This window comes from Mytilus edulis, chromosome 11 (genome assembly GCF_963676685.1).
Source record: "Mytilus edulis chromosome 11, xbMytEdul2.2, whole genome shotgun sequence".
Lineage (NCBI taxonomy): Eukaryota > Metazoa > Mollusca > Bivalvia > Mytilida > Mytilidae > Mytilus > Mytilus edulis.
Window position 1 is genome coordinate 54,871,277 of NC_092354.1, and position 121,896 is coordinate 54,993,172.

A 121,896-nucleotide genomic window follows, 5' to 3' on the forward strand; every position below is an offset into this window, starting at 1 on the left:
TTTTCGAACCAAACGTTTTTATTCTGTATTTGTCAACTAGTGCTTTCTGTGGAATTCAATATAAAATCTGCCTAATTCCAATCATATACAACATTACCATGCTTCAAGGTCTCTTTATTTTGAATATTTGAATGAAAACAATATTAATCCATGTTTCACTTGCAAAAAGACTTTACAGATCTGTTTTTTTTTAAATAAATCTTATCAATCTCAATCTCAATCACTTCCAAAATATTAATATGAGATGCGATCATAACAAACTGAGAGCCGAAAATTGTATTTCTTTCTATTACAATCTTTAACAAGTTCATGTGAAACAAATGATTCCATTATTTGAGATAACTCCTTGAGTATCGACAGGTAATCTGTTATTAATTTAATCGTTTTTATTTCCTCGCTTAATATAAGTTGAATGAATAAATCAAACAAATATAAAGAATACAGTTTCAACATTCGTTTCACATATTCTAAAATCCTTTTCTTAATCTGTAAATTTTTCCATCAATTCAGTACATCTGGCACACACATCATCTTATGACTACTTGAAATATCAACAATGTTTGGGATTTCAACTAAAATGGGAACTGTTTCACCGAATGTCATATCTGATATCCACTTATCAGCTATTGTTTTGCCAAGTCTGGGTATGATAGAACCATCGAATTTTTCCTTCAATTGACCACTGGGGTATGCTTGATAATCTTCGGATGCTGTTAGCGGAAAAGTATTTCCGAAGGGAATGTGAAGGTCCTACAAAAAAGACGGTAAAATATATAATTGTAAGAAATAGAGACACATCGCGCTTTTTGTGAAACATTAATCAGGTCTATGGTTTTTTTTTGATATTATCCAAATGATTCAAATGTACAAGAGTATCCATCAGTTTTACACATATATGTAATAATATATAAAGACAACAGTAGTATACAGGTGTTCAAAAGTCATAAATCGATTGAGAGAAAACAAATTCGGGTTACAAACTAACACTGAGGGAAACACATCAACTATAAGAGGAAAATAAAGGAACAACAGGAACACTGAAGTAATAATATATCAGTTTACTGAAATGTGCTTGTAATGCGAGTGTGGGAGTATCTGTATAGTATTCTTTTGAAATTAATACTTCATTTATTGTTTCTAGATATCAGAAGATGTGATATGAGTGCCAATGAGACAACTCTCCATCCAAGTCACAATTTGTAAAAGTACGGTCTTCTATGAGTAATTGTTTTTCAGTAGGGGGAGCGTGTGTTGTAGAACTGTGCGTGTAATGGGGATGAAGAGCCTGGATTTAGTTTAGATAAAGTATTCCAATTTCACAACAAAACACTTGTATTACCAACAACAAAAAAAGTAAATGCATTAAATCACACATGATTAACAATGCTTCTGTAAAGTTGACAGATAGAAAGCAAAATAAACAAGTATATAAATACTTACCATTCTGCTTACAATGATTCCTTGATTTAACTACACAATATTACAACCGGATTTATACAAATGTCTCACTAAAATCTTCAAAACAAGCACGTGTTCGTGACCCATATATTCACTCAATCCAGTCTCCCAAGTTTGACGTCTCGGTTTAGATTTAATCTTTTTTCTTGTGACCTACTTTTTCTTCTTCTAGTAACTATTTCAGACAGTGTTTAAGGATGCCCTCTGTTAAATTGATCAAATTATTACTTAGCGCTTGTCGGATTTGGGTACGCTATGTCAAAATACAGTGAAGTACAAGCACCAAATGCAATATACGATTTCATTTTTTTTCTTCTTATCTGTATAAAGAGTTAATTTTCATATTATGTTAGAACTGATGATAAAGGTCATATAATTGAAGTATTATTGTTGTGTTAATGATTAAATTGTGTATGTCAGAATATATTCAAGTACTTAATATTTGATTTTGTATTACATTCAAATAATGGAAAACATTAGTGTAACTTTTTCACGAAGTAAATAAATAAATTTATACCCAACTGCCATTACTTTTTTCAATAATATATAAAGAAAATAAACAGGAATTGCCAAAATACCAACCAAAGAGTACAATAGACATGACAGACAATTGCAATTTATGTTTCCATTTGACCTTATTTTATGGCTATTTTTCAGATCAACGTTAATCCCCAGCAGGCACACAACGTTGATTTAACATTGAATCAATGTTTATATTCTATGTTGAATCAATGTTGAATTATTATTAGATTTTGCAAATTTGTATCAACGTTGAAATCCTATGTTGAATCAACGTTGATGTTCAACATTGAATCTATATAGAATAATAGTTGCTTCAACATTGTTTCAACTAAATAGCTTAATTTGAATTCAGATTGAATTCAGGGTGAATACAATACTAGTATTCAACACGGAATCAAAATTGGTTAGTGATTGTGTTCAACTGTGTTTCCACCTAAACTAATATGTTTCATTCATCCTGTATTTTCTTTGTCTTGCAGTCCATAATTTTATACTGTAGCAATATTCAAGCTATTGTCTTCTCAAGGCCCTCAATATGCAAAACGCCATTGCAACATTCTGCCTCAGGAAACCTAATCCAATAACTGCTCCATTAGACCCAAGTTTGAAAAATAATCTCAAAACAAAATTGATTATCTTTAAATAAAGTCATTGTCTGGTTATATTTGACATGGTGTGTTCTTTAGTTCATTGTTGAAGACTGTATGGTAACGCAAAGATATATAAATAATGTTCTTTGGTTGATGGTTGTCTTGTTAACAATAGGTACAACAATAAAAAGTGTTTGGGTGCACAAAACTTTTAATACAATGTAGATGCCATTGACTGCCAATTACTTGTAGAATATCAGTAATTTTCAACAATAAAACTGAGTGACCACATTCGTGTGATGAGAGCATGGCTTGACAATGATGATGATAACTACCAATCAACTGAATAACAAATATGGGTGTTGAGGGATATCCTACGAACCATAATTAAACCACCAAGATTTTTTTAACATTTAACAACATGCTTACAACAACACAAATTATCATCCAAGAGAATTATCGATTTCGAAAGCGCACAGCCCTTAATACACAAATTTTGCTCAATGTCTATTTGAAATATCTGAGTGGTCAAAATATAAAACAAAGTTTGCTGCTCGGACACTTCCTATCCTAAGTATGTATTCTAATGTCCAACCACTGATTATAGAGAAATATTCAATACGATAAAATTAAAATAAATCTATTTATTAATACTGAAACTTTTTATTTATTAATAGTCAAACTTCAACTTCTTTTTTCTCACACCTTGTCTTTTTGGAGCCTGTTTTAGAAAGTTTATTGTTTTTTTAAGCCACTTGAATTGCTGTTCCGTGATTCCATCTAGGTCTTCATGATGACATCTACAAAATCAAAAGTTATAACATTGTAAAGTTGTATTCTGTTCAACACATTTAACTATTTTAACTTCATAATGATATTACTTTAAAGTATAAATAAAAAGCATAAGAACCGGTGAAAACTAAAGTAAATAACAGTTGTCCTTTGAAGTCTCAACTACATTTCCTTTTAGATAGACTAGAAGGACCCTGGTATAATCTGCAAGAAAATCCTAACTTTTTCCCTTAATTTGAACAAATTGAAGGTTTATTCACTTATGTCTTTTTCTGTATTACTTGTGCTGCGGCATGGATATCTGACTAATTGACATATTCGAGGATGGTAAAGGGGGTTCTTAACACAGAAACACGTGAAATAAAAATTAAAAAAAACCACTGCACTGAAAATAAAAATTTGGATAAAGGAAGCACGAAAATTTAAATCATGAATATTATTAAGGAAAAACGTACTAGAAGTTAATACTCAGTCGTTATTGTAGATCACACAGTCATGATAATGGACACAAAGACCCTGCAGTCACCTTTTCGCTTCCGCTTGTTGCATCCGAATCGTGGAAAAGATAACTTGATCGCAATTAATATCCTGGGAACACAATTTAAAACAATCTCCCGACTGGACTTCGAATTTAGTCCTGGTTTACTTTTTTTTTTATCTTGAATGTTGGACTAGCACGAGAAATTAAAGAGTACCCAGACGAAACACGGAAAATAAATAAGAGGAAACAAAATAATGCATGTCGAAACCAATTACGAGAAATAAAACGCTAAAACACGTGAAATAAAAAGGCCATAAATGCAAATAACTTTATACCACCCTCATATAACCTTTATGTTTAATTACCTTGTTTCAAACTCTACCTCAATTTTGACAGTAAAATTAAAGGTTCAACTTGGTGAGTCATATATAGCTTCTGACCTTTCCATCCCAAAGTTGTAAACAAGCCCCCCTTTTTATGCGATTAAAGTTTCTTTTCACTTTTGATTCAATCATATGATTTCAAATAGTCAATGATAAAAATTCATGAGACGTTGCAAGATATCTTGGGAAGGGTAACATGCTATCCTGGTCCTGATCCTAAGGTCAATCCATAGATTGTCCTAAACATCCCCCTTTTTCACGTGTAATCTTTTCAGTACTGTACAGTTTCATAACAACATGATATGTTCACATTTCTAAAATACGATAACGTAATCACAACAATTAATATAAATACTTACGATAAAAATGTAAAAGCTGTATAGAGGAAAGATATTGATAAAAACTCTGCACAAATCACTTGTGGTCTCGTTGGCGGATATTCAAACTTTGGCAACAAAACGAACTGCGCATGCGCATACCTGAAGTCTTAAAATAGAAATGTTACAATGCCGCGAAAATTTAAATCGTTATTTAAATAGATCTATCCGTTGTTTATATTTCAAGTTGTCAACCATTGTTTATGTACTGATGTCTACGTCTTTCTCTTGGAATTAATAAAAAGAATAGAAAAAAAAAGAAATGAAAACAACATATTTGACATCAGAAGTCAAGGAAAAAGATGGAGGGATCTTTTAAGGGGAAGGAGTTATTCACAAATATTTAATTTTATATTTACTGTATGATCCTGTATACACGCTGGTTCTTTTATTATATTTTGGGGTGGGGTGAAATTTTTGAATTTTCAATTATTTCAATATTTGGGGTGCGAAGTTCATGATTAATTAGTAATGCTTATATATACACTGCGATTGTTTTATGTGTTATTCTATAATCACCACAACAATTACTGATAAATCTACTAAATATTTTATTTAATGTGAATATCGTTTTCAATTTGAAAATAATTGTGATGTGTCAAATACTTCTTTTTTGACAATTTTGGTATCCACAACTACTGGGTTTTATATATTGTTTATCCAACGTTGATTCAGTGTTGGTATTTCAACACAATGTCAATTCAACGTTGAAACAATGTACTAATTTCAACGTTGCATTGTCAACGTTGAATCAATGTTGAATATTTGTTGATTAATGTATAACCTTAAATCAACAAAGATTCAACGTTGATTCAACAAAGTGTGCCTGCAGGGTCGTATCCCTTTCATTCAAAATAAATAATAAAATTAATATAATTTGATTGATATCAACATTGATCATGTTGATAGTATTAAAATTAACATAGCTTTTACGTCATTTTCTTTAATTAATTTAACATGATTTTTACAAATAATTAATAAGTCATTTTTTTTTAACTTTGCAAAAATATTCTTTTTCACTTCCTATAAGTTATTTTTTCTATCTGAAATTTACCTATAACTCAAATGTGACTGTGTTTAAAATATAGCTCAACATTGTCAACCGGTGGCAGTTAATTATATATGTGAATGTGAGCACCTGTTTATTGGCTTTGCATGTAGCACTCTCTAACTTCCATAGAAGTCCATGGTTTTATGATTCCTAATTAATGCCTGACATCTCATGTCAAACATAGAGGGTACTTGTTATTTATCAGACTGCGTCCTAGTATTTTCTGTACCTTTGATCTAAAGATACATGAATATTGTGTCATGAATGGACATAGAAGTCCACAAATATCGGTCGAATTTTTCAATGACAGGTTAGAAGTATCGTGTATAGCCATTTTAAAAGTAAAGTCGGGTAAAATGATATATTAGCCAATGCGTAACTGAAAGACAATAAGTCAAACGACACTTTTTGGTCACTTTGCCGCGATGCAATTAACATGATTAATTACATCAAGTTTGAAGTCTTAAAGTTAAAAAAGAAAGCACAATTAAAAAATTCTGAAAGACTAGTGTTATTTGATTATTTAAGATATCTGCTATGGGGTCAAAGCCCTTAATGCTTCAAATAATTCAACATGTTTTAATAAGTTAATTTACGGGAAACGATTTTTTTTAACAGATTGGATGAGACCATGCCACTCTAAATGCTATTTAAGTATATGGCAGATTTAAAATTAAGGTATTGTCGAATATAAGTGGCTAAAAAAGGGTCTAACAATAATTTCTTCTGTTTAATTTAGCTTAAAAACTAATCTATTTATTCATCTACTCAACCACAATAAAATTAAAACATACAAATACATAACAACATAATATCATTGCAACTGTGGTTGTTCAAAGGGAGATAATTGTCGAAAGGATCAATCGATTTTCTAAAAGATCATTTGCAAACATAACGTGCTTGTTTCTTCTATCATTTCAATAATACATTTGTTATAAGATTATTAATTTTTAATCAATTGTAGTTTAATTAGAATAAATCTGACAAAATGTTTATGTAACACTTATCCTAAAAGGTAAATATGCCAATGACCTTCAAATTTGAATAGACTTTAATGTCCTGAACGGCATTGTCTCATCCAAACTGGTTTTTTTTTCTTGTGAATTAACCTTTTATTGAATTATTTGAAAACTAAGGTTTTTGAACCCAAAGGCATATATTGCCTGGATACCATTTGCCACAACGTTCTGGAATGTCGATATGTAGTGCTATTTGACATTGCCCTTAAAAATGTTTGAATTAGAGCGCCACTTCTGACTCTAATGGAGCCGAACCGCACCGCACATCTGATTTACTTCATTATAAATAAAGGCAACAGTAGTATACCGCTGTTCGAAACTCATAAATCGATAGAAAAAAACAAATCCGGGTTACAAACTAAAACTGAGGCAAACGCATTAAATATAAGAGGAGAACAACGACACAACATTAAAATGTAACACACACAAATATAAAATCAAAACTAAATACATTAATTTGGAATAGAAAAGTACCGTGACACGTCTTATAGTAACGTGAATTCACACTCACATATAAGAGGAAACAAACGACACAACAGAAACACAACGTTGAAATGTAACACACACAGAAACGAACTATAATATAACAATGGCCATATTCGTGACTTGGTACAGGACATTTTTGTAAAAGAAAAAATGGTTGGTTGAACCTGGTTTTGTGGCATGCCAAACCTCCCGCTTTAATGGCAATGTTAATTATAACATTAAAATGACAACATTACATGACAGGACTACAATATAAATGTTTGATTGGTTGTTGGTTGCTTAACGTCCAGTGGCAAATATTTCATGCATGTTCAGGACGAGAAAAAGTTAACAATAAATAGCCTTGTCATAAAAGAGGCCATCCGGGATGATGGTCGGTGAAATTTGGACTGCCACTTGAAAATGAGGGTATATTGGATAGGGGTCAAAATTTTGCCTTGCAACAGGCCACCTACGGACCCCTCACAAGAGTTGTTGCAAGGGTTCTCAACGTGCAAAGAGCGTGGCACTCTCTTTACACGAGCCATGGAATTTAACGTCCCCATTCTGAGCGGACGTGACTGCGAACTTAATACATCCGCACAGCCAAAAGAAATCCCCACTTCTGCAAGCGTTTTACTGCCGGTCGGGAGAAGACCAAGTGACAATATTTCGTTACCCAAGTCACCCTTGGGTATAAGCCTTGTATCTTTGATAAGGTTTTATTAGTCTGTGGATTAAAATAACCAGTCGATATTTATAACCGTGTCTTTCTGTGCGTACGTTAATTGAGGATAATTGAACAAATATTATTAAATAAATATCACATTCAGTTTATATTTGATTCGATTTATTCACGTACTATTTGTTCCTTTGACGATATTTGGAAGCATATTACAAAGGACTGGTTATTTTGGTGGTTTTGTTTCCATTGAGCATTTAGAAGACAAGACGCATACAAATTGTACAGTATTCGTCAGTACATGTTCATAATTTTTTCAATCATTTAAAGTCTAAATATAAAAATAAGATGTGTTATAATTGCCAATGAAACAACTAAACTCTACCAGAGACCTAATGACATTTACAAATCTTCTCAAAGATATTTTTTCTGAAATATTCGTAGTGCAAACCTTTGTTATAAGTAGAAGTCAGTCTGATAAGAAATAAATAACAAAAAATTAAGACAATAGTAGTGTACCGCTGTTCAATAGTCATAAATCGATTTAACTGAAACAAATCGATATCACAAACCAAAACACATCAACTATAAAACGAACAGAACAACAGAAGCACCGAACTGCTCTGTTGTTCCGTTTTGTTTCCTCTTATAGTTGATGTATGTTGGTTTGTGACATGAATATGGACATGGATATTCTCAATTAACGTTTTTTTCAATACGACTTCTATTTTTAAACATCCCAATTTTTGTACTACTTTTAAACTTCCAAGTTTGATATCAAAATACATCCTGTTGTGTTTTTTTCTACTCATTTTGGACATAATTGTGGATGTCAGCACACAGACGACTCTAGTTTAATATTTTAACATACATCCTATTTTTCCTATTATCATTTGAAAGAGGGATGAAAGATACCAGAGGGACATTCAAACTCATAGATCGAAAATTAACTGACAACGCCATAGCTAAAAAAGAATAGGACAAACAGACAAATAATAGTACACGACAAAACATAGAAAACTAAACCTGTGGAAGACTAAGCAACACGAACCCCACAAAAAATAGGGTGATATCAGGTGCTCCGGAAGGGTAAACAGATCCAACACGGGTAAATAGTCTAATTCGGTAGGTCACATTCCTGAAAAGGGAGCGGGATTTTAGTTACGATATAAGGAACATATCCGATATCATCAGTGGAACGGATATTCCATAACGGTTAACCAACTCGTGATGGCGTTCGTAAAATTTACAAACGGATTATTTCAACTTCATCATTTGGAACTCTTGGTTTAATAGCTTCCTAGTGAGCAGCATACCCCTATCAAGAAAATAATGATAGGAAATACAAGCCCTGGAAAATCGTACCTTTTTACCCGCGGTCGTCGACACCCGTGGCAGCCCGCTACAGGTCGACCGCGTACCTTCACCGGCGGTAGCCCGCTGATAGGCCGGCTACGTACCTTTTACCCCCAAGCACCTTTTACCCGCGGTCGTCGACACCCGTGGCAGCCCGCTACAGGTCGACCGCGTACCTTCACCGGCGGTAGCTCGTTGATGGGCCGGCCACGTACCTTTTTACCCGCGGTCGTCGACACCCGTGACAGCCCGCTACAGGTCGACCGCGTACCTTCACCGGCGGTAACCCGCTCATAGGCCGGCCACGTAACTTTTAACCCGCGGTCGTCGACACCCGTGGCAGCCCGCTACAGGTCGATCGCGTACCTTCACCGGCGGTAGTCTGGTGATAGGCCGGCCACGTACCTTTTACCCGCGGTCGTCGAGACCCGTGGCAGCCCGCTACAGGTCGACCGGGTACCTTCACCGGCGGTAGCCCGCTGATAGGCCGGCCTCGTACCTTTTTACCCGCGGTCGTCGACACTCGTGGCAGCCCGCTACAGGTCGACCGCGTACCTTCACCGGCGGTAGCCCGCTGATAGGCCGGCTACGTACCTTTTACCCCACGTGCCTTTTACCCGCGGTCGTCGACACCCTTGGCAGCCCGCTACAGGTCGACCGCGTACCTTTACCGGCGGTAGCTCGCTGATGGGCCGGCCACGTACCTTTTTACCTGCGGTCGTCGACACCCGTGGCAGCCCGCTACAGGTTCACCGTCTACCTTCACCGGCGGTAGCCTGCTGATAGGCCGGCCACGTACCTTTTTACCCGCGGTCGTCGACACTCGTGGCAGCCCGCTACAGGTCGACCGCGTACCTTCACCGGCGGTAGCCCTCTGATATGCCAGCCACGTACCTTTTTACCCGCGGTCGTCGACACCCGTGGCAGCCCGCTACAGGTCGACCGTGTACCTTCACCGGCGGTAGCCCGCTGATAGGCCGGCAACGTACCTTTTACCCGCAGTCGTCGACACCCGTGGCAGCCCGTTACAGGTCGACCGTGTACCTTCACCGGCGGTAGCCCGCTGACAGGCCAGCCACGTACCTTTTACCCCCCACGTACCTTTTACACGCGGTCGTTGACACCTGTGGCAGCCCGCTACAGGTCGACCGCGTATCTTCACAGCCGATAGCCCGGTGATAGGCCGGCCACGTTCCTTTTATTCGCGGTCGTCGACACCCGTGGCAGCCCGGTACAGGTCGACCGCGTACCTTCACCGTCGGTAGCCCGCTACAGGTCGACCGCGTACCTTCACCGGCGGTAGCCCGCTGATAGGCCGGCCACGTACGTTTTTACCCGCGGTCGTCAACACCCGTGGCAGCCCGCTACAGGTCGACCGCGTACCTTCAGCAGCGGCAGCCCGGGTATAGGCCGGCCACGTACCTTTTACCCGCGGTCGTCGACACCCGTGGCAGCCCAATACAGGTCGACCGGGTACCTTCACCGGCGGTAGCCCGCTGATAGGCCGGGTACGTACCTTTTTACCCGCGGTCGTCGACACCCGTAGCAGCCCGCTACAGGTCGACCGCGTACCTTCACCGGCGGTAGCCCGCTGATAGGTCGGCCACGTACCTTTTACCCCCACGTACCTTTTACCCGCGGTCGTCGACACCCGTGGCAGCCCGCTACAGGTCGACCGCGTATCTTCACCGGCGGTAGCCCGCTGATAGTCCAGCCACGTACCTTTTCCACGCGGTCGTCGACACCCGTTGCAGCCCGCTACAGGTCGACCGCGTATCTTCACCGGCGGTAGCCCGCTGATAGTCCAGCCACGTACCTTTTACACGCGGTCGTCGACACCCGTTGCAGCCCGCTACAGGTCGACCGCGTACCTTCACCGGCGGTAGCCCGCTGATATGCCGGCCACGTACCTTTTTACATGCGGTCGTCGACATCCGTGGCAGCCCGCTACAGGTCGATCGCGTACCTTCACCTGCGGTAACCCGCTGATAGGCCGGCCACGTACCTTTTTACCAGCGGTCGTCGACAACCGTGGCAGCCCGCTACAGGTCGACCGCTTACCTTCACCGGCGGTAGGCCGCTGATAGGCCGGCCACGTACCTTTTTACACGCGGGCGTCGACATCCGTGGCAGTCCGCTACAGGTCGACCGCGTACCTTCACCAGCGGTAGCCCGCTGATAGGCCGGCCACGTACCTTTTTACCCGCGGTTGTCGTCACCCGTGGCAGCCCGCTACAGGTCGACCGCGTACCTTCACCGGCAGTAGCCAGCTGATAGGCTGGCCACGTACCTTTTTACCTGCGGTCGTCGACACCCGTGACAGCCCGCTACAGGTCGACCACGTACTTTCACCGGCTGTAGCCCGCTGATAAACCGGCCACATAAATTTTTACCCGCGGTCGTCGACACCCGTGGCAGCCCACTAGAGATCGACCGCGTACCTTCACCGGCGGTAGCCCGCTGATAGGCCGGCCACGTACCTTTTTACCAGCGGTCGTCGACACCCGTGGCAGCCCGCTACAGGTCGACCGCTTACCTTCACCGGCGGTAGGCCGCTGATAGGCCGGCCACGTACCTTTTTACACGCGGGCGTCGACATCCGTGGCAGCCCGCTACAGGTCGACCGCGTACCTTCACCAGCGGTAGCCCGCTGATAGGCCGGCCACGTACCTTTTTACCCGCGGTCGTCGTCACCCGTGGCAGCCCGCTACAGGTCGACCGCGTACCTTCACCGGCAGTAGCCAGCTGATAGGCTGGCCACGTACCTTTTTACCTGCGGTCGTCGACACCCGTGACAGCCCGCTACAGGTCGACCACGTACTTTCACCGGCTGTAGCCCGCTGATAAACCGGCCACATAAATTTTTACCCGCGGTCGTCGACACCCGTGGCAGCCCACTAGAGATCGACCGCGTACCTTCACCGGCGGTAGCCCGCTGATAGGCCGGCCACGTACCTTTTTACCCGCGGTCGTCGACACCTGTGGCAGCCCGCTACAGGTCGACCGCGTACTTTCACCGGCTGTAGCCCGCTGATAGGCCGGCCACATAAATTTTTACCCGCGGTCGTCGACACCCGTGGCAGCCCACTACAGGTCGACCGCGTAGCTTCACCGGCGGTAGCCCGCTGATAGGCCGGACACGTACCTTTTACCCGCGGTCGTCGACACCCGTGGCAGCCCGCTACAGGTCGACCACGTACTTTCACGGGCTGTAGCCCGCTGATAGGCCGGTCACATACATTTTTACTCGCGGTTGTCGACACCCATGGCAGCCCACTACAGATCGACCGCGTACCTTCACCGGCGGTAGCCCGCTGATAGGCCGGCCACGTACCCTTTTACCCGCGGTCGTCGACACCCGTGGCAGCCCGCTACAGGTCGACCGCTTACCTTCACCGGCGGTAGCCTGCTGAAAGGCCGGCGATGTATCTTTTTACCCGCGGTTGTCGACACTCTAGGCAGCCCGCTATAGGTCGACCGCGTACCTTCACTGGTGGTAGCCCGCTGATAGACCGGCCACATACCTTATTACCCGCGGTCGTCGACACCCGTGGCAGCCCGCTACAGGTCGACCGCGTACCTTCACCGGCGGTAGCCCGCTGATAGGCAGGCAACGTACCTTTTTACGCGCGGTCGTCGACACCCGTGGCAGCCCGCTACAGGTCGACCGCTTACCTTCACCGGCGGTAGCCTGCTGATAGGCCGGCCAGGTACCTTTTTACCTGCGGTCGTCGACACTCGTGGCAGCCCGCTACAGGTCGACCGCATACCTTCAACGGCGGTAGCCCGCTGATATGCCAGCCACGTACCTTTTATTCGCGGTCGTCGACACCCGTGGCAGCCCGCTACAGGTGGACCGCATACGTTCACCGGCGGTAGCCCGCTGATAGGCAGGCCACGTACCTTTTTACCCGCGGTTGTCGACACCCGTGGCAGCCCGCTACAGGTGGACTGCTCAACTTCACCGGCGGTAGCCTGCTGATAGGCCGGCCATGTACCTTTTTACCTGCGGTCGTCGACACTCGTGGCAGCCCGCTACAGGTCGACCTTCAACGGCGGTAGCCCGCTGATATGTCAGCCACGTACCTTTTATTCGCGGTCGTCGACACCCGTGGCAGCCCGCTACAGGTGGACCGCGTACCTTCACCGGCGGTAGCCCGCTGAGAGGCCGGCAACGTACCTTTTGACCCGTGGTCGTCGACACCCGTGGCAGCCCGCTACAGATCGACCGCGTACCTTCATCAGCGGTAGCCTGGTGATAGGCTGGCCACGTACCTCTTTACCCGCGGTCGTCGACACCCGTAGCAGCCCGCTACAAGTCGACCGCGTACCTTCACCGGCGGTAGCCCGCTGATAGGTCGGCCACGTACCTTTTACCCCCACGTACCTTTTACCCGCGGTCGTCGACACTCGTGGCAGCCCGCTACAGGTCGACCGCGTACCTTCAACGGCCGTAGCCCGCTGATATGTCAGCCACGTACCTTTTATTCGTGTTCGTCGACACCCGTGGCAGCCCGCTACAGGTGGACCGCGTACCTTCACCGGCGGTAGCCCGCTTAGAGGCCGGCAACGTACCTTTTGACCCGTGGTCGTCGACACCCGTGGCAGCCCGCTACAGATCGACCGCGTACCTTCATCAGCGGTAGCCTGGTGATAGGCTGGCCACGTAGCTCTTTACCCCCACGTACCTTTTACCCGCGGTCGTCGACACCCGTGGCAGACCGCTACAGGTCGATCGCGTACCTTAACCGGCGGTACCCGGCTGATAGGCCGGCCACGTACCTTTTTACCTGCGGTCGTCGACACACGTGGCAGCCCGCTACAGGTCGAACGCGTATCTTCACCGGTGGTAGCCCTCTGATAGACCGGCCACGTACCTTTCAGCCGCGGTCGTTGGCACCCGTGGCAGCACGCAACAGTCCGACTGCGTACCTTCACCGGCGGTAGCTCGCTGATAGGCCGGCCACGTACCTTTTTCCCAGCGGTCGTCGACACACGTGGCAGCCCGCTACAGGTCGACCGCGTACCTTCACCGGCGGTAGCCCGCTGATAGACCGGCCATGTACCTTTTTACCCCCGCTCGTCGACAACCGTGGCAGTCTTCTACAGGTCGACTGCGTACCTTCACCTGCGGTAGCCCGCTGATAGGCCGGCCACGTACCTTTTTACCCGCTATCGTCGACACCCGTGGCAGCCCGCTACTGGTCGACCGCGTACCTTCACCGGCGGTAGCCCGCTGATAGGCCGGTCACGTACCTTTTACGCGCGGTCGTCGACACCCATGGCAGCCCGCTAAAGGTTGACCGCGTACCTTCACCGGCGGTAGCCCGCTGATATGCCGGCCACGTACCTTTTACCCGCGGTCGTCGACACCCGTGGCAGCCCGCTACTGGTCGACCGCGGGTAAAAAGGTAAGGGTTGGAGCTCGAGGGATGGAGAACTTTGCCAAAAGTATAGCAAGAAATATTTGACTTGACCTTATACAAATATTATGGTTAGTTCTAACTCACCCAATGAAAAACATTTAATCTATTATATACATTCAACACGTGTAACAAGTATAAACAAATACACGTGGTAATGTTAGCATACCATTGTACATAATTTTGAGGAATACATGTACTATAACTATAAGAGGGGAAGAAAGTAACAACAGGAACACTGAAGTGCAATAAAAACAAAAGCCAACATACATAGAAACAATCTTTTTGATAACTTTCAGAATTATGGGTCTTCGATGTTCAACAATTTAATACTTTGTTTTGACCTTTCAACTATATAATATCTTTCGTTTGTTCACGGATTTATGTAACTGTGTGACTGAGTGTTCAATAAAGGCAACAGTAGTATACCGGTATTCAAAAGTCATAAATCGATTGAGAGTAAACAATCCGGGTTATAAACTAAAACCAGTAGAAACACATCAACTATAAGAGGGGAAGAAAGGAACAACAGGAACACTGAAGTGCAATAAAAACAAAAGCCAACATACATAGAAACAATCTATTTGATAACAACTGCCATATTCCTGACTTGGTACAGAACATTTTAAGAAAATATGATGGGTTGAACCTCGTATAATGGCTATCCATACCTCCCGCTTTATGACAATGTTAAAAAATATCGCTAAAATGACATCACTACGTGACAGAAATACAGCACAATCATACGTAGGAACATTCATCACGGAGAAACGCACAAACAAATAATATTATAGTCGACACAACATGCAAACTGCAGAACAACAACGAACATATTCCATGAACGACAGACATCACTGGAAATCTAAAACAGTTACGTAACTAGTTATGTAACTAACATGCAATATTCGAACTTTATTCAATTATTTCCACAATACTCGTCCAAACAATTTTCATGATAATGGTGGTATGGAAAGGCATTTTTTTTTTAATTATTTGGACTACAACCGATAAGACATAACGCATTATATATCCAACCTAAACCATAACAGAAACAACAAAAATAAATACATGAATGTTGGATGTACCAAATACCGAGACACGTCGTATGGCAATGCAAATTCACACTCGGTATAACAATCATATTCGGAAATAGGTCATGTTCGGTATTTAGTAGATAGACTACATAGATGTTAAGCCACAATCTAAGACGTGGTAAAAATGTCGTTAGTTAGTTTAGACACAGACACATCGTATAGATCAACCAATTCGTGATGGTGTCCATAAAGTTTACGAAGTGTCATTTTTCATCTTTCCTCCTCATAACTCTGTTTCTCCGTAAGGAGCACGTATGAAGTCAGTATAGTGTGAACTTGAACGAGTATAACGTATCATTTGAGATATGTAATCACCATACGACGGAGCAGAGGGTATGTTACTGCTGAGAAAAGGGAAATTGATAAATTCAAATTAGAGATGTAATTTTTTCCTTTATTTGCAATTGACGGAAATGATGATCAGATGATTATGACGATGATGATGTGAAGTAAAAACAAAAACCGGATGTAAATGTCGTTTAGACATAATTACCAAATATTCATATGTTGCATTTATTCTGTACATGTAAACAATATCTATATATATGTTTTCTATTTTATTATTCCAAACTACGGTTTTCAACATGTACGTCAATAGTTCATTTTCAGATGTAGCATATAAGATTGTCGGTCAATTTTTAAACTTTTTTTGACATTTTTCTACTTTTAACCTTATGACACCTGTAACTCACCCTTCTGCTATCATCCCGAAATCGTTTTCACAGCATTAAATTTTAAAATTCCTTGTCTTTAAAAGCAGATATCAAATTATTTGAAACCATTTTCTACTTTAACGTTTACGTAACATATATTTTAAAATTAATTATATCTTTCCGTGTCACTAAAAAAATGTTCTTCCGTACATTGTATCTTAAAATTTTATGACGGAAACTTATTGCACGAATAGTTTCAATTTTACATGTGCACGTCTTACTCTTGGTTTAATCGAGAGTTAATACAATCTTATGATAATTGACGACCTGGTCAACATTTAGCTTTTATAATAATCAAATTTCAGACTGTAGGTAAAAAGAATAATCATCAAATACAATTATTTATCATTAATCATTATTATTGATTATAATTCCTTTTATAAATGCCGAAGTCTTGTTTTTTTTTTATGTTGAGATGGCCGAGTGGTCAACGTAGCTCTACGTGGAAAGTGCGTTAGACTTCATTCATTATTGCATTTTTTTCTGGCAAAGGTTGATAGTTTTCACCGGGCACTCCGGTTCCGTTCACCAATAAAAACTGGACGCCATGAACTAACCAAAACAATAATGATCAAAGTGGCGTTTAAACAAAACACTAAGCGTCTAATAAATTATTGGTATCTTTTAAGAAAACATGCTTGCAGGATCAATTTGTAGTTTGGTAGACCGATATGAAAATATAACTGCCACACACATGTATAATTAAGTTTCATGAATTGATTCCATTAATGTGGTTACATTTGTAACTCAAATGAAATGTATCCCATCTTTCTGAGGTTGACTTATTAAGTTAAGTCCTTCATCAATCTTTTTTATCAATGAATAATTTTATAGGCCCAATACTGATTACAATTGTTTTTAGAAGTCTTTTTTATGCATAGAGCAGTTCTTTTGCATATATTGCATGACCCGAGTCTCAATTATAATAATTATCTTGCATTTCTTGATTGTAATGTACAGATTATATATTTTTTTTAAATTTGAAAAAAAACGATATTAAATCAGGATCACGCAATCATAAGGATTAACAAACGTGTGGCATATGTTTTATTCTTTAATAAATGTTCCCCATATTTTTGTTCTTAAAACTGCTTCGTAAGAGAAATTTCCTAGGAACTATTTTAAATACGTTATCATATTAAATATAAACTTTCTCTGACCTATAATTGTTTTACTTTTTACACATTATGACTTGAATGGAGAGTTCTCTCGTTAGCACTCATACACCATCTTAATTCTGTTAATTTTAAAGACTGTTGAGTAGCATACGTAAGTTTTACTAAGTATTTCAATTTTGAATATATGAAAGTGCTAAAAATATTTACAAAATTCAAAAATTATGATTGTCTGCAAACAATGAAGGTTGTACGGTGATCTATAGTTCGTTTGGTCTCTGGTGGATTTTTTTTCATCGGCAAATCAGACCTTACCTTTTTTTTATTTTTATAAGAAATAATCAGTACTCATAATAGTGCACGTTATACGTCGTATAATGAATTAATAATGTATCACTTTAGTAATCAAAAACGGGAAAAAGACATCAAATGGAAAATGAAAAACAAATCTTTGATTATAAAATAAAACAGTCTGCTCCAAAAGCATGAAAGTAAACAGAATTCTTCAAACCGCTACGTAGGTAAATAAAAAATTAATAGCATCAACTTACAAAAAAAGAAGCACATAATTCGAGTGTGTAGAGTAATACAACAGTTCCTGCTCCATTAGTGACACCCCTTATGTTACTCTTGTTTATATTCGTTGTTTAAACATATCCGGTAATAAGTCATCACACACAATTAATTTAATGTCTAACCCTTAGACATTACTAAACGTAGTATATCGGGAGGCGTTTGATTTTTTGTTCACAGATCTATATTTCTAATAAAAGTTTTTCTTTTCTTTCAAAGCATAATGGTATCACTATTTAACTTATTCTTTCAAAGAGGTTATGGCGTCATTTATGATATATCATAACTTTTTCTTTAAAGTTATTGAGAAAAAAAAAAATTTACATTTAACAATTAACAGCTGAACTCTTTGTATCCGTTTGATGAATAGCGACATTGTCTATATCTAATCTTTTAAATTAATAAGATGTTAATTACATTAATCACTGTAATTAATAATATATTAAATACATTAATCACTGTAATTAATAATATGTTAATTACATTAATCACTGTAATTAATAATATGTTAATTACATTAATCACTGTTAGTGTAAAGACAATGTGTGTTATATGTTTCATAGTACACAAGACATGCTCACCTTTTGTACGAATAAATAGTTTTATATATCATTATGACAAGTTATGAAATGTGATGAAGACGAACTGCAATCACCTCATTATCGTCTGATTTTTTTGGGGTGTTTTATTTCCATGTGTATAAACCACAGAAAACGGAAATGTTTATTTGTTTATTTTGCATCTTGTTTATCGTTCTTGTAAGTTTTAGTACATCCCATATTGACAATCGGAAGCATGATACCTACTCTGCAAATTTTACTACTTTACTTTTCAGAAAAAGTATGCAGCCAGAGAATATTCAGAATACAAATCTCATGTTCTTATTCCTATGCATGTGATTACAATCGAAGCTCTAATTTATGATATGCACAGTTTAAAATACATCCTTTGACGTTTTACAAATTAATTTTCTTAACCATCTACTAGTATGTGGTTAATTTATCTTTAATAATAGAATAACTCAGACGTCAATGAATAATGGATTGTTTTGCGTGGTGATGTGCTATAATCTAGCTATTTCTAATTAACTTTTTAATAACCCATGATATTTTTTATACTTTGCATACATTTGTTTAAAACACCAATACTAAAATTGACAAATATATTGTATTAACAACGTACAGTTTTCAACTGAACAAGAATTTTGTTTGTATGGTTTACATTGTATTTACAAACAATGCATGGAAAGATTTCAACTTAGCAAGCCAAATGATTGCATATACAGTGGCGGATCCAGCCATTTTAAAAAGGGGGTGGGTTCCCAACCCAGGACAAAGGGGGGTTCTAACTATATGTCCCCATTCAAATGCATAGACCGACCAAACAAAGGGGGGTCCAACCCCCGGAACCCCCCCCCCCCCCCCGGATCCGCCAATGATATACTACTTAACATTTTATACGTGTATAAACATGGAAATCTCCTGTTGTTCACACATGAAAGTCATAGTTGCCAAGTTTTTACTATTCGACGATATTAACATTTGCATTTCGGATAAAACTAATTGCAAAAGTTTAATTTTAAAATTGTGTGTTATCTACAATTCCCGTTCGAATCATTTATTATTTATCATATACATCATTTATATATATCAACATCTATCGGACATTTATAGAAGTGAGTTGTATATGGGAAAACAAACAGGAAGCACATGCTACATATTATTTGTAGTATTCTCCCTCAATACAATTTGTCGACACGTTTAAATCAATAGCTAGTTGAACCATCCTTGAACGTTTACACATTTCCGCAATCCTGTGGTTAACAAAAACTATATCAAACAAGTTATTTATATGCTGGGGTTGATTTACAATTTTGCATAGTGTGTAGACTTCTTTTTGTTGTTGAGGACCTTATTTTATAAATATTGTCAATTTGTGTGTTGTTGAAATGCCTTTTCGATGAGAATTTTGCAAAACAAAAGCTTAACATATGATATTAATTTTATACTTCTGTTGTTCAAATGTATTAATGTCTTGATTGTATTCAACCTATTAACCTGACGCACATCTTTAAAACAAAATAATCGGCCATTTATAGAAGTGAATGTTATGTGGGAAACAAACAGGAAGCACATGTTACATATTATTTGTAGCATTCTCCCTCAATAAAATTTGTCGACACGTTTAAATCAATAGCTAGTTGAACCATCCTTGAACGTTTACAGATTGCCGCAATCCTGTGGTTAACAAAAACTATATCAAACAAGTTATTTATATGTTGGGGTTGATTTACAATTTTACATAGTGTGTAGACTTCTTTTTGTTGTTGAGGACCTTATTTCATAAATATTGTCAATTTGTGTGTTGTTGAAATGCCTTTTCGATGAGAATTGTGCAAGACAAAAGCTTAACATATGATATTAAATTTATACTTTTTTTCTGCTTTTCAAATGTATTAATGTCTTGATTGCCTTCAACCTATCAACCTGACGCACATCTTTTAAAACAAAACAATCGGACATTTATAGAAGTGACTGTTATGTGGGAAACAAACAGGAAGCACATGTTACATATTAATTGTAGCATTCTCCCTCAATACAGTTGGTCGTCACGTTTAAATCAATAGCTAGTTGAACCATCCTTGAACGTTTATTCATTTCCGCAATCCTGTGGTTAACAAATACTATAAAAACAGGTTATTTATATGTTAGGGGTGATTCAAAATTTAAAACATTGTGTAGACTTCTTTTTGTTGTTGAGGACCTTATTTTATAAAAATTGTCAAATTTGTGTGATGTTGAATTGCCGCTAAACATATGATATTGATTTGATATTTTTTTCCTTTTGTTCAAAGTTATTAATGTTGCTTTTTATTTAAGCATTGATTAGATATGAATTGAAATTATAAAATTAATAATAATAACTGTATAATGTTTCATTGAAAACTAAAAAAAAAAACAATAACCGAAAATACATAATGAACATTATTATCTGTATATCACTAATAACATATTTCTTTGTATACTGCTTTTATTCAAAATATAGTTTCAAGGTTTCTGTAAAATTTACTGAAATTCTTCTTTCGTCCGATTTTGCATATTACTTTTCTTTTCCAAAAGTCTTATGTAGTACAAAAGAATCTTAAGATTTGATGAACATTTTAACTTGTTTTTCCAGCTGCATCTAAATTCTGCAAATGAAAGAAGAAAACAAAGTTTTATGTATTTGTAATTGGCCGTTTCATAATCTAATGCATCCTGGGTAATATTTTCAAAAGCGTACACCAAAGCGTTTTGATTGGTTTAAAACGTTATAAACAATGGAAATTCAACCAATGACGTAACGTTATTTTCACTTTGGGGTACGAACAATGAAATTACCTATGATGCTTTAGATTCTGAAACGGTCAATTAGCGACAGCAACACAACAACAAGTTTAAAATAAAAACAAAACCAAAAAAAAATGCAACACACACAGAAACGAAGTATAAGATAACAACTGCCATTTTCCTGACATGATACAGGACATTTTAAGACAAAATGGTGGGTTGAACCTAAAACTTATTATTCGTGAAATTAGAGTCTTTGGATACTGTATAACAGCTGATGTATGCATAGCATTAGATGTTTGTTCAATCGATATCACGTGCTTGAGTTAGGTTCACACTCTACTGACATTTTTCAGTAATAGCTATCCCATGAGGACGCGGTGTGTCAGTTTTAGATCACCCCTCTGGCCTCCGGCCATCAGGTGTTCTTACACTGACACACCAAGTCAGAATGGGATAACGGTTTTACATCCCAGCTTTTCTAGATTAGATAAAACAAAATTATCCTACATAAAATTTTGTTAAGAACGCCACACAATCATTATAATATACTTTATATATTACTTAAGAAATAATTCATGACAAACGTAGATTTGTTTTCATTTTACCATGGGTTGGGCATTTATAGTCGATTATTTTACCCTGAGCTTTAGCGAGGGGTAAAATACGAATACCAATGCCCAACCCATGGTTAAATGAAAACAAATCTACGGCTGCCATGAATTAGTTCAATTCTAATATGACAAATTCGGTAATATTTTTAACCGGAAAGCCTTATACATACGATACTGTTGTGGATGTTCCGTTTTACCCAATTTTGATAATATTATTAATATTACATCATTCAATGATTATTTGTTTAAATCGCATTGTTCACTTATATATTTTCTTTCAATGTAATTGCATTCGTTCTGAGGCATACAAGAAGCTTTCAAACGCCCGGTATTACCATTTGATTTTTTGTTTACGGAAACATACTTATGATGTCACCTTGTTTCGTTGCCATGCCAATAACATCATTTCGCGGAATTTTTGTTTAATAAAATTTACCATGAAAAATAAATTAAAATGGACTGATTTGTGTATTTTGCTGTAGAATAGAGATAAATTTATTGTATCTGAATCTTGGCTCACGTAATCTGAGTTTTTTTTTTTTTTGTCGAAAATTGAGAATATCTGGTAGTATGAGACCCGGACACAATGTTTAAATATGTTAAATTAACAGAGAGTTTGTATCCAGTCGTCCTGGTGTAAGAATATGAATCGTAGGTATGTATGCTAAAAATCTTGAGTTCGAATCCGAGCATAGACACTGGTTTTTTCTGCATAAATTTTGATACTTTTCCATATAAATAATTCTCAGTTTTATTGTGGATTCAACATTCCCGCCAAAATGTTACAGAACATAGGAAAGCATGCAGAACAAAGAAACTCAAGCTAGATTGATCTCGTAGGGGTGATCCGGTTCAGATCACCCCTGGTAGAACAACGGAGCTTGGATGCAAGTCCTTTGGTTGTCTTGTTTATATGTATATACTACTAATCTATTAACTACGTATGATGTTGGAGCATGAGCATACTGATAACAAGCAAATGTCATAAGATTTTCCCATGGAACAACATAAGAACCAAACATAGATCGTTTGGAAATGATATCAGGATATAACCTTTGCTAAACATGCTAAAGATAACAGCTGAGTAGTCTTTATTTTGTGAGGAGGGAGGGGGAAAATTAATCGAATTGTTAAGTTCTTGACTGCTAACTTGATTTGAAGAAGATTTTCTTTTGGTAATTTTGTCACTGTAGGACTATTTTTATATCGATTCACTAGACAGCTTCCTTCTAAAGTAAGCTCTGTCTAGATTATATAATCAAAATAAAATGACATTGCGATAGACCTAGATAATTGCGAAACATATTTTAACTAACCTTTTATACCAGTTTATACAATGAATATTCTGTATTTATTTTAGGATTTGTCAGTCGGTATACGTATATGCTAAATAAAACATTACTTCAAAGTTTGTTTTAGGTTTTTTGATTTTCAAATGTTTAGTCCTAGAGCACATTAAAGACACATTTACTGTCAAAACGTGCTCATGGTGAAATGAATTTGTTACTGTAAATAAAATTATACGCTCAAAACTTCACAAAATGAGTAATGCATCTTTTGTAGTGAAAAAGGTACACAAAAGTATGTACCTTTTGTAGTGAACTATTTTGCTCAAGGTTCATAGACGTTTTACCAGATCTACATTTCTACGTATATAGACTAATCAAATAATTTTTTACTAAAAAAAACTATAACACCCACTTAAGAAATTTTAGCAATCTTTTATTTTTTTAATGTTGAATTGAATTCAAATACGATTGTATGTATCTTACATTTACCTTGCGGGTTGGAGTTGTATTTCCAAGTTTTATGTGGATTTCATTGGGTATCGCCCATGGATATGTCCCTTCAATGTGGTTCTTGTGTACAGAGTAAAACTCATCATCGGGTATAATTGGTATTGTGTTACCAATTCTGATAGAAAGGCGGTTTATAAAACCTATCAATCTGTTTGTCTCACTGACACAATTTGCATTCTGAAATAGAAATGTAAAGACTCGTTTTGTGAATTATGATATAATGTAGTGCTTTAACTTTTATTTTTCGAAATATACAGTTAACACCACAAAAATATTATGAACGAATAATTTGATTTTGTATTTGAAGTAATAAATGAAATGTACACATCTAACCGTAAAATTCGGGAATGTACACCCAGTACATTTAGAAGTTCTCCAATTTCAAATCACACTTTTTATTTCAATTTGATCATAAGATATATATTGGAAGGTATGATATATAAGAGTAGTTCCCTAGCCATTGATACTGCAGAAATAGTAAAATTCACAAATTCCTTCTTTACTTGCAATATTTAATCTAACAAAAGAGAAATAACTCAAATGAATAAATATGTAATAAGGCTTAAGCAACATGATCGTGCCTGTTTCGCCTTCAGACAGGTTACCCAAATATGCTCTGGTAGGAGGATATACTTTAAAATTAAAAATAATATATTATTGACACTGCCACCAACACTATGCGTCAAAATATGAACACAATATGTTGTGACATAAAACAGTAAAATTTTCGCATTTAGCTATTTCTATTTTGACAATGGTTTTATCACATATTACTGCTGACTAGGTGAAATCAGATTTCACAAAGTGCAATATTGGAATTTATTGCACGCTAACTTTTGGTTACTTCCTGTGGGAAATATTATATTGCTATGCAATAATAAATATATTTGAAATTTTAACAATAAAATCATCCTGTTTCGCCGCAAATGTATCCCATGACAAATAATATAATATAATAATCTTTAGCATCATACAAGCCACCTAATCCAGATCATGGTAAAAGTACACTAATGCGTATGCACATGTAAACATTATTAGGTATACAGCTTTAGTAAAATTAGCAAACAAAAAACAAAAACACCATAAAGCATTACAATGAAATTATGATTGCACGTAAAATTAGCGTACTATATATAACGGTAGAAAATAAAATTAAAAAAAAAATGAATTTCTTTCTTTTTTTTAGTATGAATACTTTTATGGCATTCATACTCATTTATAGAACTTTTAAGAGAGACAAAAAAAAAGTCAACTAAAAAACGTACCAGATTAAAGACGATGTAATATATAAAAGGATGATAAATAAATAATTTTCCTATTATCTTGTAAACCAAAATTTCTTTTCATTCATTTAGTTTTAGAATTGGCTATCTAAATGAACGTTGCAGTACCGATAAAATAACAACGTGAAAATGAATTGGGAGATATATAAAAAATATTAAAAATCAGCATTAACAAATGGTGGAATTATTTTTTCCATTATTGCTTTGTACAACTGTCATCGATTTTAGTTTGAAACCCGGATTTTTTTCAATAGAATTATGACTTTTGCACAGCAATATACTACTGTTGCTTTTTTATTGATTATGATAATGAGTTGTGAAAATATGTTTATATAAAGATAGTTTTTATGCCCATTAGAATATATTTTGAAATGAAAATTTCATGAACTAATTGTTTCTGTTGCTTCAATACACGGAGATATTTATTTAAACTTTTAATATATTCTGGCAGTTCAACAAAGTTTTATATCATTTAAACAACTTCAAGTTATGGAAGGTAGGTGGAGATATTATAGTGGTCTATGACCACTAAAAGCAGTACAGAACACTTGCTCCAATCACTACCACAATGGAGGTCTATAGGTGCTCTTGCTATATTTCAAATTAGACAAGATGCACTCCTTAAAATCTGTAGAAAAAGTATTACAACAATGCAAACTTAACTCACGAAACTGTACAAATGTTTCGTAGTTAGTCACTGACAATATAATATAAGTTTCAACAACATAAGAATAACTCAGGTATGTTAACATTTACATCTTGATAAAGAGAGGCGAAGGATACCAAATGGACATTAAAAAGTACATAAGTAGAAAATAAACTGCGTATGCCATGGCTAAACAAAGAAAAGGGCCAACAGACAAACAAAATTACACAAAACACATTATAGAAAACTAAAGAGAATGCAGCAAAAAAAAAACCTGGGGTGATCTCATGTGCTCTGGAAGGGTAAGAAGATCCTCCTCCACATGCAGAATGCGTAGTGTTGCCAGTATTAGTAGACACCCGGTGTTAAGTCTACTTTGGTAGTTCACTTTCGTGGAAAAGAGGACATTATTGTAGTTACGACAATTTGAACATATTCATTGTCATTTGTGAAACGGATATTCCATAAAGGTCAACAAATTAGTGATGGTGTCCTTAATATTTACGAAGGCATGACTCCAACTTCATCACTTGGAAATCTTGGTGTAATGGCTTTCTTTAGAGCATGAACCAACTGCGAGAATTATACTCCAAATCTTCTTGTTAAAAGTCAAATAAAATATTGGTTCTTATCCTCTAGGGTCCAGTATTAACTAACTTGAAATAACAAGGATTCCACCTGTTAATATGATTGATTTATTGATTGAATGATGATTGCTTTATATCAACTTGCAAATATTCATGCATATTCAGGACGAAAACAGGTTGACAAAAGAAAGGTCCTGTAAAAGTGACATATGGGATGCAATTTGGACTGGTACCGGAAAATGAGTGTATATGAGATAGGACAGAAATTTTACCTTGCAACAGATAACCAACGGGCCCCTCACTGAGTTGTTGCAAGGGTTTTTACCAGGGTGTATGCCACTCTCTCTATACATTTCGTCGAATTTAACGTCTCGATTCCGATCTGACGTGATTTCGTATTTACACATCTTACACAACCACAAAATCGTTAAATTTTGGTAAGAATTTCATCACCAGTTAGAAGAAGACCACAAATGACAATGCTTCTAATCCCAGTCATCCTTGAAGTTCTTTGTGTTTGAGAGTATACAACATTTAGAATATGTGACGACTCAATTGTGAGTCAAATAAGATGAGACAGTATATATATAAATGCCTTAAAAAATGTGTATTTACCATTGTGATGTAAGGTGTTTCCCTAAAATTCCCGCGCTTTTGAATGGTTACTCTGCAGTAAATGTAACGTAGACGGTTTACCGAGTAAAGTACAAAAGTGGAGTATCAATATCTTCAGTAATATTTTGAAAACAAAATAAATAAATCATATGTAATTTTAAAAAAATTTATCTTGTTCACTATTTCAAAAATCTAATAAAAACAACTCGCACAGAATACTTTCTATGAATGACATGATAACACGTGGTCATAAAATAGATGAGATTTTTATCCTAGTTTCAAACTTTTCAGTCTGGTAAGTAAGTACCTTTTAACCATTACTTGTTATACAGGTCAGGACCACTAGAATTTTGACGTCAGAGGAGTACATTTGCATTGTAAATTTCCATATTTCAAAATGTAAACATGTTCGTGAGAAACTTATCAATTGACATAATGAATCACAATGCATTGTGGGATACTACGAGTTTACTATCACCTGAAACACGTGGAGTTTGGTTGATACGTGTCTTTTTGTATTTTATCTTTACATTTCTTCTTTATTCATTTTCCTCACCAAATGTAATATTTGTAATGATATAAAATAATCTTTAATTTGCATGCTCAAAAGAAAAATATTGTTCACCGGCTTCAATGTTCGAGTTTTTCGTGTTGCCAAAAAAGTCAAAATCAGGTTTTCTATATTGGTATGCACTGTCCTAGTGAATTTATTACACGCAAAACTCATATCGAACTGTACATGTACAAGTAAAATTCCTCTTAGCTCTTTAAAACAAGTTTAAAAATTTAGAGGTCAGGAATGGTTTACATAATACTGTATGCTTTTAGAATTATCCTATAACATATATTCATATGTTTTCCATAAACATTGTTTTTTCATAAAGAACAGAAAATATGGCACAAAATCCTATTCGATATCAAGCATTACAGGGTGCTAAGCACCATGCCTTACAAGCAGGCACATCTTTCATATGCAGAGTCTATATCTTATATAGACGAGGAACACTTGTCTGTTGTTAAGAAATTATGATGACCCGTAGTTGTCTTTTGGTTATTTTTTATGTCGTTTGTTTGCTCATCGACATTCATGCCACATCTCATTTAATAACTAGCCGTAGTTTAAGACCGATTTATCTACATTATACACGTGTATTTAGTAAAAGTAAAGGGAATGGTTTATAATTTCATGACAATTAAACAAATGATGGTTTTACTTTCTGTGCATGTGGAAAATGGAAAACACTTTCTTGTGATCTCGGATGACTTGCATCATTCGTTATTGAACAGTTGACCTTTAAGTGACATTTGCAACGTCAGCATATAAACAAAAGATGTGTTAAACATTCTTAAATCTTTATGTATTCTGTCCCAAAAGAAAAAGATTGTGTGAGTGCGTCACATGGATCTTTGACACTCGCTTTTCCAATTTTATGAGATATCTGAAAAGATTAGGAGATATGGTTTTGGTTATTTGAATGCAAGTATAACTTAAGGAAAAAATGCGTTGCATGTCAATAAAAACACCAGCTTTGTAAAATGTAAGCAAAAAGTAGTCCATTATCCATTGCAAATATACACCCATATAAGGTCGTTACGGCATCAATTACTACTATCACAATATAAAGATGAGGTTTCAGTGAAGTGATGGCTCAATTAGCATCAAAAGGGCAGTTGGAATCAGACGTCAGCCTTACAGTGTACTAATCAATGAAGATGATACAAGTGTTTACCTTAAATTCGATAAAAATACATTGTAGTATGTTTATATCAAATGACATAAACAATTACATTACTTTTAAGATTCTTTATTCACGACATTTCGTTCTTTCATTTCAATCATTTGATCAGCTTACTGGATGATATTCAAAACTTAATTTAAAATTTGAGGGGGTACCGTACACCTAAGAAAAAATAACTCTTACTATAATTTTGAGTTAACTACGTCAATATAGCGTTTTAAAATACGCCTCATATTTCAAACGTTTTATTGATATGAATAGTTGTTTACCTGTTGTTATGAAGCAGACGGTACATCACTGTCATAATGGAACAACGTAAACGTAATACGTTTGGTAAATTTTTGAGATTTAAATCTGCCGATAAGAAATTGAGTCTTTCAGATTACTTCAAATGGTTAAATGATGGCAGGAAATTGGAAGATTTTCCGCAAGTCGGCTTGCGCAATGATCAAGGCAATTACGTATACGAGTATCACTACATAAAGCTCTTCTTGATTTTATACATTTTTTAAAGGAGCAGAATCAGCAAATAATATTAGGTCATAACATTTGTAACTTTGACATTCCTGTAATTGTTAACAAATTGAAAGAATATAATTTGTTTTCGACATTTTGTGAAACAGTGAAAGGTTTTATTTACACAATGAAAGTGGCTAGAAAGTATATTCACAAACATGATGTAGAAAATTTTGAAGCAGCAGACTCTTGTCAAACATTTTGTAGGAGAAAATTACCTCGCCCAAAATGCAATAGAGAATGTGGATTCATTAAAAACATTATATGACAGTAAGGTTACCTTACTAGTGAAATCAGATGATGTATTTTCCATTTCATACCACAATTGCATGGATTCCTACTCTGACTTACTAAATAGTAAAATTGTTTCAAGGCCACTGGCAATTAGCATGCAACTAGCAAAAGATGGTATATCGTTGAAACACCTCAAACTGGAATCTGTACGAGATGTATATGGACTGAAATTTGTCCTACAGGACCATAATATACCACCAAAGAATGTGAAATGCATTCAGTACTACTTTCAGACTGAGGAATGAATTTTGTATGGCCAAACAATAAATAGATGTCTGCGTTTTCCAATAACCTGACTGTGTCTACCCTAATGTTTGTTTTAATATTCTCCCAACACAATGAATTCGCCATTTAGTCTGTCAGTTTGTCTACAGGTCCTTTTCTTGTTAGTTCAAAACGGCACTACAGAAATAATGAAACTTAGAAGGTGGTAAGAATGCAATGCGTGTGTACATAATACAAAGTTATGTGAAAAATTGATTCCCTACATTATAATTTTATATTTTGAGTTATTGTCCCAGATCAATTGACACTGAATAATAAAGTTGCCACTTTTTCGTCTGCAAAAAAATGACCGCCAAGTCAAACATTCTTATTACTAGTTGTTGGATATTGTACCCTATCATATAAATATGCCAACAATCATTTCTCTGAAGCTACAAAAAAAAATAAGAACCAAACCAAAGTCTCATGATGGTCAAAATTGCAATGAACACACCACTTCATGATAACCAATCTGATATACCAAAGATGTAAGACCAAGGTCAAAAGTTATGGTTTCGTCATTTTCATGCAAAAAAAAAAACTACATTAAGTTGACTTTACGGTCAAATTGAGATCACATGAAGGTCATCATGGTGTAACACACATTACCTGATGATGATTCATCTACATACTAAAGATCTAAGACCAAGGTCAAAAGACAACAAGGCATGGTAAAGTGTTTATAGTAAAAAGTAAAATTGACCTTGAGGTTAAAAATAACACAGGACACTCAATCTCATTATAATACATCCTCATACAAAAGATGCAAGACCTATGTCAAAAGACAAAAAAAAACCTATGGCCTTGTTTTTTATTTCTATCAAAAAATACATTTATTTGACCTTGAGGTCAAAGTACAAGGTCACACGAAGGTCATCATTATATGTAACACTCTTCCTCATGATGACACGTCAACATGCAAAATATCTAAGCCCTAGGTCAACAGACAAGAAACTATGCCCCAAATATACTATCAGAATGGAAATTGCTCTTATTTATTGAGGGTGGCGGTATTATAAAAACTATAATTGAAAAAATCTGGTGGTTAAAAGTTTATAATATTTTACAAATATAACTTACTAATATAGCAGTACAAATGGTTATTTTTTTTTTTAAATTCATAAACGACACCTTTTTTTTTTTTTAATTTCGTCTTCAAATACTTGACCTAACAAAGTCACTATTGCGGGCTGAATTTGAGACCTCCCTTTTTTAATTCGGACAAAAATTTAAATCCGGAACAAAAAAAAATCCAAAAAAAAGGAACTGGTGAACTAATATTTGCCTTATTTTTCACTATTGACTATGCTTTTGTCAATTTAGGATATATTTTTTTTAACATATATACCAATATTCCCATATTTCTGAAACCTCAAATTTAGGCTAATATTAGCATGTAAAATATGTCATATTCGAGTTGCCAAATCGTTTTAACGTATGGTTCAAATCCTTCGAAATTTTTACAAAATGTTTAGCTTTTCCCATTTTATCAATGGGATAAAAACAAGAAAAATTAAACGACAGGATTTTATTGGTGTTCAGTGCTTGGTACCCCTTAATAAGCTTAGAATTGAAAATACATGTTTGCACTAATGGTCATGGTCAATAAAAAACTGACATCAAACCAATCAACGGAAATCAGAAACAGAACATAAAACGAATGATTGTTTTTGTTGTCGTTCAGTGTATGTTGTATATATAAACTTGTTTATACTAGCAGCAGACAACAAATCTTTCGACATGTACATGCTACTTAGAATGACAAAATTAAATTTAAAACGAAAACAAGATAAAGTGAATACAAACACTTCATGACCGTATAACAGAAGAGTCCTCATTCTTACATTCCATTATTCATCGAGTAACAATAATATTTGGGTGATCAATTAGATTATAAGTTATCGAATGCAAATTTGTTCACACTTAGTTCTTATAGTGTGCATAGCAGAATGCCAAATTGGTACGACTAATTATATATATTTTTAAATGAAAACGGGATCAAATATATACAATTGCAATGCCATTGGCGTTTCTTAAATACTGGCGCGATTTGAATTTATAAACCACATGAAGACCATTTAAGATGTTCCCATAACTGTTCCCTTTTTAAAAACTGAATCAGTCAATTTATAGAAATATTCCAGATAAACCTGTTCTTTCCCATAATAAAACATGAAATCGTCTAATCTAATATTGAATATGACCTATTTATCATTTCAAACTGACGGAAGGACACATTAGTATAGATATTTATGTGCATGATGTAATACACAAGTTCAAAAGCCAATTGTATATATGTAATTTACATTTTAGTTTAAGGTGTGAATTCTGGTTGTACGTACTTCATTATTGCAAGCAAAAAAGCAATTGTGGTTTTATCTTTATACAAAAGAGGAACATATAACTAAATATTGGCACGCTTCACTAAACTTAAAGCATGTCTTTCCTTTTCACTTTTACCTTGAGTAAATCGGATATCCTAGTGCCAGTTTAATCTAATCAGTTTTTCACTCGACGCTTGTTCTTTCATTTTACTCTATAACTTGAAATATTGGTTTTTGGCAATTGCAATTATATATAGATTTTAAAAGCATAATTTCTAATTTATCATTCTATAGTACTCATACATTAATAAAGAACTTGTCTAGTGAAAACAAATTAACAGACTTAAAATTTTATGTTTACCCCTCTTGTGATTGCCACCTGTTACATGTGCATACAGACCAAGTTTTGAGATTGTGATTAAAATAATATTTCATTTTTTGAATTTCCCCAGTTTATACTATTCAAATATTGAGTTATTTCTCTTTGATCATTACATATGAAAACGTTCCAATCGCATCCTACAAATTATAACACTGCTTCGAAAAAACAACAATAATGGATAAAATGACTGTCAAAAACTTCAATAAATAAAGCTAAAAACACTAATTCTTTCAGCTGTTTCATAAAGTAAAATTTATCTTTACGGAATAACAAATGAAACCAGCTACAAGTTTATTCTTTCTGTACTTAGTTCTTAGAGTGTGCATAGCAGAATGCCAAATTGGTACGACTAATTATATATATTTTTAAATTAAAACGTGATCAAATATATACAATTGCAATGCCATTGGCGTTTCTTAAATACTGGCGCGATTTGAATTCATAAACCACAGGAAGACCAATTAAGATGTTCCCATAACTGTTCTTTTTTTAAAAAACTGAATCAGTCAATTCATAAATATTCCAGATAAATCTCTTCTTTCCCTTAATAAAACATGAAATCGTCTAATCTCATATTGAATATGACCTATTTATCATTTCAATCTGACGGAAGAACATATTAGTATAGATATGTTTGTGCATGATGTAATACACAAGTTGAAAGCCAATTATATATATGTAATATACATTTTAGTTTAAAGTTTGAATACTGGTTGTACGTACTTCCTTCTTGCAAACAAAAAAGCAATTGTGGTTTCATCTTCATACAAAAGAGGAACATATAACTAAATATTGGCGCGCGTAACTAAACTTAAAAGATATCTTTCCTTTTTCACTTTTTTATTGAGTAAATCGGATATCCTAGTACCGACTTTGAAAAAAAATAACACTTCAATAACAAAAATGTTTTATTGGTTCTAATCAGTTTTTCACTCGACGCATGTTCTTTCATTTCACTCTATAACTTGAAATATTGGTTTTTGGCAATAGCAATTATATATAGATTTTAAAAGGATTAATTCTATTTCTAATATATAATTCTATAGTACTCATACATTAATGAAGAAATTGTCTAATGAAAACAAAATAACAGACTTAAAATTTTATGTTTGCCACTCTTGTGAGTACCACATGTGCATACAGACCAAGTTTTGAGATTGTGATTAAAATAATATTTCATTTTTTGCATTTCCCCAGTTTATAATATTCAAATATTGAGTCATTTCTCTTTCATCATTATATATGAAAACGTTCTAATCGAATCCTACAAATAATAACACTGCTTCGAAAAAACAACAATAATGGATAAAATGACTGTCAAAAAGTTCAATAAATAAAGCTAAAAACACTAATTCTTTCAGTTGTTTCATAAAGTAAAATTTCTCTTTACGGAACAACAAATGAAACCAGCTACAAGTTTATTTTTTCTGTAATAAAAAATCAGCTGTGACTCCACTGACCTCTGTAAGGAATAGTTGTTACAGCAAAGAAATTGCAATTGCTTATCTTACGTAAAAAGTAAAATAACAACAAAAAAAGAGACCTCCGATGAAAATTCCAATAAGAAATGTCCCGAAGGAAATGGTAAAAATAAAATGCCCAAACACATCAAACGTATGGGTAAAAACAGTCAGATTTCTGACTTGGTACAGGCATTTTCTAATGTAGAAAATAATGGATGAATCTGGTTTAATAGATAGCTAAGCGTCTCACTCGTATTACAGTCCCTTAAAATTTCATACACAGCTTATATGACCAGAACCCAAATCTTCCAACTAAATCAAAGACTGCAATCGAGGATAATTTACAATACACGTACGCTAATGATATTTTCAAATTATTAAAGCTACAAATGAATTACTTTTGTTTTTGTTTTTGGGAAATAATTGTTTAAGAACAGGAAGTTTTGGTTGGATAAGAGATTATAGATTTCAAGGATTTGAAGTTCTTTTCAACCAATTATGTCTCGTACTTTTGGGAGACGAAAATGTTTGTATCTCTTTTCTTCAAATGATACTAGTACCTTACATGCAAGTATAGAATAAATGATTGAATTTCTTACTCTTATATATGCAAAATCATTAATAAATTTCTAAAAACAAAACATTTGAGTAAAAACTAAAATTGCAAAAAGTAAACAATAAAATCAAAACTAACAAACTAATGTTTTCAATTAATTAATTCATTCATCCTTTAAGCAAAACATTTGGTATGAATGCTAAAGATAAAGCTATTAACAAGTGCCTGAATGAAACATTTACTTTCATTAAAATTGTAAGTTTAAGCTGGTAAAAATTATATTGTTACCTTTTGTGTGCGTTACAAGCTATTACCGCTTATTATTTGAATTCTTATCTCTGTCATAATTGATATTGTAACAGCCGTTTTGATTGGCTAATTCAACATGTGCAAATGTGATGTACACATAATACATTAAGAGATCCCTTTAAAAACGTTTTTCATGCCGAAGTTCATGTTAGAGGGAGATTACATTATAATGCAGAAAACATTAAACGCTAGGTTTTAATCTTCATTTTATATGATAACTTTCATAATCAAATTGATATATGATCATTATGCATACTAAATGATTATCACTACTAGAAAATGCTGATGCGGAAGCAAATACATGTCAGTGATATTTGAACAGGAACCTCATAAAAGCCAGGAAAAGTGTCAAACCCTAGATTTATACACATATCGTTTGATAAATTTGTTTCACATTATGTTGAAACTTCTTATTCAATTCAATAAAAACTTAAAGCTTTAAGTCGGATATTTTCCAGTACATATTTGTCATATATTTTGTCGTTGAAAATATATGAAAAGTCTTTATTTTTTATCATTATCATTATCCTTTATCATGTGTCCTCTTACAATGCCTAACGTTAATGTTTAAAATTTCCCTGATCTACATTACAAGTCCTTAAATTTCAATTTAGTTTAAAAATTTCATCTAAGATACCTGAGTTTTAATGACGGTACGCCAGGCGCACTTTTGTTTCTATTAGACTCATCAGTGGTGCTCACAATAAAAGTAGATGCAAAGCCATATAAAATATTACAAATTTAAAGAGCATTATTAACAAAACATTCTTGTTGGGTTCAATACGCCTAATATAGAAATAATGAGGCATGTCTACACCAGATACAAAATGACATAGAAGTTGACAAACTTAGGTCTTCAACAAAAAAAAAAACATGTTGCCAAACTTTTAGATATTTTAATTAATTAAGATATTATGAACCCTAAACTTATTGTAAAAAAAAATGTTTGACCGTGCTATGACACTGTCGTTAACACTTGTGTAGAAGGCGTTTCGGATGTTTAGATTTATTTATGTACTGAGATATGCATGAATGTCAAGGCATTTACATAGTTCATTTGTTCGACCATAACCCATCTGATATAATACAATCTTCGTTGTTGATTAAGATTACAAAATGTACTCCCTTGCGCGATCCCACATTTTGAGACATTCGTGTCTACCACAATATCGTTATATTAATAATTACACTGCATATATAATATCCTGTTCAACTATTTAACAGTTTAAATGCATATTGTACACGGATTGGATGTGTATATACTGAATGAGTTCAAACATAATTTAATCAGGTAAAACAATAGAAAACAAAACAATGAAAATATATCGGGTACATGTACACGTTGAAAAAAAAATCATCTATAGTACTACTATATTCATTGTTGATATCATTTAGGGTTTTTTTTCACGCGAGGATGTTTCATACTAGCAGTTTTATTGAAGGGTTATATATTATGTAAGATACGATTTTGTCTAGAAACATTCCCGAGCTATACAGATTGTGGATAATCTGTTTATTGCTGTTTTTTTTTTACAAAGTTTCCTTTAGCTACCAAAAGACTTATCGCTCTCAGGGTCACACTTTGTATCGGTGACACTAATACCTATTAGAAACTCACCCAATTATTCGTTTAATTTTGTCGGTCCACACTTATCTGCATAAAAAAAAAACCCTGAAGATTTGTTACGGGATGAACACTGTAGCCGTAACAGAAGGTTGGGATTATATTTTTCTTTGTATGTTTTCAACCTTTACTGTTTAGTACATTTTAAATACTTTACTTTACTTTTTAGCGTGCCTCGTTTTATACATCCAGTCATTGTGTTATTGTGCTATGGTATTTTGTTTTATTCTTGTCTTTCATTTGTGCTTATGTACTTTGTCTATTGGGTGTCTATCAGGTTATTTGATTTTATATTGATAAAGATTGTAATACAATGTTGACTGCTGTTCCCCAATTTTTTGACATTTTTACTTATTATGTCTATTTGTTTTGCTCACACATTGTTGTCAATATAATGGAATTTCCATGTGACTGTGAAGTAATGAGAAGTAAAAAAACAGGTTTAAACCACCATTTTCTACATAAAGAAACAAAAATTAATCTGCATAACATATTCTTAGATGACCTTAGAAGCATAATAGAATAACGAAAATATTTTGATAAAAAATATAGTACAAACAAATACATCTAAATGTTTTAGTTAGACGGAAATGATTGATTTGATCACATCATGTTTCAGTTCTTCATCACGTGATCTCAATTAGTCGTTATGACATTACGTAACTTATAAATAGATGAATAGTCTTGAACAGATGTACTGGATACATTACTATCTTCATCGGTAAGGTTTTGTTTTACTTATTGTATAAAAACTATGCTAAAATTTGTAAATCAATGACTGCCAATATGACACCAGTAGTCAAAAATTAATTCAAACCATTCTTCATATAAAACCGAAGTTGTCTCATTGATGCTATTTCCTTCAAGCCCCGTCGTCGTCAAATAAAAAAGTCAGTGAAGGAGATAATGATACGTAATTATTTAATAATGCAGTAGTTACAGTATTGTATTTAGTTTTAACTGAATAGCTTTCTGACAACAACATTTTGACCGGACGTTTATGTAAATTTTATAATTTAACTTATTTGAAAAGGGTATGAGGTAATAGACAATCAGTCGGGATCAACCCAATATTCATGTAGTCATGATGCACATAAAATTCTAAACAAGAGTTCATTATGAAATGACTTTAAAAATGTGAGAAAAAAAAACATACATTTAGATATATATTTATTTACAAATGTATGTGTTTGGGAAATACATTTTATCAATTGTTTAGAGACAAACTGACTGTGTTATAAATAAAATTAATGATTCATAAATCAATGAGAATGGCAGTTTTCATAGGAATCCTATCACAACACAGGTTATAGGAAATGAATTCTTATATATTGTGTACATGGTGTATGCAAATTCGATGAAAAGAAAACAAATTATGTTGAAAAGATATTAATAAACAGACACATGCATCTTATTTTATTTACGGAAGTGATTTATTATTATCGGCATGAAATGTCAAATATTATCACACTAAGGCTAATATTATTTAATACATTTCTGCAACTGATATTTATTTAAGTTAACATGATTTTATTTTATTTTAGATTCATTAACTATGATTTTCATTCGCCTTTTACAAAATTGTTTTATTCTATTAACTGTTAATAATAACTGTGTCGAAATTTGCGACATTTTTTCTTTAAATTATCGAGATTTAAAACTGTATTGGTTATTATAAATTTATTATATGAAATTTATTTTAAAGGACACATATGTATTATGACCTACATCATTATACATACATATTTATGCGTGTGAATATGTTTACAATGTACACATGGTTAACGTTTTAAGCAAATCAAATAGAACAGCTACATTTCCGATTTATAAATAATTTGTTGAATCACAATTATAAATGACTGACAGTGTTTTTAATATCATAACATAAGAAGTTTCATTCAAAATTTTATAAAATGAAATGAGAACATGTTAATTCGAATATTATATTGACGGATATTTCCAAAATCTTCTTATTTTCTTGTCATTTTTGTATTACTGCCTTGATATTTTCGAATTGCTAATCCTTCTAATGGAAATATTACCATGAGTTGCCCGTTTTACATTGATTTAGTAGTTTATAAAGCCCCCGTGTAATTTCCAGCTTATTTTTTTCAGATTGAAAAGCAATATGTCAGGGTAATTAGATATTATTAAATGTGTTGTATCATGTTTTGTTTACATACAACTCCTTCTGCATTGACAAAATGATTCCCATTACAACATGTATGTAGTATACGAAATACTGAAGATATTTTATATCGATGTGATACTATATATCATATCATTAATTAACAGATAATCTACTGATAAGAAAAATAATTCAAAAATAAAAGATTAATTAAATATAATTATATGTGAATCAATGCTTTCGACTAATTGAAAATCATTGTTTTAAATTTTAAAAACTCTTTATTCAACAGTGTTTACAGGAAATTATATATGTATAAATGTGTCGATAAGTTAATAAACTTCTTATTTTCAGCCTATTACATTTTGTTTAGAACTTAATGTTAAGTAATTGATTCTAAATTAAATGATAAAGATTTCTGGACAATTACATTTTAAATATTTAAAACGCTCGGCGAGCCTCGCGTTTTAAATTTGAAAATTTAACTGTCTCGAGTGGATAAATATCATATCACACTCGATGCAGTGGTAGAATCTATATATATGAAAACAATAAAAGTATGCTAAGGCATCAAAATTATTTATATTGAATTACAACATACTAAAGAATACATTGAGTATACAATGTTGGCGCTAGAGAGTGTTCTTTGTCTTTATACTTGAAGATTTTATAAATACTATATATTTGTTGTTCACAGCACGTTTCTTAAGATAAAATCCATTCTATTTTAGTAAGTTGTTGTACAACTGCTACATTTTTTATCAAGTGGAATAGTCTGATATTACAAGGAAAAAAATAAGATATACGCTGACTCATATCTTAATTGTTTCATTGCAATATCAGACGGTTCCACTGGAAGAAAATAACTATTATAATTTTTATTTTTATTCGATTTTAAGTGGAGTTGTAGAAGATTTGTCTTTGAAGTGTCATTCTAATTAACCAGTACTAGATTTTTTTTAATTACCGTTGATTTATGTGTCTACAATCATGACACAATGATTTGTATTACTTTACAATACGTTTCCGTATGTTGTCGGTTTTTTTTAGCAGTTCAGTGGTTGTGTTGTTTCGTTTTTTTCTTCTTATAGTTGATGTGTTTCCCTCGGTTTCAGATTGTAACCAAAATTAGTTTCAGTTAAATCGATTTTTTTACTATTAAACAACGGTATACTTCCATTGCCTTTATTTACCGCAGTATAGTATCCACTTTCCAATAAACAAATTTACTCAAATATCCCTCTTTCTGATCGGAATTGCTTGTAGGAAAATCACTTACAGTTTTGGAACACATAATTATTCCCAATGATATATTATTAGATGGACTGGTAGAGGAATCAGCTGAAATCCAACTTTTTTTTAATTCAAAATTATATGTTTATAATGATGGTGTCTAATTAACTGATTGCAATTTGTTGGTTTGTCGGAACTTGTAGCAAACGTTATTCAATGTTATAGTGTAAATTGTTGTTTCTGTAAATGAATATAAAATATGCAATGCAAAACATATACAAAGTTTACATGTATGGTTTCTCAAGTTTTTCTTTTGATAAAGTATTTGTTTAAAAATCATGTAAAAATAATAGGAATCCTGCAGTTATGATAGTGTTAATTGTTTAACTGTAGTTCAAAAAATCAAAATTAATGTTAAAAAATCGTTCGTTTGTCAATTTATATAAAAGTAGTGTTATTAACAGCCTTGAGCAGTTCATAAAATAACTAAGTCGTATGTGGTACATGAATTTTATATCTAAAAATATATATAAATATGTAAAATGCAACTACTGAAATGCATGTATGTGCATTATTCAAATATAAATCAAATCGTTATTAAATCATCGAAATAGGAATAATAATGTTTCGATTTTAATAATATTAAATAAATTCATATATTTGCAAATAAACGTAAGACGTATGAAATGTTTACTTAAAAATACAAACAGATATGTATAGATTGTTCAAAAAATAGAAACATATAATAACTGTGTTATTACATCAAATTAATGCACATTTGTTTTAACTGATCGATCGCTAATCCTTGTCACGAAAGCTCTCACATTTAATCATTTAAGGTGGTACCCAACACTTTCACTAAAATTAATTTGGCTCGTTTAATTTTCATAAAATTTTGTCAAAATATTTACTTTGACCCTTTAACAAAAATATAAAAATTAAAAAAATTTTGAACCAACCGTTTTGTCAGAAAAATTACACTGGTTATATAGCAGTTTGACAAACACCAATTTTGATCATTGCGATGCTTAATATTCCCTTTACAACACAACGTAATTAAAACGTTAAGCTGACTTTACAGAGTTATCTCCCTGTAGTGTTAGGTACCACCTTAAATACGTTAAAGGTGTAATACCACCAAATCATGGCACGTCACATTCGGTTGTATACGAAAGTAGGTCTAAAAAAATATTCCCTTGAATTTGACAGTTGTGGGTAATTAATCCTTCATTTTAATGCAGTAAAAACATTTCTGTGTCATAAACATATGTCTTGGGTATTTCAAAACACCATTACTTTTTATTTGGGATTTCTATAGAAAATTTTGTAATCTTGAGGTTACATGGTGACTAAACCTTGTACACAGATAAAAAAAAAAGGGAGACATTTGATTGGTTAACTTCCAATGATGGTTATTTTCTTATATGTAATGAAATGTTATGTGATTTTTTTTATAGTACTGGACAAGATAAAACTTTACTCATGCCAAGTATTTCTTTATTTGAAACAAAGATGAATTCTGCACATTTTTTGGAAAAGTGCAAATTTAACAAAGACTAATAGGGGAAAATCAATTGTGGTATTACACCTAATATGGAAAGCTGTACATGCATCTTTGACCTTGTGAGTAATCTCATGTGTTAAAATTTTTTGCTATTTAAGTGAAATATTACAAAAAATTAAATATTCTGAGTGGATCAAGTCTCCAAAAAAACATTTTATGAGCAAATTGTCTTGAAATAGGACTGTACCATGAATATTTAGTTGATAGTCTTCTTTTTTTTTTGGGGGGGGGGGGGGTGTTTTCTCTCCTTATTTCTAATATTCTGCTATGATAGAGCATTATCCTAGGAAATACTTAAATAAATATATAGTTTTAAGTACATGAAATTATTTTTAATGATGTAACGACAAATTATTCACTAAAAGAGACGCCTTTTATATTGCTGTCTGGAACGCGGCGTCAATTTAATTTTTACGTAAGGACTTATTGAAATCTCCTTGGAGACAGTAAACTTTTATATGGATTGTTCAATCTGCTAAAATGCTTCAATTACTCATTTCTTATAACATTTCTACCATAAATGAGTGAAAGTTAGCCCATTATTTTTATTTATTGGCCTGAAAAGTTGAAATTTAAGGAAATAAGAGGTATACATTGACCAAAAGAGACCTTTTAAAGAAGACAAAGAGGTCCATTAGTGCTATTTATCTTAATAATATCATCTTGTGTGTCATATTTAACTGTTTGTAGGCAGATAAGATAGATATTTGATCATTCATTGGTCCACACTTTTATTCTATCTTGATGCGGCTTGGTTTGGATTTGTCGAAGACATTTTGCTCGAATCGCTGTAGATGTCGTCTTTCATTATACTAGATTTTTCTCAAACTATTGAACTGATTATGTCAAAACTTGACAGAAATGCTTGAAATAACCAGTATAACAGAGGAAAACAGTTTCATTCAGTTTATTGAACAATAATGTCTTCTTTAGGTGTAATACCACCGAATCATAGTACGTCACATCTGGTTGTATACGAAAGTAGGTCTAAAAAAATATTCCCTTGAATTTGACAGTTGAAGGTAATTAATCCTTCATTTCATTGCAGTAAAACATTTCTGTGTCATAAACATATGTCTTGGATATTTCAAAACACCATTATTTTTTATTTGGAATTTCTATAGAAAATTTTGTAATCTTGAGGTTACATGGTGACTAAACCTTGTACACAGATAAAAAAGGGGAGACATTTGATTGGTTAACTTTCCAATGATGGTTATATTCTTATATGCAATGAAATGTTATGTGAATTTTTTTCTATAGTACTGGACAGGATAAAACTTTACTCATGTCAAGTATTTCTTTAATTTGAAACAAAGATAAATTCTGCACATTTTTTTGAAAAGTGCAACTTTAACAAAGACTAATAGGGGAAATCAATGGTGGTATTACACCTTAAATACATTTTGGGTCATTGATCAATGATCATTCGAGGATCTGTTGTCAATCAGTACAGTTCTCATACACAACTTATGTGCATTGGCAAAGATGAAAAAGAGAAAAGATCTTTCCTTAATCTTTCCTTTGCCAACAAAGGTATCGATGGCGTCAACTTTGTTAATAACACTTCTCTACGAAATGTGTTATCGAAAAGTCCGAAATATCGTGAGCCTAAATCCATCAATTGGAAATACAACTTTAACATTTTGATGGATTCAGTTGAGGATTATGCCAGGCAATGGGCCAAGCGCTAGAAGGAAGACGTGGACACTCTTTCCGAATGGATTAAGGCAGTGAGGTCGTTGATACAAATTAGAATTAAGAAACTGAATGGGTCTATCAATGCCCATGCTACGTCAATCTTTAAAGACCCAAATGTTGCAAAACACCTATACTACCTCCATGACAAATATGTTGTTGTCCCCGCAGATAAAGCTCCAAACAACATCGTTTTTGTATGTAAAACTCATTACATTAACTGCTTGATAAACGAATTAGGTATTGACAATTCACTTGGAAACTCAACATATACCCTCACGACACTTACCAAAGAGGAAATCCTGGATAATCATAGGTCTGTTCTGTGTTCCTTTGGAATTTCAACCAAAGATGAAGAACTGGATCTGCCATCACTGTATTGGATACCTAAACTACATAAGTGTCCTTACAAACAACGGTATATTGCTGGGTTTTCCAAAATGCTCCACGAAACCTTTTTCTAAATTATTAACATCTATTTTATCAGCAATCAAAGACGGGTTTTAAAGTTATTGTGAAACTGCCTATTCTAGAGGGGGCGTGAATCAATTGTGGATACTTGAAAATTCCAAAGATCTTTTAGAGTACATACAATCTAACACTCTTTCATCTTGTAACAGTATTAAAACATTTCACTTTTCTACTCTGTACACTAGTATTCCACATTCCAAACTGAAAGACAAATTGAAAGAGTTGATATTGCTTTGCTTCGTAAAAAAGAATGGCCAACGTAGATACAAGTATCTTGTCTTGGGGAGGGATAAATCCTACTTTGTAAAGGATCACTCTGATTCGAACAAAAAATTCTCTGAAACTGATATTATCAAGATGCTTGATTTCTTGATTGACAACATATTTGTTACGTTCGGAGGACGTGTTTTTCAACAGACTGTCGGCATTCCAATGGGAACAAACTGTGCCCCTCTACTTGTCGACTTGTTTCTTTATTATTATGAGGCTGACTTCATGCAGGAACTTCTTAGGAAGAAAGATAAGAAGTTAGCAATATCCTTTAACTCTACTTTTCGCTATATAGATGATGTTCTTTCACTAAATAATTCACAATTTGGTGACTACGTGGAACGCATCTATCCAATCGAGCTAGAGATAAAGGATACTGCAGATACAGTTAAGTCGGCCTCATAGCTCGACTTACATCTAGAAATTGACAATGAGGGTCGGTTGAAAACAAAACTTTACGACAAAAGAGATGATTTCAGCTTTCCAATTGTGAACTTTCCATTTCTAAGTAGCAACATTCCAGCAGCACCTACATACGGGGTATATATCTCCCAATTGATACGATATTCCCGTGCTTGCATTTCCTATCATGATTTTCTTGATAGATGGTTGCTGCTCACAAGGAAGCTATTAAACCAAGAGTTCCAAATGGTGAAGTTGAAATCATCTCTTCGTAAATTTTACGGACGCCATCACGAGTTGGTTGACCGTTATGGAATAACCGTTTCACCAATGATATCGGATATGTTCCTTACGTCGTAACTACAATCCCCTTCCCTTTCATGAATGTGACCTACCGAATTAGACTATTTACCGGATTTGTTATCACATAAGCAACACGACGGGTGCCGCACGTGGAGCAGGATCTGCTTACCCTTCCGGAGCACCTGAGATCACCCCTAGTTTCTTGGTGGGGTTCGTGTTGTTTATTCTTTAGTTTTCTATGTTGTGTCGTGTGTGCAGTTGTTTGTTTGTCTTTTTCATTTTTAACCATGGCGTTGTTAGTTTGTTTTAGATTTATGAGTTTCACTGTCCCTTTGGTATCTTTCGTCCCTCTTTTACATTTCACTGTTTATCTGATTTTTCTTCTAAAAACCATGTATTCCCATAAATTCTGAAAATCTGTCACGAAGAAAGACATTGTACACCCCTTATTTGATCTATAAACTCAAACGTATTCGATAGATTTTGCAAGGAAAGAGATGAACATGTAATCCTAGTTTTTGTTAAGTGTGCAGTTATACACCCACAATATATAACACGCATTTTTACAACGGAAATGAAACTTTATTTTAGGACTATTTTTGTCACAATAAATATGTATGCATGTACGTATGCATTATCAATGAGAAAGAAAATGAAAATGTCTTCTGTCTATAAATATCACCACTCAAGTGATTTGATTTGATATCCGGTGAATATAGCTTATCTAAATATTATGTAGATACTTATTTCAAAAGTCGTTATGAATGCATAATAAGTTATAGTAAAGGGACGGAAATAAAGCTAGGTCATGTTCATAGGTTCAATGATTACTACATATATATGATTATCAACAGATTAAGACATGTATACAGTCATGTATGCTAAGTAATATTTATTTTTTTATATCCTGATATATAAAACAAACATGAATGATATTAACAGAAAATTTGGGGTTTTCGTCAATGCTACAGGAACTCAGGAACAAAAATATATTTATATTAGATATAGACAGTATTTAAGGTATATACAATATATCAGGTGTGTGAATTACTCTACGTTTAAAAAATTAGGAATAATGGTTTGCAAATGTAAATAAGATAAATAAGATGAAACATTAGAATTGATTAATATTATATGTCCATGTCTGGATTTAAATACTGTCAATTGATACTGTAAGAAATATATATTCCAATGCAACTGTTAAACTTACGCGTATAAACAAAATATGATACTGTACCTATATCTGAAAGCAGTCATAATGACACAATCCCCTAAATATATAACAACAATTATCAATCCATCTTGTTCGATTATTTCATCGGAGATTCAAATTAAATGTATTTTTTTTTTTAAATGACGACGTATATAAACTTAATGTATCCGATTTCACCGTTATGAGAAAAAAGGTTGCTAACAAAAGACAAAGGCAAATTATACTTATATATGTCTAAGCCTATGCCACCCAATTTGATTTTCATATTAAGAAAATTATGGCGAACAGTTTAGTTTTTAATGTAATTTGAACAAGAATATAAGAGGACCGTGCACTATACATGCTATATAAATTAAGATAAAGGATACTATAGATACAATTAAGTCAGCCTCATATCTTGACTTACATCTAGAAATTGACAATGAGGGTCGGTTGAAAACAAAACTTTACGACAAAAGAGATGATTTCAGCTTTCCAATTGTAAACTTTCCATTTCTAAGTAGCAACATTCCAGCAGCATCTGCATACGGGGTATATATCTCCCAACAGATACGATATTCCCATGCTTGCATTTCCTATCATGATTTTCTTGATAGAGGGTTGCTGCTCACAAGGAAGCTTTTAAATCAAGAGTTCAAAATAGTGAAGTTGAAATCATCCCTTCGTAAATTTTACGGACGCCATCACGAGTTGGTTGACCGTTATGGAATAACCGTTTCACACATGATATCGGATATGTTCCGTATGTCGTAACTAAAATCCCCTTCCCTTTCATGAATGCGACCTACTGAATTAGACTACTTACCGGATTTGTTATCACATAAACAACACGACGGCTGCAACATGTTGTGCAGGATCTGCCTACCCTTCCGGAGCACCTGAGATCACTCCTAGTTTTTAGTGGGGTTCGTGTTGTTTATTCTTTAGTTTTCTATGTTGTGTCATGTGTACTATTGTTTGTCTGTTTGTCTTTTTAATTTTTAGACTTGACGTTGTCAGTTTATTTTAGATTTATGAGTTTGACTGTCCCTTTGGTATCTTTCGTCCCTCTTTTAGGTAGTAAAAAGTAAAATCACAAAAATACTGAACTTCGAGAAACATTCAAAAAGTAAAGTTCCTGATCAAATGGCAAAATCAAAAGCTCAAACACATCAAACGAATGGGTAACAACTGTCATACTCCTGACTTGGTAAAGGCATTTTCTGATGTACAAAATGGTGGATAAAAACTGGTATTATAGCTAGCTAGCTAAACCTCCAAATTGTTTGGCAGTCGATTAAAATTTCATTATATTGACAACGATGTGTGTACAAAAAAACACAGCATAATAGGTAAAAATGTCAAAAATAGGGGCCCAACAGTCGACATTGTGTAATAATCTTAATCACTTTAAAACAACAAACAAATATGTAAAAAAGAATCGCACACAGGCATATAGACAGAGCACATAAGCAAAAATGAAAGACAAGAATACAAAAAATTACCATAGCACAATAACACAATGACTGGATGCATAAGTACAGAGCCACGTCAAATGGGTATCTCCAAAAACAGACTAAACAGTAAAAGTAATGTCCATACAGACAAATAAAAGAATAATATAACACTTTATGAAGATAATAAACAACGTCAGTACCAAGAATCTATATTGCAAGACCATCGTGTATTATTTGTGAAGTTGAAACGGAATGTTTATCAACAAGGTCTTGGTACCTTCCGATAAACTCTTTTAAGAAAAGGACGAGACGTTCTTTGACATATCCCTGGTTCATCAACTTTCTCATCATACACTGGTGACGTTTTACAAAGTGTGAGTAGAGGCTACAAGCTCTATAATACCGAATTAGTTGGGGAATGTATATCTCATATGCAGGTGAGGTTGGAATATTGCTACTAAGGTTGGGGGAAATTGAAAATTAAAATTAAAATCGTCTCGCTTGTCATAGATTCTGGTACTGAGATGATCGTGTATGTCTAATTCGAGGAATAAGTTTAAAATGAGGCGAAAGAAGCCGTGTCTGTTGTTTCTTTAATTTCTAGTTCTGGGGGGTATATTTATGGAACCCAATCGGTAAAAAAAATGTTCACAAGTTAAAAGAATTGAACAGAAAGTGCCTGTTTTTACAAGTAGATGTGGTATGAGTGCCAATGAGACAACTCGCCATCCATGCCACAATTCGTAACAGTAAACCATTATAGGTCAAAGTACGGCCTTCAACACGGAACCTCGGCTCATAACGAACAGCAAGCTATACAGGACCCCAAAAAATGACCAGTGTAATACCACTCAAACCGAAAAACCAACGATATAATCTATTTAAAAAATGAGAAACGAGAAACACTTATGAACCACATCAACGAACGACAACCACTGAGCATCAGGTTTCTGACTTCAGTATAAATTACCAATTCAATAGAACATTATTTATGTTTGAATTCAAAAAGCTTTTGACATGTTTGAAGTCACCAATGTAGACTTATCATCAATCAAGCTGATGACTTATCTGAAGTTTTCAATTCCACAGATTAATTGCTTTGGAAATGTCATTTTCAACTTTTATGTCTGTTTGTTTTGTTTACCCATTGTTGTCAATCTAATGGAATTATAGACGCTATTATACAATCGAGAGGTTTATCTAGCTATACAACTAAGTTTAATCCACCATTTTCGACATAAAGAAATGTATGTACTTAGTCATAAATAGTTGTTTTCCATTCCTTTGATTTAATTTTGAAATTTGATAGATGACTTTTCATTTAGAATATTCCTTAAAGTTCGGTATTTTTATTATTTTACTTTTTGCATAATCGCTGGAACTATTTCGGTGATATCCATCGAGAAAGTTCCTAAGTGAAAAAAATATTACTCACAAAATGAAGAAATAATAAGGGTTATAATCATTGAATGATAACCAATCAGAAATAAGGCAATCATTTCGGGCGATAATACTGTATATTCACCATCAATAACAGGTTCAAAGAACACACATAGTTAAATTTTCTTCATTTGTTTCTATTTGTCGTTTTAAATAATGGATGCCTTCTGATCTTATAGCTTAAGCCACTTTTATCACATTAAAATTGTTACGTCACATTATTATTTTACTCTTTTTTTTAGAAACACAATTCTGTCTGTCTTATGTCTGTTAATATACATTGTATATTCATAATGTAACTACAAAATCTCATTAAATAGGTAAGACACCATTCCTAATATCAATGATGTGTGTCCCTTCAATTCTTGTATGTTTTCATTTGCAAATGGATGATTCAACACATATGTTTATAAAAGGGTCTAGATAGTCCAATCATTTCTTCTTGCATTTTACAGATTATCGTAAACAGTCTCGCTGAGAAAAATATCAACTGCTCATCTCGAGAAAATGTATAGTACTTAATACTTTCAAGCATAAGTATTTATTTTTTCTTACCTGAGCAGTTTTATGAACAACTATGAGGAACAGCTGAGATTACAGGTGCGCAACAGTTTGCTATAAATGAGTAAACAAATGTCTTTCTATAAATAAGAAATACTACCAATCGTACGTGTATTTATGTATTTCAATAAAGGTAAGAATTTTATTATTCAGTTGAGAAACAACAATATATTTGTCTGTTTACTATGTAACATTATAAAACACTATTCCTCCTCAAAACCGTTGTAAGTTTACATAGAACATAGTTTCGCCTCTTTTACATTCATATGAATGCCCTATTTGCTACTGATATGTGTCTATTTTACGAACGATAAACTGCTTTCGTCTTAATTTAAATATGCGAACTTAAAGAAAATTCAAACGAAAAACTACATAATAGCCGGAATTTCGAGGAATTTCGCCAAAAAAGAGAAAAGAAATACTGTTATGGCAAGACAAGAGAAGACAAAATATTTGATTTCCTCATAAAACAAACGTGTACAAGAGGTCACAGACAGCTACTAAAAACACAAATTAGTCTTTAGGCTCCTGACCTTGTTGAGACGGACAGAGCATGATTGGTTGTACATATATTGATATTGACTTCTGCAATCAATAGAAGTTCTAAAAACGGCAAACAAAATAGAGACACGCACAGACCTCAAAACTGTAATGTCTCGAATCTAAGTTGTTATTTTAAAACAAAAATATTTTGTATTATGTTTCGTCAACTAGTAATGTCTGTGTAATAACATCTTTGTGTTTTTCAAATGAGGTTTTAATTAACATAGAAATTCCTCATTTCTTTGAGGATTACAGCATAAAATTCTGATAATTCTAATTACACGAAATTGCCATGCTTCAAGTGTTCTGTATGTAGAATATTTGCATTAAAGCAATACCAATATATATTTCACCTACAAGTGGAAAAAGAGTTCACAGATTTGTTTTAAAGCTGATAAATCTCAACGACTTCCAAAATAAGTATATGAGATGCAATTATAAAACAAAAAGAGTTCTGAAAACATAGTTTTATTCTATTGAAATCTTGAATAATTTTATGTATATTTCCATTATTAGAGACAACGTCTTAAGTATCGACCGCATAATATGTAATCAATATAAATCGTTTGTATATTCTCGGTAAATATATCAGACAAATAAAATAATTCTTTTCATAATTCAAGTAACTTTTCTTCTTATTTTATCTTGATCTTCATTTTTTCGTCATGGTCATTTGTGACAAAATGTACAATTAAGCGGGACACTTTTATCAACAAATAAAGTTTCAGCTTTCATTTCACATATCATTTAAGAACACGTATCCAAATTTATTTATTTTTTAATCTGTAAGATTTTCTATCAATTCAGTATATCTGGCACACATATCATCTTACAATTACTTGAAATATCAACAATGTTTGGGATTTTATCAAAAATGGGAACTGTATGACAAAACTTCATGTCTAATATCCACTTATCAGCTATTGTTTTGCCAAGTCTGGGTATGATAGAACCATCGAATTCTTCTTTTAATTGACGACTGGGGTATGCTTGATAATCTTCGGATGCTGTTAGCGGAAACGTTTTTCCGAAGGTAATGTGAAGGTCCTTCAAAATTGACCGTAAGCTGTGTATTTGTAGGAAATAAGGACACGTCACGCCTTTTGTGAAATATCAATCAGGTCTATTGTCTTTTTTAAAATCTTATCGAAATGCGTTCAGTGCACTTGAGTATGCATCAGTTTTAAGCATAATGTATCAGTTTACTTTAATGTGCTTTTAGTGCGACTGTTGGAATATCTGTATAGCATTATTTTACAACAAATACTTGGTAATCTATCGTTTTATTTTGATCTAAATGTAATTGTTTTTTTTTTTTTTTTCGTAAGGAGAGGGTGTGTTGTAAAACTGTGCTTAAATGGGGGTTATAAGACTGGATTCAGTTTCGATAAAGTATTCGAATTTCACAACAAAACACTTGTATTACCCACAACAAAAACAGTAAAAGAATGAAATCCCACATGATCAACAATGCTTATGTAAAGTTGACCGATTGAAAGCGAAATATACAGGTGTATTTATACTTACCATTCTGCTAACAATGATTCCTTAATTTAACTACACAATATAACAACCGGATTTATTCAAATGTCTCACTAAAATCTTCAAAACAAACACGTGTTCTTGACCCATATATTCACTCAATCCAGTCTCCCAGGTTTACGTCTCGGTTTAGATTTAATCTTTTACTTGTGACCTACTTATTCTTGTTCTAGTTATTATTTCAAATTACAATGTTTAAGGATGTCCTCCGCTAAATTTATCAAATTATTGCATAGTGCTTGTCGGATTGGGTACGCTATGTCACAATACAGTGAAGTACAGCCACCTATTGCAATATACTGTTTCATTTTTTTCTTTTTTTATCTGTATAAAGAATCAATTTTTATATATGTAAGAACTTATATAAAAGGTATCAGAATTAAAGTTTTATAAATTTTTAATGTTTAAATTATCACATAAATAAAATATATGTCAAGATATACATGCAAGTACTTAATATTTGATTTTGCATTCAATTTAAACATGCAAAACAGTAGTGTAACATTTTTACGAAGTAAATAGATAAATTAATACTCAACCATTATGTCCATGCGTGTTTAAGCTATTTTTTTATATTATATAAAAAATGTAAACAGGAATTGCCAAAATACCACAAATAAATGAAGATAGCTTTCTCTCATGGTGGGGGCTTGTTATCTATTTCCTAGATGAATAGATATTTCTCGTAAATCACTGTACGGAGTGTGATATGAACTAGTGATACAAAAAGTGCTTTGATTTGATTGGTCTAACCTGCAAAATTCCGATATCTTCATTGGCTGTACTTTAGGTCAGCACAGGTAACGCCGGATTACTTTTTTGCTTGACAACGGTTTGTTTTGCTTCCGGTTTTCACGATTTCGTCTGTTTTTATCGTCTGCATATTTTTCCTACACTATCATGGACGAGGAAATAAAGAAAGAGACTCGTGTGAGCTTATGCAACGGAACAAAGGAGATGATTGTCGGAAAACCTTAAGCTTCAATTTCCCTCTTTATGAGGTAAATCTATAATCAGGCAAATCTGTGACAGAAGCTCGGTACAGATTTGATATACTCTCAGACTCACAGGCCCCCTTTTCCGATTTCTGTTCGCAAACTACATCTGTAAACTCAATTTTAGATAGCCCTGTTCTGCAATCTCCAAAAAATATGTAGCTGGAAAATGATATGCTATTGGCTCAAATATTACAAAATGAGTTAGAAAATGAAGATGCTGAAACTGATACTATATTAAAAAACAGAGAGAATGAAACAAATAGAGAGAATGAAACACATGAAAATTTAAGTTGCAAATGCACGTGTTGCTGATGACGATATTGAAATATTTTGCCAGGAACAGGCCAATTAAAATACTAACAGGAAAACCATATTTGGCATGGAAATTCTCACTGATTTCATAAAAAATGCAGTGAAAGATTCTAAAGATATATGCCAAATCCCTTCAGTTGAGTTAAACACTATGATATGTAAATTTTTATCGATGTTTATCAGAGAAGTGGTTCGGAATATGAACCTTCAACAGTTCGAGGAATGATCTGTAGTTTTGATCGGTACCTTCGATCAATCATCTATGGCACATCCATAAAAAAAGGGGATACCTTTGACCAGGCACGTCGTGTCCTTTTAGTCAAATCATGGATTTAAACAAAATGGGTAAAAGCAACAAACCCAATAAGGCCCAAGCACTGACAGAAGAGGAGGTTGATCGCTTGTTTGAGACCGGTCAAATGGGAATGCAACATCCAGATGCTTTATTAAGAATGTTGTGGTTTTTTAATACAGTGCATGTTGGAATGCGAATTGTTACAGAACATGTAAAAATGAAATGGAGAGACATAAAATTATGTGCAGGAAAAACAGGGGCAGAATATTTGCAATATTCTGAGAGGGTCACAAAATCAAGAACAGGGACTAATCCAGGAAATATCAGAGAAGTTCCTCCAAAGCCATGGTGTAACTTATCGAAGTTATTTGCTTTAATAAAAAGCCCTTAATGTTTCAAATAATTCAAAATTTTATAATGGGTATATTTACAGGAAACAAACATTTGAACAGTTTGGATGTGTCCATGCTACTGAAAAGAGATTGGAAGATTTAAAATTATGGTTGTGTCGAATTTGAGTGTCTGAAGAAGGGCCTAACCATAACTTTTTTTCAGTTTAAAAAAAAAAAACGAGAATTATTTTTTTCCAAAGACTAATCTCTTTATTCATCTACTCAAATACAATAAAATCAAATCATGCAATTACATAACAAAATAATGTAAACTCATTGCATCTGTGATTGAACAAAGGGAGATAATTGTTGAAAATATTCAATCGATTTCATAAAAGACAATTTGCAAAAGGAATGTGTTTGTTTCTTCAATGATTTCGATAATACATTTGTAATAAAAATATTAATTTTTAATCAGTTGTAGTTTAATTAAAATAAATCTGACAAAATCTTAAGGTAACACTTATCCTAATAGGTAAATGTGCCAATGACCTTCGAATTTTAACGATCTTTAATGTGCTGAACGGCATGGTCTCATTCAAACTGTTAAAATATTTGTTTCTTGTGAATTAACATTTTAGAATGTTGAATTGTTTTTGAACCCAAAGGCATATATTGCCTGGATAATATTTGGCACAACGTTCTGGATTTTCGATTTGTAATGCTATTTGATATTGCCCTTAAACATGTTTTAATTTGAGTACCACTTCTGAACCTGATATCTTTGATAAGGTTTAATTAGTCTGTGGACATTTCGTTTGCATTGAAACAACCAGTCTATATTTAAAACAATGTCTTTCTGTGTGTATGTTAATTGAGGATAATTGAACAAATATTATAAGATAAATATCACATTCACTTTATATTTGTTTTGATTTAATCGCGTACTATTTGTTCCTGTGACTGCATTTGGAAGCATATTACAAGGACTGGTTATTTTGGTGGGGTTTTTTTCATTGAGCACTTAGAAGACAAGACAAACGAGTACACATTGCACAGTATTCGTCAGTACAAAGTTCATACATTTTTTCAATCATTTAAAGTGTAAACATAAAAATAATAAGATGTGGTATAATTGCAAATGAGACAACTCTCTACCAGAGACCACATGACATTTACAAATCTTCTCAAAGATATTTTTTCTGAAATATTCGTGGTGCAAACCTTTGTTATAAATAGAAGTCAGTCTGATAAGAAATAAATGACAAAAAATTAAGACAATAGTAGTGTACCGCTATTCAATTGTCATAAATCGATTTAACTGAAACAAATCCATGTCAAAAACCAAAACTGAGAGAAAGACATCTATAAAGACAACTATAAGAGGAAACAAAACGGAACAACAGAAGCTGAACTGCTACAAAAACAAACGCCAACATACATAGGAACGGACTATGTGATAACAACTGCCATATCTCTGACTCGGCACAGGACATTTTATTTTAAAAAAAAGTGGGTTGAACCACTTATATGACAATGTTAAAACATACCGCTAAAATGACAACATTACGTGAGACAAATAAATGCAAGAACATTCAGGACAGAGAAATACATAAATAAATAATATAACAGTTCATTTCAACATGTAAACCACAGAATTACAACGAGAACGAACAAGTAATACCAAAGCTTAGAATGTATTATAACTATTTGTTCACGACAGGTCACAAGTCAAGTAAGGAAAGATACTTCTATAACAGATTTGTTTGTTTTATTGTTTTTATTTATCTATTGCCTTATATGATAGATTTTGTTTTCTCTTTTTATATCATCATGATCATTGATAATTTAACACTTGCATGAACATTCCATTAATTGAGTATTACTATTTAATCTTCATCCTATTGTAAAAGTAAAATAATGAAAATACCGAACTCTAAGGAAAATTCCAAATAGAAAGTCCAAAAAAAAGGTCAAAATCAAAAGCGCAAACCATAAAACGAATGAAAAAAAAAAATTGGGCATATTCCTGACTTGGTACAGGCATTTTCTAATGTAGAAAATGGTGGATTAAACCTGGTTATATAGCTATCTACGCCTCTCATGTGTATGACAGTCGCATAGAAATCCATCATATAGACAATAATGTGTGAACAAAACGGCAGTAAGCAGCCATACACAACAAAAGTACACATCTAATTTTTATTTTCATTGTACACAGCGAATATTTTAATATTACTGATCAACTAATAATATGTCTAATGCAATTCTAAGTGAGATATATGTGTCGAATTTCCCTCTTTTTCAAGGAAAAGGATGTGGTGGATGTGCTCCAATTATATCATTGCATAGTAATATACAATCTTCTGGAAAATATCCTAAAACTAGTTTGATTTGTTTACAATATTTTACAAAACGACTTCTATTTTTAAACATCCGAATTTTTGTACTACTTAACTTCCAAGTCTGATAGCAAAATACATCATGTTGTGGTTTGTTTCTACTCATTTAGGACATAAATGTTGTCAACACAAAGACGACTCTAGTTTAATATTTTGACATAAATCCTATATTTCCTATTATCATTTAAAACAGGGTCTAACGATACCAGAGGGACAACCAACTCGTGATGGCATCCGTAAAATTAACGAAGGGATAATTTCAACTTCACCATTTGGAACTCTTGGTTTAATAGCTTCCTTGTGAGCAGCAACCTTCTACCAAGGAAATCATGATAGGAAATACAAGTCCGGGAATATCGTATCAATTGGGAGATATATACTCCGTATGAAGGCGCTGTTGGAATGTTGCTACATAGAAATGGACTTGAGTTCAGCTATGAAATAGTTTAGAAAAAGCCCGGATCTAAAGTCTTGTATCACCATGTTCAGAGAATGAGTGTTTTTACTTTTATTTCAGATGACTGGCAAGGAAATGTAATATCATTCTTTTAAAATTTAAAATAAAATTGTACTAATCAACTAAAGAAAGATAACTCTATCTTTACTTAGTCAATTAAAGTTATGTACACCAGTATGTAAACATTACCACGTTTATTTGTTTACAATTGATACACGTGTTGAATGTATATAATAGGTTAAATTTTTTTCATAGGTTGAGGTAGAACTGACCATACTATTTGAATAAGGTCAATTCAAATATTCCGTGCTCTACTTTTGGCGGTTGTATGAATATAAGATATTGTCATTCGAGGTTTGCTTTAGGTGCAGTAAAGTTGTAAGCTTGTGCTTAACCTGAGTATATCAGAGATTGGAGAAGGAAATCCAATGTATGAAGGTGAGACTGAACATTCACATATTTCAACTGGTAATTCACAAAGTCGCAACCATATAGTAGAAGAGCGTCGTGATTTGGCCGATAACTTTCAACTTTTAAAGTGTATTTTGACAATAAGCTAGTTGATCTTAAATCAGATTTGGTCCGTGAACAGGACGTTATTTCCAAAAAGTTTAAACAAGAGGTTTCGCTAAAATTTAAGCACGAGGACAATAAAATACAACACAAGTTTAACGAGGAAATTATTACTAAGCTCAACAAGGTTTATATCTTTGTTCCCCGTTCTGAGATGAAGGTTTCACGTATTATCATAGACAAGGTTAAGGGCAGAAACAAACTTATACGCATAGCAGATATTTCAGCCAGCGGTCAGAGAATATGAAGCAAATGACATCGCTTTGGATTTCAAAACTGAAAAGAAAATCCGTCAGGCGGAGTCCAGAGCCATGCGTACATATCCGTCGTCCACATCCTTACAAGACAACTTCTAGACCACCTCCTAATTAAAATACTCCTAATCCCTATTATGTCAATCAGTATCAGCGTTAGACTCCGTCGCCTCGAGTCGGCAGAGGGCGGCGTGAGCTATTCCAGCATGACATGTGCCATTCCTTCAAACAATTGTGTCACTGGAGGAAGGACTGTCCCCTTTCAAACGCAAACAGTTCAACATCAGCAATACACCACAGAAAAATCAACAACAAACAGTTAGTTAATGATAATTATTCATATTTTTTTTCTGATTTTGATAGTGATTATTGTTTAAATCACGATATAAAGATTTTGCTTAGCCAAGTAAGATTTTTTTTTAAATTTCAATTCTAATACGGGTATTTTCTCTGGTGTAAAGGGAAGGTTAGCTAAAAGTATTCAGTACTGAGAGCATATTGGTGCTAATTCTTTTATTTTAGACACATTAATATTGACACATGGATATTTTATTCCATTTATTGATAATCCTTCGGTCATGTACATGAAAAATAACACATCTGCTCTTCAGAATAATGCATTTGTTAGCAAATTTGTACTTGTTACTTCAGGCTGCGTTATTGAGGTTTCATTTCAACCTTACATTGTCAATCCGCTGAGTGTAGCTACCCAAAAGTCTTGGGAAACGCATCTTATTTTAGATTTGAGCACTTTGAATTTATCAGAGAAAAAAGAAAAGATTAAATTTAAAGATTAGAAAATAGCTGTGCAATACTTTCAGAAAAATGATTATCTGTATCAATACGATTTAAAATCTGGTTATTTTCATTTGGATATATGTCCACAGCAGCATACGTATCTGGATTTTTCGTGGAAAGATAAATTCTATTGTTTCACTGTTTTAGCATTTGGTCTTTCCATGGGTCCTTACATATTTACCAAGTGTCTCAGATCATTGGTCAAGTGTTGGAGAAAAAATGGTATAAAAATAGTTTTATATCTTGACGAATTTGGTATGAATAACGACAGTAATGAATGTATCAATGATGCTGAATTCCTGAAACAATCACTTTTGAATGCAGGGTTTCTTTTGAACGAAGAAAAAAATCAGTTTTTACTCCAGTACAGAAGTTGGAGTGGTTGGGAACTATTTAGGATTCTTGTAATTTCACTTTATGCATTCCTCAAATGAGAATTGACGAATTAATACAATCTATTCATAATGTTTTCAGAGAAATTTCATATATTTCTGCCAGAAATTTAGCCCAGGTAACGGGTTGAATCATAAGTATGTCTCCTGTGATCGGAAATATTTCTAGAATAATGACTAGATATTGCTACATGTCTATTGAAAGTAGAATGTCATTAAATAGTTATTTAGTTTTAGAAAGTAAAAGTTTTGTGATATCAGAATTTAAGTTCTGGCTTGATAACATTGTTAATGTCAATTTTAAAACATTAAATCAGTATAGTCAGTCGATTGTTATATATTCTGATGCTAGTAGCATAGCTGCCGGAGGAAGTAAATGTACAGTAGACTTTGAAAGTAAATTTTTTCACATTATGTGGAAATCCGCTGAAATGTTGGAGAGTTCCACGTGGAGGGAACTGAAGGCCATCAAAATGGCATTGATGTCTTATCAACATGCATTTGCTGGAAAATTCTTAAAATGGCTTAGTGATATTCAAAATTGTGTCAAAATTGTTCAAGCAGGAAGATTGTTGTTAATAACGTATACATATAAATATATCATTAGATACGACTATTTACTATTAATATGATAAATCAAGTAAACTCAGGTGTACCCCTCATTGTGTAATCCAAATATTCTCAGTGATAAACACATGCGAGTGCATATTGAACTGTACAATTGTCTTTATAGTAGATATATATAACTCAAATATTAGAAATAGAATTTCTGTACTTCTTCAGTATTATTGTAATCAAAATCTTAATTATATGTTTGAGTTAATATAAGAAGTTGACACAATTTGCAATGTGTGATAATGTGAATTCTACCTTAAGAGAAGATTGCGACCCGAGTGCATATATATATATATATGGAAGTTTTTAACGACCTTGACTGGCTATACAGCCCTTGCACGGTCGGTAAAGTACATATATGTTTTTTTTTTATTTAGTTTTGATTTTGTCTAATTCATGTTTTTATCTTTATTGTACAACAACAGAAAGTTTTTGTTTTGTTTTTCCAAATCAACAAAGTCATAGCATAAGTATTATAAAATGTATAAAATCAATTCCAGTTTTGATTATGTGAAAGTACTTTGGAACAAAAACCATATGAGGGAACATTTTCTAGACTTTTTCTTATCAATTGTATTCAATGACTATCTCCCTTAGATCATTACCGTTTGAAACATTCATTTTTCCAATATCGTTATATTTCTGTAACACTTGTCATGGTGACAACGGTTTAATGTATGCTATTACAGGCAGTAGACACCTTACCAATACATTTTAAAAGTTGTATGAGATGCGTTGTATCAAGAGAAAACTTTTTAAAACATTATTATAGTTCCTCAAATGTTTTAGTCTGGTAAGTAAGAACCATTTAGCCATAATTTGTTTTTGCATTCAATGCTATTTTCACAATACAAAGGTGAGGTTACTGGTGGAGTGTTGGCACATTTTGCATCAAAAAGGGGGATGGAATTAGGCTTCTAATCAATGAAGATGGTACTAGTGTTCACCCTAAATACGATAACAACGAGTATGTTTAGATTTAATTACTTAACAATCACCTTGCTTTTAACATGTATAACTCATTTCATGGTATTTGTTTATTTCTCTCCAATCATTGATTCAAGCTCAGCTCACTTATCAAATCAAGAACTGAATTTAAAACATAATAAGCTTAGAACTGATAATAAATATTTAAAACACGATAAGGGCAACAAAAAGCAGACACTAAAGTCAACAAATGCAATCAGGAGCAGAACAAAAACCTTTAGATTATGAAAGAATAACAAGACACAGATTATTACAGAGATATAAGAAGATGTAGTATGAGTGCCAATGAGACAACTCTCCATCCAAGTCACAGTTTGTAAAAATAAACCATTATAGGTCAAAGTACGGCCTTCAACACGGAAACTTGGCTCACACCAAACAGCAAGCTATAAAGGACCCCAAAAATTACTAGTGTAAAACAATTGAAACAGGACAACCAACGGTATAATCTATATAAAAAACGAGACACGAGAAACTCTAATGAACCACATCAACAAACGACAACCACTGAACATCAGGTTCCTGACTTAGGACAGGTGCAAACACATGCAGCGGGTTGAAACGTTTAAAAAGGAGCCAACCTTCACCCTACCTGAAACAATATTGTAACATCACAACATAGAAAGACACACTATAAAATATCAATTGAAATGGCTTAACTCAATCAAAAGACATACTAACAAAAACAAGTAAATATACACTGATCGAACTTTTTTTTTGTCATATTAAACTTCATTTCAATAACTAAAACTTTTGATTAACAGATATTCACGAGAGTTCCTTTAAATGTACTGAACATAATTTTAATATTTTGTATTCAAATCATTAAATGATATTTCGGGTAAGCAGTTTCTGCTTCACTGATGTCACCCGTCAGTTCAGAACATTTTATAAATGTTGATGTCAATAGTAAAACCATTACTGTTACCAGTTTTTATCTGCACCAGATGTGCATTTGGACAATTTACATCTTTTCAGTAATGATCGAGGCCAAAATATTCGAAAAATTATTAAACATTGTAAAACAATGAAGAGCGTACAAACGAAAAAGAACAAAAAGTATAGAAAAAGCCGGGAAAGGAACCAGGACTTTGCGTGAGGGTGATATATTCTTTGATCTTAAATAATAAATAGGTGTGATTTAATGACGTTTGGTGTTTTAAAAAATCATTTGGCTAACCAAATGTCTTAAATCTTAGTAATGTCCGAAACATGTCGTACTAAATTTGAGAATTACAATCCTTCCTCAGTATATTATGTGGTTATTTTATCCTTAAAACTATAATAGTTGAAATGTATAAGCTATATCAACGTGTACCCTTTGCAGCATAATTTATATTGGTTTCTTGACAAATGTTTTCATTGTATTCTAAAAGTAACAAAAATTTCACAAAACTTATAAAATAACTACTCCAAAATGGAATATATCGTTAACGTTTACATGAATTGTCTGTGCCAAGTCAGAGAATTGACAGCTTTTTCACATTCGTTTAATGTGTTTGAGCTTTGGATTTTTCCATTTGATAAAGGACTTTCCGTTTTGAATTTTCCTTGGAGTTTTGCATTTTTGTTATTTATTTTTTTCCAGTTATTAATCATTAGCAATGAGGTGAACATCAATGTACATATAAGTATTACAGACGGGAATAACGGACCAAACGTATATTATTATCCAGTGTTCTTCTTTCAAAAATATAAGGCTATTTATACTAAGACTCTACACAATCAATCACAAGAGTATAGTCCTTTTGTAGTATATGACAAATAATTGAGAGCGGTACAAGCATGTAAAAGTAAACTTTCATAAACAAATTTTGATGTGTATATTCTTATTTGAATATTATTACATGTTCCCATTTACATGTTCTTTAAGGACTATTTTTTTTTCAAACAAAAATGATAAATAAATGTTTAGAGGGAATTTTCAAAAGGTAATCTGATGCGAATATTCAAATTTTTGTTAAACGACATTCCATTGCTTACTGTAAACATTTGTTACATGTAGTCATTGTAAATATGCCTCTCGAAATATTTGTTTTCAATACAGCGTTGAAAAGCATATATACGACAGAGGTACATTAAAATAAAAAAGAATAAAAACAAAAATTGGCAAAGAGGGAACATGCCGTCAATACTGATACATTTTCATCCACTGTATAATACATTAAAGGTAGAGTCTACACAATCAACATGGTGTGCATATTTCAAATGATTTTAATTTTACCTCAATCTTTGAGTAATTCTTTAATTGTACTGCAATCAAGGTTGGAAATATGCGAGTATGCATTCATTTAGATATTGTATGTTTAAACTTTTATCAATAGATTTCAACACTATTTTGCATACTATAAAGATTAGTGTTGACTGACTGGATTAAAAAAAGACAAACATGTATTTGTAACCATGTAATAAATAAATACAGAAATATACCCAGATTGATCTATGGTGACAGGCAGTCATTGTTGATTTAGACAAGTATTTCAATCATTTTGTTTTTAATCCTATAAATTTTCTTTTTATCAATGATGTTGTTACATTCTTAACTATCGACAGAAATTATGTTGCATATTTTTTTAACTGTTTTTTAGAAGCTCAAACATGAATATTTGGTCTAAGCATATGAAAAGAATATAAAATTCCTTTATACTTACCTATTACATGTAATAAATAAAGGCAACAAATAAATGATAAATAACGCATCAGCAGTATTCTTCTATCCTTTTTGTTGTTCTTCCTCAAAGACGCCAACATTGCTGCTCAGATAAGAAAAAAATAATACTTGTTTAAGTGCTTGCTTCAAGTAATGCAAGTTTCCATAGGTGAGCAGTGAATTTGTTCTGATAAACCTAGATTTCGAACTCCTTTACAATTATAAAATATGTTTAAAATTTTGAATTTTTTTGAATTTTTTCTTCCGAATTAACATATACTTATACAAATTTGGTGTTACCACGTGTTTAGCAAATTTTTGGTTTTATTTTTCACATTGACTTAGCGTCTGTGTTTGCGTGTCGCTTCCATATTTTGCTAGTATGACTTTCACCACAATATCACACAATGTTTTGTACTTTATGTTGCTACCTCATTGATGAGTATCAATTTTCATTCCTAATTTCATAAAGAGTCACGGAGTGCTATATAAGTTTTCGGTTGGGCCTAAATAGGCCATTTCGTATGATGTTCCATATGTTTGGCTCTCACGACTTTTTATCACGACCATACATGATGAAAGTTATTCCAGAAAAAAAAAATGGTATGCTCATAGAAACTGCATCAGTAGTGTTTTGTTATAACCACTGTGCCGATACTGCTACTGGTAGACCACCAGTTAAATATGGTATCATCCGCCTAGTAGCCTGTTCTTAAGTATTAGTCTGATTTAAATGATTATTTCATTCCATCTGTTGAAACGACAATTAAATATGATTAACATCCCTTTTACTAGCCATGTTAATACTTAAAGTTAACTCGTATTAAGGTGTGAGTATAATGGGAGAGGTAAATTTTGTTATGTCACTCGAAGGTGTGAATATGTTCTAAAATGGTCAGACAGTACTTTGTCATGTTCTATCTAACCTATACATGGTCATTATTATGAATTAACTATTAACAAAACTTTTAACTTTTCAATATTAAAAATCGTCTTTTATAGGAATATATAACGTTAACTGTATTGCAAAACCTTTCGGATTTTTGGGTCTTCAATGATTTCCATTTTCGTTCTTTACTTTGACTTTTAACTATAGCATTTGTTCAGTTTGTTCGCTGATTAATATAAGTGTTGACGACCAAGTAAAAGCTCATTATTGTTCGAAGCCCCGTAACCATAAATTAATCTGCCTTTGCACAGCAAGCTTTTCTGTGCCGTTTGATCAGTTTTGTGTGTTCACATTTGAGATGTTATATTTACATTTACTTGCAAATGGTGGAGATGGTGATCAGATGATTATGACGATAATGATTTAATGTAAAAACAACAAACGGATGTGGTGTCCTATATCCAGAATCACAAAATACTTTTTGCCTGCGTTTGTTATATACGCGAAGAAAATGATGATATATATGTTATGCATTTTGTTATTTCATACAACGGTAATAAATATAAAAAAATACAATGTAATTGAGACTAAAAGATTGTCGGTCAATGTTTTGTATTACTCTATGATACTTTTAACTTATTGACACCTGTTTCTCACCGGATTGTTTTCGTTATCAATATCAACTGTTGAAATTCGCTGTTTTTACAAGCAGATGTCAACTTTTTTAAAGTCATTTTCTATTTCAAAATTTGCATTATATTTATTTTTAAATTGATCATCTGTTTACGTGTGACTATACCAATCCTTTTCTTCCGTATATTGTATTTTAAGAATTTATAAAGGAAACTGAATACAAGCCCAGACTTTTGTTTGTATAGTGTACATTTTTTTTATAAACAATGCATCTCAAAGTATTTGCATTGAAAGATTCCGACTTAGCAAGTTAAATGATTGCATATACTATCCAACATTTTATACTTGTATAAAAATACACATTTCTTACTGTTCACGTATGAAGGTCAAGTTTTCCCTGTTCGACGATATAACATTTGTATTTCGGATAAAACTAATTGAAAATTTGTTATATGTATGATTCCCGTTCTAATTGTGTATCATTATTTATAAAACCTATCAACTTGACGCATACAAATTTAAAACAAAAAAAAATCGGACATGTATAAAAGTTGATCTTTATGTGGGAAAGAAGCAGGAAGCACATGTTTTATATGTGTTCTCCCTGTATATAGTTTGTCGTCATTTTTAAATCAATAGCTAGTTAAACCATCCTTGAATGTTTAGTCATTTCCGCAATCGTGTGTTTCACATAAACTATAACAAACAAGTTATTTATATGCTGGGGTTGATTTACAGTTTTAAATATTGTGTGTAGACTTCTTTTAGTTGTTGAGGACCTTATTTTATAAATATTGTCAATTTGTGTGTTGTTGAAATGCCTTTTCGATGAGAATTGTGCAAACAAAAGCGTAACATATGATATAGATTTGATACTTTGTGTACTGTTGTTCGAAGGTGTTAATGTCTTGATTTTATTCAAGCATTGATTAGATAATAATAATAATAATAATAATAATAATAATAATAATAATAATAATATCACTGGGTCGATGCCACTGCTGGTGGACGTTTTGTTCCCGGGAGTATCATCAACCCAGTAGTCAGCACTTCGATGTTGACATGAATATCAATTATATGGTAATTTTTATAAAACTTACTGTTTGCAAAAGTATGAATTCTTCGAAATACTAAGGATTTTCTTATCCCAGGCAAAGATGACCTATGCTGTATTTGGCACATTGTTTTGGCATTTTTGGTCCTCAATGCTCTTCAACTTTTTACTTGTTTTGGCTTTCTCACTATTTTGATCTGAGCGTCACTGATCAGTCTTATGTAGACGCAACGCGCGTCTGGCGTATCAAATTATAAGCCTGTTACCTTTGATAACTATTTTCATCAAAACAAAAACAAACAATAAACACAAATACTTATAATTAAATATTATTATTTGTACATCACTAATAACATATTTCTTTATATTCTGCTTTTATTTAAAAGATAGTTCCCAGGTTTTTGTAAGATTGTACCGAAGTTCTTTTTCGTCCTATTTTGCATATTACTTTTCTTTTCTTTTCTTTTCCAAAACACTTATGTAGTACAAAATAATCTTTAGATTTCAACATCATTTTAACTGTGTTGTTTTTCCAGCTGCATCTAAATTCTGCAAATAAAAAAGTTGTATTTGTAATTTAGTTGTCAATGCGACAGCACCACAACAAAATCAAAGGCAAGATCTTTATTTTTTTTACACGATTATCTCCAAAATTGTTAAATTATTTTTTCAACATCTGTTCACTTCTATTCTCATATTTTGCACACGTATGTACTGAAACTTATTTTTCGAGAAATCAGAGTCTTTAGAAATTGTACTAACAGATGATGTAAATATAGCATTAGATGTGTGTTTAATCGATGTCACGTGCCTGTGGTAGATTCACACAATACCGACAGTTTTCAGTCCTTAGTTGTAATGTATATGCTACTTAATTAGTAACTTTGTGTGATGAGAATACTAATAGCAAGCAAATGTCGCCAGATTTACCAATGGAACCTAATTAGAACCAAATATATATAGTTTGGAAGTGATATCAGGATATTACCTTTCCTAAAGAAAAAAAGCTGCTTAGTCCTATATTTATTTTCTTTTTAAGGGGAAGGGGGATTACAAATTAATTAAAGATACATATGTCAAAATGTGCTTCTGGTGAAATGAATTAGGTACCTTGAAAAACGTTATACGCTTAAAACCTCATAAAAATTAGAAATGCAACTTTTGTAGTGAAAAGATTTCATAAAAGTATTGTACCTTTTGTAGTGGACTATTTAGCTCAATGTTCATACATGTTTTACAAGTTCTATATATCTACCTATACTCTAATCAAAGTATTTTGTAAAAACTATTACACCCACTTAAGGCATTCCAGAAATCTATTATTTTTTTTTTCTAATGTTTAATGAAATCTTTAGACGAGTGTATGTATTTTATATTTACCTTTCTGGTCGGAACTGTATTTCCAAGTTTTATGTGGATCTGATGAAGTGTAATCCAAGGGAATGTCTCTTCCTTATAGTTGTTGTGCACAGAGTAAAACTCATCATCAGGTATAATTGGTATTGTTTTACCAATTCTGATAGAACTGCTGTGTATCAACCCTATTAATTTTCTCTCACTGATATAGTTTCCATTCTGAAAAAATATGAAAAGAATTGATTTGTGAATGATGATATAATGAATGCGTTAAATTCAAATAAGCGACATATACCGTAAAAAGCACATATTCTAAACAAATAATTTGATATTTTATTTGAATTGATGAGGTTATTAATCTTATCGAAAAATTGGTGATTTCGGCCTCCTCCACCAATAAATAAATGACCGCTATGTAATATCATTATAGTGCTGAAATTGACACTAAATAGTTATCAAAGGTACCAGGATTATAATTTAGTACGCCAGACGCGCGTTTCGTCTACATAAGACTCATCAGTGACGCTCATATCAAAATATTTATTAAGCCAAACAAGTAAAAAGTTGAAGAGCATTGAGGATCCAAAATTCCAAAAAGTTGTGCCAAATACGGCTAAGGTAATCTATGCCTGGGATAAGAAAATCCATAGTTTTCGAAAAATTCAAAGTTTTGTTAACAGGAAATTTGTTAAAATGACCACATTATTGATATTCATGTCAACACCGAAGTGTTGACTACTGGGCTGGTGATACCCTCGGGGACGAAACGTCCACCAGCAGAGGCATCGACCCAGTGGTGTAAATAGTTATCAAAGGTACCAGGATTATAATTTAGTACGCCAGACGCGCGTTTCGTCTACATAAGACTCATCAGTGACGCTTATATCAAAATATTTATTAAGCAAAACAAGTAAAAACTTGAAGAGCATTGAGGATCCAAAATTCCAAAAAGTTGTGCCAAATACGGCTAAGGTAATCTATGCCTGGGATAAGAAAATCCTTAAATCCTAAAACACATCAATAAACCAATCTTATAAACTTGAGATTGATGATTGTCTTGGTTAATTTTATGTTGAGAACTGAACTTATTTTTTAAACTTTTGCGTTCGATCATGAATTATAAGTAATAAGAAAATATTTCAATTGTCTATCGATTAAAAATGTTTTCGTTGGGTATTTTTGTTTCCTTTATCTGCCATGGCAGTGTTAGTCATGTTAGTTTGTTTTCGACTTATGAGTTGGAAAGTTTGTTGTTTGGTATTATTTGGCAACTTTCACATCAATTTAATGGTAAGATAAAATGTTTTTAACAATCTACTATTTTGTGATCACTTATTACAAGATGTTACTTATCAACGGTGTATTTTATCAATCTTTATTTTTTTGTGCTTTTCTTGTGAAATGTTCTAGTCGTCATTGTTAAATTCAAGTGCTTGATCTTGATAAATTATTCTAGCTTAAAGTCATATAAAAATATGAAGATGTGGTATGATTGCCAATGAGACAAACTCTCAAACAGATACTAAATGACGTTGAAGTTAACAATTATAGGTGACCGTACGGGCTTATTTGATGATATGATTTTCTGTATTTTGATGATAACCTTGATTCAACTTTCAATTTGTGCGCAATTGTAATTGGAGAGCATTACAATTTGTTAGTTTCAATAGTTGCTTTTTCAAAACTTTTTGATCTAATATGTCAAATTTTACACATTATGAAGTAAACGTTTTTTTGGTCTTTTTTTAATATCACAAAATAACTAAAACAGCAAATTTTGTTTTATTTTATTTTAACTTGTAATTTGTATATTTACAGAATTATAAAACATAATTGTAATTTTCATCCCAACACACATGACAAAAGAGAAACAACTCAAGATTAATATATATGGAATAGTGATTATGCAACATAAACTTTTTGTATCTGTTTAGACTTTTAAAACGTTGCTTTCAGGGGTAAATTCAGTACATAAATATACGTCATCAGGGACCGCCCATTTTGCGGAGAACTTTCTGTAAAAAAGTGAATGTATGTGCTCTTTTGATTGGTAGATAATGTTTGTAATAAATATTTTTGGATAAATGGACCAAAACTAGAATTAAAAAAATTAATGCTGAATGTACAATTTTTGTTAGTACAGGATTGAAAAGTAATTGGGGTCAGTGAAGGAATTAAGTGCGAATCTACAGTGTTTGTAAACAAGGCCATGTGAATGCCCAAAAATGCCTGATCCTAAGTTTTTATTGTTGCAAAAGATAGGGCTACATTTTTACTTTAATGAATGCTATATGAAATTTTCTAATTTCTAAATGTAAAACAGGTATAAATTTAATTCAAGACATAGATTAGCATTAAAGTCAATGGGATTTTTTTTTAATGAATTTCCCTTTATAGGAAAATATGCACTCTGTCACTGTACTTGTCCAAGGCCACACAATAATCACAAAACTCATTTCCTGTAGGTATTAATATAATGGAAGCAATTTGGAACAATTTGAAGTTGTTTTTTACACAACTTTCTATGTTTAACTCGGCTATTCAGAATGCACTGGGTGTACTGTGAGAGGAAAAATGGGGTACATGGTAAAAATCAATTTTTGTGTCCATTATGAAAAAAACAATAGAAACTACACTTGAGATTTATGATATCAATGAAAGGCATGCATATTCTCAAAACATAACATCACATTTTGCACATTGCAGAATTACCTCCCTTTTACAGTGGTTTTTTTCAGCTGTGTTCCCCATGTTAAGTTGTAGAACAAGTTGTAAATAAGCACTTTTCAAGTATTTTAACACTCGAATAACCTAACCACAGGAAGATATTCATTTATATTTACATAACACATTGCGTTTCTGTATTTAAAAAAAAAATTCTAGAAAACTTTTCATGATTACATGCCCTTTATCTATGCAACTAGTGTTGAAATGTTTGTAATTGGACTACCTTGTTGAATAACTGCTTTTAAATATTCTATATTGTTACTCTTTATTGTAATCTTCCAAATGCAAAGTTTGGTCAAACCCAGTCTTTTTTTTTTCATATTTGGCACTTTCTTCTACTTCGTTTTTAACTCTCTAGTTTTGGCAAAAACAAACATACTGATGTTGGGGTAACAGGAATTTCTGCAGAGTGATTGCCAATGACATTTTGTGAACTTTACAAGCAATTAAAACACACTAGAACACACCCGCGAAATCGCGGGCATTCAGAGCGTAGTTTAAAGTATATGTAAAGTGTTGTTGGAAGAATTTTGTAAAATATTGAATGACTGGAGAATTTCAGCAAAAGTATCATAAATCATAGGTTATTGGGGACAGGAAAATGTTCAATTTTCTAATCCTTCCTCCTTTATTTCCAAAATTCCCAATTTGTGGTTTTCTATCAATTTCAATATGAATATATATTTAGTATGTTATGAACATTTAAGTAAGGAGCCTGTACTTGAGTGGTTGTCGTTTGTTTATGTGTTACATATTTGTTTTTCGTTCATTTTTTGTACATAAATAAGGCCGCTAGTTTTCTCGTTTGAATTGTTTTACATTGTCATTTCGGTGCCTTTTAAAGCTGAGTATGCGGTATGGTCTTTGCTCGTTGTTGAAGGTCGTACGATGACCTATAGTTGTTAATTTCTGTGTCATTTTGGTCTCTTGTGGAGAGTTGTCAACATGGCAATCATACCACATCTTCTTTGTTTTGTAATCAATGAATTTTGTAAAAGATTTAATGACTGGAGAATTTCAGAAAAGGTATCAAAAGTGCACATGAATAATTTTAGCGCTTATCTGTATATTATGAACATTCACTATATAAATAAAGTGTATTTACTTTCAATTCTAAGTTTTCTAATCGATCCATGGTCAGGGGCGGATCCAGCCATTTTAAAAAGGGGGGGGGGGGTCCTAACCCAGGACAAAAGGGGGGTTCCAATTACATGTCCCCATTCAAATGCATTGATCGTCCAAAAAAAAGGGGGGTTCCAACCCCCGGAACCCCCCCTCTGGATCCGGGCCTGCATGGTGGTCATTGATATAGTATACAGACCCTCTCTATTTAATAAAACTCTAAACGTGTATTTACTTTCAATTCTAAGTTTTCTTATCGATCCATGGTGGTCATTGATTATGATATAGTATACAGACCCTCTCTATTTAATAAACTCTGTGACCATCGTGGATAGTAAACTTGAAAATGATAGCAGATAGAATTCTGAAAATACACTTTATTCGTAGTATATATACAGAGAAACGCAAACCGGAAGTATAATCTGACTTAAAATTTTGTCCAATGACGGGACAATATCCGGATGCCCTTTTTCTCGTTTTTCTCCCAAAATAACTCAATCTGAATAATCATATGAATGGATGACAAATGCGACTATGCACTTTACCTATAGGACACAGAGGCGTGTTGATTAATTTATTGTGGAAAGAAGAGAAGCGACACCCAAAATGAGGTCTTCTCGTTTAATAGTATAGATATTTAGTAAAATTAAACATTACTGTTGGTTTTATTGGTATGGAACTGCTTTAAAAACAATTTGAAAAGTGTTTTTGTGGTCTTTTCAGGATATTTAATCAAAAACATCCTTATAAGGCAAAATTTAACTAAGAGTTAAGAGTTCTAGATATACTTGCAGTACTGTTCAAAACAAACACAGAAAACAATTCATATTTATTAGGCATAGTATTTTACACCATTCCTTTACAAACAGTCAATGTGCAACTGTATATACCAAATATACATTGGCCGAAGTATGGGCTGTAGTATAAATTTGCCTCTATCTTTACAAATTTAGAATTTATGAATGTTGTATTGGAACTGGAACTTGAAAATTGGATACATTACATGATTGTAACAAAAAAATGAGGGGAAATAAGTTAAAAAGTCCCTTAAAGGGGTAAATACAGTAAATTAATATACATCATCAGGGACGGCCCATTTGGGGAGAGCTTTCTGTATTAAACTGAAGTCATGTGCTCTTCTGATTGGTATATAACGTTTGTAATCAATATATTTTGATAGATGGATCAAAACTAGAGTTGAAAAAAAATAAAAATTAAATGCTGAATGTACTTATTTTCTTTACTACAAGATTGAAAAGTAATCGGGGTCAGTGAAGGAATTAAGTGCGAAAGTAAAAAGTGTTTGTAAATAAGGCCATGTGAATGCCCAAAAATGCCGCACGACCCTATGTTTTTATTGTTGCAAAATATAGGGCTACATTTGTGAATGATATATGAAATGTTCTAATTTCTAAAGGTAAATCAGGTATAAATTGAATTCAAGACATAGATTAGCATTAAAGTCAATGGAAGATGTTTTACTGAATTTACCCCTCCAAGTGTAGTCGGTTTGAATTTGATGATCTTTGAATACATGTCTATATAAAGATAGTTTTATGTCTCGAAGAATATTTTTTAAAATGTTACATTTCAAGAACTAATTCTTTCTGTTGCTTTAATACAAGGAGTTTTTACATAAAACTTTCAATATTTCCATGCAGTTTAGCATAGTGCTATATCCTTTAGAAAATAGCTAATTATGCAATGTAGTGGTAGATGTTAGAGTGGTCTAGAGAAGTTCAGAACTCTTGGTCCAATAAATATCCCAGCAGACGTCCACAATTGCTTGTGATGTTTTTGAGATTAGTCAAGATGTACTTCGCAGAATCTGTAGTACAATTTTTCTAAAAATTCAAACGTGACGCATGAAACTGTACGCTGTCATTTGATGAGACTGTCATACAGGTGGGATATCTAGCTGACTGTTGATTCAGGTTAAATCCACCATTTTCTACATAAGAAGATGTCTGTACCTAGTAAGGAATATGACCGTTGTTGGCCACTGGTTTGGTGTGTTTAAGCTTTTGATTTTGCCATTTAAATAGGGACTTTCCGTTTTGAATTTTCCTCAGAGTTCAGTATTTGTAAAGGTAAAAGAAAGCGTACACTCTGATCCCCTTAAGGATTCCACGTGTTACAATTATGGATGTTTGTTTTATGTCGAATTGCAAATATGCATGCATTATCATGATGAAAGCAAACATGATAAAGAAACAAAAGGTTAGTCCTGTAAAAATATAACCTAGCAATAGACTACCAACGGATCCCTCAAACATGTCACTATTCTTAACATGGAGTATGTTTGCCACTCCCTCTAAACTAGGCATCGGATTTTTAATCTCAGTTTTCGTGTGGCGTGGCATTTACACATCCCACACAACCAAACAGACGACCAACTCTGATAAAAGTTTAACACCCGGTCAGAAGAAGACCACAAGTGACATTTTTTTCTGATCCCCAAATCAACATAGTGTTCTTTGTTAGAACAGACGAAATAAATGTGGACCCTAGCCATCCGTGTTGTGCCATGTTAAAACAGGTAAACTATATGACGACTCCACTGTGATGCTAATTAGATAAGACAGTTATATAAATATCCTAAAAATAAATGTATATTCACCATTGCTACTGGCACTGTATGCATGTCTGAGGTGAATTGTTTCCCCAAAGTTCGCGCGCTTTTAAATGTTTACTCTGCAGCAAATGAAATAAGAGGGCGCCACTTACTTCCTATCGATGACATGATAACACATGGTCATCAAAACAAAAGATGATATTGGATTTTCATTATAATTTCTAATTTTGCAATCTCGTAAGTAAGAACCATCTAACCATAAACTGTTCTTGCATTCAATGATATTATAACAATACAAAGGTGAGGATTCTATTAGAGTGTAAACGCATTTTGCATCAAAAAGGGGAATGGAATCAGGCTTCTTATCAATCAAGATTTAACTAGTATATTCACCCTTATACAAACGATACAAATGGGTATTTTTAGATTTGATTTTTTAAAGGGGTAAATTCCGTAAACAATCTCCCATTGACTTAAATGCTAATCCATGTCTTGAATTACATTTATACATGATTTACCTTAAGTTTATAAATTATAAACTTTCATGTATCATTCATGAAACTAAAAATGTAGCCCTACATGTACCTTTTGCCACACTAAAATATCGGGTCATGCGGCATTTTTGGGCATTCACATTACCTTGTTTTCACCGATGATTCACACTTAATTCCTTAACTGACCGCCATTACTTTCAACCTTGTAGTAACACATTTTAGTTCATTGAGCAGCATTTTTTTATTATTTGTTTTTAATAATAGTTTTGATCCATCTACAAATTAGAAGAGCTACACAGACAGCTCTCTCCAATGTGTGCAGTTCCTCATCAGGTATAATTGGTATTGTTTTACCAATTCTGATAGAACTGCTGTTTATCAACCCTATTAATTTTCTCTCACTGATATATTTTCCATTCTGAAAGAATATGTAAATATAAAAAAGAAGATGTGGTATGATTGCCGATGAGACAACTATCCACAAAAGACAAAAATGAAACAGACATTAACAGATTTAGGTCACCGTGCGGCCTTCAACAAAGAGCAAAGCCCATACCGCATAGTCAGCTATAAAAGGTCCCGATACGACAATGTAAAACAATTCAAACGAGAAAACTAACGGCCTTATTTATGTAAAAAAAAAATGAACGAAAAAGAATTGATTTGTGAATGATAATATAATGAATGCTTTAAATTCAAATAAGCGACATATGCCGTAAAAAGCACATATTCTAAACAGATAATTTGATATTTTATTTGTATTTATGAGGTTATTAATCTTATCGAAAAATTGGTGATTTCGGCCTCCTCCGCCAATAAATAAATGACCGCTACATAATAGCATGATAGTGCTGAAAGTGACATTAAAACACATCAATAAACCAAGCTTATAAACTTGAGATTGATGATTGTCTTGGTTAATTTTATGTTGAGAACTGAACTTATTTTTTAAACTTTTGCGTTCGATCATGAATAATAAGTAATAAGAAAATATTTCAATTATTTATCGATTAAAAATGTTTTTGTTCGGTATTTTTGTTTCCTTCATCTGCCATGGCAGTGTTACTTTGTTTTCGACTGGAAAGTTTGTTGTTTGGTATCATTTGGCAACTTTCACATCAATTTAATGGTGAGATAAAATGTTTTTAACAATCTACTATGTTGTGATCACTTATTACAAGATGTTACTTATCAGCGGTGTTTTTTATCAATCTTTATTTTTTGTGCTTTTCTTGTGAAATGTTATAGTCGTCATTGTTAAATTCAAGTGCTTGATCTTGATAAATTTTTCTAGCTTAAAGTCATATAAAAATATGAAGATGTGGTATGATTGCCAATGAGACAAACTCTCAAACAGATACTAAATGACGTTGAAGTTAACAATTATAGGTGACCGCACGGGCTTATTTGATGATATGATTTTCTGCATTTTGAAAATAATCTTGATTCAACTTTCAATTTGTGCGCAATTGTAATTGGAGAGCATTACAATTTGTAAGTTTCAATAATTGCTTTTTCAAAAATTTTTGATCTAATATGTCAAATTTTACACATTAGGAAGTAAACGTTTTTTTGGTTTTTTTTTTTAATATCACAAAATAACTAAAACAGCAAATTTTGTTTTATTTTAACTTGTAATTCGTATATTTAACAGAATTATAAAACATAATTGTAATTTTCATCCCAACACATGACAAAAGAGAAACAACTCAAAATTAATATATATGGAATAGTGATTATGCAACATAAACTATTTGTATCTGTTTAGACTTTTAAAACGTTGCTTTCAGTGGTAAATTCAGTAAATAAATATACGTGATCAGGGACTGCCCATTTGGGGGAGAACTTTCTGTAAAAAAGTGAATGTATGTGCTCTTTTGATTGGTAGATAATGTTTGTAATAAATACTTTTTGATACATGGACCAGAACTAGAGTTAAAAAAAACTTAATGCTGAGTATACAATTTGTTTTACTACGGGGTTGAAAAGTAATGGGGGTCAGTTAAGGAATTAAGTGCGAATCTACAGTGTTTGTAAACAAGGCCATGTGAATGCCCAAAAATGTCTGATCCTAAGTTTTTATTGTTGCAAAAGATAGGGCTACATTTTTACTTTCATGAATGATCTATGAAATTTTCTAATTTCTATAGGTAAACCAGGTATAAATTTAATTCAAGACATAGATTAGCATTAAAGTCAATGGGATTTTTTTTAATGAATTTCCCCTTATAGGAAAATATGCACTCTGTCACTGTACTTGTCCAAGGCCACACTATAATCACAAAACTCATTTCCTGTAGGTATTAATGTAATGGAAGCAATTTGGAACAATTTGAAGTTGTTTTTTACACAACTTTCTATGTTTAACTTGGCTATTCAGAATGCACTGGGTGTACTGTGAGAGGAAAAATGGGGTACATGGTAAAAATCATTTTTTGTGTCCATTATGAAAAAACAATAGAAATTGCACTTGAGATTTATGATATCAATGAAAGGCATACATATTCTCCCAATTTAACATCACATTTTGCACATATGTCTCCTCATAATGTGTAAGATCATATGGAAAATCAGAATTACCTCCCTTTTACAGTGTTTTTTTAGCTGTGTTCCCCATGTTAAGTTATAGAACAAGTTGTAAATAAGCACTTTTCAAGTATTTTAACACTCGAATAATCTAACCGCACGAAGATATTTATTTATATTTACATAACATATTGCGTTTCTGTATTTAAAAAAATAAATTCTAGAAAGCTTTTCATGATTGTATACTTGCCCTTTATCTATGAAACTAGTGTTGAAATGTTTGTAATTGGACTACCTTGTTAAATAACTGCTTTTAAATATTCTATATTGTTACTTTAATCTTCCAAATGCAAAGTTTGGTCATACCCAGTCTTATTTTTTTCATATTTGGCACTTTCTTCTAATTCGTTTTTAACTCTCTAGTTTTGGCGAAAAAACCATACTGATGTTGGGGTAACAGGAATTTCTGCAGAGTGATTGCCAATGACATTTTGTGAACTTTACAAGCAATTAAAACACAGATTTAGTAAAATGAAACATTATTGTTGGTTTTATTGGTATGGAACTGCTTTAAAAAGCCTTTGAAAAGTGTTTTTGTGGTCTTTTCAGGGTATTTAATCAAAAACATCCATATAAGGCAAAATTTAACTAAGAGTACATCAAAACCTTGATTTCCAGATATACTTGCAGTACTGTTCAAAACAAACACAGAAAACAATTCATATTTATTAAGCATAGTATTTTACACCATTCCTTTACAAACAGTCAATGTGCGACTGTATATACAAAATATTCATTGGCCGAAGTATGGGCTGTAGTATAAATTTGCCTCTATCTTTACAAATTTAGAATTTATGAATGTTGTATTGAAACTGGAACTTGAAAATTGGATACATTACATGATTGTAACAAAAAAATGAGGGGAAATAAGTTAAAAAGTCCCTTAAAGGGGTAAATTCAGTAAATAAATATACATCATCAGGGACGGCCCATTTGGGGGAGAGCTTTCTGTATTAAACTGAAGTCATGTGGTCTTCTGATTGGTAGATAACGTTTGTTATCAAATGTATTTTGATAGATGGATCAAAGCTAGAGTTGAAAAAAAATAAAATTTAAATGCTGAATGTACTGATTTTCTTTACTACAAGGTTGAAAAGTAATCGGGGACAGTGAAGGAATTAAGTGCGAAAGTAAAAAGTGTTTGTAAATAAGGCAATGTAAATGCCGCACGACCCTATGTTTTTATTGTTGCAAAAGATAGGACTACACTTGTGAATGATATATGAAATGTTCTAATTTCTAAAGGTAAATCAGGTATAAATTGAATTCAAGACATAGATTAGCATTAAAGTCAATGGGAGATGTTTTACTGAATTTACCCCTCCAAGTGTAGTCGGTTTGAATTTAATTATCTTTGAATACATGTCTATATAAAGATAGTTTTATGTCTCGAAGAATATTTTTTAAAATGTTACATTTCAAGAACTAATTCTTTCTGTTGCTTTAATACAAGGGGTTTAACATAAAACTTTCAATATTTCCATGCAGTTTAGTATAGTGCTATATCCTTTAGAAAATGGCTAATTATGCTATTAGTGGTAGATGTTTGAGTGATCTAGAGAAGTTCAGAACTCTTGGTCCAATAAATACCCCAGTAGACGTCCACAATTGCTTGTGATGTTTTTGAGATTAGTCAAGATGTACTTCGCAGAATCTGTAGTACAATTTTTCAAAAAATTCAAACGTGACGCATGAAACTATACGCTGTCATTTGATGCGATTGTCATACAGGTGGGATTTCCAGCTGACTGTTGATTCAGGTTAAATCCACCATTGTCTACATAAGAAGATGTCTGTACCTAGTAAGGAACATGGCCGTTGTTGGCCACTGGTTTGGTGTGTTTAAGCTTTTGATTTTGCCATTTGATTAGGGACTTTCCGTTTTAAATTTTCCTCAGAGTTCAGTATTTGTAAAGGTAAAAGAAAGCGTACACTCTGATCCCCTAAAGGATTCCACATGTTACAATGATGGATGTTTGTTTTATGTCGAATTGCAAATATGCATGCATTATCATGATGAAAGCAAACATGACAAAGAAACAAAAGGTTAGTCCTGTAAAAATATAACCCAGCAATAGACTACCAATGGATCCCTCAAACATGTCACCATTCTTAACGTGGAGTATGTTTGCCACTCCCTTTAAACTAGGCATCGGATTTTTAATCTCAGTTTTCGTGTGGCGTCGTATTTACACATCCCACACAACCAAACAGACGACCAACTCTGTTAAAAGTTTAACACTCGGTCAGAATAAGACCACAAGTGACATTTTTTTCTGATCCCCAAATCAACATAGTGTTCTTTGTTAGAACAGACGAAATAAATGTGGACCCTAGCCATCCGTGTTGTGCCATGTTATAACAGGTAAACTATATGACGACTCCAATGTGATGCTAATTAGATAGACAGTTATATAAATATCCTGAAAATAAAAGTATATTCACCATTGCTGCTGGCACTGTATGCATGTCTGAGGTGAATTGTTTCCCCAAAGTTCGCGCTTTTAAATGTTTACTCTGCAGCAAATGAAATAAGAGGGCGCCACTTACTTCCTATCGATGACGTGATAACACATGGTCATCAAAACAAAAGATGATATTGGATTTTCATTATAGTTTCTAATTTTGCAACCTCGTAAGTAAGAACCATCTAACCATAATCTGGTCTTGCATTCAATGATATTATAACAATACAAAGGTGAGGATTCTTTTAGAGTGTTAACATATTTTGCATCAAAAAGGGGAATGGAATCAGGCTTCTTATCAATCAAGATGTAACTAGTAGTCACCCTTATACAAACGATACAAATGGGTATGTTTAGATCTAATTTTTTAAAGGGGTAAATTCCGTAAACAATCTCCCATTGACTTAAATGCTAATCGATGTCTTGAATTACATTTATACATGATTTACCTTAAGTTTATAAATAAGAAGCTTTCATATATCATTTATGAAACTAAAAATGTAGCCCTACATGTACCTTTTACCACACTAAAACATCGGGTCATGCGGCATTTTTGGGCATTCACATTACCTTATGTTCACCGATGATTCACACTTAATTCCTTAACTGACCGCCATTACTTTCAACCCTGTAGTAAAACATTTTAGTTCATTCAGCAGCATTTTTTATTATTTGTTTTTAATCATAGTTTTGAACCATCTACAAATTAGAAGAGCTAATGACTTCAGTTTTATACAGAAAGCTCTCTCCAATGTGTGCGGGTCCTGATGACGTATATTTATTTACTGAATTTACCTCTTTACAATCACATTGATTTTAACATGATTTTTCATTTCATTCTATTTGTTTATTTCTCTCTAATTATTGGCCCAAGTTCAGATAACTTGAAAAAAATAGGACCTGATTTTAAAACCTAATAGGCATAGAACTAATAATGAATATTTAAAAAAACGGTATGAGCAACAAAAAGTGGACACCAAACCCAACAAAAGAAATCATAATCATAACTAAAACCGTTAGATTTTAGATGTATCTCTAGACACCGACTTTTACATGTACATGTATTACGTGAACCACATCCTGACAATGCTGCCAGGAACTTGTTACAATTTTTGAAAAACAAATACAGAACGTTATTAGCCTTTATTATGTTGTATTTATAAACTTTGCTTAAGCTAGCATCATACATCTAATTTCGTATTGCGTTCGAAATGTACATGCTATTAAGGATGACAAAACTATTTAAGAAAATAGTTTCAACTGATTCAAATAAATATTTATGAATTCAAATTGACGGAAATACACATTGCCATAGATATGTTTGTACATGATGTACTACATAAAGTCAAAAACTAAATGTGTCTATTTGGAATTTGGTTTAAAGGTGTAAAATTTAGTTTTATATACTTTATTTTTGCAAACATTGAAGCGATCAAGATTTCATCTTTCAAAAATGGAGAAAATATAATCTATGTAACTAAATTAAAAGCCTGTCCATCCTTTTTCACTTATATATTCAAAACATATAACATCTGGTTCCAATATGTAGGTCCGACTTATGTCCTGTCATTGCACTCTGTTACTTGAAATACTTGTTGATGTCAATTGTTATTATATCAATATCCATTTCAATAGTACGTAAATATTTATACAGCAATTGTCTTTTGAAATAAAATAACAGTAATACAATTGTATATGTCTTGAGCGTCTTGCCATTGTTACCGTATATATACAGACTGAGTTTTCAGAGTATTATTAAAATAATATTACCAGTGATGATATTTACCAAGGTTTTTCTTTAAGTTACGTCTCTTTGGTCATTTTTTATGAAAACATTCTAATCGCAACCTACAAACTACAACACACTGATTTTGGAAAACAACTATAATGGATAAAACAACTGTCAAAAAGTTCAACAAATCAAATTTGAAAAAAAAATATTTCAGGTGTTTCATAAACTATTGAAATTCTTTAAGAAAAACAAATGAAATCAGCTACGTTCCAACAAGTTTATTCCTGCGCTGACTATCTTGGCCATATTAAGCAATATTTATTAAAGCAAATTTGTTGCAGTTGCTTATCTTAAGTAAAAAGTATAACAATACAAAACAAGTTCTGAGGAAAATTCAAAACGGAAAGTCCCAAAACAAATGGCAAAAATCGAATACCCAAACACATCAAACGAATATATAACAACTGTAGTACAGACATTTTCTGATGTAGAAAATGGTGAATTTAGTCTGGTTTAATAGCTAATTAATCGTTTCAATTGTTTTACAATCGTTTACAATTCATTAAATAGATAATCGGAAAAATGCTCAAATCTTCGAATTTAAAAAAGATCTTGACTGCTATCGATGGTAATTCATAATACATAAATGTTATTTATATTTGTAAATCAATAATACCACAAATGAAATAACATCTGTATATTTTTGGGGGAAATTATTGTTTAAGAAAAGGAAATTTTGGTGGGATAAGTGAATACAGATATCTAGGATTTGAAGTTTCTCTCTTCAACACATTGTGTCACGTATTTTTGGGTGTAGTACTTAGATATAGGAAGATGTGGTGTAAGTGCCAATGAGACAACTCTTCACCCAAATAACATTTTATAAAAATAAACCCTAATAGGTAAATGTACGTTCTTCAACACGGAGCATTGGCTCACACCGAACAATAAGCTATATAGAGCCCAAAAATTACTAGTGTAAAACCATTCAAACGGTTAACCCAACAGTCTATTCTATAACAAAAGTGAAACGAGAAACACGTATAAGTTACATAAACAAACGACAACTACTGTACATCAGATTCCTGACTTAAGACAAGTGCAAACATTTGCATCGGCATTAAACGTTTTAATGGTACCAAACTTTCTCCTTTTTCTGAAACAATAGTATAACATCACAACATAGAAAAACACACGATAAAATATCAATCGGTAGGCTTAATTCAATCAAGAAACGTAAAGTAACACACTATGAACGAATAAATTTGATCTGTGATACCAGAATGCAAATATATAGTTAATTTCAATTTAATTTCTCCAAAGAAACGTGAACCTTACATGCAAGTATTAAACAAGTGACTTAAATTCTTACTCTTTGTAAATACAGCTGTTTCTCAAAACACGCCTCTTTTGGGGAGATCTTGAATATTCATAGAAAATTTAATTTGTTTACATACTGGTTCCCAGTTATGGTCTCTGACTGTGTTCCATCTCACAGAGACATAACGGGAATGTTACTAGTTAATTTACATGTGAATATTGTTTACATTGAAATCTGTGGTAACCTTTCATTCTAGGTAGGGGTAGATAAGAAAATTAGTTAGTTTATACTCTTCGAAGTTCAGGGCATATGAACGTTTAAAATATGCCGCACAGCCCTATATCTTGACCTTTGAAAAAATTGTGGTGCATATGCAATTTCAATTCTAGGATAAGATTTTTTTCAAAACATCATAGTAAAAGTGGTACAGTTTTAGCCATAAAAGGAGTTCTTATGGGGAATTGCATTGTCAATATTTACAGAAATGCAACCTTATATATGCAAAATCATTAATAATGTTTCCACAAACAAATTGAAACACTGGAATTAAAAACAAAAATTGTAAAAACTACACAATACATCAAAACTAACAACCTAATGTTTTATATTTAATAATTAATTCATCCTGTAAGAAAGAGATGTGGTATGAATGCTAAAGATCAAAGTTATTCAAAAAATGCCAAAATGATACATTTACTTTAATAAACACTGTAAACTGAAGCTGCCTAGTTAATGTATTTTCTTACCTTTTGTGTGCATTACGAATTACTACCGCTTATTATTTGAATTCTTATCTCTGTCGTTATTGATATTAAAATAATCGTTTTGATTGGATAATGAAAAATTGATGTATACAAGTTAAATTTAGAAATGAGGAAATAGGTTTTTTATAAAAATGATAATAATAAAAATCATGCATATTAAAGAGTGTATTTTATTTTCTAAAGCAAGTCATTGTCTAAATGTAATTGATTTAACAGTAGGATATTTGTTTCTGTTATGTGTATCAATTATCACAACATGTACCTTCATTTAAATTATATAATCAAAAGAACGAACAATCAAACGGTAAGCCCAACAGTATTCTATAACAAACGTGAAACGAGAAACACGTATAAATTACATAAACAAACGACAACTACTGTATGTCAGATTCCTGACTTAGGTCAAGTGCAAACATTTGCAGCGGGATTAAACGTTTTAATAGTACCAAAGCTTCTCCTTTTTCTGAAACAATAGTATAACATCACAACATAGAAAAACACACGATAAAATATCAATCGGTAGGCTTAATTCAATCAAGAAACGTAAATTAACACACTATGAACGAATAAATTTGATCTGTGATACCAGAATGCAAATATATAGTTAATTTTAATTTAATTTCTCCAAAGAAACGTGAACCTTACATGCAAGTATTAAACAAGTGACTGAAATTCTTACTCTTTGTAAATACAGCTGTTTCTCAAAACACGCCTCTTTTGGAGAGATCTTGAATATTCATAGAAAATTAATTTTGTTTACATAATGGTTCCCAGTTATGCTCTCTGTGTCACATCTCACAGAGACATAACTTGGGAATGTTACTAGTTAATTTACATGTGAATATTGTTTACATTGAAATCTGTGGTAACCTTTCATTGAGGTAGGGATATATAAGAACATTATTTAGTTTAAACTCTTCGAAGTTCAGGGCATATAAACGTTGAAAATATGCCGCACAGCCCTATATTTTGACCTTTGAAAAAATTGTGGTGCATATGAAATTTCAATTCTAGGATAAGATTTTTTTCAAAACATCATAGTAAAAGTGGTACAGTTTTAGCCATAAAAGGAGTTCTTATGGGGAATTGCATTGTCAATATTTACAGAAATGCAACCTTATATATGCAAAATTATTAATAATGTTTCCACAAACAAATTAAAACACTGGAATTAAAAACAAAAATTGTAAAAAGTACACAATACATCAAAACTAACAAACTAATATTTTATATTTAATAATTCATTCATCCTGTAAGAAAGAGATGTGGTATGAATGCTAAAGATCAAAGTTATTCAAAAATGCCAAAATGATACATTTATTTTAATAAACACTGTAAACTAAAGCTGCCTAGTTAATGTATTTTCTTACCTTTTGTGTGCATTACGAATTACTACCGCTTATTATTTGAATTCTTATCTCTGTCGTTGTTTATATTAAAATAATCGTTTTGATTGGATAATGAAAAATTGATGTACACAAGTTAAATTTAGAAATGAGGAAATAGGTTTTTTATAAAAATGATAACAATAATAATCATGCATATTAAAGAGTGTATTTTATTTTTTGAATGTAATTGATTTAACAGTAGGACACTTGTTTCTGTTATGTGCATCAATTATCACAACATCTACCTTCATTTAAATTATATAATGAAAAGAACGAACAATAAAACGCCCGTGTTTCTGTTAGTAGAAAATAATATTATAATAACATTTAAACGTTTAGAATTTTTAATTTTATTTTCTTGTGTACAATTTGGAGTTAAGTATGGCGTTCATTATCACTGAACTAATATATATATTTGTTTAGGGTCCATCTGAAGGACGCCTCCGGGTGCGGGAATTTCTCGCTGCATATAAGACCTGTTGGTGCCCTTCTGCTGTTGTCTGTTCTATGGTCGGGTTGTTGTCTCTTTGACGCATTCACCAATTCCATTCTCAATTTTATGTTCATTTTAATTTTATATGCCATCATGCATAATCAAATTTATATTAGATGAATATACATATCAAATGAATTTTACTATTAGAAGATATACATGCGGAGACAAATACATGTCGTGTATATTCAACAGGAAACACATAACACATTTTAACAGCTAGAAACATGACCAATCCCTAGATATACACATACTTTTAATAAATTTGTTTCACACGATGTTAAAACTAAAAAGAAATGTGTAGCTTTTAGTTTGACTGTTCCCAGTACAGATTTGTCATACCTGTTGTTATATGAAAAGTGTACCCTTTTTTTTTTTATTATAATAAGCCTTTAATATATGTCTTCTTCTCATGAGTATCGTCTATTTATACAACGTCCGATATAGCAATTGCTAGTGCTTGAATTTCAATTGAAAAAAAAACATACATTAATATTTTCTATGGATTTTAAAAAATATAGGAACAGATAGTTAAATAAGACATTGTTTTCATACAAATTTCCAGGGAAACTTCTGTTAGGTGAAACAGAGAACGTTGACATACACACTGATACGTTATATCATTAGATATGTTAATGGTAATGATATTAAGATTGAAAGAGTTCAAAATATAATTATTACGATTTAAAGATATGAAGCAGGTAAAATATTTTGGATACGCGTGAAAATAGAAAGAATCATTTTTTTTTAATTTTATTTAATAAAAATAATCAGAGTTCATTTACATCGGTGGATCATTAGTTTGTAACTAGAATTATATGTCTGTCAGATGTTGGTGTTATCCTCCAAAAAATAATATCCCAGTCTATGATTTTTATGTTTATTTGTTATTATTATTTATATTATAACCAAAGTGAACGGTTTCTGAAAAGGGAATATGAGCTTAAGCTATAAAACCATTGGTCTTTTATTCGTGGTTTGTTTAGCAATGACACCGGGTCCAAATATACGTGTCAAAATTAATGTCCTATATATCACAATTTGTGTTCTATTTCTTATTCAGGGTTGTAGAGGTTGCATCCAACGTCTATTTATAAATATATTTTTATGTTAGTACGATTATTTTTCAATTGGATGATACTATCATTTTTTTTCTTCTCTGCTGATATTTTTCATATTCAACATAAAATATATGATTTAAAGGCCTTTTGTGCATAATAACTTACCTTATAAATTACAAACATTTGATAGTATGACTGAATGTTAAATATTATATACACATGAAATATGTTAGAACAAGTAAACAAATAATCAAAAAAACATCATGATTTAAAGTGGTAATACAGGTTTTCTAAAATTGATGTTGATTTCTAGTTAACTTTATACCTGGTTTTACAACATTTCTTAAATTTGAATACTTCACTGATACTTAATTGTTAATAATACACTCGTATAATCAAACTCTGAGTCAACAATACAATTAACATAATTTTGACAAAAATCTTACTAAAATTGTCTCATTAATATATTTTGTCTTGCCGAAATCCATCAAAGAAAAATAATTAAATCTGCAGTATACACCTCATATGATTTGAAAAGAAATATTAAATAATGAAAACATTTCAATAAAAAATACAGTACAAAGTACATCTACAAATATTTGTGGTTAGACAGGAAATGATTAAGTTGATCACACTAGGTTTCAGTTTCCTAATCAAGTGACTTCAATTAGCAGTAATGACATTACGTAACTTATAAATAGATACATACATGTAGTGTTGAACATATGTGCTGGATAAATTCACATCTACAAAGGTAAGGTTTTGTTTTACTTATTGTATAAAATCTTGACCAGTCCCTTTATAGCTTACTGTTCGGTGTTAGCCAAGGCTCAGCGTTGATGATCGTACTTTGACCTATAATGGTTCACTTTTATAAATGTGACTTGGATGGAGAGTTGTCATCCCATTTCTTTTATCTATTTACATTTCGAAAGTCATTAACTGCCAATATGAAAACGGTTAGAAATTATTTTGACCATTTTTCGTATAAGATCAAAGATGTTTTACTGATGTCTCTTTCTTTAAAACCTATTGAAGCCAGATGAAAAGTCAGTGAGGGAGATAATGATTAACAATTAACGATAAATACAGTTGGTTTAGTTTGAAATGTACACATATACATGTTTTAGGAAGTACATTTTATAATTTGTTTATGTGCATCAAAATGCCTGTTTTATAAAAAAAAATGTCGATGATTAATAAGTCAGAGGGAATGACAGTCTTTATAAACATCCTAACACGTCACGGTTTAGCTAGAAATAAATTCTTGAAGACTGTATATCTAAATATCGGTGAATAGAAAAACAAATAATGTTAAAGAATATATTAATAAACACATTATATGAATCTTATTTAATGAACGAAAGTGATCTATTAACATCGGGATTAAATGGCTAAAGTTATAAAATAAATTTCTACAACATATTTTTGCATGCATTTAATTAATCAAGGCTTGAGTAACTGTCGTTTCCATTCAGTTGCTGTACAATATTTACTGTTAAGGATAACCATGTTAAAATTGTCGATATTCTTTCTTTATAGCATCTAGATATTAAGCTTTAAGTATTTATGATAATTCTTTTAAATTAGATATGTATCATATTTCAATAGACAAATATTTAAGTTGACATACACCCTCATACATACATATATGTGTCACACAATGATGAGTGAGATATTGTTTACAAAATTCACTTAGTTAGCGTTTTAAGTAGATCGTTTAATATTATAACAGCTGCATGTCTGCCTTACATGTATAAATAGTTTGTTGATTCATAATTAAAAATGACTGACAGTGTTATAAATATCATAACACACGAAAATTCCTTAGAAAGTTTCATTCAAAATGTTTATGAAATTAATTGAAAATATGTTTATTCGAATAGTATATTGAGAAATATTTCCAAAATCTTCTTTTCTAAAGTACTTGTCATTTATTGTATTCGCTGTTTTAATAACTGTCTTGATATTCTTGATTTTATTTTTACATCTAATGGACATATTACCATGGCGTTTCCAATTTGATATTGCTTTTAATTAATTGTACCCTCTTGTGATTTCCAGCTTCCTTTTTATCAGCATAGAGCTGCAGCAACTTTTCTCGTTATTAAAATATGTTGTAAATTTATTTGTTCCCATACGAGTCCATATGATTTAAATGATTCCATTTACTACATGTAATTTGTTTACAAAATACTGAAGAGATTTTGATATCGATGTAGTATTTTATCTTAAATATTGTTTTTCTCCTTAACATAAAAAGCACATTAGTAAACTAACACATCAGATACTGCAGTAATGAAACTGTTAATTGAATAACCTAAATTGAAGTAATCAAAATTCGATTAAAAATTAGTTCGTTTGTCATTATATAACAATGGTGCTACAGGTTTCCATATGTGAAACTAAATAACCCTGTATCTGATGTATATGTCACCGTCTGATCTCGTATATAATTATTTGTGAAATAAACAACTGTAACACATCATTATACGGTGTATAGAATAACTAAGTTATATAAAGTACACTAATTGTATATCTAGCAATAGAAATAAATGTGTGAACTGCAAATTCGTACTAAACATTATTTAAACATAAACCAAGCGAATTCCATATAAAATAATATTATTGAAATGGAAATAGCAATGAAAAGACGCATACATTTCCTAATTAAATGTAATGTTGGTAATTTTTTAATTATTTAAATAGAAAATACAAACAGATATTTCTAAATAGTTTTTAAAAAAATATACGGATTTTTGTGCTATTTTTGTTTTCTCTTGTCACGTTAAAGACAGAAATCAGTATCAGTGTTTCACTACTTACATAATTTTAATATATTAATAAAATTCTGAATTTGAATATATGATTATGCAGCAAAATATATTTCAAAAATATTGGTACTTTTGTCTTGACATTAATTACTTTTTTTCAAAAATATCACATATTTGTTTAATTATATTATCTTGTTTTTGTTGTTCAATCATAATTTCTGTTGAACCCCTGCTTACTTCACCAGGTATATAATGTGATTTTATTGTCTGTCTGACTTTTTGGTCACTCTTTCATATGTGTGTTTGGTCACATTTGGCAGTACCTGCATACTAAAGCTGATATTTAGCGACGAGTCATCATTCATAGATCACACGAGGAAACATCATCGATATTATTTTTTGGATATATGAACTCATTGAACTCATCTGTCTCAACACTATATTATATGAAATTTATTTGTTATCCACCAAAACAAGACCTATGATAACTGTGTGTATACATCAGAAAAATGCATTTTTTTTCACGAAACGATCGAATCCTTTTAGTCATTTAAATGCGTAAAATACACTTTGGGTTATTTATCAATAATTGTTTAAGGATCTTTTGTCAATCAGTACTGTTATCGTTAACAACGTATGTTTCATTTACTGTTTATCTGATTTTTTTTCTTAAATCGATAAAGTATCGTAAATTATTTGATTTACGTACTCAAAATATTTGGATAGATTTTTCAACATCTAATCATAGATTTTATTGAGTGTGCAGTTAAAATCCACAATATATGACACGCATTTTTTACACCGGAAATAAAATTTTATACAAGGACGTATTTATGAAAATGTTCTGTGTGCACAATGTCTTGTTGTATATGAGACTGATCCTATCAATATGGTTTTAAACATATATTCATGTATTTATAAACAACTATTTATAGTTGTTTTAAAACTCAAATTATTTTGGTCACACTATAGAAATACGAATGCACTAGCAAAGAGGAATAAAATATGAAAATATCTCCTGTCTATAAATATCACCACTAAAGTGTTTTGTTTTGGATATCCGGTAAATATTGCTTATCTAGATACAACATGGTTATCTATTTCAAAATTCATTATTATGAATAAATTCTAAGTAAAAGTAAAAGGCCGGTTTAATGATTACTACTAATATATATATATGCTTATTAGCCGATAAGAACTTGTATACAGTCATGTATGCTGAGCTATGTTATATCATAATATACCAAACAAACAGAAATGATAAAAACAGAAAATTGGTGTGTGTGTGTGGGGGGGGGGGGGGGGTTACGCCAATGCTACAGGAACTCAGCAACAAAATTTAAATATTGAGAATTTATTTCATAAATAGGCAACCTGCATTGTTATACCCATTAAATGAATTAAAGAACAAAGGGAAAGTATGATTTGCGCATTGATATACAGTTTTGTTTTTGTAAAAAAAAGAATGTTCATTGAATATAACTAATTATATGCTTTTCTGAGACAATTTGTATGTCTAGACAGGTACGTGATCTACTCTGTGTTGAAAATAATACAATAATGCTTCGCAAATTCTAATTAGTTGTATTTTTTTTTAAAGACGAGGAAGATAATCGAAACGTGCCGGATTTAACTCAATAGGGAAATGAGTAGGCTCGCAAAAGACCAAAGAAAAATACACTATATAAATATAACCTATGCCACCCGATTAGGTTTTCATATTTAGTTAATTATGACGAACAGTTTAGTTTTTTTATATTATTTAGACAACTCATAAAAGAAGACTATTTACAATATAAATAGTTTGGTAAAAAAATGTTAACAATTGAAAGAATTGAACAGTAGATGCCTGCATTCATACAAGAACATGTGGGAGGAGTGCCAATGAGACAACTCGCCATTCAAGCCAAAATGTGTAAAAGTAAATCGTTATAGGTGAAAGTACAGCATTTAACACAGAGGCTTGGTTCACACCAAACAGCAAGCTTTAACGGGCCCCACAAATGACTAGTGTAAACCATTCAAACAGAGACACCATCGATTTAATCTGCATAAAAAAACGAGCAAAACTTATGAACCATATACAAAAATCATAACTTACAAAATGAAGAGTATAAGAATTATAACCAAAGAATGATAAGCAATTAGAAATTAAGCAATAATTTTAGGCAATGCTATTTTATGTTCACCATCCATAACTTGTTCAAAGAATAGACAGATTTATTTTGTCTATGTTTTTTTATATTTATTTATAGGTGTAGCTTAATATAATGGATACCTGTCAAAACAAATCGTTTTTTTATTCACATCAAAATTGTGACGTAGTATTATTATTTAATATTTTCCGGACACACATTTTTTTCTGTATTCATGTCTGACTTTTCTGTTTATATCTGTGTATATTTATAATGTAATTACAAAATCTATTTAAATAAGCAAGACATCATTCCTGACTGACATAATACTTCCATGATGTGTGTCCCTTCAGTTCTTATATGCATTTTTTGGCAAATGTAAGATAGGTTATTTTATACTGCAACTAGTTGTGTTTTTGCCTTTATACAGTAACATAGCTTTATTTTGTATAATATCAATTTTATCATGGAATAGTTTCTCCACAATCAGGGGTCCAGTATGGGATTAAAATAAGTTTAAAATTTGTATTACGATTTAAAAAGCTATCAATGTGTTAATTAAGGTTGCATTTTAAAAAAAATATTAGATCAATGTCATAAAAATATCAACTTTTTTGTACTCGATGCAAAACTGGTGAAGGGTTCGGTAGAATCTCGCTCTTCTCCAGTTTTTCAGCCTCATACAAAAATGACCTAATATTGTATATAATATATTATTTCTTCTTGCTTTTTACAGATTACTGTAAACAGTCTTTATTAGAAAAATATAAACTGCTCATCTCGGGAAAATATATAGTACTTGTTACTTTCAAACATGAGTATTTATTTTTTCTTAACCTGAGCAGTTTTATGAACAACTTTGATGAACAGCTCAGATGGCAGGTGCGCTACAGTTTGATATACATGAGTTAACTAATGATGTCGAGAAGAAATACTACCAATCTTACATGTGTTTGTGTATTTTGATAAAGGTGAGAATTAATTTTATAAAGTTGAGAAACAACAATATATTTGTTGGTTTACTATAAATTAAACCTTACAAAAAAATATAACCTCTGTCCCCTTGTTATCTTTCGCCTCACTTTAAATGTTTGTTTTAAAAATATAATTAATTTTCATGATTACGTTATTTTTTGTTGTTTAGCCTTTAGTTTTTTTGTTGTGTCTAGTGTACTATTATTTGTCCGTTTATTTTTTTTTATTTTTTAACCATGGCGTTGTCAGTTTATTCTCGATATATGTGTGTAACAGTCCATCTGGTATTTTTCGTTCTATCTTGTCTGTCTCTTAATGCTGCAGTCAGTACATTTGTAGAGTGAAAGTGAATCTTTTAAAATGAATAACGCTCCAATCACAATTCTACATTTCAGTTTAGCTGTTTTCGATTTTAATTAGATTTCCGTAGAAAAAAATATATTTATGAACTTCATTGACAATTAATACAGTGTTCAATTCAAAAACATTTCTCAAACAGTGCGCGAGGGAAATGACAATGTGACCATGCCTGTTTGGATACTGCACGTGGAGCAGTAAATATCAATTATGAAGGATGTTGTTGAACTGACCAATGGTTTATCAAAACATCAATTGCTTAGTCTTTAGTTTTTCATGTTGTGTATTCTTTATTATTGTTTGTCTGTTTTTATTTTTATTTTTAGCCATGGCTTTGTCAGTTTATTTTCAATCTATGAGTTTGACTGTCCCTCTGGTATCTTTCGTTCCTCTTTTGGACGTATAGATTATATATTATACATATCTATTTTAGGGAAATAACGCTTATTAGGTCTTTCCACTTTTCTGTGGAAAGACTTATTGTTTTTCTTCTGATTATTTTTTTTTTTTTTTTTTTTTCTTCCGCCTAATTTTGTTCTTGCGATAAACATTTGTTTCGCAATATGTCGCTTAGATATTTGGTATATGATATCGAACAGTTTATGCACTTTTGAAATTCACCCTGCGTAAACGAATACTTTTCTTTGTAGGAGTTATCTCCCCAAACACTGTTTTCCTTGTTAGCGCATCTCCTTCGCAACCGTAAAAGATTATGACAAATTTATTTTACAAAATTGCTCGTTATATCCTTCGCATGATTTGTCCTATTTTGACCGAAGCGATATGACCGCTCCATATGAGAGTTATTTCCCCTTATGCATCTGATATAAGTGATATGAATTTCTCTCTTATAAATCATAAGTGATAGAGACCTAGGATCTTTTGATTTGAGGTCCTTGGTCCCAAAAAATGAAAATTAGGTCAAGGTCAAAGGTCAAGGTCATGTTCTAATATTTGAATTTGGCTTATTTTCACTTATATCCAAAGACTGTATAAGATATCAACAAATTATTTTTACTAAATTGTTAGTTGCGACATGTCGTAAGATGTAAATTTTGATTGCAAGCGTACGTTGAATGTAAAAGGGAGTTTTCTCCCCTCTTGTATTTAAAAATACGCGTTTGGTGATATAACTCATTAACTAAATATAATAAAGACCTATGGTCTTTTGATTTGAGGTCCTTGGTTTATGACCTTGAAACTGATCTCAAGGTCATAGCTTAATTTGACGTTCTAGATTTTGACCTTTGCTTTTATTCTATATGTATACATGATAAAGATATACAACTTTTAGAAAAAGATATCAAACCATTTAACCTTGTAAAAAACAACCGGAAGTGACCTTTTGTAAACCGGAAATAGCTATTTTTTTGTACTTTTTAATATAAAAGTATATAGAACCAGATATTTTTGGAATCAGTGTCAAGTAAATATTCAAATATAATCGGAAGTAACATTTTTCAAACCGGAAGTAACAAATTATCTCCCTTATTTAAAAAAAATGTATGGAAACAATATATTTTTGGAATCAGCTTACTAGGAGCTATCATTTGACGATTAAAATGACATTTTAAACTTAGTTTCACAACTTTTCATCTCAAAATACATTGTTTTGATGGAAAGACCTTCAATTGTTCTCTGAACAATTGGTTTTTAATCTCTTATAATGTTTGAACATTTTTTATTATAATTTAATTTGTCAATAACCTACATTTATTTGATTATATTATAGTTTTGTTTTTGTGTGAATTCCTCTATTTTTTATAACTTGTTCATCTTATTTTCTTTAGTGGAGCGAGTTAGTAAAAATTTAGTCGAGTATTGAAAAATTAGGGCTAGTAGGTCATATACGTGTTGTTTTGATTCTGCTATTTCATTAGGGACTTTCCTATTTGAATTATCCTCGGAACTCAGTATTTTTGTGAATTTACTTTTTACCCACATTTTGAGAAGTGCTAACATCTCGTATATCTGAACTTGGTTTTTAAGATACTACAGAAAAGTCCTTTTCATATCAAGATACTTTCTTTAATCCTGACATCGATTGATGACTTCGAACCCGAAAAAAAATATTCCAGGAAAAGAATTTTGTTTTCGACTGACTAACTGCTTTCGTTTTAATTTGGATCATACGAAACGATGTAATTCAACATGCTGCATATATTGATTCAAAAATTTAACTATATAAAAATTGCAACCAGATTTCTTTACGTTCTTCTCAAATGTCTTTAAAAACAAACACGTGCTTGTGACTTTTACATTCATTCATCTGTGAAATCTAGTATCCTTAGATTCACGTCTCGGTCTAATTTTGATGACCTTCTTATTTTTAGATGTAGGAAGATGTGGTGTGAGTGCCAATGAGACAACTCTTCATCCAAATAACAATCTATAAAAGTAAACCATTATAGGTCAATGTACGGCCTTCAACACGGAGCTTTGGCTCACACCGAACAACAAACTATAAAGGGCCCCAAAATTACTAGTGTAAAACCATTCAAACAGGAAAACCAACGGTCTAATCTATATAAAAAACGAGAAATGAGAAACACGTATAAATTGCATAAACAAACGACAACTACTGTACATCAGATTCCTGACTTAGGACAGGTGCAAATATTTGCAGGTGTAATACCACCATTGATTTCCCCCTCTTAGTCTTTGTTAAATTTGCACTTTTCAAAAAAATGTGCAGAATTTATCCTTGTTTCAAATAAAGAAATACTTGGCATGAGTAAAGTTTTATCCTGTCAAGTTCTATAGAAAAAAATTCACATAATATTTCATTGCATATCAGAAAATAACCATCATTGGAAGTTAACCAATCAAATTTCTCCCCTTATTTTATCTGTGTACAAGGTTTAGTCACCATGTAACCTCAAGATTACAAAATTTTCTATAGAAATCCCAAATAAACAAATAATGGTGTTTTGAAATACCAAAGACATATGTTTATGACACATAAATGGTTTTACTGCAATAAAATGTAGGATTAATTACCTACAACTGTCAAATTCAAGGGAATATTTTTTCGACCTACTTTCGTATACAACCGGATGTGACGTACCATGATTTGGTGGTATTACACCTGCAGCGGGATTAAACGTTTTAATGGTACCAAACGTTCTCCCTTTACTGAAACAATAGCATAACATCACAACATAGAAATCACACGATGAAATATCAATTGGAAGGCTTAAGTCAATCAAAAAACGTAAATTAACACACTATGAACGAACAAATTTGAACTGCGATATCTGAATGCAATTGCACAGTTGATAAAATAAAAATATAAGGGACAAACATTCAAGGCAAAAAAGCAAACAACCAAGTCCAAACAAAGCCATGGCAAAACACCACTGCGAAATATTTAATCCTTCGAAAATAATCACTTTTGAAAAAAAACGGTTTTAATAATACATGTAAATTTTGAAGTATATACAAATGTAGTACGAATAAGTGAAAATTAGAAGATATTCCAAATAATCAAAGCTGGTATATAGACAAGATCCATATTAATATAAAATAACAAAAAAGCATTATAAACAGTATCAACAGATGGAATTAACACGAAAATACAATTTGAGAGTAATCGCAGTTACTGACAGCTAGTTAAAAGCCAAAAACAATTAATAAAAATAAAACATGTATCAGAGACTAAAATCAACTAAAACACATCCCAGGGATTTAGTATGTTAACGTCATGAACAGTCAGAGAAGACATGACTTGTGCAGTGCCAAAACTAAATGTATCGACAGGTAGTAAGATAGTAAGGAGCGACTTCTATAGAGATAAAAAAAATAACGTGGCCGTGTCTCTATACATCCCGCCTCAAAAGAAGATACAATTTAGTTATGTTCTAAATTTTCTAATGACAGAATCGATATTAGTGTCAATGTAAACTATATTCAGAGATCTAATTGCAATATTGGTACGATAACCCTTACTTATAAGTTTGTTTAAAGGTTCGATGAGTTTACACGGATCACATAGTGATTTCCCCGCTTTAAGTACAATATTACCATGAAATTTAGGATGTGAAATACCATTTTTAATAAGTTTTCTACAGGTTCAACCAAATTTACGAATCAAATCTTTGTATCTATGAAAGAATTGAGTAAAAGTTTTTAGTAATTTATAATATCGAAATCCCTGACACAATACTTTCCCAGTGATGCATTGATACGTTCGTTATGTTAAAGTTACTTTTCAAGAAAGCTGCGAAACTGTTGCTGCACGGTCCTTATGGTTTTTTTGGGTTTTTTTTTTACATTGTGCAGACAATAGAAATTCTTTTCTTTTTTATATTTCATAAAAATACATTTTTATATATAAATGAACTTATGAAAAAGGTCACAAAATGACAGTGTTGTTTCTTTGTTTTACTGATTGAATATGCAAAGACATATACAAGTAAAAGATATTTGATTTTGTATTTAAGTTTACATATTTTAAAAGCAGTAGTGTCACACATTTACATTTTCATAAAGTAAAAATATGAATTTAATCTCGCTTTCCATTATTGTTACATGGGTCATGCATGTTTTATTTTTTTTTCATTGCATATAAATAAGGATAATAGAAACAGACAACGCCATCAAACAGACGATCATATTTATATTCATTTGAAATTATCTGAAAGCACTTTCTTTCAAAATAAATAATATATGTATAAATCTAATATGGTAAATGATATCAGTATGCTTAAAAATAAATAATCTTTTACATCATTTTCTTTAGACAATTTCATATAATTTAAAAAAATTATCAATTCACATAAGTCACATTGCCATCTCTACAAAATATAAATGTTCACTGTGTATCAAATTATTTACCTAGATTTCATCTGTTAATTAAAATGCAACCATGTTTCTCTAGAAGTACAAGATATGAAGCGTAATTGTCAACAGGTGGCGGTTACTATCGATATACAGATGCATGAATAAAAGTCCAAAATATCGGTCGCATTTACCGGTCATGTTAGAAGTAACGGGAATCGCCATTTTAAAAATAAAGTCAGAAAAAAAATTCATTAGTCAAGTCGATACGGAAAAGACAATATTTTAAAATGACACTTTTACGTTTTCTACCTAATTGCATTGAGTTTGTAACCCTAATGACAATAAGAGATCATAATACACAAACAAATGTACATACTTATGTGTAAAAGACTTGCTTTATGTGATCATCTAAAGGATTTTAGTTTCAAAAAGTATGGTTGTGTCGATATCAAGAAGTTTAAGAAGCCTTTAACCACAAATTATTTTTAGTTTAAAGAATCAGAAATAAAACAATTCAACAATCAATCTATTACATTCATATGCTGCTCACATTCTATAAAAATAAGAACATAACAAGCAAATACATACCAAACATCATCAAGGAAGCTGTGATCGATCAAAGGGAGATAAACGTCGAAAAGATTGGTTTAGCACACTGATTTTTTGTACAAGTCATTTGATTAATCATTAACTCATTTGCAAAAAAAAGAATGAGTTAAAATCTTCCGTGATTTCAGTAACACATCTGTAATGGAAACATCATATTTTAAACAGTCTGAAAGTTGCAAAAAAACAATCATCCTGTTATGACAAGTTTGCACGTTAAACGTTTAATTGTAAACTATTATATTATTGTCACATTCATTTTTTTTATTTACTTCGATTTATTTTCATACTCTTTGTTCTTGTTGTTGCATTGATGAGCATATAACCAAATAATTTGTTCTTTTTAGTTTTTTAGCATTGAGCAGACAAGACAGCCACAAATACAGATTCAAATAAATTCATCATAGATACCAAAATTAAATTTTGTATTTACGCCAGACGCGCGTTTCGTTTACAAAAGAATCATCAGTGACGCTCGAACTCATTAAAGTTAAAAAGGCCAAATAAAGTACGAAGTTCAAGGACATACTTCACTGGAAGGATCATACCTTTTTAAATCATTCAAAGTGTAAATCTTCCCACAGAAACAATTTTATTAAATATGCATTGTATCAACCTTTGTTATATGTCAAATGCGGTCAGTCTGATAAGAATTAAATGGCAAAAATGAGATAGTACACGAATGAACATGTAGTATCAATGCTTAAGTTGTATTATTATCAATTAGTTCACGACAGATTACAAGTCAAGTAAGTGAAGACACTTCTCCATTTCTTTTGTTTGTTTTATTTTGATTGTTTTCTATTGACTTAATATGTGACTTATACATGCATAAGATATGTGTTCCTCTTTTATATCATTGATAATTTCTCACAATGCATTCATTAAGGATGTTCGCTTGTCATGTTTTGGACTTTTTGTCAGATTTTCAGAATCCTCTGGTTTTATCCAGTTGAATGCCTTAAAATGTTTTGCACGCTGACCCCCATTTTTCTTTTTTTAATTTGTTTTTATATATATAATTATAAGCAATATGTTAAAGTCTTACAAAATCTTTTTTATTTTTTCAAAGTTCATGAGAACTCAAACTTGTCAATGATAAAGCTATGAAAAATCAAGAGAGAAGATTTTCCCGTCAAAATTTCAACGGCTTATATCTCGAAAACAAGCATACAGACCTACATATTTTTTTCGCTCTTTTGGTTTCTATAGTAATCCCCTATCAACATATCATAATGTTATGAACAGCTTGTTATTTTGAAACTAAGCAGCGAACTTCCTTAAGTACGACTATCTACTGTTCATCATATTATTAGCAACCATACACAAAAAAGTACACATCAGATTTGTGTTTTCATTATACACAGTGAACATTTAAATACGAGTTATCAACATTGAATTTATATCTACAGACATTTTAGATGAAATGAATGTGTTGAATTTCCTTCTATTTCAAGATAAATGTATGCAGAATTGACATCGCTGCTTTCTGATCATGGGGATGAGCAATCGTTATGGAAATATCCTAAAGAGAGTTTTATTTCTTAACAATATTTTACAAAACGACAAATTATTTCCTTAAAACATTTGAATTTGTGTGATCCCAAGGTTAACCACAATTTACATCCTTTTGTGGTTTGTTGTAGTCATTTTAGAAATAACTGTGGTTTTAAACACACGGACAACTGAATATATATATTTTGAACTTTAGTAAAAAAAAAATATTTTACAACATGTCGTTTGAATTAAGTCGCTTGTCTTTAATTTTAATCACTATTGTTTTAGTACGTGAAAACTACAAAATTATTCAAAATGTGTAGTTTCATGTTTAAATAATTATTTCATTTAGAACAGAACGAGTTCGTTACCGTAAAACATATCTATACATGTATGGGTTTTTTTTTATGATGTTTTTTTAATCATCTTTTCGCCATAATGGTAAGAAATAACTAAGAATTGACAATGTTTAAATGTTTAAAATGGATAAATAAAGGTACATGTACCAAAGGGTAATAACGCATGAAATTATATCTGCATATAATTTATTCAAGAACAAATCACGTTGTACAGGAAGTGTTGATGAACTTTTGTGTTTTTTTTTTATTATTATTATCAAAGGAGAAAACTCATTAGTCCTTCAAACACAGAAAGCACCGTGGCCAAGACGTTGCAATGACAAACAATTAAAACAGAACATTACACATAACTTAATACCATTGTTAATACCTATGGATATGGCCATTATAAAAAAAAGGGGGAAATGGAAATTTTCAAAAATGATTTCGACACTTCCTTTGTCAGCTTGTCTAATTTATCATATACGTTCATTTCCTGTGTATTTTTAGGGATGATACTGACGTATAGCTGTATTTTAATGTTCAACATTTTGCTTGTTCAAAGTGCAACAATATGTAAGTGAATTTGATTTTTTTCTGTTATTATGATTAGATTCAAGGGATGAAATATATTATTAATATTCAGAAAGTATTTGTCAAAACAACCAAAGCTTGCTAAAAAATCAAAAAAAAGGTTTACAAACAATCAAAAGAAACACATGCTCACCAAACATGACGTCATTAAGAGAAATATGTTTCTTTCTAATTATTGACTTCATCAAAGAAGTAATTTGGTGAATAAACCCACTAAAGATATCACAAAACGTAGAGAATATAATACAGTTTAGGAAAAGATACAGAGTTCCTAGTTTGATTAATAACAATCGTTAAAAACATATCATGAATGTCAACAATATGTTCGAATTTATGTGCACAATATTGAATCTATTATAAGGGTCGAAACACACGAACTTTAAAATTGCACACTACACACTTACACATGTGTATATACAAAAGATGATAGTTTTTCTGCTAATAAATACCCTTATATTTTAAAGTTAATTATCATTCTAATCAATGTTTAGTCGTTATATATCTCTAACGTATTTGTCTGTGTATATTTATATCCAACACCTATTTCTAAATACTGTAAATAAAGTTATATGTCAAGCATCTACAATTATATACGAGAATGGTTATCATAGAAGATATGATTACTTTTGTTAAGCTGAGGTACGTCTCACAGGCGGAGCAGGGCCTTGGGAGGGAACAGTAGAGGTGTATACAGATGGTAGTTGGGGAACACTTTGCGACTACGATTTTGATCTCAAAGATGCAAAGGTTGTATGCCGTATGCTAGGATTTGGAAGGTTGGTACTTTGTACTGTAGTTGAGTTGAACTTTATATAATCAATCTTAGTTCAACATCCAACTGTGTTCGTTCGCATCCCAATCAAGCAAATAATTTATAAGATCTTGTCAATCCAGATATAAGCTTGTAATTTTCTCTCATATCTCCAAAATCTAGGAGCTGCAAAGAAAGAAAATATAATCAGATAAAAGATGTTAATCTATATAAAATTTCATTTTGAAAACAAAAATAATGCAACCATTACAATACCAAATACAAAGGATTTCGATCTATAAATTAAACATTTATAATTGTACCTAGTGATGTCAATGCATGTATGATAAGTTTTTGATGATGTTCTTTTAGTATTTTTAAATGTATATCCACCTTTCTGGCATAGTGATAAGAAGTATGAAGGACAAAACATTTTTGGAATATTTAAAATAAATGAATACAGATGCTTGTTTCAAAAAGTGTTACCGCATGCATTTATATCTGCATTCAGGTAAATTTATTTAGGATAAATATTTAGTCTACGGGAAAAGCTGATCTGATATATATATTTCTACAAAAAAGAAGTAGATGATGATGAAGGATCACAAATGAGTAAAAAAAAAAAAACACACACACAAGACGGTGGTCAAGACGATGAAATGACAACCAAACTATACAAAGTATAACACAAAAGTCCCAAAATTGCAATTAGAAACTTAACCATACAATGAAAGCATATGATGTTCTGAAATATTCTCTAACACTTGTTGAAATAAGTATTACAAAATCCTAAAAATCTAAACATATAAGAAAACAAATTAAATCGTTTTCCTTTTTTCTCTGCAGGGAAATTCAATATTTTCCACGAGCAAAATTTGGACAAGGTGTTGGAAAAAGTCTTTTCAGTTACCTTTCTTGTTCAGGCAATGAACAGAACATTGGAAGTTGTGGGTACCGGAAATCAACTTGTACTCACAGCCAAGATGTCGGGATTTCATGTGTCAGTAAGTCTAATCCAACCTTTGTTTTCATACAAGTTATTTCGCCTTTTGTATTTAATATAAATGAAATGTATTCGTAACCGGAAAAGCATAAGTGATATAGAGGCCTAGGGTCTTCTGATTTGAGGTACTTGGTCCAAACCAGGTCAAAGGTCAAGCTCATTTTTTGCCTTCATATGATTCAAAGTGTATCAAACTGAAGATCAAACAATATGTTTTAGACAAAAAGTAAAAGAGATCTTTGTCAGAACATTGAAAGCGAATATTGGTAACTAATGGATTTTATTCTCATGATGTTGGTTCATTAAAAACAAAATGTGAAGAAATAAAATGGTAAAACGCCATACAAATATACCAGTCTTGAGTTTTTTGTTAGAGGTTTGTGGATTGTACTTTCCCCAAAAAATCAAAGCATACTATTCTGTGTTGTATTTCTTTCAGGAACAAACAGATTAGAAACAACCGAAGGTAGTAGCTACTTATATCAAATATTCAAAAAAGAAAATTGATCGAATTCGATGAAATAACAATTTATCTAGATCTATCTTGTGACAATGGAAATGATAAATGAACTATTCTTTAATATTGAATAATTAATTAATGATAATCAATGTGCTCATGTAAAATCAGCTGACGGATATCCAAACAGAGGAACTTCAAAGAATCGACAAACCATGTCATCGTTTGAACGAGTCTTAGCAATTTTTACATTCTCCCTGATCTACAATCACGTCAATTTGTTTAGCCTTCACTATGAAAGATTAAACCAGATTATACACTAGACACAAATATCTCATGATACGAAATATTAACTTCATTTAACAATCATTATTGCATGAATCGTATTTAAAGTTTTAAGAACCCAACATTTCCTTCCTCGTTTGAGACTATTTTTGTTCAATACCATTTTTTTTATTAAAAACAAAAACAATCAACACTTTGAAATTGTATCTTTGTATAATTTAGCGATCAGACTTATTGGAGGGACTGGACCATATGAGGGAACGGTTGAATTAAATGTTAATGGACAATGGGGCACCATATGTGACACCAATTTTGACAAACATGACGCTGATGTTGTCTGTCGTATGGCTGGTTATACTAGGTAATATATTTCTTGAATGTATTGGTGGGTGTTTTATTTTGATAAAATTTTTTGAAATGAATTTTCCCCTTATGTAATTTGCATAGAAATGCTAATTGTGGTAAACGTCAATATTCGTAAACGATAAAAAAATGTGTGAGTCACTCTGCTCAAGGATGTTCGCTTGTCATGTTTTGGGATTTTTGTCAGATTTTATGAATCCTCTTGTTTTATCCATTCGAATGCCTTGAAATATTTTGCCCATTGATACCCATTTTTTTCTTTCTGTAAATCTTTAATATATATAATTATAAGCCATCTGTAAAAATCTTATAAAATCTTTGTTGTTTTTTTTTTAAGTTTTTGATCATTTTAACTTGTCAAAGATAAAGCTATCAGAGGACAGTTTCCGCCTTAATATCTTAAAAGCAAGCACATTGACCTATATATATATATATATATTTTTGTTCCTTTATTAAACCTTTATCAATATATACAAGTGTTATGAAAAGCTTGTTTCTTTGAAATTGAGTAGCAAACTTCCTTAACATCAACATGTGACTAGCTTGTTGGATAAGGGAACGAACACTATTTCATAATACATGATAATAATTCTTTATTCCGTAAGCAAATATACAGCTCATAGGATTAAATACATACACAAATTTAATACAGTTTACATAAACATATACAGCATTAATATATAGCGGAGTTTGGCATACAATTTACATTTGTAATAAAGGTACATAACAAAAATCAAGTGTTACGAATTTTTATCACACTCTAATATAAAATGATATTCGTCTTCGATTACTTTCTTATTGCACATATTACAAACACGCTCATTTCTGGAAATATTAAAGTATCTTCCAGTTTCTACATTAAGTGAATGTGAATTGATTCTATATTTAGTTACATATGACTGGTATAAACTGTTCAATGGTCGATTCAAATAAAATTGCAAAGTATGTCCATCATGTATATATTGATATAAATTACATTTTGAAGTATTTTCAAAAAACGACAAGCCTTCAGCTATATAATTATCAACAATTCTTTTTTTAAATTCATGCAAAAATAATTGACTATTTCCAACACTTTGTGCTAACCATATATCATTAAATCCATACCTGTTTAGTATGTCTCTTATTTTACAACTCCAATTGAGTTTATCATTCGGTTTAACAAAACTAGATTCGTACATGTCTTCATAAATACTATTTAATATACAATTATTAGATTCTAATAACTTCAACCAGTAACGTACCATTCTTACATATCTATTTACATACAATGGTAAACGCCCAAGTTCAAAATACACCATATGGTTTACAGTCGTTTTTCTAACTTTCAAAATTCTATTTAAATAGTACAAGTGAAGCGTTTCTATATCAGCTCCCTTATGGAAACCCCATATTTCACAACCATAATTCACAATACTTGTTACATATGTATCAAATAAGGATATCAAAGTCTCAGTGTTATAACAATCTTACTCAATAAACAAAATGTAGCCTTTCTACCCTGTTCAGATAGTGTTTTTTGTGTTACAGTAAAAGTACCGTTATAGTTTAATAACAAACCAAGATATACAAACTGATCACACATTTCTATCATTTTACCATTCAAATACCATTTTTCGTTCTCTTTCAGTACACCTTTGTTACGAAAAACAACTATTTTGGTTTTTCTTAAATTAATGTCAAGACCATTCTTGTATGAACTATCATATACAGTGACAATCATTTTTTGTAATTCAGAAATACTTTCGCTGAAGAGAACTGTATCATCAGCATACATAAAAAGATAAAGATTTAACAATTTTACTTCATATGGTTCTATTCCTTGTTTAATTAACTCAATTTCTATGTCATTTACATAAACTGCATATAAAAATGGTGATAGTGATTCGCCTTGCATTAGGCCAACATTACAATGAAAGAAATCTGAAAATTCCCCATCTAATTTAACACAAGTTTTTAACTTAGAATACATTGATTTAATAAGATTCAGTAAATTTCCAGTAATACCGCACTTTAACATTTTTTGCCATAAAACATAATGTGACACACTGTCGAAAGCTTTGACAAAATCAATAAAACAACAATAGAGACGTTTTCCTTTACGTAAACTTTTTGATACAATAGAATGAAGTGCAAAAATCGCGTCGTGTGTACCATATCCGGGGACAAATCCAAACTGCGCATCAGTCAATATGCTGTATTCTTTGCACCACTTTAATAGTCTTGTATTAATGACAGAAGTAAACAATTTCCCAACATGAGACACAAGCGAAATTCCTCTGTAATTTCCTGTATCATCAACTTGACCTTTTTTAAATAGCGGAACTAAAACACTCTTGACCCATATTTCAGGAAACCAACCGGTAATAAGTATTACGTTAAAAAGTTTACATAACAGTGGCAGTAGGGCTAATTTACACTCCTTCAAAAATTCATTTAATAGATTGTCGTAGCCTGTTGCTTTTTCAGTTTTCAATTTTTTCACACAAACATCAATTTCTTGCGCCGTAAAAGGTCGGTCCAATTCTTCATAAATGACTTCATTGTTGACTTCTACTTCCGGTCCGTCGTCAAATTCTTCTTTAGAAACTAAGTTTTTAAAATGCGTAACAAAATCGTTTAATTTTAAGTTGCTTTGTATGGCCTTTTTCCGTTTCCTGAATTTTCGATAAAAGTACTTAGGATTTGTTTTTCTCATAGAACTCAACATGTTTCCTCTCTGTTTTTTTGTATCGTCTTTTTAAACTATTCTCAGTTCGTTTAAATCTTTGTTTAGCAAGATTTTAAATTAGTCTATTTTCTTCACACTTATTTTGGTTAAATTGTGTCAACGAGCGTCTATATTCTATATACAATTGTTTGCAATCATCGTGTATCTACGGTTTATCTTGCCTTTTATGTATAGGATTATAAGTTCGCTTTGAGCTGTTACAATAATCACATTTTAAAACTTTAGTCACCTCTGTTTTTGTATATTCATTGACAATATCGGAGAGACACGAATTAATATTGTTCACAATTTCGTCGATATTCCTTGGCTCGTCGGATAAACTATTCATCAGTTCATTAACTTTATCGGAATTCGCCGCAAGGTCCCTTTTAACGTCATCTTTAAACCCTTCATTCCATTTATAACAATCATATTTTACAGTTTTACAAGTACATATTTCATTTAAAGTTAATCCTTTAAGTTTAAATACAACTTTTAACGGTGCATGACATGAAAAAGTAGTAAAATCACCAATGACAAAATCATTAACAATAGAAAATGAATCACAAGACAAAAGCAAATAATCAATTATGCTACATCCATTCTTATTTTGAAATGTAAAAGTTTCACTTTTTTTCCCAAAACGACCATTACACACTCTTATACCAGAAGATTTACATAAGTTCAAAATTTTACGACCAAACGAATTAGCCGGCTTTCTGTCCTCTGTTGTTCTTTTACTTGGTAGATCAGGTTCATAATTAAGTAAATCAGTTTCATTGCAATTAAATACATTTAAATTGTCTTGCGTTATGAAGTCATTTTCTAAACCTATTCTTCCGTTGAGATCACCAATCACTGCAATGTTACCTAATATACTGTAATGTTCTATTTGTTCCTGCAAAACTTCAAAGACATCTAAGTCATACTTTCGGCAAAACACATTATTATCAGGGGGCATATATATAGCACAAAGATACAAATCTTTACTATCAAACATAATAACATTGCTTATTTTTAACCATATCATACTATTAGCACAACAATTCAAAACTTCAATATACGGATTTAACCACTTTCTATAGAACACAATTACTCCTCCTCCGTTGCACTTTTCCCTATAAACAAACTTTTTATCATAACCATTTAATTCGAATTCCGTCGGGCATTTGACCCAGCACTCATTTAAGTATACGATATCAAAATTTGTTATTTCCATTAAAAATTCTTTGTCTTTTAGTTTCCGCAACAGACCTTTAGAGATATTCCATGAGCACACATTTAATGAACATTTATTACACTTATCACTCTCAACAGTAGTACAGCCATTCTCCGCAAACTCCTATTCCTGCCACAACTTTCCTTCAACGAACAATTTATCTCCTACTAAATATGCCTCTTTACTTTCTTTACGTTTTTCCTCCATAACCGGTATTAATTTTTTTCGTTTTAGTAACACCTCTGTCGGGTACTGAGGACTAATTCCAAAACTTGTTTGTCTTAAGCGACCCGAAGCTTTTCGTACCATTTCCCGATCATCGAATTCAGCGAATTTTACCACTATTGGTCTCGGTTTTTCGGCATTCGTCTTTTTCCTACCTACTTTGCTCGGGAAAAACTGTAATAATGTTTATGCAATTTTCCGGTACTTTTTTTTCCGCCGCATTCGCCTCCTCGGGATCACCCTGTGCCCCGTTTATTCCGGTATCCATTTCAGTATCTTCAATTTGTTCATCGATAGCAAAGAACAAAAGATTATTGCTAAAGTTTTGTTTTTCAACGTCGACAAGTCTATTTTTCACATTTAAGTTTACTGTTTTACAGGTTTCTATGCTTTCAGACACTTTTTCAAGTTTCTTTTTAATAGCTTGGTGTTCATCCTTTATATCGGACATACATTGGGCACTATGTTCAAGCATGCTTATTCTGTCTTTGCATGATTTCATATCAACATCAACTGCACTAAATTTCGATTCGTATTTGTTTAATCGCTCTTCAATAGAGTCTAGCTTGTTGAGTTTTGTTTCCATCGAATCAATTTTTTTACATAGTTCATTTAGTATCATCTCAATTCCGTTTGTTGCTAGATGAGGCGGCAGGGGTGGGGGTGGCGGTGATGGACTAGGGTATTGTTGAAACTGATAGGGCTGGCCATGGTACTGGAAATTTGGTGTACTTGATTGAATGGGTGTGTATTGACTAAATCCCTGATTAATTGAATTGTTCATGTTTGTATTTTGATCGTAATTAATAGTAGGTGAGTTGTTGTAAAGACACGAGAAGGCCTCGCTTAGTGTATCTGTTAAAAATACCTTGTTTTCGTCACCCTTTATGTCACCTGAACACTTTTTCTTCTTTCCTTTTGTAAACAAAGAACTATCACTTGTCGAGCCTTCAGAGGAATTATTTCCTTTAGCCTTTTCCCTCTTTCGTTTTTTGTCCTGTTTGTCCTTTTGGATTTTTTTGTCAGCCTTTTTTGGCATTACTAATCACACATTTAAATCCAATAAAAATTAACTAATGCTGCATATTTCACAAGTTTTACGCATTTTTATATCATAATTTCAAGAACGAAAATTTTCACTGCCATTCAAACTGGCGCATGCGTAAAAAAAATAAAAAAATAAAAAATGAAATAAGCTTCCAAACAGACAAAAGTGTAAATCACGAAATATAAAAAAAAATGTGTATACTGCTTAAAGTAAATACCTAACATTTTATATTTAATGAATATAAAGCATTAAGTTTATTAAATTTTGATCGTTAAGTAGTATATTCTGTCACTTTTGTAGTGCTATACAGGCTTTTTCAAATGCACATTTTGGGCATGGCAATGGTTCGTCTATGCTCTACAATGTACACTGCAGTGGACACGAAGACCATTTAGACAGCTGTGGATCTAGTGGATGGTTTTCTAGTACTTGTACACATGATAATGATGCTGGTGTGGCTTGTTTGGGTAGGAAACTTACTTCACTCGATTTATCTCAATCGACTTTTAGTAAATATTTTGTGAAACATTATTAATTGTTAAAAAGTAAATTTAAGCTATAGCAGCAACAACTTTAACAGTAGTAGTAGTAGTAATAATAGTAGTAGTAGTAGTAGTAATAGTAGTAGTAGTAGTAGTAGTAGTAGTAGTAGTAGTAGTAGTAGTAGTAGTAGTAGTAGTAGTAGACGAAGAAAAAGAAATGCAGCTGCAGCAGGAAAAGTAGAAGTAGAACATCTAGACGTAATCGTAAAAAAAGTAATATAACACAAATTCTAAACTCCGAGGAAAATTCAAAACAAAACGTCAGTAATGAATTGGCATATCAAACGAATTGATAACAATTTCCATATTCCTGGCGTGGTACAACCATTTTCTTATGTCGAAAATAGAAGTAGCAGTAGTACTAGACGTATCAGATATTTATTTTCGTTTTACAAGCTATAGTCAAAGGTTCACAGACAAAAACAGTTCACACGAATCATGTCAAAACCGCCAATGTTTGTATCATTGTTGAGTAAACAACTGCAGGATCTACACACGTCATATCTATTGTTGGGGTTTTTTTTTCTCACAAAAATGTATTTTTTTAAACCTTATGTCTTATATATGAAGTCTTTTTTTTCAGATAGTGACAGGAAATCAATATCACAAGGTACTGGTTATGTTATGCATGTTGTTTATACCTTATTCATTGTTATTATAAGATAACAATGGTCATGTCGAGAATTGACGCAAAATTTTCAATTTTTTACTAAACTGTAAAACTGGTAATGAAACAGGTGTAGCTTTTTCGGAATAATCAGTTATGCACGTTTGAAATGTATAATTAATTATACAAAAACGTTAGGCTATTAACTGAACAACAGAATATGCATGATCAAAAATGTTAATACTTTTATATCAAAAGAAATTAAGAAAATATAAAATGATTGAAAAGAGAACGTATAGTATGTAGAATTTAAATAAATGCAATAATCTCAGTTGCAAATTCGAAATATTGTTTTAATTGGCATTAACCTTGCAACAGATAGAATGGTTGCATTTTACACAATTTTACTGCAGAAGATCTGCATTAAAAAGTATTGCTTGAAGTCGTAACATTTTGAGAATCTAAAATTTATTACAACAATGAAGACTTTATAATGTAAAACAAACACATAAATAATATAATAAAATGATAGGAAGTCATCAGTCATCAAGAGAGATATATTCCTTAATAAATAAAAAAAACACTTTGTACAATTGTTCAAATAGTGCAAACCTCAAATACATGTATTTGAAACCTCAAATACATGTATTTGACACAAGACGTTGAACGAAAAAAAAAAGATGATTATTCAATTAAGCTAGTGTTAAACTTTGAAACTTTTTTGTAAATTAAACGCATATCGTTAATTACACATTCTTTATATTGCCCTTACAGACATCATCCTCATGGTTTAATGATTATATTGATAACCTATTCATCAATTTTCCATTTTTTAAATTCTTTTGTTTTTGTTTTTACTGATTACTTTTAGGAGTCCAGTTTGTAGGAGGAACCGGTCCACATGAAGGAACCGTTGAAATAAATGTAAATGGGGAATGGGGAACCATATGTGGAAGTTATTTTGATATGAATGATGCTGAAGTTATTTGCCGTATGGCAGGATATTCAAGGTAATAATTTGCTACATAGATAATTTGTTACATGGATAATTTGTTTAGTTAAGATTTTACCTTACTTTCGTATTTCTGTTTATGTGCTTTGTAAGCTAAACGTCAATGTTCTTTACTCAAAAAAAAGATATTCTATGTTATATAAGAAAGGGAATCTGCTAATAGAGTTGACTCTCATATACTCTCATATTTCATATTGAAATGAAAATTCAGGTACTACACTATTGTTTCAAGTAAGGATGAAGGTTGGTTCCTATTATAACATTTAAACACTATGCATTTGTTTGCATCTGTTCTAAGTCAGAAATCTGCTGTTCAGTTGTTATCATTTGTTGATGTGATTCATAGGTATTTCTTGTTTTTCGTTTAGATATAGCTTAGACCATTCGTTTGAATGGTTTTACACTTCTAGTCATCAAGCTGCGCCTTTTATAGCTTGCTGTTCGATGTGAGACAAGGGTTCGTGTTGATGGCAGTACTTTGACCTATGAGGTCTTTCGTTTACAAATTGTGACTTGGGTGGAGAGATGTCTCATATGCACTGATACCACATCTTCTTATATCTATTGTTAAAAAAATGTTTTGAGTCCATTTTTTTTTCTCTTGAGAGTTAAGATTACTTTCCGAAATATATATACGTCTAGGAGTTATTACCTAATTAGTATGTAGTCTATATTTACTTGTAACTTTTCACCTCTATCAAGTATGCCGTTCGGCAGTTCATGAAACATCTGTATCATTTGTTTATAAAACTGAAATTCAGAGCTTATTGTAATTTAGTCTAAAACTTGGTGCGAGAATGTTTCACAATCTAATACATGTTAATTTCTTTCGTCAACTACCTTATTAAGGAAAATTCTTATATTTAATTAACCGGTACGTATTTTTAACTCTTTCTTGTCAGAACTAATCTACTAGTATCAAATGTATAGTGGGTTCTACCACTACCTCTCGTCCTTACAAAATGCCCGAGAGATCTTAATTAGCATGAAAAGAGATTGAGATCATACATATCTCTATTAGACTGATTCATAGACTAAACATTATTAAAAAATATTAAATATAAGGATAACCCGATAAAATAACAATTAACATGTAAGTGCATATTATGTTTTTAAAATTGAAAGGTCTGTGAAAATGATGAAAACTGGTTACTCGCATCTAACTTGAAGATGTAGTTGAATATTTACAAATGATTTCAAAACTTAACGATATAACCCTACAAACTAGATATCAACACATTAATATAGATTTCAAATAAAGGTTCTCAGTATCCATTAAATATTATTATGTTTGTTGATAATAATACATTAACGTTGGTCATCTCAACGAAACTGGTCTTTTGATTGATTCGGTGTGGCGAAAGTGAGAAAAGCAATCGAGTTCATATGACCAAAGATAATCTGTTCATCGCTATTTTACCTATAAAGACGTTTTTAATTTCATTGAAAACGCACATGCTTCTTAGTTTCTGGCGATTATTTTTTCTGATCACTCGACTCAGCTAATTAGAAAGTAAATTATTAGTCAGTGACATCAAATTTCGAAAAAAAGCGATAATTGCACTTATGCTACTAATTTAAAAGTCAAAGTTTTGCACTCTTTTGGCATTTTTTGCATCAGCAGATAAATGAAATAAGAACCGAACGCAAATGTAATGTTTAACTTACCATTTTTATAAGACATGTCTGTACCAAGTAATGACAGTTGATCTTAATTCCATCCCTTGGTTGATCATTGTTGATACTGTCGAACATTTGATTTGGCCATTTTGAATGGATAATCTCCTTTTTGAAATTATTTCCGAGTTTTGTGTTACAAATCCTTTTTTTTCTATCTTTTTGACAAAAGGGTTTACTTTCACCATTGATCACTGCACTCTAAGAACTGAACAATCATTCATTCCTACATGTCTTAAATAACTTCATTTAAATTTAAATCAGGGCTTTACAAGCATATAGTAATGCTCATTTCGGTCCTGGAAATGGATCCGTAATTCTTAGTACCCTCAAATGCAGTGGAAATGAAAATATTATAGACAGCTGTGGGTCTGATGGTTGGTACAAAACTGGAACCTGTGCACACTCAACTGATGCAGGAGTTGTATGTCTAAGTATGTTTATCATTTCATGTGTGCTATTTATGATGTTTAAAGACGACATGTCTTCAATGTAGTGCGAATTAACCGCACCCGAAGGCGTCCATCAGCTGGCCCATAAACAGATATATATATATACTAGTTCAGTGATAATGGACGTGATATTAAACTCTAAATTATAATTTACTAAATAAAGTAAAACTTGAATTACAAACATTAGAAGGTTACCGGTGAAGAGCATTGAACACCATGAATTATCGATAATTATGTTTTATTGGGACACACGTATTTAACTGATATTCAAATCCCATCCAACAATTACTTAGCATATAAATAGATCAAGAAGATAAATCTCAAGATAACAAACAAACCCTTAGGAATTCACATGGAGCAAGAACGAGTACATTGTAACGTTTAGTGAGCAACTAATATGAAATGATAAGCCGCCATGCGAACCCAGACAGAGAAAAACAAACGATTGCAAAAATGAACACAATCTGTAATGACACCTTAGTTTACATTTGTGGTATCTGAAGATCTTAACCTTCAAAAACATGAAAAAAGCTGTGACAAGCAATGCATAAGGTATAAATAATTTGATGTTATAGTATATAAAGAAACAATTTTAGAGAAATTTGACGGCAAAAGTTGCACAGCTATTATGGGTTTTTTTTTCAAAGTATGAGATATTAAATATCGCATGTCATCCATGACAATTCTTTTTCCAATATGAGACATTATTTACTGTAGCTAAACATTATTGTTCGTGTCTCTTTTGTAGGACATGCTAACAAATACACAACTGAAGGTGAATATTATTTCTTCACAGTAACGGTTTACATTTAAGTATAAGCTTACTATCTAGCTGTTTATTAAAAAAAGACTGCATTTATCAAAAACTCTGATTAAAATTTAAAATCAAAGATGAAACAAATCAAACGAACGGATAAAACATATAATATTGATACCTTAGTACATATATATTCTTATGTAAAAATGGTGGATTAAAGATATGGATATAAACTTATGTCATGCAGTCACACACATTTCCCTAATATTGAACGATTTGAGAGAAAACAAAAAAGACATAATAGGTAAAAATGTCAAAAACATTATACTGCAGTCAAGATTGTGTTAAACTTTTGACAACAACACAATGACAGATTGTTTAAATATCAAGCCGCGTAAAATGAATATTACTAAAAAAAATTCTAAACGGTAAAGAAATAATTTACCAAGAAAATTAAAAAAGAATAATATAACATAAAGATGATTAACACTTTCAGCGTCTATAATCTATACTTCAAGACCACCGTGTTATTGTGCAGTTGATAATGAATATTTATCAACAAGGTATTGGTCGTTTTTTGTTTTAGAAAAAACTTTTTTGACATACACGCGGTTCATTTATTTTCTGTTTTCTGCTCAGACACTATTAAATGCATGTTAGATGTGAACTTTGTTTAATACGAATTAATATATCATAGGTGTAACAATGATCTCATAAATGATTTTTTTTCTGTATCAAATTAAGTATAATTCTTCTTTTAGAATGAAATTGTTGATGTCATCATAGTCTGTTTTTATGTTACAAACATTTTTGAATTAAGGTGTTGTATAAGTTTTTAAATTGTTTGCTTGTAATGTTACTTCCATTTTACTAGCTATAACTAAATAACTACATTTGTTATAGGCATATAATGCAATTAGTTTGGACATTTGTACTGCTTTTTTATATCGTTTTTAATATTCAATATTCCTAAACATGTTTTAATATTAAATTTCCAATTTTCTAAAGGAAAAGCTACAAAAGAAGTTATACATTGCAACTTTACAGACCTTTTATCTTATTTCATATTTGCTTTAATTTACTAATGATATCTGATGAATGAACCCAACATATCAACGTTTAGGTTATTTTGTAATTATTAAGTTATGATTGTGAAGAATCTTGAATAACTAGCATGAAGCCGTATCAAAAAACAAAGACAAACTGGAGATAGATGCACTGCTTGTATTTTTTTCCTAAGTAATCAATACATATCCAAGTCAGGTTTGAGGTGGTAAGTAATTATGATAAAATATAAAATTTGATATATTAAAGTAAATGCATAACAGTTGAAGTCACTTATAGTTTTACACTGGTCAAAACGGTTTATACCTTTAATTATAGGGATCAGATTAGTAGGTGGGGCAGGACCATTTGAGGGAAGAGTAGAGCTTAATATAAATGGACAATGGGGAACAATTTGTGACAACAGTTTTGATTTACCGGATGCAGAAGTAATATGTAAAATGGCAGGATATTCTAGGTAAAAAATGCATCATCATTTTCTTTGTCTTTAAACAAGTTAAGCAACGACAGAAATACATCGCTATCATCATTAAAAATATTGTAATGTATAATAAATTATACAATGTTTTAATCCAAAGTAGAATTCAGCTGGATCCTAATCAAAAATCTACTTGTTCAGTAAAAATGAACATCATACTCCAAAACAGACAAGGAACTGAATTAATGTTACAATAAAACAAAGCTATGTACCAAAATTTCTTTTTTGAAATTTGAAGAACATTGAGCCAGAAATGAAAAACAAATCCATCGTTAAACAAATAGATAGACAAGCTACCTTAATTTGCATATCAGTCGGCTGTTATGTTTCTAAAGATCTAACACAACTAAAATATTTCACTAGTCGTTAAGGACACGGCCACGTATCTGTCTTCCATAATAGTGGAATGTCGATTTCAGTCTTACTTTCTTATAACTCTGCATGTATATATATTGCAAAACTTTTAGGAATTTTGGTTTTCAATGCTCTGCAACTTCGTTCTTTTTAGTTGGCCGTTTTAACTTTTTTTTTATTCGAACGCACGTCTGGCACAAAAAACGAAATTTCAATCCTGGTATCTATGATGAGTTTAATCAATAAGTAAATGTGAGTAATTAGAATAAACACTAGTTTATTGATATTCAAATCGTATAAAATATTAAGCTGTTAAATTCAGATTAAACAGAAAAACATGAAGGTGGCTTCTAAACTCGGAGAAATTGAAAAAGGTTAACATCTTCCTCAAAACATAAGAACCCCCATGCGTGTCCTTTTTGTCTGTTTATCCTTTAAATTTTAAAATACTGTGTTTTTATGAATTTAAATTTGTATATGTTTATTTTTTCCAAACATTTAACAAAGGGCTTTGCAATCATTTACAACTGGTCATTTTGGAGTAGGAGCTGGTCCAATTTACCTTGATAGTTTACAGTGTAGTGGACATGAACGACATCTTGATAGTTGTGCATCAAGTGGATTATTTAAAATCTCCAGCTCGTGTCAACACAGTGATGATGTAGGAGTAGTTTGTTTAAGTAAGTTTTATTGTAAGAACATATTTTATAATAACAATAAAGCACATTACGTTGCTTTTAAATCAATTTATTATTGTTGGACAGTTTTCTATTTGGCACTATAACTGTACCTTCTTATATTTGAATTGATGTATATGGTTAGCAACATATTGCAATACTTTGAGTCGAACATTTCACTAGTACTATTGCAAAACTTTATAACGATAAGACGTATGATGTTCAACATACACTTTGAACATTACTATATCCTCATAGCATGACAACTGCATATAGCCTATAACTACGCAGGTTGGTCGGGGTTTTGTTTGCCAGTTGATTATTAGTTGTATATGGCTTGAACTAGCTTTCAGTAACTCTTGGTACTCATTTATCAGAACTTGATGTCTATTATTTTTCTGGGTTTTTTTTTATTTGCGCTTCGGACTGATCTATTGAGGTGAGCAATTTGCAATGAGGTTTTGTTACACCACAGTCCCTAGATAGGAGATAGATTGAGGTCGAAAACACTGTGATCCCCCGACACACATTAATCATGTCCGCCAAGGTTGGACATTTTTATACAATTGTTGTTATTGGTTCCTGTCTGTCATAGCTGTTTTTAAGTTTTTTCTATTACAAATTATGCCGTTATGTTTGTTATTTTTTTTAAATCGTACCCCATTCTTCAAATATCGTGGATTGCGATGATTTCATGATTTTCCAAAGTCTGCATACAACATGTTCAACCTGTTAGACATTTGTATTTTATTTACTATGTAAGTTCGTGTTCACCTGTACCAACGAAACCTATGAAACTGGTATAATTCACAGTAATAGTTTTCATATAAAAAAAACATTCCAAAAATATAAAAAGGCAATATTACAAGAAATAGAACAGAATGCAAATAGGTGCCAATAAAACACAAGTAATCACAGAAACATGTACAAAATAAAAGCTGATAATAAAAAATCAAATACAAAAAAAACAAAAAAAAACACCCTTTATTTGCACCTTCAATGTTCTGTTTGTTAAATGAATTGTTTTAATATATTTTTAGGCGGTAATAGAACAGACGTCGTACAAGGTATGTATATTTCATTAATAGTTTTGTATATATTGAGATGTTAGTTTCAATTAGATAACAATACCTGTATGTGGTATATTGCACTAGAGGAATTCAACAGTTTTGTATTAAGGTGGAACTACTTAAAATAAACGAAATATGCATTATTCATGTTATTTGTAACAAAAAAAAAACAGTTAAGCTCAAATTGAATATAAAAAAAAAAAAAAAAAAAAACTGTGTCAAAGTCTGTTTATGATAACTTGAATAGGTGAATGATTGTGTAATAAACTTATGTTATAGGGGTCAGACTGGTAGGAGGTTTTAAACAATGGGAAGGTCGTGTCGAATTAAAGGTTAATGGTCAGTGGGGTACCATATGTGGATATAGTAGCGGTTTTGATATAGATGATGCAAAAGTTATTTGCAGAATGGCAGGACTTTCCACATCTGGGTAAGAGTTTTTATATTTTTTGCTCTATTTCTGATTATTCTTGACAGCTAATGTACATGTTTTATGAGATAAATAAACATAGTATCTGATATTACTATAAATGCCATGTATTCCAATACAAGACATTATTTTCACATGTATGGCTCTAAAACAGCACATTTTTTACCAAAAATGTAAAACAATTCAAACTTATAAGTCACATCGAGAACTCAATGTAAACCAAAAACGATTGGTATCTTACAATGTATTTTGAAGGAAGGTACAGGTGTTTCCAAATGCTTACTTTGGACGGGGTACAGGACCCGTATTATTAAGTGGTTTGACCTGTGCTGGACACGAAGATAACATTGATAGTTGTGGATCCAACGGCTGGTACAAAACTAGTAGCTACTGTGGACATCAGTATGACGTTGGTGTATCATGTCCGGGTAATAATATTTATTATTCAATATTGATACAATTTAAGTAGGCCTTTGTATATGAATTGAATTTTGAATAAATTAACACTTTCACCTGCGAAAAAAGTAAATTCACCTCGAAAATCGTCGCGTGCTTTGACATACATAATGTTGGTAAAAAACAATGTTCGATGTGCAATTGGTTTCGGTAAATAATTGCCTTTACATACATTTCTCTCGGAATATGGAATAAAACAATAATTGGCTTTCGTATCGAAAAATATGTTGTTTAATTGACATTGGCCTCAGTTAATATCAGTTTTTCAAAACTCATTAAACTACATACTTACCTCAAACAAAAGACAGTAATTGTATACTATTTACCCATGATTTATCATTCCAATGTGGTGAACTGAAAAATTTGAAGTTAGTAAAAACATAAAACCATTCGGTTTCCAAAATCAACTATGTGTGAGAGAATCGGGGCAAATTTTCAGTATTCCACCAATTTTTCTAACCTTAATCTTGCAGACATATATAGACCTGAACGATTACTAAAAATTTTGAAACAATACGCATTATCTTTACATATCATATACTTATGTATGTAATACAATATTCATTGCTACTTTCTCAATGTTAATGTTTGATATGCTCTTGAATACTGAATTGTTTGTCTAACTTCTTGATTTCTTTTACAGATGATAATCCATTCGGATGAAGCGTTATTTTTTGCATCACAGTTTTGTTTTAACATGCAAATATAGACAATAAAAATATGTTACAAATCTGTAAATGTTTTTCAAGCATGGATCAACACTTGGTTTTGTGTGTGAACCAGATAAAAACTGTCATTTGTGATTAGTGGAAACTGAAACAGCTTTTGGTATTAGTAGCTTTGATATATCAATTTATAAGTCTGAGATGGAACAGAGTAGTGCATCACTAATCAGATTTAGTAATTCATTTATCAAGACACGTTTGGTTAAAAATAAGAAGTAAAATACAAATAACCCAAAGGTACAAAAAAGATACTTGCTAATCCTCTAGTCATTCAAAATAGATTTGTTCATCTAGGCATTTCAAAAGCAAATATTTAGTTCACACAAAGAACTGCTTAACATTGAGGTTGACTGCCATTAAACTGTAATTCAATATATTAACTTTTAAAACTTTTGACATAAAATGATAGCATCAGTCTAAAGATAAAAGCAAACGATACCTATAAGTTGTTGAAAAAAGTCGAAAACAAACTGACAATGCACTGGTAGAAAAAACAAGACAAATCACCGGTTAAATAAACGCAGCTTTCAGTTGTCTATGTTTTGTTGGATATAGTGGTGTTTGTCTTTTAGTTATGTTTCGTTTCATAATATGGCTTTGTTCCTTTTGTGTCTTTCTCCCTCTTTTACACAATAGGCTAAAATGAATAATGTGTGCACCAATAATATCAACAACGGGTAATTAAATTCTATCGTGTATAATTTGTAAGAATGAGGTGAATTCAAAACGGAAAGTCTGTAATCAAACTGCAAAATCGACAGCTCAAACACATCAAACAAATGGATAACAACTGTCATATTACTGACTTGGGACTGTCATTATCTCATGATTGTAGCTAGCCAAACCTCTCACTTATATCAAATCGCACAGTTTCTATATGTGTTTATCGCAAGTCCAAAGTTGTACTTTATCAGGCCGTTCGGTTCCTTGTTTGATTTGTTTTACATTTGTGATTTCCCGGCTTTCAGCGCTTACTTTTTGGTAAAGGTTTTGCTCAATATTTAATCCCTGATACATGGTTGTTTCATTTGCATTTATACCACATCTGCCAATACCAATATGGTAATACTTTCAAATAAATTTTTAATTGCAATATCTACCTCAGGTCAAAACATACTTTAAAAGACACAAAGAAGTTTAGCTTAAGTGTAAAAACTTTAAGATCAGTGGTGTTTTCGTGTACAAATACATGATTTTGACGGATTTTCAATTTTGTCAAATGACTTGTATGCTATTTGCGTTTATTGAGCTTGTTTCCTATCACAATTCTTAGTGAAAAGGATGATGTTCTAATAATTGATTAATAACAGAAATTGAATTTATGATGACGTTGGTGTACCAGCCCAGTGGTCAACACTTCGATGCTGACATGAATATCAATAATGAGGTAATTTTTATAAATTTCCTGTTTACAAAACTTTGCATTTTTCGAAAACTAAGGATTTTCTTATCCCAGGAATAGATTATCGAAGCCGTATTTTGCACAACTTTTTAGAATTGTGGATCCTAAATGCTCTTCAACTTTGTACTCGTTTGGCTTTATAAATATTTCAATATGAGCGTCACTGATGAGTCTTATGTGGACGAAACTCGCGTCTGGCATACTAAATTATTATCCTGATACCTTTGATAACTTTATGTCCAGGTCAAAGTTGTTTAGGCCAAGTTAACATATATGAAGAAGTAAATCCATGAGTTTCAATTTTATGGAAGGTCATTTGAGTGATAGAGATTATGGAACTTTGATATAATATATTAAAATAATACTTTTAATAAATTCCATATTCAAATAGTCATTTTTATAAAAGAAGTAAAGTTTGTAATGGTACTTAGCCACATGTGTTATACACATCGTAACAATGTTGTCGCTGTAAACAAATGCTTTGAAGCCCCAGTGGATATGTGGTAATTATACAATTTGTATCAGAGAAAATGACGAAAAACTATCAAAAAAAATAGACAGAAAACATCGTCTCAAGGATTGTGAAAATTATTCCTCATTCCTCATTCAACAAAAATGAAATTACATAGAAATAACATACACGACGGTCACCATACGTCCTTCAAAAATGCCCTTACACCAAACACCTTTCATAATCCTTACAAATAGTATGTACCCTCCACCTCTGAACAAAATACAGCATGAACCTTAATCTAGTCTTTGTTTAAATGGCAGCTTTGCCAAATATTTAAAAAAAAAATGAAAAATGTCACTTTCGATGTAGTTTTTGTAAAGACTGTAAAATATGTTAAAAGGAGGACAACTTTTCCATTTTTATTAAATTTTAGCCATTGTGTATTGACATAAAAAAAAATATGCGTAAGAATTGTTATTTATGAATAATTTTACGGTCAAGTAAATATGTATTCATATGATTATATGATGCAGAATAGATACAAAATATTTTAAACATGGAAAACAGAAGCTTAAACCAAATTTTGTAAAATTCACATTTACATACTGTATATTGGTTATGTTGTTTCAGGATAAACCAATATTTCAATGATATGTGATATATTCTAGTAAATTTTAGAAAAAGGATACCACCGAAAATGGAAGTTCTGCTTCATATCTTGTTCTTTTTTGACAATATTGATACAGATTGTTGACTCAGCAGTTACATACCTTCTGCCTATACATATGAGGATGATGGTGTGAATAGGGGTTTTCAATTTTTCCCTCTTCTTCGTACTTTTTGCACACTCATCTATCTATATTCCTTATATTTGTACCTCTCATCGCCATCCTATTTTTTTTTTTGGGGGGGGGGGTATATTTTTCTCTTTTCTTAATATTTATGCCCATTATCATCTTTGTTATAAACCCCTATTCGCACCCTTTTTTGAAGAGTTTGCATATTTCTTCAAATACGTTGTACTCGTGGATGGTCACACTATACGAGCTTTTTTTTAAGGGATGCTCTGTTACATTGTTATGAGGAAGGACTACTAAAGTCGGTACTTAATACGTTATACTATAAAAATCACGAATTGGTTGAGCATTACGATGTCGGTGTCTCTAATATTTTCTTACTTATTTGCAGGTATATAATACATTCTTAGAAAAGTTAACCATGATTCATAGTCTAAATGGGAATTTCTATGATGAATTGTTGATAAGAAATATAGATTTTAATTATTTGCTAAAATATTTGGCAAGAATAAAAAAAAAAAAACAATAAGGGTATAGTATTCTGAAAACTTGCATCTTCTGTTGTTTCAATCTTTTCTGGATTTATTGACGAATTCACTTTTCTGGATTTATTGGCGAATTAAATGTGTTGATTTAACCTATAAAATCAATTGGTTATTCACGAATTGATAAGCATAATAAGCTGAACTAGTTGCTTGTGCTTGTGTTTTTTTCCCTTTATCTTCAATCACGGTATCTTACTATATATAAACACATCATCAATATTTAATGCAATAGACTATAACAAAATATTTTCTAAAGTGGCAGTAAAAATCAATATATATTAGTAGAATAATCATTTGCATGAATTGGATTCAGCTAATTAATGTGAAGAATGAAAATAAGAATTAGCAATATAAACGGAATACTTTTTAGTGTAATAGCATCAATTTCCATGATTTTTTTCAATCAAAGATAGTTGTTGTTGTAAACATTTTGTATCTGTGAACACATCTTTTCCTATTTTACATCAGGCATAATTGTAAACACACTCAGATACTTTATTGATATATATTTTCTTACACTTCTGAGTAAGCAGTATAATCAAACTCCGTCTGAACTGTTGAACTGATCATGTATTTAGTTGGTTCATCCACCTAAAACGAAAACCATAATAAACAATTAGCTTATTCTGAATAAGATACAGAATACTGATGATAACATGCGATTTACTATATAATTCATAATTAATTGTAAATAGGTACAAAAGTTGCAGATTATTTATCTATCAAGTAAAAACCACAATACTTTAAATATTATTAGTTTTTCAAAGTCACAAATATTTGTTATTTGATTTTTCCATTTTTGGCATAGAAACAAACACTGTTTAGTTATAGAATCATTTGCGAAATAAATGAGGTACCATTGTACCATGTATTGCACTCTCCAATATAATATAATTCTTATCTTCTTGACTCTTGGACTGTGGCAGAATGAGCATTTATCCTGATATGTGAGTTTTGTATTAAGTGTTTGTTTTAAGTGTTTGTTTTTATTCTGTGGTAGTTCATCACTTCGGTGTTGACATGAACATCAATTATATGGTCATTTTTTTTTTATAAATCAACTGTTTGCAAAAGTAATAATTATCCGTATATGACACCACTTTTACAATTTTTTGTCACAAAAGATCCTCAACTTTGTACTTGTATGGCTTTCTTAACTATGTTGATCCGAGCGTCACTGGTGGGTCTTATTTAGACGAAACGCACGTATGGTGTATTAAATTTTAAGCCTGGTAGCTTTCATTGTCTTATTGTAATGTTTATTTGTGTATTTCGTTGTCCTGAATGTTCTTGCATTTATTTGTACTGTA

The 121,896-nt window shown here is 32.2% G+C and overlaps 1 protein-coding gene and 2 long non-coding RNA genes across 5 annotated transcripts in view; 1 reads left to right on the forward strand and 2 right to left on the reverse strand.

Moving 5' to 3' along the window:
- Positions 1-1,726, reverse strand: part of LOC139495835 (uncharacterized) — a 1,839-nt gene extending 113 nt beyond the window's left edge. The window contains exons 1-2 of the long non-coding RNA XR_011657483.1: positions 1,441-1,726; positions 1-750 (exon numbers count right to left, since the gene is read on the reverse strand). The exon at positions 1-750 is cut by the window's left edge and continues 113 nt beyond it. This is a non-coding gene — a long non-coding RNA (uncharacterized lncRNA). The remainder of the gene's footprint in view (positions 751-1,440) is intronic.
- A 19,384-nt stretch (positions 1,727-21,110) lies between these two features.
- Positions 21,111-51,453, reverse strand: LOC139495834 (uncharacterized). 2 transcript variants are annotated; one of them, XR_011657482.1, is made up of 3 exons: positions 51,228-51,453; positions 23,816-24,013; positions 21,111-21,284 (listed from the first exon to the last, which is right to left on the reverse strand). It is a non-coding gene; the product is annotated as an uncharacterized lncRNA (long non-coding RNA). The 2 variants fall into 2 exon arrangements; XR_011657481.1 differs by lacking the exon at positions 51,228-51,453 and adding an exon at positions 34,794-34,838.
- A 3,456-nt stretch (positions 51,454-54,909) lies between these two features.
- Positions 54,910-117,926, forward strand: LOC139495833 (scavenger receptor cysteine-rich domain-containing protein DMBT1-like). 2 transcript variants are annotated; one of them, XM_071284220.1, is made up of 17 exons: positions 54,910-54,914; positions 98,942-99,007; positions 99,660-99,801; positions 100,623-100,780; positions 101,219-101,245; positions 101,744-101,882; positions 107,387-107,553; positions 108,212-108,238; positions 109,107-109,245; positions 111,189-111,358; positions 112,125-112,151; positions 113,517-113,655; positions 114,538-114,710; positions 115,748-115,774; positions 116,057-116,207; positions 116,463-116,635; positions 117,307-117,926. In XM_071284220.1, exons 2-17 carry the CDS (start codon positions 98,944-98,946, stop codon positions 117,324-117,326), a joined length of 1,743 nt encoding a protein of 580 aa, XP_071140321.1. In that variant the 5' UTR covers positions 54,910-54,914; positions 98,942-98,943; the 3' UTR covers positions 117,327-117,926. The 2 variants fall into 2 exon arrangements, with proteins under 2 accessions (XP_071140321.1, XP_071140320.1); XM_071284219.1 differs by lacking the exon at positions 54,910-54,914 and adding an exon at positions 97,251-97,345.
- The last annotated feature ends 3,970 nt before the right edge of the window (positions 117,927-121,896 follow it).

Excerpts from the sequence above, each read along its gene's own strand:
- LOC139495833 (XM_071284220.1), top strand. The coding sequence starts at position 98,944 with ATGATACTGACGTATAGCTGTATTTTAATGTTCAACATTTTGCTTGTT. Across the intron at positions 101,883-107,386 it reads CGTATGGCTGGTTATACTAG|TGCTATACAGGCTTTTTCAA; the intron begins GTAATATATTTC and ends TCACTTTTGTAG. Across the intron at positions 109,246-111,188 it reads CGTATGGCAGGATATTCAAG|GGCTTTACAAGCATATAGTA; the intron begins GTAATAATTTGC and ends AATTTAAATCAG.